At 41.1% G+C, this 144,179-nt stretch overlaps 2 protein-coding genes and 1 pseudogene across 2 annotated transcripts; 1 reads left to right on the plus strand and 2 right to left on the minus strand.

The window, feature by feature from the left end:
* Nucleotides 1–32,425: 32,425 nt before the first annotated feature.
* Nucleotides 32,426–41,575, minus strand: LOC139469136 (dynein axonemal light chain 4-like). The gene is made up of 3 exons (XM_071251272.1): nucleotides 41,413–41,575; nucleotides 38,991–39,074; nucleotides 32,426–33,618 (listed from the first exon to the last, which is right to left on the minus strand). The coding sequence occupies exons 1-3, from the start codon at nucleotides 41,482–41,484 to the stop codon at nucleotides 33,454–33,456; spliced, it is 321 nt and encodes a 106-aa protein (XP_071107373.1). The 5' UTR covers nucleotides 41,485–41,575; the 3' UTR covers nucleotides 32,426–33,453.
* Nucleotides 41,576–41,856: 281 nt separating this feature from the next.
* LOC139469138 (telomere length regulation protein TEL2 homolog) lies at nucleotides 41,857–101,427 on the plus strand. Its single transcript, XM_071251274.1, has 19 exons — nucleotides 41,857–42,307; nucleotides 43,713–43,913; nucleotides 46,725–46,879; nucleotides 48,792–48,939; nucleotides 52,022–52,124; nucleotides 54,847–54,915; nucleotides 59,931–60,072; nucleotides 60,658–60,794; nucleotides 61,149–61,228; nucleotides 66,010–66,120; nucleotides 68,631–68,811; nucleotides 70,188–70,304; nucleotides 71,914–71,985; nucleotides 73,338–73,594; nucleotides 74,099–74,198; nucleotides 90,314–90,378; nucleotides 91,809–91,924; nucleotides 95,910–95,992; nucleotides 101,215–101,427. The coding sequence occupies exons 1-19, from the start codon at nucleotides 41,889–41,891 to the stop codon at nucleotides 101,242–101,244; spliced, it is 2,586 nt and encodes an 861-aa protein (XP_071107375.1). The 5' UTR covers nucleotides 41,857–41,888; the 3' UTR covers nucleotides 101,245–101,427.
* LOC139469139 (trace amine-associated receptor 4-like) lies at nucleotides 79,503–80,527 on the minus strand (annotated as a pseudogene).
* Nucleotides 101,428–144,179: the final 42,752 nt, after the last annotated feature.

A 144,179-nucleotide genomic window follows, 5' to 3' on the forward strand; every position in this document is an offset into this window, starting at 1 on the left:
GTTTCGGTGATGTCATGCCTGAAAGCTCCCACGATTATCTGGCCCTCTATTGGCGCCGATATGGTTAAGCAATAAATGCACACGGATTTTGATGTTTTAATATCTGTGGTTTGCTTTTCACCTTACACTCGAATCTGACATTTTTTTATTGTGATGTTTATTATCAGTAAAGCATGTAAGAGTACGAGTGTCCGCGTTGCCTGGGTATACGTGAGGTATATGATTAATACTACATCGGCAATTTTCAGGTTTCTCGCGACTTTTCTGGTATTAAAATATTTTTGAATGAGCTGAGTTTTAAAGCAGATTTCACATGATTTCATATCTCTGACATACAAAGGGGTTACCTTCGTTCGCTTACTTAATAGAATTATTTTGAAAGAAACTGTTTAGGCATATATAGATAATTGTGAAGATGTTTGTTTCTAATCACTAACTCATTTCCCACAGATGCCAAATGTAACATTGATAAAAGTACACTTCTACATTTAAATCGTTGACTTTGATTAATTACATCTTGCATACACATAAAGGAGATAGGACACCATATTTTTTCCCATTGTGGTCAACTAATTATCGTATTCTTTCAGCAACTGGTGAGTATCGTCAAGCATAACGAAAACTGGACAATTACGGTTTTATGTTCACAATCGTGATGAATTAGAAGGCAGCGCATAGAAATGACGGTGGTGGGGTTGGAGGCGGTGGGGATAGTTTGTGTTGATACGTTGGTAATTTAAGGCGAGATAGCATAATCACAAAATCGATTTATTATATGTATCAAAGATACATTAGTATACGATTAGTGTACGATAAGCAGGCACGATGGCGTCCCCTGCTTCAGTACAGCCGAGTTGCTGAAACAAGCGCCTGTGTTATCTGATACAGAAACCAGAACTTGAACATCTGCTAGAAATTTGTTTGTCAGATAATAAGCGTTTATTACCGCGGGGACGTACATGGTATGACTATCTGTCTTGATACATTCCAGCAACGTGGAAGGGATTGCCTTGTCAGACTTGGCACCCTCACTCACACACACGGGTCAGCTATGTCATAAAGCTGTTTACTTGATGTCAGAAATATTGATCACACTAAGATTTTGTCTAATACTATAGGAAGGATATTATTGTTTTGATTATTTTGCTTTTGTAAGCCTACGTATTCTCGGTTGGGAAGCGAATATCTAAGTTGTGAAATGGACATATGTATACATGTTACGTATTTTGTATGATGCAGTTGTAAAACATGTAAAGCAATTAATACACAGTTGATGGGACACCCTAAATGTAGCGTAAATGTTGATTGAAGACAATTCACCGTGGTGCGTGTGTCGACACCAGATTTCCCATGGTCAGCGAAGCCGTGGCTGAATTGAAGTGAGACTGTAGTTGTATGATTATCTGACAAGATATAAACCTGTCATAGATATGTTTATTAGTTCAGTAGCTGTGGCAGGGTCACACCACTGACCAAGTGACCAGCGTGGTGTTGGCCGATATCAGCTAAGAAGACGCGTTAATCAGAGTCCTTGGCCTTGTTAGGTATACGTAGGTCGGATTGAATCGCTACAAGCGTATTGTATTGGGGTTACCTGGTGTCTCCATTTGTCTGAGAGTGAAATCAGTCCCGCTGGAGGCGCTCACTAAATCACCAACATCACACAGTTCATTTCCTCATACTTCCTTAAATTACTTATGTTTTGATTAACTATCGTACCACGTCTTACGCGGGACGGTTTGCCATGTTGTCTGAGGAGCAGCAGTTCGCAGTGCCAGAATCTCTGATCATGCGTATTGTACCTGGTTTGTCAGCACAACACCCGAGGTCGCGATCCATATGCGTATTGTACCTGGTTTGTCAACACAACACCCGAGGTCGCGATCCATATGCGTATTGTACCTGGTTTGTCAGCACAACACCCGAGGTCTCGATCCCCATGCGTACTGTACCTGGTCTGTCAGCACAACACCCGAGGTCGCGATCCATATGCGTATTGTACCTGGTTTGTCAGCACAACACCAGAGGTCGCGACCCCCATTCGTATTGTACCTGGTTTGTCAGCACAACACCTGAGGTCTCGATCCCCATTCGTATTGTACCTGGTTTGTCAGTACAAAACCCGAGGTCGCGACCCCCATTCGTACTGTACCTGTTTTGTCATCACAACACCGGAGGTCGCGATCCCCATTCGTATTGTACCTGGTTTGTCAGCACAACATCCGAGGTCGTGCGTCGTAGTGCTGAGGTTGTTTCATACAACGGCACCCTGGCTCATTTCGACCGCCTCCATGGTCTAATGGGAGAGCGTCTGCCCGGAGAGCGAAAGGTCGGGGGCTCGATCCCCGACCGCGTCATATCAGAAGATGATACTTGTTGTTACCTTTCGTGGCGCTCGGCATAAAGGGGCTAAAACAAGGACTGGCCAGCTCGGACTGTGTCCGAGTTTGGTGGGGTATTCGTGTTAAACTGCGGCATGGTATCTTAGTGGGCTAACACTCTAAAATCGGCATTAGTCAGGGCTAGTACAAGCAGCCACACACACACACACACGCACGCACGCACACACGCGCACACACACACACAAGCGCACACACACACACACACGCGCGCACGCATACACGCACACACACACACGCGCGCGCACGCATACACGCACACACACACACACACACACACACAGACACACACACACACACACATCTGTGGAAGTCTGTGGAAGTCTGTGGAAGGAAGACCAGAACTGAAAGAAAGCTGTATAATTGCAATTTGAGAATGCAATTAACTTGGTCATATTGTAGTATCTAATAACTTCACGTTGAACATGTTTCAACTTTAGCTGAAAACCCTTTCGTGATTGTTTTAACACAATAGATTTGATAAGTAATATAACTTCATTGAGAGGGTTGTTATTTTCCCCTTAAATCCAAATAAAATATTCTCTTTACAGAAGTCAAGTCCTCCTTCCACAGATGCCGTTAACCAGACTTTTTTACTTGACTTTTTTACTTGATGTTATCGATGACGTGGACCAGCATTGATGACATACTTTGCGAGATCAATTGAACATGTTGAATAAAAAGAAATCAATCAATTTCGTTCTGTAAAACTTTATATTTAGTTTTGCAAATGCTGTTTTATTATTTATTTTTATGGTAGATTCGACATCAACTGTTATGTACAATAATACAACGAGACCTTTTTGTTTGCAAATGATCGTCTCGGCAACCGGTAGCTGCTGAAAGACTTGTGTTAGTATCAGCCGGGTGGATGTAGATCGCTGTGTTAGTATCAGTAAGGTGGATGTAGATCAATGTGTCAGTTTCAGCCGCGTGGATGTAGATCGCTTTGTCAGTATCAGTCAGGTGGATGTAGATCACTGTGTTAGTATCAGTCAGGGGGATGTAGATCGCTGTGTTAGTATCAGCCGCGTGGATGTAGATCGCTGTGTTAGTATCAGTCAGGGGGATGTAGATCACTGTGTTAGTATCAGTCAGGTGGATGTAGATCGCTGTGTTAGTATCAGTCAGGTGGATGTAGATCGCTGTGTCAGTATCAGTCAGGTGGATGTAGATCACTGTGTCAGTATCAGTCAGGTGGATGTAGATCACTGTGTCAGTATCAGTCAGGTGGATGTAGATCGCTGTGTTAGTATCAGTCAGGTGGATGTAGATCGCTGTGTTAGTATCAGTCAGGTGGATGTAGATCGCTGTGTCAGTATCAGTCAGGTGGATGTAGATCACTGTGTCAGTATCAGTCAGGTGGATGTAGATCACTGTGTCAGTATCAGTCAGGTGGATGTAGATCACTGTGTCAGTATCAGTCAGGTGGATGTAGATCGCTGTGTTAGTATCAGTCAGGTGGATGTAGATCGCTGTGTTAGTATCAGTCAGGTGGATGTAGATCGCTGTGTCAGTATCAGTCAGGTGGATGTAGATCACTGTGTCAGTATCAGTCAGGTGGATGTAGATCACTGTGTCAGTATCAGTCAGGTGGATGTAGATCACTGTGTCAGTATCAGTCAGGTGGATGTAGATCGCTGTGTTATTATCAGTCAGGTGGATGTAGATCGCTGTGTTAGTATCAGTCAGGTGGATGTAGATCACTGTGTTAGTATCAGTCAGGTGGATGTAGATCAATGTGTCAGTATCAGTCAGGTGGATGTAGATCACTGTGTTAGTATCAGTCAGGTGGATGTAGATCACTGTGTTAGTATCAGTCAGGTGGATGTAGATCGCTGTGTTAGTATCAGTCAGGTGGATGTAGATCACTGTGTCAGTATCAGTCAGGTGGATGTAGATCACTGTGTCAGTATCAGTCAGGTGGATGTAGATCGCTGTGTTAGTATCAGTCAGGGGGATGTAGATCACTGTGTCAGTATCAGTCAGGTGGATGTAGATCACTGTGTCAGTATCAGTCAGGTGGATGTAGATCACTGTGTCAGTATCAGTCAGGTGGCTGTAGATCACTGTGTTAGTATCAGCCGGGCGAATGTAGATCGCTGTCCAACTAGCACAGGGTTCCAATGTTGATTTCCTTCTAAATGTAAACTGTTCTTACTAAAACCGAAATCGGAGTACAATTCACTGACACGACGAAGTGTCAGTGTTGAGCTCCAGTGAAGTCAAGTCATTGTTGTGCTGTAAACCAACACGCTGGCTGATGAAGGGTGGACGTGATATGCTCACCTCGGCCCCGTATATGTATGATAAAGCTGCATACACCAGTACTGTCAATCACAACAAACAAGGATTAACATGTGATCAGTTTTATTATGTGCAAAAGCAATGCGAGAAGTACTTATGTTTTGTCATCTGTTGTTAGCAGAGCGATCGATATAATAGAACTGGTGCATGATCTTATATCCATATTGATCCGGAATTGTCCGAGTACATGAATATTTGACTAACACCTGGAATCTGTTAGTGAAGGACAATCATGTCTTATCGCACCTGGGCATTGAGTGTTTAAAATATAACTTGGCAGTTTCTTGTCCTCGTTGCCTTGTATAGATAAATCCAAGGCTTGAAATAGCGATTGGCATATTCCTTCAATTAATCTGTGAAATAATAAGTTCATATCGCAGCATTTGAGCAACATTACGAGACGGGATTCAAACATGGACTGGACGAATTGGGAAGAAACTCCCTTGTTGAGTGTGACGAGCAAACGCTGTGCCCATGGCTCTCCTCCGCCGATCCGAGATGTTTACAGTAAGAAACACTGGATATCCCTGACGGGACTCAACCCCAAAAGTACTAGAATCTGTACTTTACTAAGAAAGTGTTATCCCAAATATAACATTAGTTACATTTGACCACTTTCTAAATGGCATTGTGTATTCATAGCTTTCGGCCATGGGAGCCGTGCCAATTTACACTTGTCAGGGGGTACTCAAAGTACGTGATCTAGACTACCAGGTGTCGGACTTCCATTTTTGTGGAAGCCTCGGTGGCTGAGTGGGTTAGATCGCTGACTTTGTGTGCTGGCGATTAGGTGCCTCACCCTGGCAGATGTTGGTTCGAATCCCGGACGGGACTCAACCCAAAAAAGTACTTTACTAAGAAAGTGTTATCCCAAATATAACATTAGTTAGTGGATATCCTCTCTTGCATTTCTGGGTATCTGGCGGAACAGTGTCCTCCTAACCGATTGATTCACATTGACATGTTGAATAGAAATCACTTCTTTAGTTAAGATAATGAAATACTTCTCAATTTATAATTTTCCGACAGAGTTAAACGCCTAAAATGTTTATCAATACACATCAGCGCGATCACACAGAGTTGTCGGTATCAATGACATGGAACGAAATAATCATTGGTATAAAGCGATTTCCTTATGAGAGGGGGGAGGGTTGAAAGGACCACCTTCAACAAGCGTGTCGGTCAGTGACACAATCCGATAGGTCTATTGTAGTCTTGACACGTGGCTCACACAGTACTTCTTCACATACCATTAGAGTTGGATACCCAGGGGAAATCAACAACACATACATCACGTGAGTTGTACACATCAAACGCTTGAACAGACGTGCCAAATGAATAAACATGAACCTGATGGTTGATTTCCGTGGAGTGGGTGGGTTACTTTAAAGGTGTTGGGACTGACAAGTTACATCTCAGGGCCTGGATAATACATCTCACAAACAATCAATTCAAATATGTATGTTTTTGATAAAAGTTTAATAAGTCAAATTGCACAATACTTAACAAAATTAAACGAACTAAAAAATTGTTCAAATCAAGGAATGTTTTACATGAAGAGACAGGTAAAATATGAAAATATACAAGCAATAATTTTCCGTAAGTAACATTGCTGATATGGTTCTACAACACAATATGCACTCCTTGACAAAAAGGGTACGTCAACCACGGCCGATTCTGATAACAAACGTGTGACACCCCGTGAAGGTCTTCAGCAACTCATGCTAGTAGAAAAAGGCGACTATGCTTGTTGTAAGAAGCGAATAACGGGTGGTCAAGCTCGCTGACTTGATCGATGCATGTCATCGTATCCCAATTGCGTAAATCGATGCTCATGTTGTCACTCACTGGATTGTCTGGTCTTGATTCGATTAATTAAACATTAAACAAACCAAAACAAACAAACATTAGTGTGACCAGAGATGTACATAGGACTGAATCTGCTGTAATGGTGAGGGTTGGGGTATGGTTAGGAATGGTCATGGTGCCAGGGGGTAGTGAATGGCCTTTGGCAGGGAAAGATAGTGAAGTGTGCTGTACTATTTACATGATCGGGCATGTTCTTACGTACATATTCCATTCCTCCTACACAGGTGCGTCCTCTATACACGAGCGGCGATAAGCGACAAGCTTGTACATCTTCACTCAGCCGCGACTCAACAGAGACGTGGGAGCGAGCCACTGCTGCTGTATCTCCAGGCAGGGGGACAGGGGGGTCACTCAGTCCGCCTTGGTACACATGCGGATCAGCTGCCATGTACTTGCATCAGTCGACGTGTATAAGGCTGACAATAGTACAGTTCCATGGGACGACCACTTACAGACCAATGACTTCACATAGACCCACATGTCAGGCCTCCACATGCCGTGTTCTCTTTTCTGACGCGAGTACATGACGGCCGGCCACATATGCTTTCTACTAAAGTAGCTTGTCTTAGGGACCGTTTTGCCTTGTGTGGGCGTGGTCCCGTTTGCTACGCCACAATGACCAAGATAGTGGGGGAATCAACTTGGTAAAGCTGATTACTCTGCCATCACCTTAAAACAGAGAGAAGGCCGCTTAATTCATGACAGAGTGAAGTTTCATATATAGAGAGATATTTCAACCAAATTACATTACAAGATAGATGCAGTCAATGACTTGTTACATAAAATATATAATTGACAACCATACATGAATTGATAGCGACTGGTTTGATCTTTCTTAACAGGACTATTCTAATAAAGAAGGTACAAAAAGCGAATTGTGAATAATAATGGACTGGGAAGTATTTTATGCTAAGACATTTTATACAGGAACTGTTAACATTTACATTTACGGCATTCTAGCGTTACTCATGTATTTACGCACAAAATTATTTAACATACTGTATAATTTCAATGCCGTAAATGTTTAACCAAATGATAGACGTAGCATGGCCAATATTCGCATGAGACGGTATTTACGTAAGATTACCCGAGGGTATTTACCACTATGTACTCTTTCTCATGCTATGTAATGTATCTTTATCTATCACTTGGCACATCAACAGATAATGTACAAGTGAACTAAATCTAATAACATCTATATAAACACACAAATACAATTAACATTCAAGTTGCTTTGCGGTATAATGAATGACATATAACTTATTCTTAAATATTACAAACCATGGTAAATATATCCTTGCTTGCACAGGATATCATATAAGTTACAGGCAAGGAGAATTTAACAAGAAAATAATGTTATCTTACCTTTAAAACAGAGAGAAGGCTGCTGAGTCCCTTTTAGTCTTCAATCGTGGCAGAGTGAAGTATCTGCCACTGGACTCCGTATATATAGGGACTCGGGCCTTCTGTAGAATGCGTTAGTTACCTAATATTGAAACTATGGTCTAATCTATTAGCCTGTGGCCTTAACTATTTTCAAATAGAAATTAGTAATTTTGCGTATGACTGAAGTTGACCAATTGAAACATCTCCAACACCAGATCGATTATACCTTTCAGTGAGCACACAATGAGGCCTGACTAGCAGGTCTAAGTGTGTGCCTCTCGTCTTGGCATGGGGTCCGTGGTCCCTGGGGTTAAGTGGTTTGTAGAACCTCTCTTGCAGAACATACAATCACACAGCGGGTCAAGTGTTAAGTGACTCCCACGATGTAGCTGTATAATAGACTGGGTGCTGTGTGTACATCAAGGTGAGCGGACCGACGTCACCACAGGTAATGTGCAGGTACCAGTCAGGAACTTGTCTGTTCAGATCAAAGACACACACATATAGTCAGTCTTAACAGATAGTAATTTGAAACCGACAGGTAAGTTGTTAAAACATTCGGGTAATAAAACGTATACACACACAGACACAGACACACAGACACAGACACAGACACACACACAGACACAGACACAGACACAGACACAGACACAGACACACACACACACACACACACACACACACACACACACACACACATGCATCTCAGGGCACAAATGACAAATGACACACTAATATATATATATTAGTGTGTCATTTGTCATTTGTGCCCTGAGATCGACCTACCGTTAATTTAAATATCTTACTAGCATGACATTGTTTAAGGGATAACAGGCAAGGAACGTGACAGTAGCTTACAGAGTGTGCGGCGTCGTTGCAGCAAGTAAATTTTTGCAACAACACATGTGAAACCTATACTGTTGTACAGTGGGAAAGTATGTTTCTCTCTGTTGGATTTGGGGTTAGAACAGGTTCCCTGCAATCTATGCGTGTGGTAAGAGGCAATATAATGAATGTGCTCGTCAGGACGTTGTTCACGATATCAACCACTGGTTTGTCTGGTCGAGATCCAGTTATTAACTTGCCGCCATCTTATAGCTAGAATATTCCTGTTTGTGGCGTTATACAACAAACAAGCAAACATCATCTATGCATTTGTCAACTTTAAATAAATATTATGCCTATGCCCGATGATGTTTGGTCAACTACCGATACAGGACTTGCACCCAGTCAGCTTGAAGACATAACACTTAATCCAGTTAATTGTTTCATGAAATTTATAAAATGTTTGTGAATATAATTCTTAAATAATTAGCAATAGTTGACTATGTTTTGGAACTCATGCACCAAACTGACACAAAAATTGATTTCTTCAAATAAAATTAGCTGCTTACAAACTTTGAATTACAAATTGCAGCCATTAGTAACAATGCCTGAGTTGCTATGTTTTGTCTTTGTTCAAATACACGTCGCCATTCGAGTACTGCACTTGCAGTTCATGTCTTATTTTACTGTTGACGTCATGAAAATCAATATGTACAATTACTGACATTGATAGATGTTGACTGTTGACAGCTTGTGTGGCTATGTTCTGCTATCGGTGTTGGGTTTTTTATTTATTGATTATAAGTAAATCTAATGAAATTCACATGTATGATATTTCACAAAGGCGAGTAAGACAATGTCTCTCCAGTTATATCCGTCTCGGAATCCATCGCTATATGAATGTGTCTTGGATTTGTGGTTGGAAAGGAGAATTTCGTTTCAAATGATACACCTCGCTTGCCGGGCAAAAGAAATTATACACTTGAAAATTTGAATTGACCAAGAATTACAAACGTTATCAAAACGTCACCGTCGTGAAAACAGTCGCCGAAACACTGCAAACTTGGGTGCAAAACACAACTGTGATACCCGTACCCATCCAATAACCATTTCTTGTTTGTTTCATTTTTAGCCACCATCAAACAAATGTGTAAACTTTATTTTGCCCGGCAGTTTATATCCATTTAACCCATGATGCATTAACTATAATGTATTCCCTCATTCTTGCAATTTATTCATTGAAACCTTATTTTTCTTATTTTGCTCTACGTCGTAGTGTCATGAGTAAGTGAATATTATTTTAAGCTGCAGTCACAGCATTACAGACGGCTGCATAATAATAACTCTCGTCTGGTAAGACTTACCAGTGGTTGACAGCATGACCAGCGCTCCACAGAGAACTGATCAGGGTCCACTTGCACAAAGCGATCCTAGCTCCCATACTTTAACATAGGCTCACGATAATCGCTACGCTAAGATCGTTTTGTGCACGCTGATCCTGCTCAATTCATGGTGAGCAGATAGTCGTATTAGGTTTTCCCTGTTGTTCAACGTCCAATATTTAGATTGGAGTAGGGTTTGTTTTCAAGCTTTCAAATTGATTTCACAAACACATGGATATCATGCATTTTACAACTGGAGGAACTCTCCCTGTGAGCAGTAACAACGCGAAGAATCAAACGGCTTAACATCAGACGGCTTAAAGGAATTCCTTAATCAGTAAGCAAGACACAAGTGCCATATTTGTCCTCACGCATTGACAGAGAACGGGATATATTATATGTTCGCTTCAGTTGAATACCTCCACACAGGACATCATGTGAATACCCCCACACAGTATATCATGTTAATACCCCTACACAGTATATCATGTTAATACCCCTACACAGTATATCATGTAAATACCCTTACACAGTATATCATGTTAATACCCCTACACAGTGTATCATGTGAATACCCCCACACAGTATATCATGTAAATACCCCTACACAGTATATCATGTTAATACCCCCACACAGTATATCATGTAAATACCCTTACACAGTATATCATGTTAATACCCCTACACAGTATATCATGTTAATACCCCCACACAGTGTATCATGTAAATACCCCCACACAGTATATCATGTTAATACCCCTACACAGTATATCATGTTAATACCCCCACACAGTATATCATGTAAATACCCCCACACAGTATATCATGTAAATACCCCTACACAGTATATCATGTTAATACCCCTACACAGTGTATCATGTTAATACCCCGACACACTGTATCATGTTAATACCCTTACACAGTATATCATGTTAAAAACCCTACACAGTGTATCATGTTAATACCCCTACACAGTATATTATGAGAGATACCCTCACACAGTGAATCATGTGAATGCCCCTACACAGTATATTGTGTGAATACCTCTGCACAGTATATTAAGTAAATACCTCAACACAGCGTATCATGTAAATACCTCTACACAGTGTATCATGTGAATACCCCAGCAAAGTATATCATGTGAATATCCCTACACAGTATACCAAGTGAATATCCTACACAGTATATTATGTAAATACCCCTACACATTATATCATGGGAATACCTCTACACAGTATATTATGTGAATATCTCTACACAGCGTATCATGTAAATACCTCTACACAGTGTATCCTGTGAATACCCCAACAAAGTATTTTATCTGAATACCCCTACAATGTATAGCATGTGAATACCTCTTCACTGTATAGTATGTGCACACCTCAACACAATATATTATGTGAATACCTCTACACAGTATATTATGTGAATACCTCTACACGGTATAGTATGTGAATACCTCTACACGGTATGCCATGTGAATACATCTACGCAGTACATTGTGTTAATGCAGCTACACGATATATAATGTGAATACCTCTGAACAATATGTTATTTTAATACCTCTACACAATATATCATGTGAATACTCCTTCACGGAATAGTATGTGAATACATCTTAACGCCATATTATACCAAGAAACCTTATCATGGCGAATTACACGGTCATAAGGTTCTGGCATACCCTGTGTTCGCAGTTCTCCGACCTCATCCCCTAATGAAAGTAAGACGTTATCAGCTGATGCACATCTGCACAGCGGCAAGTTGACGTAAACATCAGGTCGGGTTGAATTCTAATGTGTATATGTTAAGAAGAATGATTGACACAGAAGATTCGTTACCTTTGAATATTTCTTTTAAAAAGGGAGCTTATACTATCTGATATACAGACAAAGGCATCGACCTTTCACCTTATTCTATCATTGAACCGACCAATGAGATTGCGTATGCAAAGAAGTTGTATGACCCAACTAGCCGAAGGGTCAATTCGATGTCATGACACGCATGCAGCACGTGCAGCTATCGACATGCGGATGCGCAGACATCAATTAACCGCAATATTCTACACTGGTGAGTGGTTTGATATTATGATGCATTTTCAGAATAATTATAATAATAAAGCCTAGTGGTTAAAGCGTTCGCTCGTCACGCCGAAGACCCGGGTTCGATTGCCGACATTGGTACAATGTGTGAAGCCCATTTCTGGTGTCCCCCGCCGTTATATTGCTGGAATATTGCTAAAAGTGGCGTAAAACTATACTCACTCACTCACTCCATGTGGATGTAGAGCCGTGTAAACCTAGAACACACTAAAACAACTGAAAGCCCTTTTTGTTGTTTTTAATAAAGCCGTAAACATCATCTGTCTTTTGAACAGTAATCCCGAAACCCCAATTTGGTCGGAAACTGTCCTCAATTTACTTTTTACTTCATACCACGGACTGCATGCCACGAGCACGGGGAATATTTACCACCAAGACCATGCCTCGTGTGACCCAGTGTACTAGAACAGCACTCCATCTTCCCGTTACAACTGATGGCTTGAGTTCTGAGGACTGGCAATGTTTTGAGTAAAGTAAAGATGCGTACGTACAGAAGAAATACTTTCGTTACTTATTACGATAGCGAGTATATATTTTTATCAAGTTTAATTGACATTCCACTGATATCGAGGAAATGATTGAAAACTTCCATTCACATATTTTGTTGTGTTTGTCACTGTTCCTTGATGTGTATCCATACATGTGTTTAGAAACAAGACATGTTTAGATGGAAGAGGAATACGGGTCTTTCCCACGTTTATGCCCTAAACACGTTTAGCTGTTGAACATAATCCAAGGCATGTTTATACCCTAAACGCGTCAAAATTACGGGACAAGGAACGCGCTTAGGTTTGTGTTTAGGATCTTAACACATTTGTTTACAGTGCACATACCAATCCAGTATGTACTAGTTCAAAATAATAATTTACAATAAACTAACGTTACATCGTTTCACACCCTGGAGTCTTCATCCCTTGTGTGTTTGTTCTTTCTTATATTTGTCCTTGGATAAAGGAAGGTTCACCAATACATTATAACGTGATAGACGCATCACTAACTTATGCGATGTACCTACAATCAAATACCTATCTTTTTCTCTGATTATGGATATTTGTTTAAATAGACATGACTTGTCAAGCCTGCGGTATCTACAAAGATAATGTGTCAGCTTAAAGGCAGGGAATATAACACGGTATTGCCTCCAGGGTTCCATCTAAATAAAGCAGGACAAAACAAGGATGTGGATATTTAAATGTACTCCATAAAGAGGCAACGCCCCCGGGAGCAGAATGGAGATTGACAGATGTAATATTGGAAGGAATAAAATAGACACAATACATCCATATTAAGTAAATAGAAAGTTTGTGTAAAATGCCTTTTATATTTGAGAACCATTTTAGGCTAATTCTTTTGAACCAACTTCTTTGAACTTATTTGCGTCATGAAATGACTTCTATGAGAGTCATTAAGAATTTCTTTGAGAGACATTTAGAAGTTGGAGTGCTAAGTAAGGATAAGATATATGGATGAACAACGTCTTTATTATAATTATGAGCGACCACCAACCTCAAAGACTTCAAAATCAGAAAACTACAAGAAACCATCAACATCCAAGACTCCAACCATCACTTAACCGTGATCAAGTCTATTACATACCCCCTGCGTACCATCAACTCACCCGTGACCCCAATCAGTCATAATCCTTTTTTTGATATTACTGGCTTCATCCTTTTGTTTATACTACTGGATTCACCGGTCAGTTTGTTTTATTGTTTTAGGCTTCTCCACTCAACCATAAGAAATATGGATGAACTACTTATATATTACAATTAGGAGCGACGTTTGGTGTAGGTTTTAACACCGTTATCAAGCAAGTGATGTGCAGAGAATGGTTGAGAAACATATATGTATAGTATGCTTCTCAACCATACTCTGTACATCATTTGCCACCCGTGAAGATCCGGGTTAGAATAGGCCTTCAGCAACCCATGCTTGTCGTAAGAGGCGACGGTGCTTGTCATAAGACGCGACTAACAGGATCGGGTGGTAAAGCTTGCTGACTTGGTTGTGATGCATGTCATCTTATCCCAAATGCGTGGATCGATGCTCATGATGTCAATCACTGGATTGTCTGGTGCAGACTTGATTATTTACAGACCACCGTCATATAGCTGGAATATAGGCGTTAAACAACCAACAAACAATACATCACTTGCTTGGTAACGGTGTTAGAACCAATACCGAAACTCCGCTCCTAGTTGTAATGAAGACGTTGTTTATCCATATATCTTTTCCTTACTTAGTTATAAAATGAAGCTGCTATTATGGTGTAGGCATTCCCTGGAAGCGGTTGATTACACACACCTGTAATGACACACCACCAAGACACGCCATGACGTTTAGTTGAGTATATATATATATGAGACTATGCTTTCTGCTCTGGCTTGTGTGTAGTCACTGGTGTCGGTTCAACATATCAATTTCGATGATCTGTGAATATATCATAAACAAAATCGAATGACACAAAAAGACAAAGAAAAGAAGAAACAAAAAACAATTGAAACTCAAAATAATCAAACACTAATTATTTGCATAAACAGTTAAACAACGGTATATGCTAACTTGTTGGGGTCCCATGCATGAATGTGAGGGTCTGCATGGCACAACTTCCGACGCAAGTATACGTAAAAGATTCGATGTTCACAATTTGTGTTTCGAATCAAATGGTCAGTTTTATTTTTTTAAATATGCACGTGTTCTTGGTGTACGTGCTGATTGTGCATCCCAAAGTAGGCCTTATCTTACTTGATCTGACAATGACTAAGGTTGAACATGTTTCTGTCACATATATGCCTAATATAATTCAACCCAAACATGTACATTTTTCTTTCAACCCATGCGTTCGTATGAATTTGTGAAATATGCACGTGCACTAGTGCTGCCAGTCCTATACAGGCATTATTGGCGTTGTCGGTCTATATGTACACCGACTCAGGAAGCGTGCCTTTGGAAACTGTGTTTATGTCAGTGCAAATGAGTTATGAGTCTAACAAACATATATCACATTAACTGTCAAGACAAAAATATGGCGGTCGGAAGTAACATTCCCCTGTACTGAAACCTTTTTTCTGATTTCTAAGAGCTATGAGGGAAGGAGACTGTAATGTGCATTCAATATCAAATATAGACACATATGATTGATAGTTGTCATTCTGGACCATCTGACACGCATCTTCCCAAATTATACCCGCCACTACAAAGATGAATATCACCAAGCAGGTGTGCCCTCCGTGCCCCGCGGGGTGTAGAGATGACGCAGCAGTGTGTAACCCCCTCCCTTGTCAGGGGGACGACAGGTACCATGTTAGTCTGCCAGGGCAAATGCCGGATTGTCTCTGGTATGTCTGTATCTACAAACATATCATTCATATAACCAATCGGTTAAGTGTCAATTGTTATATGCCCGCAAACTGAGGGTTACTTTTACTTTCACATGCTGTAGTTGTCTCACTGCCGAGGATAATCGGCGTCAGTTGACCCAACATTGACTGAACGAGAATCAGTCACTTTCGATACGTTAGAAATTACAATTTATTAACTCATGTGGGTTAAACGTACGCATTGACAATACAGTTCACCGTTTTTACTAGTTAATGTTAACAAAGATTAGAGGGCACGGATGGCCCAGTCGTCTAAGGCGCCGCAATTCACTGTGCATATTTGCATCCCTTTGGCACGCCAGAAACCTATGACTGTTGGTTCGAATCCCGGTTCGCCCCAATTATGTTTGTCAGGACCATACCCGTGCTCGCTGGTTTCACAAAAGTGGTAAACGTCTGAGACATGAATAACTTTATTAGATTATTAAACAAACGTGGATACGTCCATAACTGACTTAACGTTTCCTCTCGTACAACTAATTTCGAAACTTTAAAGCCCCTTTTTTCATAAACTAGCGTGAATACAAGTACGAGTAGACCCTGACAAAACCGAGTAGTTTATTACATTGCCAGTTTTAATGAACTTTTCCGGGTTTTCTTGCGAAATAGCTGCTTCGTTACATCGAAGATAATCAAATTCAAACTGGTAGTTGTTTTTGACTACTTTTCAGTCTTTACGGAACTGATGTCAACGGGAGTTATATATGTTTATTGCAACATGAATGTAATCATTGATGGACAATGGAGAGTGTTGCCGATATTATTGATGCCACGAACCAATCAATATGCAAACTTTAAGATCACCTGACATGAGCTACTTATAATAAGATGCAATGTCTACTTTCTGAAGCTCCCGTAAAGATCCGGGGTAGAATAGGTCCTTAGCAACTCATGCTTGCTGAAAAAGGCAACTATGCTTATTTTAAGAGGCGACTGACGGGATCAGGTGGTCAGGCGCGCTGACTTGGCTAATGCATGTCATCGTATCCTAATTGCGTAGATTGATGCTCATGATGTCAATCACTGGATTGTTGATCCAGACTTGATTATTTACAAACCGCCGTCATATAGCTGGAATATTGCAGAGAGTGACGTTAAATAACAACAAGGTCCCCAGAGGTGAAAGAGGCAAACAAATTGATTGGGTTGTCAGGCTCGGTAGCTTGATTGATAGCCTGTTATATTATACCACCGCAGCATGGGCCGTTGCCCACAACATCGATCACTGGATTGTCTGGTCCAGACTCGATTATTTTCAGGCCGCCGTGATATAGCTGGAATATTGCTGAGTTCGGCGTTAAAGAAGAAGTTCCTGCAATGGCTATTGCCTTGCGTTTCATAAGCAATAGCGGCTTCCCAATGTGTGAATGTCTGTAACAAAGACATGGATGCAAATCATATGATACTATCTCAAAAATGGCGCGTTTTGCTTCAGCTCTATTCCTACTTCTAAACTTAATTCAGTGAGTCTAATTGCGACACAAACATTGACCAGTTTAAGAATGTCCTTATGAGACGAAGAAATTATAACCCTCGTTATATATTATGAATACACAATTATTTATTATGCCAACAAAAGGTTCGCGTAATACACGTTTAATTCGTAGAATACGGAAACACGCTCGTTTAATAATTTCTATTACACGAACGTATAAACTATGTAGTAGGATAGTAGGATACATTTTGAAATTGCAAAGTGACGGTTATACAGGTTGTGATTCTCACTTGTAGACACTGAAGTGTATGTTTAGTGTCTTCAAGGCGACCTAGTAAGAAGAAAAACAAATGTTCTTCATTATGCAGGAATGTGACTTACAGGTCGCGTCACCATGACGTTTATTATCTAGAGTGTCTCTCTCTGGGACTCGGTTAGAAGTTTAATCCCAACATAACAAAGCGGATCCACAACGCCCGTGTATTTTTCCAACTAGTATTGCGTGGCTTTTAATAATTCACTGTTATGCGAGTTTTTTTGCGAAGTTTTGAATCAAATTATATTCTAAAAAATAAAACCATGTATAAGTATTATTTGAGTCCTGACTAAACACCAGGGTTCTTCGTTTCTTTGGATATAATATCGCTTACTAAAGATATTTTCAAATGAAAATGAAACATATGATGGAATCAACTTTTGTTTCTTTCGGTCCCCAATTTATATCATTTATAGAAAGATATGTTCATTAAACATTCATACCAATATTAAACTATACTGAAAGTGTTAATTCCGCAATAAGCATGAAGCTATGATGTTAATGTGAAGTAGGTTGAATCCGCTTTTCTTCTTCCCATTTTTTCCCTACAAGATGACAGGTGTGCCTGGCTCATATTGATGTACTTTGGTTCATTCAAATGACGTCAAACTCACACGTTAACAGGATGGTGTGAGCTGGCGTCTGTTAAGTGTTTGATAATCACTTGTCAAAACTCAAAGGCGAGCTCATCAATCAGTCAGAATATTAACATTCCCCATTTTTCAATTCATGCAACTGACGTGTACTCGCGTGCGATGTCTCGGTAGGATTGTATGTTTTATGACACGGTCTTTTACAGGAATTTCCCAATATTCTCTTGGTTAATCGGTAGTAAAAGTAAAACTATATGAATATGTATCAGCAGAGAAGATACATGTAGGCATAACAATTATTGCTATTAATGTGATGGACTTGAGAATGAATTGTGATATGAAAAATACTTCCTTTTATGATAACAATATACTCCTTGCACCACGCCAGTAAGAATAAGTCGTGAAGATAATTTGCAAGAGTACACCTGATACAAACCCTTATCTGCTGCTGAGACGCTACCTAGGGACTCTAGTAACATATTGTTGATATATACCTGGTGATGATCCCCCTTCTCTGTCTACTTTGTATGATGTACTTGTGGTGACTTGGTTAGGCAACACTCATAGTCTGAGCTTCATTGAAGTGAAACACACGTCCAGTCCAGTCCGCACGCGCATACTCACACACGAACAAAGACGCACATACACACTGTGTAGATGTTGTAGAGGATACAACACAACACAGAAACTATTGTGTTGTCACACACGTGTCACTTGCGGTGAATAACGCGTTTACACCGAGCAGACTTCGATCGGCTTGGACAAAAGGAAATACAGTAAACTACGGTTATAACGAACTCAAATGGACCACTAATTTACGTTCGTCATATACGTAGTTCGTTATAAGCATACATACAACATCTATACAGCAGATGGCGGGGACCAAAATTTAAGTTAATAATATCCGTCAGTTCGTTATAAGCGTGTTCGTTATAAACGTATTTGACTGTATAACCAGCAATTATTTAGACGGAATTAATCCTACAATTTATCTCAGATGTATGTAGCGTTTGTCTACGTTAACCGTGTATGCAGACAGAGTGAAGTTTAACACTTGCATCAGTTAGAAAACGCCTGAAAGAAACACCAACCTAAACACGGGGAGATTTCCGGAAGAGATCTGGTGCCTTGTCGCTCCCCTTTGGGAGTGGACTCTTTTCATGTGACAGTCACACGAGTACGAAGCTCCTTTGAAGGTACGAACCTCCTCTCAGATGCTGACACAATTGTGGATACAAGCATTAAACTTTGTATCGTCTTTTCGGTTGTATTACTTTTTTGTCATGTAAGTTTCAACTGTGAGTTTTTAAAAACACACATGTACAGATGCCATTTTCAGTGGTTCAAAACAACTTTTTCGCAAAAATGTTTCGACGCCCGTCCACCTTGTATATTACTACACCTGTGTTTTACAATCTACGCTTCTCCATAGATGTTTACATATAAATCAGAGTAGGCATATATGTATGGTTCTGATCGGAATATTTTGAGGTTTAGTTAATTGGTTTGGTTGTCATCGGCAGCAGTACATGAAAAGTGCGTGTGTACTTCATTCAGTATTGTTCTAGTTCTTGTAACGTATTATATCATGCAGAGACATGTGGATTCAGCTTGTGGAAGTTACAGACTATTCGCCATGTGGGCCACATATATAACTTGGTGGTGATACATCACACGCTCTATCCCCAAAGCGCCTCAGCAAAAGTTAAATGAGGCTTATATTTAATGTCCCCATTAAAAGGGGAACCTGGTTTTACTGTCGCTGTTTTGCTGGGCGTTTAGCTCCTGTTAACAAATATATAAGTTTATAGGTTGTTGTGATATTCAGAAAGGCGATTATATTTTTATCCAACTGGAACGAATGTGTATGCATGTCGTATAACTTCCTGACCTTACGTATATGTACTCATTTTGTCAAATGTTCGTCATAGTGAATACCAGTCAGTATCTAAGTTATCATGTAAAGACTTGAACTCCAATCCAAACTTGGCACCATGATCCCATAAATATGCAAATGAGGTCGCCTTGTGTGAACTACCGTCAAGCTCCATACATTACTACGATGTATTCCATCCCATTCAAATATTGACCAACATTCCAAATATGCTCAGATAGGGGTTTCCGAGTATGTCGCCGAAACATCGCCAAAAAACAGTCATTTGGCACCATATGATCAATTATTCTGCCTCAAAGTGAGATTGTCCAGTCAGAGAGTAGAACTACTGACCCCACATGAGCCCGTATACCGTCAGTAAAAATCCAAGACGGTTGTTACTGACCTAATATGAAACTGTATACCGTCAGTAACAGCCGTTTGGTATTTTCGAACACCCACCTCTGATATTTTACATGGACATTCTGGTACAGGTATTCGTTATTCAACACCATTTTGTGTTTTAGTATGATTAATTGTGATGGGCAAAGACTTTTTTTATTACAGAAACCACGTTCGTGAATTTATTGATAAAATATATACAGAAAAAAGTTTAAAACGGAGGTCACTGAGTTACAAATAGCAACGTCATAGAACATAGCATAGGATGACGTCACAAACAAGAAACATGACGCCATGGCGTCACATAGCAATAGAATAGACAGCAGCCCGCCGTTAGGGGAAAGCGGACCGCTATTAAGTTACACTGGCCAGCATATTTTTGTTACCATGCGGATATTTTTATGATAATTCTATCTAATTTAGCTATGATAATTTAAACGTTCACATTTAGGGCATTATATATTCCATTGATAACGTTTATGTTTACGTTAAAGCGTTGTATATCGGAAACATATGTACTAGTCCTGTCGTTTGTATCGGTTGTAAGTGTCAAGTTTTCAATTTGACATGATATGTGCGACAATGATACCAAATAGTGTAAACTTTTCGGCCCAATATTTTTCTGATAACCCAATATGACACGGTATACGGCAACTAAAGACACCATAACTAATATTAGGCGGTTCAGTAAAATATTTATCATAAGCGATTTCTAAAGATTCTGAGACTCACATCTAGAAAAGTTTGACCCGAAGGCATAATAATATACATTTTTAAGCAGAACCCCTTCCACATTACTGGACATTTGCCAACGATGTTGGGTGGATTTTATCCTAGAGGTCCTTCTGTTGGCTGTCCAAAACATGCCAACAGTTACTATGACGTTCGAGTCGAAATTGGTTCCGAATAGAGCCTTTTTCATGTTTGGGAACAAACGGAAGTTTGGCAGAGCCAGATCAGTAGTAAAGGGTGGTTGCTGAAGTGGTTCAAAGCCACACTCGTGGGTTATAGCCATGACAATGACGGATGTGTTCACTGGCACCTTTCCTCAACTTCCAACGTCACTTAGTTTTATTTCATCCCGTAAATACCCCACAGTGTAGCATGATATACCCCGTTTATTGTCTACTGTTGTTCTTTGGGCACTAGAACACCCTGATAACACCTTCTGCATCCCAGATCACGGAGGCCATAAACTTTCCATGTGCTGCGACAGTCTTTGCCTTGTATTGGTGGTGGTGATGTCAAAATGCTATTTAGATATGTGCCCCTCACTCTGTATTTGGTAATAAGTACTGCATCAGTTTCTGACAAACACTGGACGTTCAGAGGCCTACTTCACGTCTTTGTTTCCGTTTAAGCAGCTTGAAGACACGAAAGGCCTTGCTAAAGGCGCTTTCTGACCGCACAGCAGCACTGGCATCGCTGCGACTATCTTTACTGGTGTCAACATTGTCAACATTGGCGACGACGGCAATATCCACTCACTCATCACCGATAACACATTTTCCCGCACCTGCAATGGCGTCATCGCATTACAGTCATCGTCATCTGAGAACAGTATGCCGGATGATTGATTATCAGACATTATCACTGTCATATCAAATTTGAGTTTTTCTTTTTACAGCATGACCACTTTTTGAACATATGTATGCTAATTCAGTATTTTAGCAAGTACGTATTTTACCTCTCCAGTTAACACCCGCTTCTTCAACGTGTCAGTTGCGAAAACAGCGGCATACTTAATCAAGCTCAATATACGAATAGGTACACCGTCAGTAGTGTATGCAGTATACTACGTATGTCTAGTATAATGAGATGTATTGTTCCTTAAGTAATGCTAACGTTTTGTGTTGTTTTCATATTTTGACGCCCCATTTGTATAAGTATTTTGATATGCTACAAAATGTGACATCGTTTATCTACAGTGGTTATGTGTGATTCCAATTCACAGTTTGACATGTTACAGGATTCCAAATAGTGAGATGATATGTTGGCTAACACTGAAGCTGTTTTTAACACATCAGTTAAATGTCACCGGGAAGGTGTTCATGATTAGCACCATTTTCACATTTCTCTTTTGATGTGTGAACTTGTTCCACTCGCTGTCTTACAAAATGAACATTGAATTAACACAGTGGGACGTCCAAGGCGACGGTGATAGTAACTATCGGCTGGTTCAGTTTGAACGTCCGTGTGTTACCAAGTCGTACAAGGCTAGACGTGCCCACAGACAGGCATGACAAATGTGGTACATTGTAAAATGTTGGCGGTTTACGTCTTTAACCACCACACCTTTCATCAGCTACAAATAATAAACTGTAGTGACATGTTCACAGTGACATATTAACTCTTACAGTTTACTTTCAGGGTGGGGAAGAAGGTATTTAGAGGATGTATAAGTGCGTTGTCTATTTACCCGGCGAGAAACGCTACACACACAAAATGGTGACGGTAACAGATTGACATGGCATAAAAATTGACAGAACACTTCGTTTACCGGTTAGGATTGTACACTGACAACTCCTTGGCCGAAGAAAAGCCTTCATAAACACGTGAACGCCCTTGGGGGTGCGGATATTGTTTTAATGTGGGAATATAAAATGAAGTTTTCTGATCTGCTATTCCTGATTCCACACCTGTGACGCATATATATTGACTATAGCTGCCTTTGTGGAATGTCATATTAATACGCAACTGTGGAACTACTTCATATATGTTTCGGCAATATAGACTAAAGTATGGCAGCACAAAAGTACCGTGTATTAGTTTGCATTATATTCAGTCTGAAATGTAAACCATCGCATTGGTTCACAATAATAATGCATTAAATTTCAGTAAAACTACATCACAGTCGTAAAAGAAAACGCGTTTATTGGAACTGGAATAACACTACTCTGGCCCATACTGCTATCATCGAAAATCTGGCTGCCCCATGTGACGTGTGTAGTTGTAGGCCTCACATAACATAACCATTACAAGTAACCATCGCCACACTGATTGTTTAATCAAAGCCCTTGGTATAAGTGACATACCAGTTAATGTCATATATAAGGCCAGTACGTCAACTGAGAACGACATCAGCAGCAACTATGCATCAGTAGTATCGATTTGGGGCTTTGCATGTCCATTTTTATTGTGTATTGGATTTCAAAGCTCAATAAAAATCTGTACCAAGAGAGCGATATTGCAGGGTCCAACACATTTATCACCTATTCCTTAATAAAATAAAGGAAGGTATTTGAGAAAAGTAGAATTAATGTGAAAGGGATAATTAAATCAGCTTGAATATTTGCAATCTCAGAATAGATCCAAGCTATATTCTACCAGGAAGAATATCCTATTTTTCTTCGCTATATGCCACTATCCCACACAACCCTAAGGAAAAACTTCTTTCCTTGATCTATTGGACGTTTGTCAGTAGTTACATTTCTCTCTTCAAAGGTGCAGGACAATTTGTTGAAAATAAAAGCATTTCCTCAAAGATAGCATCTGTGTGAAATATGGGGATAGGACATAAAGCCAGGAAGTACCAGCTGCCCCCCTCCCTGCTGGTCTGCTACTTGATACATACGAATCGCAATTTCAGCTCGGATTGGCAAAAATGAAAACGGGAATTTGGCCAAAAGGTTTTACTTTAGCTTCAGGCATATCATTGATCATTATAACGGTCAAATAGCCAATTTTCTCCTCATATACTCCCTGCAATAGAAATAAAAGAGACAAATTATGGAACCTACTCTTCTGATTCACATTTAGATCTATACACAACGATTCAGAGTGACAACAAACTATTCACAAGACAGTACGACAAGAGGGGCTTTCAAATAGTTACTTATCCGTTTATGTCGAGCAATATTCCAGTAGCTTCGTCCTGTGGTGTCTACATTTCACAGATTTTGAGGTAGTTTCTACGAGAATTTCAAAGAGCAACATGCGACTCTTGATCAGAAATTGTTTGATACGGGTTATAAATATTATTCAAGGCATTAGTTACAGCTTTCAAAGCGTTTTATGTAAAATGTTCAGGTGAACACTTGACTTGCCTTCACATGTGTTTGTGACGGGTGCAACCGGTGGGGCAGGTTACGATTACCTTTTCGTAGACACCTGATAGTATCTCTATTTGATAGATTTTCATAAACACATGCTGATGATATAGTCGGAATGGGGCAATGGACTCTGCTTTCAACACATATTTCGTATGATTATAGAAAAGGTTTTCTTGCTGTTATTTATGGATTATGTTATATTTCTGATAACCTGTTGGTATTAAAGGCCGATATTTCATTGTAGTACACAAGACTACAGACAATATGAACATAATGTACTCAGTGTTTGGGTCTGCGATGACTCATTTACTTGTAAATGGCCGAACATACATAGACCTGACTGTGTTTTCAGTTCTGTCTATAGCCTGCTGCTCTGAGTGCCGTCATAGATGTGAACATTGCCAACCATGAAATCATTCCATAAGTTTTGTTTTATGCCAAGTGTCGTATTGGTCGTGATCGCTAAGTAACATATTTTGGCGAGACTTGGTGGATTGATTTGTTGCAATATATCTAGACCACGGCGATCTTAAACTGTCCAGACCGGGACAGGCACACGGTACACCAATGTTTGATGGGATGAGCAGCCATCCATGCGCGGGAGTACCATGATAGGTTACAAGCCAGGGCATACATTGTTACCAACAGAAATGAACATAAATTATTTTACAGAAAAAAACAATTGTTAAATTATAGTTATAAAATATAGAATGAAGGTGGCTAGAGACTTTCGTCATTTTCAGGTAAAGCAGTAATCTGGACTTATTATTGACATGCATGTGCTGTATTGGATAGTTCAGGGTTTGTATAACAGATTATAGTCGGAGGTTATCCAGCAATTGTGGATCTGTTCTATCACGGGACCCTGATAGGAAGACAAGCTATCTAAATAAACCCGACAAAACCCTTTCCCTTTTCATAAGAAATCTCTGCCCAAAACGAAGTCGACTGTACGATTCCGACAATATAACGAGCATGTGTTTAGGAATCACTATCAAATAGTGACGATACCGGGTGTTCGCGAAGCGTGTCCTGCCCCACCGGTGGCAGCCAAACCAACATGCTGCCAGGCCTTGTGACGAACTGAAATAGAAAACTGATATAACTAGAAATGAATCAAGTTGATTGCACATTGGACTGGGTGTATGAGTAGTATCAGCTTATCCGGTTAGAGCATCGTTAAAACACATATGTGACGTCAATCTATTATCAAACGATCAATCATTATCACGACTGGAAGTTGATTGTCAATATTCATACTCACCTTAGCTTGAATCTACATTTCGAATAATGTACACTTGGAATTGACGAAACATTTTGCTTTAGCAAGTGAACGATTTGAAGTTTTAACTGAGAACATGTGTCCCAGGTGGGGCTCAAATCCTCATCGTATAAACTGAAGATGTGCAGTTTGTTTGTTTATTTGTTGTTTAACGCCGCATTTAGCAATATTCCAGCTATAAGACGGCGGTCTGTTAATAATCGAGTCTGGACCAGACAATCCAGTGACTGACATCATGAGCATCGATCCACGCAATTGAGATGTAGTAGTCGACCTCAGCTACAGTGACACACGACAGCACAGTATGTTAAATCCCCGTTCAAGCCACTGATTATATGCTCCTTTGGGCCCCCTCGAAACTGTAAACAGCCCTGTACCATGTATTGCAAATATGGACCCCTGATGGCGCTTGTCGCACGTGATTCAGCAGCTGAGAACACCTTTCAAATACCTCGCACGACTCACACAGAACAAATACAAACAGAGAGTTCTGCTCTATTTCAAGCATCTTCTGACTTAACAGAAAAAAATATTATAATCTAGTAAAGTTATATGAATTTCCTTTCCTTCTCGAATGTCTTTGAATAAAACAATAAAAAATGTAGGAGAGCGTCTGCCCGGCGAGCGGAAGCCCGGCGTTCGATCCCCGGCCGCGTCATGCCAAAATATGGTACTTGTTGTTACCCTGCCTGGCGCTCGGCATAAAGGGGCTAAATATAACAAGGAGTCAGTATACTGTGTCTGAGTGGGGTATTTATGTTAAACTGCGGCATGGTATCTCAGTGGGCTAGCACTATAAATAGGCATCAGTCCGGACTAGTACAAGCAGCCACACTCACATACACGTACATGCACATCGCTATATAAGTGCAATAATCTTGGACGCGACATTAAACCCCATGTCACTTCACTTTCAGAAATTTGAATGGTGTATACAAGTTTGTGTACAGGTAAATAATAGTCTGGTGTATTTTCACATGTATGTTACGTGTTATATCTGTATATACACGAAATATCGCGACCTATGGGCCTGTGTTCGCTCTCCACTGAACAAACGTGATGCACTTTGCGCAGGCCACCTGGCCAGGTCACCCCACGTGCGGCGTTGTGATGAGGCGACTTGACCTCAACACATCTACTTGTTTCTTCACACGCAGACACAATAACATAAGCACAGCCTTAAATCAAAACGTGAGTGGAATGGAGGAAATATGCATTAATTGTTACATCATACACGTCGGACCTGCTAGTGTGGATTAGTGAGGCTCAAGACGGCGCCTCTGGCGCAGGTCCACACTATCCCATGCTTGGCATAACAGCTGGTTAAAACAAGAATCGGGTTGGTACCATGTGTGACATGGCCTATTCATGTGTCACCCTACAGTCGTGAATTGCTGCTTACGATTGCTTCCGATTGTCTAGCCAAGATTTGACAACAAACAACACACCGTGACATTGCTGATGCGGTGTAAAACAATAGTCACTCACACTGTTACCACACAAGGACCATTTCTCCAAAACACCCACAGTTTTATTTGTATTTGGTAATGTCCGGATGTGTAATTGTTTCTATAAAAAGGTCGCAATTATTCCTGGAATCGAAAACCTGTTTCTTCCAATCTTTGTATTTCACGTCCATCGTCCAAATATCCTTCACAGACTGAGCGCGAGTAGTTTATTTGAGCCCTATTTGAACTTGGAGCTACTGTGTACTGCCAGTGTCGGATACCGTACAAGATTTAGCTGCTATATATATATAACCCATACAACCCTATGGCGTATGCTGTTACTGTGTAGTTCTACTGCAGGAATCATGTCAACACATTGTGATGCGGAGATTATATTGTTCACAGGAAGAGAATCTAAAAGCCCCTTTCTACATCCATCCCATCACTGGCTGACGTAGAGCATAAACATCCCCGGACCTCCCAAACTCGTCAACACAACTATCTGTTTTATTCTTGAAAATAATAGACAGCGAAACACCACACTAGATTGAATACACATTCCTTTGTTTCGTACTAATCAAAGAAGAGAAAGCTGAATTCCTCCATATTTATTATTCAAAGTCAGTAATGAAAATTTATATTGTCAATGCAAGAGGATAACTAATCTAGATTATTCGCCGAAACAGCAATACATTTGCTGCTTGTGTCTGTCAAATTCATTCAAGCTATATCTGTATATAATTACTGCAATATGTCTAATTCGTAAACCTATATGTCAATAATGGTGATACAGAGAAAAAGCACACATACCCTTTCGACGACAATACATTGTAGGAGTAACGAGCAGCACTTTGTGTGTTTGTAAGTATAGGTCCATCGTATATGTTGAATGTAGACACTATGTAGACACTAGAGGCGCAGGGAGTTAAGGAATATTACACAATAAAACAACACATTCGATGTTTTGGTAGGTTATGTCATTAAATATATCCTTCGCGTATAACAATGTGTACTACTTCCTTGATCACATTTCAAATTGTTGGCATTTTTATGTTATATTTGTTAACAGTTAACACAAACATATATTACTTTGGACAAGCTACAAAGACATGTGATGATATTATTCACATACATAACTAGGGTATGTGTATTCTGAGTGTGACCCCCACATAATAACTGATATTATGACATAAGAGTGATGTATCACAGACTTTTCTGAATATACAGTGTGCGTACATTGTGAATTAGGATTCCCCATTAGAAGAAGGCGACGTTGGGCATAAATGTCACCATGTTGCCCTTCTCGTGTGTGTTAACACGAATATGTCCATTCAAAATGTAACAAGTGCGAATTAGAAAAAATGTCCCGTTGTTGATACAAAGACAATCTGACAACGTCAGAAGATAGTGGGCGTGGCCTCCTGCCTTTGATGGATGTCCTCTCCGTGTCTATCTCTCCCCTTATTGTTCAAGATACCAGGGGGACGTAGGCCAACTCCACTCCCTCCCCTACACTAGATCACAGCTGACATGCTTGCGTAAATGTGTGCGTTCATTTCCGCAATCCTGTGGCCAATGTGCGGTCACCATGACAATGTTATCAACTATTTAAGCAAGGAAATCAGAGCGTCTCATCAGAAAGAATTGTTTAGTTGTTGGTCTATGTAATGACAGAGGCTTTGTTTGTGAGACTGACAGTTAACGATTTGGGGATATTCCTGATTGATTCCTCTTAAAGTAACAAGAGTGATTTTGAAAAGTTGGATTAAACGGATTTAATCCATAGACAAACAGACTCATAAAACAAATTGTGTTTCTTTTGTGAGGCGAGATGGAAGACGCAAGACTGTCGATGGCTCTGCACCTCGTCATTTGCACTATGGCATTGCTAGCGCCAGCCTTCGCCCGACCTTTCACCATAGAGGCAGAATCCATTGCCATGGAGCACGAATCTATTTTCCGAACCATGGCCTCTGCTACAAGGTCTTCCCCGTTCCGTGCTGGCGACATTCTGAGAGTGGACTTCTGTCTCAGGAAAAACACCACAGTCACACTTTCTAACATCCGCTTTTCTAACGACGGCGACAAAGATGTTGTGGACGTCGACATGGACGGCGAAGATCTTGGATCTTTTGCTTCACATAGCAACTCCAACTTCGGTCACAACTGGAATAAGTTCGACTACAGTGGGCAGATCGGGGAACCACGAATACTATGGCCTGGCAGACACGTCGTCACGCTTACCTTCCGGTCCACAGACTCCTATGGTATTGAAATAGACTCGGTGATTCTCCTGGTCGACGATGAGTCTCTTAAAGACGATTTCCTCCGATGCAGGGCCCACTGTGATGCTTCTATCAGGTATTCTGGCATCAAAGCAAGAGACGACATCCCTTCTGGCGAGTTGGTTCAGAGGAGTCACAAGACGTTTTGTGCTGAAGACAGAAACATCAACTACCATCTGTTCCATGAAAGCATCACAGAATACCGCATGACGGCTACCCCACCGAGATACAGAACGCTGCTCAATGACCACAAGAAGGACGCCACCGGCTGTGAGCCTGTATCAGACGTTATCTGGGAATTTCGAAACTTCAGAGTTCTTCCCAGTGAAACCCCACAAGCCGTGAGTAATGCTCGTATGACCTTTGGCGGAGATAATGTAGCCAAATTCACCACTGTGAACTTCCAGTTCAACCTAGATAAATCCTTTTCTCGACAGTCTGATGTAGATGTTGCTTCAAATCTCATCTTAAAGTTCCAGGAACCAAAAACACTGTTTTCGGTTCAGCTTGGGCATAGCTCTCGAGCTGGAAAGCTGACGATGGTTCAACCCACGTCCAATGATGGGGAATTTTATACATGGGAAATCCCAGAATTTACATGGGTAACGGATGACCAGAACTACGTTAATCTCACCATCATGACCCCGCCAGGTGTAACAGCAGTGGTGGACAGTCTGAAACTCGTGCGCAAAGAGAAGATGCCTGACCGGAACATTGTGATCTACGAGGACGGTGAAACCAAGGTGGTAGGTGTGATAGAGGACCAGTGGTGGCGCGCACCTAACGCGATGACCGTCACACGTGTCGACTCGGGCGTTACCTGGGAGAACATAACAAAAATAAGTGTTTCCAGGGCTATTCGCTGGACGGACGGTTTCAGTGAGGTTTTCCAACTCTATCAGGACGGGCTCGCTAACATCAATGCTATAGTTCCCTATGGAGTCAACTTCGTACCGTTTGGATCATCTGTAGTCATTGGTCAGTTCAGCACATCGGACAGTCGCCCATACGCCCCAATATCCAGCGTCGTTGTCGACCCTTTCTCCTTGAAGTTTTACCTCGGTTATGTTGACTCAAGTGTGGCAGAACTGGAGATCAATCCGAAACGTGATGACACAGAACTGCACGTTAAGAACGCTAACTACACCCGCGACCGTTTAACGTACCCCGTCGCTGCAATCAGGTCTACGTGGGTGTCGGACGGAAACGCAGAGATTGATCACGTCAGTGCCAACATGAATGAACCAAAAGAGGCCCTGAACGGGTGGGAAAGCCTGTATGGGACAGCATTCGCCTTTTTCCGCCAGTGTATTTCGATGCACAACACCCAGGGCCCTGACCTATTCCTCGAGCTGCTGAGCGCACAAGAGATAGATACACGTGACACAAGATAAAAACTGTGAACACTCGGAGTGGAACGCCCCTCCATCGCCCGGTGCCGCTCTCTGTGTTGTGTTGAATCAGGTGCTCAGACAGACGTCTGCTGTCGTTTCAAGGATATACTCTACACACGATTTGCAATTAGATTTCCACATTCGGGTCCGAAAATCCATGAAAGATGTGTCATAATTATCCGGTTCTATCCACTTGATTGTATATATCCAGATCAATGTAGTTGCTTTATGAAGAAATGTTCCGCCTGTTTGATAAAGTATCAATGTACAATGCAATGTTCGTCAGCCGTGTCAAAAGACACTTGTACCACCTTGTGATTGTAGCGATACCTGTAATGACAATATCTAATGTGGTGTATGACTGAAGTGGGATCAACCAAAATGGTACATTCATGTCATTGTCTTATGTGGATAGATAACAAAACTGTGTGAATCTTTGAATGCACCATGACAGCATTGTGTGCTATTTTTGTTTTCAAAATATGGACCTTCGTTATAGTATTTTGTCATTTAATCACCCTTGTGCTGTTTGTGCCCAAACCTGTATGTCTGACTATGGGATTATCTGTAAATAGTTACTTGTGTGGGGTAAAGGGATATCTTCCATCTTGCTGCATGGTGTCAAGGCATTGTCACCCATGGATCATGTTATGTATGTATAGTTTATGTAAATACACATATTTTATTTATTGATGTGATCATTTTTATACTGTGTTAAAATAAAATGTGGGATTTGAATTTTGCACTTTACCTTTTATCATTTTGCAAATGTTCAATTTAGAAAAAAATACCAGACACATTCATCAGGTTATGAAGACCCCAAGTGCGATGATGATACAGGTGGAGGAACTATATATATGACGAGTTTCATGCCACGTGCCACAGAGGAAGACAGGGCAGCTTGTGGAACATGACATCATCACGTGATTTGTCATTCAGTTAGTGAGCAGCTGGTATATTCAGGCAACTGTTCAAATGACCAGTTTGTGTCTTGAACTACAGGTACTTGAAAGGTCAAATGAAACAATGGATTTAATAACCTGCAGGGGTATAAAATGACCACTACTTAACGCAAATGCACAGCAATATATTCTGATCACAAGTTTGGTATGTGAATGCACATCAATCTTATTATCATGTATTTGGGGAAGTGGATATCAGTTAAAGTGGAAGTGGAAAGTTAATGTTGTCCAAAAATATTTTCAAAATATTTTAACCTCGGCTGTGGTTGGAAATGATGCAGTTTGTAAGGGATTACCACTGCAACCAGACACATGAAGATCCAGGTTAGAATAAGTCTTCAGCAACCAATGTATGTCGTAAGTGGCGACTAATGGGATCGGGTGGTCAGGCTCGCTGACTTGGTTGATGCATGTCATCGTATCCCAATTGCGTGGATCAATGCTCATGATCTCAATCACTGGACTGTCTGGTGCAGACTTGATTATTTACAGACTGACGTCATATAGCTGGAATATTGCTGAGTACAGCGTTAAACAACAAACAAACCACTGGTACAGACACACCAGGAATCAAACAGATTGAATCAAGACCAATATCCAGCAACTGAGGGATACTTATAGCCAAGAAAAACAACTCTGCAAGGTTACCCATGCCACAAGTACATAGTGGACATTTGCCGTTACACTCTTCTCAATGTTTGATTCAGGACAATAAGTCGAATAGGTCCTAAAATTTCTTTTATTATCATATTTCATCAATAATAATAATAAAGTTAACTTATGTACATGGAATGCTAAAATCTGGAATTGCTATGTACAAATGCATAGCTCAAGTGATATCAACCTTGGTCATAAGTCAAGGAGATGGTAAACTCTGTAGTAACACATATAAACACTGTAAAGGCGGCATATATATATATGTACTGCAATAACACAAGTGTACTTCTCCAAAGTACAGTCAATGGTTGGTCTGTGCTATGACATATAGCAGGCAAGTGCACAACACACTATAATGCTGCAAGATGGCTGCCATCAAGTAATGCATCAAAATGAGATGGTAAAGAAGACTTGAATAGTGCTGTTTCTTAATTACCACATGAATAGTATTTTGAAGTATATTTTCTACTAACTGACATTGTGTTCTCCAATACATACCAGTAACGAATATTTGACCAATGATTAGAAGTAATAATAACCTTTCTGATTTCAGTTAGTCTTATGCATGTTCTCCTGTAATCCACTATATGAACATGCCACAAGCTATATTTCGTATTTGGAACATTACCATTTCATATTTCCCTGCAGATATACAAAGGGAGATAACCTATATCAATAAGCTGGTAGTTGTACCTTAAGACAGGGAAACATTGCAGAATACTTGTAATATCTCTCATTTAAAACAAATATGTACAACTAGTGGAAAATGTCTGTACACAGGACCATAAACGTCCTCTTTGCAATAAACCAAATATGTTTCATCCACAATAACGTACTATCCAAGCAATATAATATTTGAAAAAACCCAAACCTCTCTGAGCATAAATTAAAAGTTTATGGAACTTAGTATGACAGATGTTTATCCATACTTTTTTTGTAGCTTACACTATATCCCTTCGCCCACGTACCTTTACATTGAACACAATTCACAGTGACACAGTAGTGGAATGATAATGCATTATGTAGAATGTAAGGTGACGAACTGATCCAAAGTTAGAGGAACATGACCAGCTCCATGTGGTGTCAGCCGATGCCTGTAAACGTTCAGGAACACTTCCACACTACAATGGCTACATTGCCACCAAAGAACATATACAGCAGGTTCTTCACTTCATGGGTGATCTCGAAGCCAAGGCCTTCACCAACAACTGCATGCCAGGAGGCGCCAAACTTCTTGTCCATTGTCTCCTTGATCATTTTGGCAGCATTCTGAGGAAAGTAATATATGTAGATGATGTCACAGTAAACAGCAGTGCAGTCATGTTATGGCAATCATTATTACTGAGGCAGGAGATCAGACACAACCAGTAGATGTCGATCACCGATATTTGGTTCATGACACTCTTGATCAAGGTCAGGGTTCTAACATCCTGAAAACATTATCAGGTCAACCAGATATAAAAGAACCGGAAGACCCTGGATGCTTAGCTGGGGTATCCGGAGGTCCTACAGGTTTGCTGCTATATAGCACTTGAACCTAGGGACCCAAGTCTGACAAAGACCCCTTGACTTCCATACTTATTTTCTGATTTGTCTATTAGGGATTCCATACACAGAGATGCCACCCCTTACTGAAGCTTAAGTTTTGGAGTAATCAGTGGGATAAAAGGTGTCATTTTATGTGAAAAAGAGTAATGTCAATAGTGCCATGATGTGGGTTTTCGCATCGACATGTTTGTTTTTGCCTAGATTATGTGAAAAACAGCTATACATGCATTTTACTGTAGACCTTTCTGCCATGTTTGTATTATGCTACTAAAATGAATTGATAAATAGAGCCATAAAGCTCAAAATAAGCAGAAAAATGTCTCTGCTTGCGTTTGAAGGTGTAATATGATTAAATCTCGAAATTGAACATCTGTTAAATCAATAAACATGGAAAAATTTACATCAACATAGAAAAAATAGAAGTTCAATAATGGCATGCGACAACCTCATCAATAAACATGCCCCCAAACCCTTTTATTGTTTCGAGGTGGCAAGGAATAGTGTCTACCGAGGAAGGAACTCTTGCACATCCCTGACAAAAATGGCAGGTGTCCAGTATACAGCATTCTTGACGAAACACATCATCAAAGCTCCACACATGTATAAAATTCATCACGTGTCAATACCTCAACTGTATTTCAGAAAGACAAAGTGGTGTTTTGAATTCTGAAGAAATATTCATGTGATGAATGAATGCATTAACAATTTTCTCTCCATGATATTTTATGACATAAATAATTCATGAAAACAAGAGTCATTAGGAAAGGATATATCCGCCTCACTCCCCCTCTAGAGCAATTCGGAAATGGAGTTTGGCTATTTCTACCCCACTTTTGGTTCATTGTCATAGATACCTTCAGCTCAGTAAAGAAAAAAAAAGTGCTGATCAGTATTTTTCAATATCCCAAATCATCCAAATTAGTGAAATCTAAATTTTTTTTCTACTTGTATACTTATCCTGCATTACTCCTTAATATTTTTTGACAGAAAGACGAACTGTGAGATGTCCAGCTGCTAAAGAAAAGTTGTTCCAACCAGTAACTAGCATCATCATCGCACAGTCAGTGTGTGACCCGGAAGTGATGACGTCACATAAGAGCACATTACTGCTTCAAACATAACATCTGAACTTCGTGGAGAGGCAGCGTAGCGAAGGGAGGGCATATAGACGTAGTAATGCAGGTTAAGCATACAAACGTAAAATATATTTAGATTTTACTAATTTCTTTAACTTATCCTGCTTTACTCCTTAATGCATCTTTACCTGACAGTACGGTAGGTGGGTATAGCTTCAGATGTGATCATAATAAACCCTTGTCATGGTCCGATGTACCAGCACCTCATCTGATGTGATGACCGGAAAATTCATGATGAGAGTGTGAGGAAAACAGGAAGACCCTAAAAGACGGCAGAAATAGAATGAGGCGGTTAGCCCCAAACAAGAACTGATACTGAGCAATGCGTAACGCAGTAGAGACGTCTAACCTGGGGTGATAAACACCAGAGAGTTTGACAGGCCGGCTAGGGGTCTCGGAGAATAGATGAGGGATTGGTGACCTGTTAGGCTGCCACCAGGGGATCAAGGCTGTGAACGGTGGCAACTTCTTCAAAGGCTACATCATGGAGATAGTGGCTTGTAAAGATGGTATCGGATCGCCAGAAGCACACCTCCATGATAGACTTGATGGAGCAGTTACTATGAAGGTCCATGGTAGATGCAACTGCTCTGATCTTGTGTGGGTTGTTAGCCTTGGAGGGTCCAATCCAGCCGCTTCATAAGCTTGTGGGATGACTGCTCAGAGCCAGAAGGAAAAAGTATTCAGGCTAACCTCTGCAAGGGAGACCGACAGGAAAATGTATTTCCTAGACCTGTGCGAGGCTTTGTATTGTTGCAGGAAAACCTGCAATGCCGACACCGGGCATAACAAGAGCTCCGCCTCATCGTCTGCACCCACGATGGACAAGAGGGGAGGGATGGTGAATGATCTGTCCTGGGAGTTGATTCCGGCACTGAAATTCCAGCACAGCCCGAGATAACGGCTCCATGGGTACCACATTGGAACCGGACGCGAGAAATGTCGTGGGAATGATGCTCACTGACCTGTGCTGTGGTAGCTAAGGCTAGAAGGAACACCGTCATTTTGGTAAGGTCGGAAGAAGCCGCCCGAAGAGCACTTTCAGATCCCAAGCTGCCAGTCTGAACTTGGCTTTCTCTTCTTCAAGACAAAACAAGCGCGGCAAAGCATGTAGTTATGGTATTTTCATCATTCTCCGATCACCCGCAATGGCGACCAGGTACGTACAATGATTGAACCTGTCAACCAACGTGTGCTGAGCAGAAAAAGTAGAACTTCAGCCAAGAACTAGGGTGACGCTGTCATCAGATCTTGCTTGACAATGGTACAAGGATCTATACCGAAATGTCCCCTTTACAGTATTAAAGAAGATGTTGTCCATAAATTGTGTCTCCTTGGTCATCAGAGCCTGTTCTTTGTCTGAACAAAAGGCATGGAATGAGTCCCACTTTGTTCTCATACAATTTCCGTGCAGATGGACGGATGATGGGCTAAAGCAATAGCCTTGGGCACTCTGGAGGAGTAGCCCTGGGCCCGTAAGGCTTTCTGCAGATGTGTCAGGTGAAACCTGAGTTCAGGCCTGATATAGGGCAGGAAGGAGGTGGGTGACAATCTTCAACCACCTGTCCCTGGGAACTTGAAGGAGGTCCTGTTGTGTGGGAAACAGGCCATCGATGAATTGCAGATGGAAGGACTGAGTCAACTCTGACTTGGTCTGGTTGACAATCCACCACAGCAGATGGAAGTCTCTGAGGGTAAAATCCCTGTAGTGGATGATCAATTCCGAGTCTCGATGGTTCAGTAGGCAGTCGTCTATGTATGACTCGAAGTTGATGTAACTCAGGTGCAGGTAGGCGGCTATGGGCTTGGTGAGCCATGTGAAATGCCATGGGGCCGTGGAAATTCCAAATGGTAGGACCGCCCACTGGTAATGGGTACCACTGTAATGGAAACTGAGGAACTGCCGGTCGCTGGGGAGGATAGACACATGGAGGTAGGCATCATGGATGCCGGGGCTGATCAGGGATTGATGGAGGATGTTCTAGGAGGCGCTGATTGAAGATGGAGAGATTGTGGAAGTATCATGGAACATTTCTTGGGTACAAGAAACACGGGGGAGTAGAAGCCAGGACAATGGCCTGGGTCGTGTACAATCTCTATAGCCTCCATGTGGAGTAGGGTGTTGATGCTGTCACACAGGAGCTGATGTTGATAGGAGGAGGTGGACGTCAGAGGTGGTTGTAGTAATAATGATAGACAGTATCCCTGATGGAGGACAGTGGTAACGAACGAGCCCTCTAGGATGGTCCAGTTTTGCCCAAACTGGCCCAGTCTCCAACCTCCAGTGTGTCAATTACCAGAATGACTGGGAGAATGGGAGAACCTATTCGTTCAAGTCCAACAGGTCAACGCTTGGACTTCAGATCGGCAAGCTTGCTTGGTTGGTGATCATATCGAGCCTGGTAGGAACCTTGGGACTTTCCTCCACAACGCCTTCTGCCCCTAATAGAAGAGGAATGCTGGGACGAGGCCTTGAGGGAGGAACAATGATGAGGCTGGTAACTGCCCTTGGACGACTTGGACGATGCCTGCTGAGTGACATGCTCTAGGGCTTTGAGAGCCGTCTCATCCCTCGTGAAGCGGGAAACATGAGCGTGTGTAGTGATGATGACTCCGTTAAACAGAGAGGGACCAGACCAGGGTTGTTGCAGGAGGAATTTCCTAAATTCGGAATCCCATTCCTTATGCGCTAGATATCCAAGATGTCTGGTGGTAGTAACTTCCGCCAGTGCAGCACGCAAGTGGTTTCTCATGTAATTGACCTGTCAGGGGTGGAACTGACACTATAATCCGCAGATGGTCAATCCGGTTGAGACTAAACTCACACAGATCCTGGTCGAAGCTCTGGAAGAGAAGGCAAGAGCTGAGTGATCGGTATATCTCTGACTCAACAAAGGCAAGACGGGTATCTGGCATGCGAATGATGGTAGGTTTGGAAGACCCTATCATGCGATGCAGGTCGTTATCCAATATGTGAACTCGGTAAGCTACATGAAAAGAGTGAACAGAAATCATCCCTTCGATAACGATGAACCTTGAACGATGGCGTGAGATAGAGCTTAGTGAAGTCCTCGCCTAAGGCTGAAGTGAGGATGGTCAACATGGGGTCATGTGGAAGCGATGTAAGGTTAGACCATATCGTGCTAGGGCAGGGTCGAACTAGTTGCAAGCCCTTGATAGGGTGTCATTGGTGGTGGGGATGAGATTGTCGGTAGGGGACTGCAACGGGTCGTTGATCTCGATGGGGAGGGAGCCTCAGTGGTGTCAGACGTACGTGGCCGCTTGGCAAATTCAAAATGGCGCCTGTAATATTACTGTGACTAGAGCTATAAACAATTGGGTAAACGTTATAATATATGTATCGGAATACCATAAAAGACACAAACCATAAACACAATGCAATATAAAGGAAAATAAATAATGTAATAAACAATCAAAGGATGCAGGAAACAATAGAGCTTTAATCCCTTCAAATTCAGGTCCGTCTGACAAAGCAGTAATGCTCTCTTAAGTGATGTCATTGCTTCCGGATCATGTGCCAACTGTGGGAGGGTGCTGCTAGTTACAAGTCATCAAAAGGTACTCTTTACCACGAGACTGATCTGTATAAAGCATGTTTCAACAAGAATTATTCAACAGTTTTGGAGTTCTGCTATGGAAATGGACAGAGGACAGACAGATGGACGGACATGCTTCCGGTGGTGGTGGGGTGAGTAAAAGAGACAAAAGGCGTATTTTGACAGAGGAAAAGTGTAATAGCGTACTTTTAGTACTGTGTATAGAATGTATACCTGAACATACTGTTGAACATTTATTATTGTATTTTTATCTCAAATAATTATATTCATCTGATCATCATTTTCTGAATATTCCATTACTGAATATAGACCTGTTTTTCTCTCCATTACCTGATTACTCTGGAAGAAAATGGATTGTGTCTTGTACTTGGATTCATACCTCATTATTGCTGGCAAACTTCTCACAGGCTGTGACACACAACTCCATAGCTTCAGTCTTCATTTCATCATTCATATCAGAATGCTTCAAATAAAACAATGAACACAGTCAGCTGACAATGGTGGAACCCAATATGCATGTTCTACAAATGGTAGTAAGTTTCCATCTCCGTTATCACAAATTCACTTATCAATGGCTAAAACAAAGTAGCAACACGATTAACCTTTACCTCATTCTCACATGCATTATCTTCCTCACATTTCTGTTGATTCACTGACAACTGAACAATGCCCCGATCAAGTGTTTACATACATTTGCCATGATCAATATCAGTTTAGAACATAAAATTTTATTTAATTACAATTATCAATATGACGAACACGTCAATGTTAAGGCCCTCACAACTACTGTAAATCTTGAAATTAACGCGATCTTGAATTAAATGCAAAAAATGTTAGTGGTGTTTGTTCGCATTAATTAAACTTTGCATTTATGTCTCCAAAATGACTATCAACAATAAGAAAGCCTCACTGCACACTTTGGATAGCGGAATAACCAACTTGAATATGAACAAAACTATTGCTTATTGAGCAGCAGTTGTAACAAGTATATAACGTCATTTAAAGAGTAGGAATTACACAATAGGCATCCAGTGAGTTATCACTGCTGGGGTCAAGAGTTCTACCCACTCGTGTCAAACTAGGCATCATTGAACACTCCAACAGTCCAGGCAGAATCCACCCATGCAACTCTTCGTCGAAGGCCTACACAACCCAATGCGCACTGATAGGCTTCCTAACACTCCTCATGTCTACAGCCTTTGTTTTGTCATCTGACTTCAAGTTTGGTGACATCTTTTCCGCATACCAATCAGTGAACATTGAACTTCCTTAATGCCAGTTAACAGAACCATATAAACTGTGTGTTGCTTTTAGGAAAACACTGTTTATGTTTTTTAACGGAAGTGCTATACTCAGCACTAACAAGCGGTGCTTTCTGCTGTTAGATTGGATTAAGGTAAGGTTGGATTAAGGTTAGGATATGTATAATTCCTCTGGGGATGGGGTGGGGGGGAGTCGCATTGATACAGAGTTGCATTTTTGGTTAGCGGTCAGCAGTCGTATTAATTTGGAAATGCATTAATTTCAAGACTCACAGTATTCTCACAATCAGTGACAAAACCAAATTTATACTTTTTTACATAAAAGATCAATGTTCAGGTGAGCAAAAATGACAACTTCAATCTGCCGTCAGAGTACATTATAAAATGATCAGGACATTGCAAATTAATTTCACACTGGTTAGTTTATGATAAAAAATATCACTTCTGAGCAATTAGGATGTTTCTGTAACAAATACTCCACTTATTCATGTAAGGTACCATGTTTACGAAATAAGTGGATTTTCTATGGTATCTGACCGAGCAAAAGTATGAAGAAGTGAAAACTCTACTTGCATATTGTGTCAGTGGCAGCTTCAAACGAAGCGCAATGTCACCAACAGAATAAGACAAGACAACTGTGATCTACACATAGCGTTTTGCACTAGACGTCAATACAGAATGTTAATTACTTGTGTAGGGATCATTCACTTTTGGAAACAGTGCCACAAAATACTTTTTGAACTGGACACCGGTGACACAGCTGGTACATTCAAATTGAGTCTATATATCGGTTCAAACATTTTAAACTGACTTCATTTCAAAACGGCAGAATTAAGCACTTTTCATTAGACATGGTAAAATTCAAGCACTTTTCAATCAAATTTGTGCGAAACCTTAGCTTCAGTATCCAAATAGGTGTCAGTGCGTGTACATATGGTGGATAACATACACTCCCATGTCATCATTTTTGGCCGAGTGTGCCTGTTGTCCAAAATACATACTAGTGCAATGAGAGTTGACTCCCTTAATTTTACCAGATCGATGCCCATGAAGATCCGAGTTAGGGTGGTCAAGCTCGCTGCTTTGGTTGATGCATGTTATCATATCCTAATGGCATGGATTGATGCTTTTCCGATATCAATCACTGGGTTGCAGCATTCAACAACAAACAAACAAACCAGACAGGCTTGTCATGTTTACAGTGGGTTTTTGTGAACTTTGGCTGCAGTTACCATCACATTTTAATATGAACATACTACTTTGAGAATGTTTAATTTATGAAACACCATGACATATCCAGACTTCCACAAACGACTACCAAGGGAAAAACTGAGTTAGATGTTACGAATATGCTGATGACTGAGTATGGCTATAAAAATAATTCTTTCAAATGAAAGCTTACAAATGAGTTATGACCATTCGAATCATCGTTGGTGGTATGACAAATTACTCAAACAATATCCAAATGTCTGAAATGATTTTCAAATTTGTAAACAACAAAAGATTGTGAGCGCCAAATTTCAAGATCAAGATATTTACCCTGATGAGAGGATACGTATGTACTCTCTTTGAATCGGTGTCTGCCTTTTTCTCTTCTGTTTGTTCTGCCATCTTTTGAGGTACGGAAAATGATGCGTTAACACCGACAAACGATCAGATAATGTGTTGAAATGTTAGCTCCAGTTGCCTTCCGCTACTGGTAACTAGGTGGCAGTGCGCATGCGTAACGGAAGTAGTAACGTATCGTTCTAAATACTACTACTAGAAAACAATAATTTCCTTTAGGATACATTATCGTTTTGTTGCCCTATCCAACCTAATATTACCAAGTCTAACATGTATGATTTATAGAAATATATGTATTCTACTGGATATAGATACCACACTCCAAGTTTTTGTAAAAATAAATGTTTTTTTAATGAAGTATATAATAAGTCTTAAAGAAAGTCATATGTTTAAACATTTGCGGAAGCGGATGTATATGAGCTGACATGTGCTTGTGTTTACAAATTTGAATGGTTGAAAAGACTTTCATAAATGTCCCTACTTTAAAAGAAATGGAAAATCTAGAGCAACGACCTTTGCTGTCTGAGATCCGACGTATGGCTCGGGAAATAGAGAACGGGTTGTCATGTGACAAAATTAGTCATAATTATATTGAAATGTTGATGAAATTTAGAGAATTTGTATGTGATACAGAATTTTCACATTTAAAACACATGGAGGGCATTTCTAGTTCAGATTTAGCAAGCGCTAGAAGTATCTTTCGCCAGTATCACTATTCAAGATGTTGCAGTCGCCTACTTAATTCCTTGTCCGTTGAAGTAGTGTCAAAGTATTCGAAAGCATCTGTGCAGTCATTAGAGAGCATCTTCAGGAATGGACCTGCCACGCAAGCTATAATAGTCCTGTGTACAACTATTTCGAAATCTGGGTAATTAATCCATGATATATGTCATTATCTCTGCTATAAAGTTTGACTGAATGTAAAACTCAAATACAAACAAAGCAAAAATTCTGTCTCAAGTATCCTCATGACATTTATTTGACATATATTGGAATATGCCTGTGAAGTTTGTAATGCCTTGAGCTAATACAACCAGTAGCAGGGAGGATAGTAACTGGACAATTTATATCATTGGAAAGCTGGTCTTTTTTTGAACTGGATGAGTAGAATATACATTTGTCACAAATAGCGGAAGAATAAGAAACTCCTGACACTATATGTCTGTCATACCTGTACAAATTGCTACAAATGCATCTAATACTACAAGATGTAATGTACATAAGAAATCCAATATCACTGTTCAAGTTTTCTGGAACTACCATCTTTCAGAAATGATTTATGGATCAGATACTCTAATTGGAACAAAATAGAACAGACCCGTGAACATGGTGAAGATCCTTCTTAGAATTGGTCAGAATTGGTTGTTGTAAGAGGAGACTTGCTGACTTGATTGAAACATGTCATCGCTCCCAATTGCGTGGATCGATGTTCATGATATCAATCACTGGATTGTCTGGTACAGACTAGATTGTTTACAGACCGCCGTCATACAGCTGGAATATTGCTGAGTGTGGCGTAAAACAACAAACCAACCATCCAACATGGTGAAGATCCTTCTTAGAATTGGTTGTAATTGCTTGTTGTAAGAGGCGACTTACATGATCTGGTGGTCGGACTCGCTGACTTGATTGATGCATGTCATCATATCCAAATTGCTTAGATTGATGCTTATAATGTCAATAATTGGATTGTCTGATTTGATTATCAGACTGCTGTCATATAGCTGGAATACTGCTGAGTGCAGTGCTAAATAACAAACAAAACAAAATAGAACTATGTATCAGAAACAATCAATCATTGTCAATGTTAGAAACAAAGATTACCACCAGTGTTATATCCGCACCTGAAATTTATAACTATGGAAGTTTACAACATTGTTAACATTTTTCATACCAAAATACGGTAGCATGTTACAAATTAAACATTTATCTGTTTAGAGTAAATTTGACCTATCAAATATTATGTTCATTTGTCAATGTTGATCTCAAATTGAAAAGTTTCCCTTATATTCTTATATATATTAGATACAGACTTTTTTCTGCATCTTTGAATGATTATAGGCAACCCAACTTGGACACATTTCTTTATTGTGACAAGCACATCAATGTCAATATTTGTGTTAGGAGACACTGTAACAGATCGGACCATGTTTAGAACTGATATAACAGATCAGGCTGTAACACTTGGATGGTAGGATTCAGCATACACAGAAAAACACTTGGCTTCATACACAACATGTTTGTTTTGCCATATTTTTCTTTCCTTTTTTCAGACTTGGTTTTAAACTTCATAAGTGTGTGTCCTTGTTGGAAACTTTGCTCACTGATCATAAACTGGCGGAGATACTCTGGGAGCAGTCTGTAATGAACCCCTCCATGCCTGAATGTAACGACTCCCTCATACAGGATCAGCTGACAACCACCATTGTGTCTCTGCCAGAAACTGTCACAAACAAACTGCAGAAGGAAACAGGGTTTGTTTCATCATTTTTAACTCACCTGACTGGCATATTTTAAGTTTTGATCAAGGAAAAACCTTTGACCTTCACATATGCCTTTTTTTGTAGTGTACAATTTTGACATGTTCTCTGGAACTACAAGGCCTATGGAACTGAAAGTTTGTGAGGATGATCTCAGCTATGGTGTTTGTAAAATTGCTCATAAATTGCTTATAATTTATAAATTTTATAATGCTTATAAATGTCCTTCATTAATATTTCTTCATATTTCAAATGAGCTTCAGAGCCTTGTTACTGGATGTGTAAACAAGATTTGGTTCCATGCATATGTAAGTTCCAGTGGGATGAGAGAAAGGATACAGGAGTTTCTTATCATGGTGCAAATGCTTGCAATATATTTGTTCCGGTTGGAACCTCATATGATGCACAGTAAAAAACTACATTGTATCCCTTCAGAGAATTCAGGTAAAAGAACAGATGATAACCAATTTGTTCAATAAAAATGTGAAATTTGAGATAAATATATCACTAGACATAATGATTTACATTTAAATTGTATTATGTTCTGCAAGGCTTTGTTTTATATGCAGAAATAGAGATTACCGTGTGTATTTTCCCGTAAACTAAGCTGGATATAGCAATCAGCTGTACACACATTTTCTACAAATCTAATGGTGATTCCTTTAAAACCCAGCAGTATTACTTCAAAGAATTAGGATGCAATGATCAGAAGAATTGTATCTGAAACTATCATTTTATGCGAAGTAATATATTCCAATATTGAATTATTTTATTTGCAGCTTCACTATTTTATTTAAAATTATAATTACCCTAAGCGTAGCACTTTGGAATATTTCATGGATGGATATTTCATGGAACAATTTGATCGGTCACTCTTGAGGCCTTCCGCATTCTTGCTGCAGCAAATGAATGAAAACAAAAGGCAAATATCGTAATTGCAAAAGATTAGTAAAATTGTAATTGCAAATTTATATACATAATGTCAGGCAGTTACCTTGTTCTGAGAAATGTATCTGTAAATATCCACATATATACGAAGAAACTCGTTCGATGTCACATGTCTTTGTAACATTCTAATATTTTAGAATAATATAGTGTTTCGGGATATTATCGGAACTTGTGTTCATCTCTCAACTGATCATGTAAGTTTGTTTCAAGTGTTTCACACAGGTGTCATGTCTCATTGGTCAGCTGAGATAGCACATGTGACAGCTATGATCGTGTTTTCCATGGTTCTATGAATAAATCCATTGAGTTAGATAACAATGAGTAATTAATCAACATATTACTGGCTAATCCTTTGAACGAAGTATGTTGACTTTACATATAGGCACTCCTCGTGCAGATATGGGTGTATTCCATCTACTTTAGTAAACCTGCATATATAAACACTTACTTTTGACGAATCCTCTATGCCAGATTACAGTGATTAATCAATCAATGTATTATCAGTTAAATCCTTTGATCAATGATTTTTGCAACTCAACAGACCATTCCTCTCTTTCTGCACTGGCAGGTTCATATTACCTAACATGTAGTACATTCACCACCTCAGACCTGGATTTATGACCCATCTTAGATTAAATAATTACCCCAGACACTAGAAATGCCAAATGCAAAACACTGATTGCTATACACCCTCAGAGGCAGGGGTGAACGTTATTGAGTTATTTTGCAGGCTTTTGTCAGGTAATCTGAGTGGTGCTACCACTAATTATACCTGTAATAAAGTCATTAACTGAGCATCAAGTGAATGACGACAAATATACAGGTGTAGGGTTATACCAGGAAACATGGGTGACAACAAGGGAGTAGTAATTGTTGTATTACATGCAGTTTGCCTGAGGAGTAAAGGGTCAATATGGTTTTGAGTATATGAACTGAATTTCTGCAAAAATAATACATGCACATATTTGCTGTATACTCAACTCATAATTGTACCTAATAAGTAGTGGCAGGATCACAAGGCTCATGGTATAAAACCTAGGGAGGGACACCTAAAACCCCATGTACCCCTCGTGATCCTGTCACAACAAATCTATCTCACCGACATGTTTTAATGTGACATTGTAAAAGAATTAACACAAATTTAAAATTGATAGAAAACAGCTGTTCCAATAAGCTGAGGTTGACTTCCATTGACTCGGAAAAAGCGTGCAGCTCTTTGCTTGGGTGCAGGATATAAGGGATTTATTCTGCCTCTTAGGAAACCACGTGCAGCCTGTATTGCACATGGCAGGGTATAAGAGATTTATTCCCCCACTGAGAAATTTATTACCCTCCAAGGTGGGGTACATAGTATTTTATCAAGATCACGTGGACCAATCAGATCTCATCATTCTGACATGGAGGTATGATAAACAGATGTACAAACGCAGACGAATTTGCAAGGTGAAAGGTTATAGTTCGCTGGTACGAAGCCCAGTTTGTTTGGTCACTGACGCTAATTGTCATCTGGTGATTATGCTGGCTAATTAAAACAGGCTGCCTTGAGGACTGAGAGTTGGGAGTGTTGTTTCCCTTTTGGAAGTTGTCTTGATCATGTGGATTAATGTCATGGTCTGGGAGTCTGGTCTGGTACATGGTAGTACATAAAGACTTGGAGCATTAAGGAAATGGTGATGACACGGCTGCTTTTGTTTTTGCAATTACTTGCGAGTCCTCCAGTTTCATATTGATGTGTTCTATATGTGATATCAATTTTGGGTTATGTCCTCTGTTAGGTTGCTTACAAAGAGAACATGTCCATTATCAATCATGATGTCTTGATGAATATTGTAAAATATTGTATTTGTCATGTTCCAGTGAAATGTTTTACCCTCAAAGTTACGTGCCGCTGGTGTGTGGAGACATCTACATGACACTGGAGAAGGTGCAAGGGTGCCCTGTTGCTGGTAGCGATTGTTCCCTGGAGTTTGTCAGCAAGGTGCTGGGCAGATTGGCACTAGCGGGGCATGCAGGTAGGAAGAACCTTGGTGTTGATTTGAAACACACACTATGTGGGAGTCCCTGATCACACTGATAAATAATAGCCACAAATATGACTAATAATAATGGAACTGAAGATAATTTAAAATATGCAGGATTGCAGTGTCATGTGAAATCAGGAGTATGTATCTTGATACAGACAATGATGTAAGCCATGTATCAGGATACAGATAATGATGTTAGCCATGTATCAGAATACAGACAATGATGTTAGCCATGTATCAGGATACAGACAATGATGTTAGCCATGTATCAGGATACAGACAATGATGTTAGCCATGTATCAGGATACAGATAATGATGTTAGCCATGTATCAGGATACAGACAATGATGTTAGCCATGTATCTTGATACAGACAATGATGTTAGCCATGTATCAGGATACAGACAATGATGTTAGACATGTATCAGGATACAGACAATGATGTTAGCCATGTATCAGAATACAGATAATGATGTTAGCCATGTATCAGGATACAGATGATGTTAGACATTTATCAGGATACAGACAATGATGTTAGCCATGTATCAGGATACAGACAATGATGTTAGCCATGTATCAGGATACAGATGATGTTAGATATGTATCAGGATACAGACAATGATGTTAGCCATGTATCAGGATACAGATAATGATGTTAGCCATGTATAAGGATACAGATAATGATGTTAGCCATGTATCAGGATACAGATAATGATGTTAGCCATGTATCAGGATACAGACAATGATGTTAGCCATGTATCAGGATACAGACAATGATGTTAGCCATGTATCAGGATACAGATAATGATGTTAGCCATGTATAAGGATACAGATAATGATGTTAGCCATGTATCAGGATACAGACAATGATGTTAGCCATGTATCAGGATACAGACAATGATGTTAGCCATGTATCAGGATTCAGACATTGATGTTAGCCATGTATCAGGATACAGATGATGTTAGATATGTATCAGGATACAGACAATGATGTAAGCCATGTATCAGGATACAGATAATGATGTTAGCCATGTATAAGGATACAGATAATGATGTTAGCCATGTATCAGGATACAGACAATGATGTAAGCCATGTATCAGGATACAGATGATGTTAGATATGTATCAGGATACAGACAATGATGTTAGCCTTGTATCGGGATACAGACAATGATGTTAGCCATGTATCAGGATACAGATGATGTTAGATATGTATCAGGATACAGGCAATGATGTTAGCCATGTATCAGGATACAGATGATGTTAGCCATGTATGAGGATACAGACAATGATGTTAGCCATGTATCAGGATACAGACAATGATGTTAGCCATGTATCAGGATACAGATGATGTTAGATATGTATCAGGATACAGACAATGATGTTAGCCATGTATCAGGATACAGATAATGATGTTAGCCATGTATCAGGATACAGATAATGATGTTAGCCATGTGTCAGGATACAGATAATGATGTTAGCCATGTGTCAGGATACAGATAATGATGTTAGCCATGTATCAGGAAACATGTGTTCTTGCAATATGCAACCAACTCCTTATAAGGATAAAAGAAAGTTATTTTATTAATACTTTCAAACCAAAATTAAATGGCCTTAAATAATTGAATTAATTTATGCAATTATTGTATATTTTACTGCCACTACAATACCTATTTCGTTATGTGTCGTACGCCTGCCCCACACAATGGGGTTAGATTTCACTTATGTGTTAGAGTGCACAGTGATGTTAAAACAGCGTAACAATATAACTGTACTCTTGAAAATCACATTCATGAAACTGGTTGAGTAAATTATACTGCTCATCTTTGGACTTTTGCATTTTATTTATATATCAGGTATTATCGCTTTGACTTGATAACATATAAAAATATACACTGCAGATCGTGTATGGGGATGCTTGCTGCCACAGCTGTACACGAAAGTACACTCAGATTATGTCTGGTGTCGGATATGTGAGAGAGTCATCACCGGGGTGCCAACACGATGTTTAGAAAGTGTGCTCACACCCTTCCTGAAACAACTACCGTGGTATGTATGACACCCTCCCTGAAACAACTACCGTGGTATGTATGACACCCTCCCTGAAACAACTACCTTGTTATGTATGACACCCTTCCTGAAACAACTACCTTGGTATGTATGACACCCTCCCTGAAACAACTACCGTGGTATGTATGACAGCCTTCCTGAAACAACTACCTTGTTATGTATGACACCCTTCCTGAAACAACTACCTTGGTATGTATGACACCCTTCCTGAAACAACTACCTTGGTATGTATGACACCCTCCCTGAAACAACTACCTTGGTATGTATGACAGCCTTCCTGAAACAACTACCTTGTTATGTATGACACCCTTCCTGAAACAACTACCTTGTTATGTATGACACCCTTCCTGAAACAACTACCTTGGTATGTATGACACCCTTCCTGAAACAACTACCTTGTTATGTATGACACCCTTCCTGAAACAACTACCTTGTTATGTATGACACCCTTCCTGAAACAACTACCTTGTTATGTATGACACCCTTCCTGAAACAACTACCGTGGTATGTATGACACCCTCCCTGAAACAACTACCTTGGTATGTATGACACCCTCCCTGAAACAACTACCGTGGTATGTATGACACCCTTCCTGAAACAACTACCTTGGTATGTATGACACCCTCCCTGAAACAACTACCATGGTATGTATGACACCCGTCCTGAAACAACTACTTTGGTATGTATGACACCCTCCCTGAAACAACTACCTTGTTATGTATGACACCCTCCCTGAAACAACTACCTTGGTATGTATGACACCCTTCCTGAAACAACTACCTTGGTATGTATGACACCCTCCCTGAAACAACTACCTTGGTATGTATGACACCCTCCCTGAAACAACTACCATGATATGTATGACACCCTTCCTGAAACAACTACCTTGTTATGTATGACACCCTCCCTGAAACAACTACCTTGTTATGTATGACACCCTTCCTGAAACAACAACCTTGGTATGTATGACACCCTCCCTGAAACAACTACCTTGGTGTGTATGCCACCCTTCCTGAAACAACTACCTTGTTATGTATGACACCCTTCCTGAAACAACTACTTTGGTATGTATGACACCCTTCCTGAAACAACTACCTTGGTATGTATGACACACTTCCTGAAACAACTACCTTGGTATGTATGACACCCTCCCTGAAACAACTACCTTGGTATGTATGACACCCTTCCTGAAACAACTACCTTGGTATGTATGACACCCTCCCTGAAACAACCACCATGGTATGTATGACAGCCTTCCTGAAACAACTACCTTGTTATGTATGACACCCTTCCTGAAACAACTACCTTGGTATGTATGACACCCTTCCTGAAACAACTACCTTGTTATGTATGACACCCTTCCTGAAACAACTACCTTGGTATGTATGACACCCTTCCTGAAACAACTACCTTGTTATGTATGACACCCTCCCTGAAACAACCACCATGGTATGTATGCCACCCTTCCTGAAACAACTACCTTGTTATGTATGACACCCTTCCTGAAACAACTACCTTGGTATGTATGACACCCTTCCTGAAACAACTACCTTGGTATGTATGACACCCTTCCTGAAACAACTACCTTGGTATGTATGACACCCTTCCTGAAACAACTACCTTGGTATGTATGACACCCTTCCTGAAACAACTACCTTGGTATGTATGACACCCTTCCTGAAACAACTACCTTGTTATGTATGACACCCTTCCTGAAACAACTACCTTGTTATGTATGACACCCTTCCTGAAACAACTACCTTGGTATGTATGACACCCTTCCTGAAACAACTACCTTGTTATGTATGACAGCCTTCCTGAAACAACTACCTTGATATGTATGATGCCCTCCCTGAAACAACTACCTTGGTGTGTATGACACCCTTCCTGAAACAACTACCTTGTTATGAATGACACCCTCCCTGAAACAACTACGATGGTATGTATGACAGCCTTCCTGAAACAACTACCTTGTTATGTATGACACCCTTCCTGAAACAACTACCTTGTTATGTATGACAGCCTTCCTGAAACAACTACCTTGGTATGTATGACACCCTTCCTGAAACAACTACCTTGGTATGTATGACACCCTTCCTGAAACAACTACCTTGGTATGTATGACACCCTCCCTGAAACAACTACCATGGTATGTATGCCACCCTTCCTGAAACAACTACCTTGTTATGTATGACACCCTTCCTGAAACAACTACCTTGGTATGTATGACACCCTTCCTGAAACAACTACCTTGGTATGTATGACACCCTTCCTGAAACAACTACCTTGTTATGTATGACACCCTTCCTGAAACAACTACCTTGGTATGTATGACACCCTTCCCGAAACAACTACCTTGGTATGTATGACACCCTTCCTGAAACAACTACCTTGGTATGTATTACACTCTTCCTGAAACAACTACCTTGGTATGAATGACACCCTTCCTGAAACAACTACCTTGATATGTATGACACCCTCCCTGAAACAACTGCCTTGGTATGGATGACACCAAGCCACCCTTTACTTAAAATAAATGTCACAAATAGCAAGTCTACTTTTGGTCAGACGTATTATTTTCCAGCCATATTTTATTTGTGTTTTACAGTAGCTATGAAACCATATAAATAATAATTCATGATTTAATGTTAATGCATCTGTGTGTGAAAACAATTCAGTGAACAGATCTATGTAATACAACTCGGTGAATAGATCCTTATCAATTAACTTTGTCCTTTTGACTTCTGTGAATAAGACTTAAAGCTCAAACATGTCACTGTCCATTGCATTCATTGGGCAAACAGCCTGCTTAATGCACACAATGGGCAGTTGCACAGATTGGGTGTAACAGATACTGGTAAGCAGTAATACATACACAATATTCCATATTTTCTGTGGTCTGACAATATTGCTGAGGTGACTCCCCGGGGAATATGAGAATCACTGCTGTGAATCAAGGCACATTTATAACCAACACACTAGCATGACGAGACACCACCAGGTATGTTATGGCCTGTAGTATATAAACTGAATTGTTTTGTGCATTGTGTTATCATTACAGGTATGGTTTGGCTGGGAGGTTCCTTGGTGACAGCGTTGTGAAGAGCCACACCATACAGAACTTGCTGTGTACAAAGCTACTTTTTCACAGACACTTCAGCCAGGTATGTCCTCGCATCACCAACCTTCCTACACTTCAGCCAGGTATGTCCTTGCATCACCAACCTTCCTACACTTCAGCCAGGTATGTCCTTGCATCACTAACCTTCCTACACTTCAGCCAGGTATGTCCATGCATCACCAACCTTCCTACACTTAAGCCATGTATGTCCATGCATCACCAACCTTCCTACACTTCAGCCAGGTATGTCCTTGCATCACCAACCTTCCTACACTTCAGCCAGGTATGTCCATGCATCACCAACCTTCCTACACTTCAGCCAGGTATGTCCATGCATCACCAACCTTCCTACACTTCAGCCATATATGTCCATGCATCACCAACCTTCCTACACTTCAGCCCTGTATGTCCATGCATCACCAACCTTCCTACACTTCAGCCCTGTATGTCCATGCATCACCAACCTTCCTACACTTCAGCCAGGTATGTCAATGCATCACCAACCTTCCTACACTTCAGCCATGTATGTCCTTGCATCACCAACCTTCCTACACTTCAGCCTTGTATGTCCTTGCATCACCAACCTTCCTACACTTCAGCCATGTATGTCCATGCATCACCAACCTTCCTACACTTCAGCCAGGTATGTCCATGCATCACCAACCTTCCTACACTTCAGCCTTGTATGTCCTTGCATCACCAACCTTCCTACACTTCAGCCCTGTATGTCCATGCATCACTAACCTTCCTACACTTCAGCCATGTATGTCCTTGCATCACCAACCTTCCTACACTTCAGCCCTGTATGTCCATGCATCACCAACCTTCCTACACTTCAGCCCTGTATGTCCTTGCATCACCAACCTTCCTACACTTCAGCCCTGTATGTCCATGCATCACCAACCTTCCTACACTTCAGCCCTGTATGTCCATGCATCACCAACCTTCCTACACTTCAGCCAGGTATGTCCATGCATCACCAACCTTCCTACACTTCAGCCAGGTATGTCCATGCATCACTAACCTTCCTACACTTCAGCCAGGTATGTCCATGCATCACCAACCTTCCTACACTTCAGCCCTGTATGTCCATGCATCACCAACCTTCCTACACTTCAGCCATGTATGTCCATGCATCACCAACCTTCCTACACTTCAGCCCTGTATGTCCATGCATAACCAACCTTCCTACACTTCAGCCATGTATGTCCTTGCATCACCAACCTTCCTACACTTCAGCCCTGTATGTCCATGCATCACCAACCTTCGGACACCTCAGCCATCTGTCACTATAGTTACATCCATACTTTAACACCGACACCTCAGCTGTCTGTCACTATAGTTACATCCATACTTTAACACCGACACCTCAGCTGTCTGTCACTATAGTTACATACATACTTTAACACCGACACCTCAGCTGTCTGTCACTATAGTTACATCCATACTTTAACACCGACACCTCAGCTGTCTGTCACTATAGTTACATCCATACTTTAACACCGACACTTCAGCCATCTGTCACTATAGTTACATCCATACTTTAACACCAACATTTCAGCGGTCTGTCACTATAGTTACACACATACTTTAACACCAACATTTCAGCCGTCTGTCACTATAGTTACACACATACTTTAACACCAACATTTCAGCCATCTGTCACTATAGTTACATCCATACTTTAACACCAACATTTCAGCCGTCTGTCACTATAGTTACACACATACTTTAACACCGACACTTCAGCCATCTGTCACTATAGTTACATCCATACTTTAACACCAACATTTCAGCGGTCTGTCACTATAGTTACACACATACTTTAACACCAACATTTCAGCCATCTGTCACTATAGTTACATCCATACTTTAACACCAACATTTCAGCCGTCTGTCACTATAGTTACACACATACTTTAACACCGACACTTCAGCCATCTGTCACTATAGTTACATCCATACTTTAACACCGACACTTCAGCCATCTGTCACTATAGTTACATCCATACTTTAACACCGACACTTCAGCGGTCTGTCACTATAGTTACATCCATACTTTAACACCGACACTTCAGCCATCTGTCACTATAGTTACATCCATACTTTAACACCAACATTTCAGCCGTCTGTCACTATAGTTACACACATACTTTAACACCGACACTTCAGCCGTCTTTCACTATAGTTACATCCATGCTTTAACACCGACACTTCAGCGGTCTGTCACTATAGTTACACCCATACTTTAACACTGACACTTAAGCCATCTGTCACTATAGTTACACCCATACTTTAACACCAACATTTCAACGGTCTGTCACTATAGTTACACACATACTTTAACACCAACACTTCAGCCATCTGTCACTATAGTTACACCCATACTTTAACACCGACACTTCAGCGGTCTGTCACTATAGTTACATCCATACTTTAACACCGACACTTCAGCTGTCTTTCACTATAGTTACATCCATGCTTTAACACCGACACTTCTGCGGTCTGTCACTATAGTTACACACATACTTTAACACCGACACTTCAGCTGTCTGTCACTATAGTTACATCCATGCTTTAACACCGACACTTCTGCGGTCTGTCACTATAGTTACATCCATACTTTAACACCGACACTTCAGCTGTCTTTCACTATAGTTACATCCATGCTTTAACACCGACACTTCTGCGGTCTGTCACTATAGTTACATCCATTCTTTAACACCGACACTTCAGCGGTATTATGATGAGTCTCGATTTTTCAGATTCTTGTTGTGCAGAATATCATTGGTTACCTGGCAACTTCACATACAAGACGGAAACTTTATTTAAAGGTATGTACTTGTAATGTTCTAAGGGATATTGGCAGAACGAATGAGAAGTATTTTCAAGACAATACCTTCAAATCTCAGTCAACAGCTACAAGGTAGATTAAGATTTGAGGATGCTATAAATATGGGATGTTTGTTGACATTGTTCTAAATATGGCAGTTTATTTCTGGATTTTTGGGCATACTAGTTCAGTGTATCATTGCTCATGATAGTCAACCGCCACTGCCTCTAGGAGTCAGCTTTAGTTGATTACTGAGGGTACGGACTTGGACAAGACAAACAAGAAGGTATACAGAAGAATAATTTTAATCTTGGCAGCAGCATTTCCAGGAAATTTAAGAAATCATGGGTGTGGAAAATATCCCTTTGTTTACATGCAAGCATTCCCAGCAGTAATTGTCCTGATAGTGGGGAGTCCCCAATAATTAGGCTTCACATGCCATTGTGTGGAAGATGCCATGGTCATCTGTTAGTCAGTATTATCTCATCTTACATTAAAATAACCTAAAAAAAATTTTCCATTACTTGCTTCTAATTGGTCAAGGAGCAGGCAGTTATTATCCATGTAACCTGCTCATGTAGTCCGGCCATGTAACCTGCTAAGTAGCCCGGCCATGTAACACGCTCATGTAGCCCGGCCATGTAACACGCTCATGTAGCCCGCTAGGTAGCCCGGCTATGTAACCCGCTAAGTAGTCCGGCCATGTAACACGCTCATGTAGCCCACTCATGTAACCCGCTCATGTAACATGCTCATGTAGCCCGCTCATGTAACTCGCTCATGTAACCCGCTCATGTAACCTGCCCATGTAACAGGCTCATGTAACCTGGCCTTGTAACACGCTCATGTAACCTGCTAAGTAGCCCAGCCATGTAACCGGCTCATGTAATCTGGCCTTGTAACACGCTCATGTAACCTGCTAAGAAGCCCAGCCATGTAACCGGCTCATGTAGCCTGCTCATGTAGCCCACTCATGTAGCCCACTCATGTAGCCCGGCCATGTAGCCCGCTCATGTAGCCTGGCCATGTAACCCGCTCATGTAGCCCGGCCATGTAGCCCGCTCATGTAGCCCGGCCATGTAGCCCGCTCTTGTAGCCTGGCCATGTAACCCACTCATGTAGCCCCGCCATGTAACCCACTCATGTAGCCCGCTCATGTAACCCACTCATGTAGCCCGCTCATGTAGCCTGGCCATGTAACCCACTCATGTAGCCCGCTCATGTAACCCGCTCATGTAGCCCGGCCATGTAACCCGCTCATGTAGCCCGGCCATGTAACCCGCTCATGTAGCCCGGCCATGTAACCCGCTCATGTAGCCCGGCCATGTAACCCACTCATGTAGCCCGGCCATGTAGCCCGCTCATGTAGCCCGGCCATGTAACCCACTCATGTAGCCCGGCCATGTAGCCCGCTCATGTAGCCCGGCCATGTAACACACTCATGTAGCCCGGCCATGTAACCCACTCATGTAGCCCGCTCATGTAGCCCGGCCATGTAACCCACTCATGTAGCCTGGCCATGTAACCCACTCATGTAGCCCGGCCATGTAACCCACTCATGTAGCCTGGCCATGTAACCCACTCATGTAGCCCGGCCATGTAACCCACTCATGTAGCCCCGCCATGTAGCCCGCTCATGTAGCCCGGCCATGTAACACACTCATGTAGCCTGGCCATGTAACACACTCATGTAGCCCCGCCATGTAGCCCGCTCATGTAGCCTGGCCATGTAACCCACTCATGTAGCCCGGCCATGTAACCCACTCATGTAGCCTGGCCATGTAACCCACTCATGTAGCCCGGCCATGTAGCCCGCTCATGTAGCCTGGCCATGTAACCCACTCATGTAGCCCGGCCATGTAACCCACTCATGTAGCCTGGCCATGTAGCCCGCTCATGTAGCCCGGCCATGTAGCCCGCTCATGTAGCCTGGCCATATAACACACTCATGTAGCCCGGCCATGTAGCCCACTCATGTAGCCCCGCCATGTAGCCCGCTCATGTAGCCTGGCCATGTAACACACTCATGTAGCCTGGCCATGTAACACACTCATGTAGCCCCGCCATGTAACCCACTCATGTAGCCTGGCCATGTAACCCACTCATGTAGCCCGGCCATGTAACCCACTCATGTAGCCTGGCCATGTAACCCACTCATGTAGCCCGGCCATGTAACCCACTCATGTAGCCCCGCCATGTAGCCCGCTCATGTAGCCTGGCCATGTAACACACTCTTGTAGCCCGGCCATGTAGCCCGGCCATGTAACACACTCATGTAGCCCGGCCATGTAACCCACTCATGTAGCCCGGCCATGTAGCCCGCTCATGTAGCCGGGCCATGTAACCCACTCATGTAGCCCGGCCATGTAACCCACTCATGTAGCCCGGCCATGTAACCCACTCATGTAGCCCGGCCATGTAACCCGCTCATGTAGCCCGGCCATGTAACACACTCATGTAGCCCGGCCATGTAGCCCGCTCATGTAGCCGGGCCATGTAACCCACTCATGTAGCCCGGCCATGTAACCCACTCATGTAGCCCGCTCATGTAGCCTGGCCATGTAACACACTCATGTAGCCCGGCCATGTAACCCGCTCATGTAGCCCGGCCATGTAGCCCGGCCATGTAACACACTCATGTAGCCCGGCCATGTAACCCACTCATGTAGCCCGGCCATGTAGCCCGCTCATGTAGCCGGGCCATGTAACCCACTCATGTAGCCCGGCCATGTAGCCCGCTCATGTAGCCCGGCCATGTAACCCACTCATGTAGCCCGGCCATGTAACCCACTCATGTAGCCCGGCCATGTAACCCACTCATGTAGCCCGACCATGTAACCCACTCATGTAGCCCGGCCATGTAACCCACTCATGTAGCCCGGCCATGTAACCCGCTCATGTAGCCCGGCCATGTAACCCACTCATGTAGCCCGGCCATGTAACCCACTCATGTAGCCTGGCCATGTAACCCACTCATGTAGCCCGGCCATGTAACCCACTCATGTAGCCCGGCCATGTAACCCGCTCATGTAGCCGGGCCATGTAACCCACTCATGTAGCCTGGCCATGTAACCCACTCATGTAGCCCGGCCATGTAACCCACTCATGTAGCCCGGCCATGTAGCCCGCTCATGTAGCCGGGCCATGTAACCCACTCATGTAGCCTGGCCATGTAACCCACTCATGTAGCCGGGCCATGTAGCCCGCTCATGTAGCCTGGCCATGTAACCCACTCATGTAGCCGGGCCATGTAGCCCACTCATGTAGCCCGGCCATGTAGCCCACTCATGTAGCCCGGCCATGTAGCCCACTCATGTAGCCCGGCCATGTAACCCACTCATGTAGCCGGGCCATGTAACCCACTCATGTAGCCGGGCCATGTAGCCCGCTCATGTAGCCGGGCCATGTAACCCACTCATGTAGCCTGGCTATGTAACCCACTCATGTAGCCGGGCCATGTAGCCCGCTCATGTAGCCGGGCCATGTAACCCACTCATGTAGCCCGGCCATGTAGCCCGCTCATGTAGCCTGGCCATGTAACCCACTCATGTAGCCCGGCCATGTAGCCCGCTCATGTAGCCTGGCCATGTAACCCGCTCATGTAGCCTGGCCATGTAACCCACTCATGTAGCCTGGCCATGTAGCCCGCTCATGTAGCCTGGCCATGTAGCCCGCTCATGTAGCCTGGCCATGTAGCCCGCTCATGTAGCCTGGCCATGTAACCCACTCATGTAGCCCGGCCATGTAACCCGCTCATGTAGCCTGGCCATGTAACCCACTCATGTAGCCTGGCCATGTAACCCACTCATGTAACCCACTCATGTAGCCCGGCCATGTAGCCCGCTCATGTAGCCCGGCCATGTAACCCACTCATGTAGCCCGGCCATGTAGCCCGCTCATGTAGCCCGGCCATGTAACACACTCATGTAGCCCGGCCATGTAACACACTCATGTAGCCCGGCCATGTAACCCACTCATGTAGCCGGGCCATGTAACCCACAGCAGATACTGGGTTGTGTGTCATTACTGTCAAGATGATGATGTCTCTGTGTAGTGTGTCAGCAGATACTGAGTAGTTTGACATTACTGTCAAGTTGATGATGTCTCTGTGTAGTGTGTCAGCAGAATCTGGGTTGTGTGTCATTACTGTCAAGTTGATGATGTCTCTGTGTCGTGTGTCAGCAGATACTGGGTAGTTTGACATTACTGTCAAGTTGATGATGTCTCTGTGTAGTGTGTTAGCAGAAACTGGATTGTGTGTCATTACTGTCAAGTTGATGATGTCTCTGTGTAGTGTGTCAGCAGATACTGGGTTGTGTGTCATTACTGTCAAGTTGATGATGTCTCTGTGTAGTGTGTCAGCAGATACTGGGTTGTGTGTCATTACTGTCAAGTTGATGATGTCTCTGTGTCGTGTGTCAGCAGATACTGGGTAGTGTGTCATTACTGTCAAGTTGATGATGTCTCTGTGTAGTGTGTCAGCAGATACTGGGTAGTGTGTCATTACTGTCAAGTTGATGATGTCTCTGTGTCGTGTGTCAGCAGATACTGGGTTGTGTGTCATTACTGTCAAGTTGATGATGTCTCTGTGTAGTGTGTCAGCAGATACTGGGTAGTGTGTCATTACTGTCAAGTTGATGATGTCTCTGTGTAGTGTGTCAGCAGATACTGGGTAGTGTGTCATTACTGTCAAGTTGATGATGTCTCTGTGTAGTGTGTCAGCAGATACTGGGTAGTGTGTCATTACTGTCAAGTTGATGATGTCTCTGTGTAGTGTGTCAGCAGATACTGGGTAGTGTGTCATTACTGTCAAGTTGATGTTGTCTCTGTGTAGTGTGTCAGCAGATACTGGGTAGTGTGTCATTACTGTCAAGTTGATGATGTCTCTGTGTAGTGTGTCAGCAGATACTGGGTAGTGTGTCATTACTGTCAAGTTGATGATGTCTCTGTGTAGTGTGTCAGCAGATACTGGGTAGTGTGTCATTACTGTCAAGTTGATGTTGTCTCTCTGTGCAGGTGTTTCTGTCCCTGCTAGAGGTGTGGGGGGATGCCAGCAGTGTTAAGCATACAGCGTACGAGCAACATCGCTACATCTCCCAGGCAGTGCTCATCTGTGTGGGACATCTGAACTCCCAGGAGAAGGAAGCGTACAAGGATGGTAAGTTTATTATGTCAGACCATGTGCTACATCAGACAAAAATACTTTGTGGCTTTAGGTGTATATATAATGATTTTTTAAATGCTATTAGATTGATAGTTAGACAAGCCATCCATAAAATGAGGAGAATAGAGAAAAGACCCTTATAGCTTTTTTTGACAAATTCAAAGAGAAATTCTATAATTTTATTTAATAACAAAAATGATAGCATTTACAAATTGTAATCAATCCAAATATTACCGATACTGCTATTGGTCATCATTCAGACCCTGCGAATACAAAGTGATTTTTTGTAATACCTGATTACTACCTTTACTTAAAAACAAAAATCAATATTATATGCTCTGTTCTTTTCATATTTACTGGTTATGAAATGTCAATGTATATGTTTGTGGGAGATATAACTTTGAAAAAGAAAAAAAGAAGGCTCTGGGTGACCTTGTGATCCAAGGCACCACAATTCCCTGTACAGAGCTGTGGAATGCTGACAGGTGAGTTACAGTGTTGTTACACTAAGGTCCTGTTTGCAAGGGCATTTCATCCAGCATTAATTCAGAAATTGTAAGTAGAGTTTCGTTATTTCAGAGTTTGTTCGTCTCCTGATGCCGGGAGTGTCGTGTCACATCGGCCACTCTGACCCAAAGATGCGGAGGCTGGGCATGACAGTGGCTGAGAACCTTACCCGACAGGTGGATCAAGGTGGACCGCAGCTCAACTTCCAGGTCAGTCACACACTTGGTAGAGGACATCTTGATCAGTAAAACTCTTCCAGGTATCCCAGAGTGACTTCATCAATCAGAGTATAAAAATGGTTTGCCCTCTTAATATCATGAACATTTTGCCATAACTAATGACCCCCTCAAAGGGAGGTGGGGTAACCTTGTGGTTAAAGCTCTACGCCAAAGGCAGTGAGTCCCCTGCCATGATTTTGCTGGAATATTGCTAAAAGTGTCGTAAAACCATACTCACTCACTCTCTCACTTCCTCGGGTGTTGTATTTATTTTCACATCATCCCTCAGGGATCCGTATATCTGTACCTGGTACTTTTTGTTTGAGTGTTTGTTTTCATTTTCAGTCTGAGAGTGATGCTGAGATTGATGCGTTGCTGGCGGCAACAGCTGTACCTGAGGAGCCAAGTGTTGATGCACTGGACAGGTGATGTTAATTTGTTGTCTCCCTTTGTTTTAATCAACTGTGTCTTCTGTGCACAACATTTACAGAAAGCAGTTAGGTCTAAAATGCAAGTCTCATGGACATATACAACTTTGCAGAATTGGATAGATCATAACATTGTTAATGCAAATATGTATTCAAAACATTGAAAGTGGCGTGTAAATAAGGTTTATTTGCACTTTAGTCCTGTCTACCAGTTTCAGAGACTGAAATGAAATACAGCGGAGGCAGATATAGAGGCTCCGTATATGGACATGTAGGGATGCAATTTCCTCCAAAATTACATGCTTGATCGTTCACAGTCATGGTTGGCAAAGGAAGTCTATTCTTCACTCTTCTAAATCCCTGGACATTCTCCTATTTACAATTAAACACTGACCATTTGTACACTACACTTTCCTTCATATAAGAGATGATCAAAGGATAAAGAAACACTCCTTTTTCGTTCAACAACGGAAATGTGACTAAGGCCATTTACACCACACATTGAGCTCACTGTTTGAACAGTGAGAAAATGATGTGTGAAACATACTATTTCTTCAGTTGTGTTTATTGTTCGCTTTTCTGTACTTTCTTGTGTTTTGTTGTGAGACTTTTCTTTGTTTCCAGTATTCGCTGATCTGTGTATAAAATGATGAAGCATCGATCGCACCTCGTTCCTTTTTGTGGTATCATGAGCTCAAATTGATCATAACTTGCCGATATGACCAACTCTGACAGTGACGATAGTCTTTGAGTTGTCTCGGAAGATGAATTGGTGATTTGGGGGAAAGAAGTAAAATGAACACCTGTGAACCTGTGACCGACAGTTGTGACAGAAATAACCACGATGACCCCCATCTTGGAAGCATGGATCACAAGTGATTGCACAACACAGATTGGTTAGATTGTCTTGAAATAGCACTAGAAAGATGAATTATCATGTCAAAGACCCTGTGAGTCTGTGCCACTTGTAAACGTGTTACACATACACTGTACACATGACTGAGTGTTGTGTGGTACCTGGACTGACTGCTGACATACGTTATGCAGTAATCTACTCAGGGGCATGCAGCTGATGTGAGATGAGTAACTGTAGGTGAGACAAACACTGTTCTGGGTAATGGGCACTAATTGGCTACAAAGACCAAATGATGTTTATCTTTATAACGTCATGGATTGGGGATGGTGGTGGTGGTGATGCGTGGTGGGACCTGCTCCACTTAGATTGAAAATGACAATATTTTACAATGTTAAAAATTATTCATGTTAAATCAAGTTTACTTGACACGCCCCCACTTGCCATATTATATATACCTCACAGGTCTTCCTGCACCTGAAGAAACGATCACGTAGATTCTGTATGCGGCTGGTGATATTGCCCATTCAGCTTCAGCCGGCCTTGCTAATTAAGCCACGCCCCCTCATTTGTGCTTTTAAGATTTGTTTGGGTTGTTACCAATACAAACCTCAAATATCTACTTTTAATTAAGCTCAACAGCGCTAAATTGACATTTTCACACTGTGTCTCCCAGCCATCATATTGTACATCATACTGGCTACATAATGATGTAAGAAAATATTTCTCTATTTTTCATGATACTTGCACTTTAAGACTTTCATGTTGTCAAATGATGTTCCTGGCATGTCTGGGGGGAACGTGTTTGAAGAACCTGTGCTCGTGGGTTTCACCGAAGTGGTAAACGTCTTAGACCTGCATCACTTCGGGCTTTCCTCCCACATTAGTGAGTGAGTGAGTGAGTTGGGTTTAACGCCGCTTTTAACATTATTCCAGTTATATCACGGCGTGTCAGCTTAATGTGGGAGGAAAGCCCGAAGTGATGCAGGTCTCAGATGTTTACCACTTCGGTGAAACCCACGAGCACGGGTATGGTGCTGACAAACAGCAACACGCTGTGAATGTTGCCCTATTGATGTCCAACCACGAAATAGTAGAGAATCTGGGAAGCTGGGGGCAGAACAGTTTCTGTTATTATTCACATGGTTTTACACAAATATAACTTGTAATAAAATTTATGGTATGCAACACAATACAGGGGCTGTAAATCAATGTATTGTATCATTGGGCTCATATCAGGTACAACACTGTATCGTCATATCTTTTCACCATTAATTTTATGTTAATTTTACATAAACATGTCTGCTGTAATGTACTAGGTAGTGTCATTGCTTGTATTTGACGTTCATCATGTTTATTGTCTTCAAGATGAGACATGACTGTCATAATTCAGTGTAGTGTATTCAAAACACTGCCATCATAAGCTGTACGTACGTCAGCTGATCGTAAGGCATAGTGTTTAGGTAGTGACTTCAGCTTGACCGCTGAGGCATTGTCTCAAGTTGTATTGACATTGGTTGCCTTTTTGAAAGGTCAAGGTCACCAGAATGTGAAATAGGCACTTATTCCAGATAAAAGTTTTAAATGTGTTTTCATGAACCAGTATACTGAATTATAAGACATTTCAGATGTTTGTGAAGGATAGAAGTTTGCAAATAACCAAAACATTACATTTGAAGTTTCCCTAGCTTGATTAGTGGGTCTTATGTGAGATGTATAAATTATTTGAATTACATACATGCAAATGTTGTATTGACGCAAAGGAAAACATGAGTAAAACTGCCTAGGTTTCAGTTGTGACTGTCACATCTCTGTTCACATATCCCGGGGTATCATAATAGGTACCGGAAAGTGTTCAGTGAACTTGAAAAATATAAATGAAAACTCATTGCATCGAATCCATATGCTGGGTCGAATGGTTTTGGGACAAATGTGGTGGTTTAGTTCCTCTCTGTTACTCAGGGCTTGTATCACTTGGTTATGGTGAGCTTCAGTACTGCTGGTCGTCTGGTTGGGGAGGGTGTATGATTGGCAACATTGGTGTTGAAGTGTGAACAAGAGGCTGCTTCTGATGAGGCTGATGAATGTGATACCTGTGATAATGATGACAGATAGGAAGAAGTTTAACTTTCAAACTGTAGGGTAGCCATCAGGACCAGTTTTAAATATTTCAGGTTGTGTAAAGCTGGTCAGCTTATATATAACTTTTATTTGAATTTTATTATTATTTGAGCCAATATAAGGTCTTTCCATTTAATAATTCACACTGATAACAATAAGACCCTATGATCTTTAAAACAAATATGTAAAATGCTCAAAGGATAGTATGGATGTCTACTTTCAGTTCCAAATAAATAGATGAGTATATGATCATTATATTATGATGAGTTATAAAGCACACCCACACACGGAGAAGAGACTGTGTGGACACAAGGTGTTAAGATGGCTGCCTGTATTTTCCTGCTGTCTTCTGTGGCAGTCTGCTACGTCACATGCAGGCTGGCCCTGACAACAACAAGCTTACAGTCCATGACCAAAGGAGCCAGCACCACCAGAATGTCTGTGTGTTCTACAGACTGTGAGCAGCAGGACCTCTTGGAGAGGACTTACTTCCAGTCATGCTTATGTAGCAGGGCGTAGGAGTCATCCTTACCTCTTTGGTCTTGTGGACAAGGCGTCCGACCTCTGATCAGAAGATCTACAGTTTGAATCCCATCATGGGATCAAATTTTATGCCCGTTACATTGGCACCAAACTTGGGGCTGAGCATGCTCATATTAAATTTGAGCAAAATGAGACTCATGTCCCTACTATGCGGCCTGGGACGTGCCTTCTGTTGACAGGGGGGAGTAGTATGTAGTATGTAGTGCTTGAAGTCATCCCATAATTGACATCCTTACCTTGTCAGGGTTAACTTCTTTGGTCATGTGGACAAGGCATCTGACCTCAGATCAGAAGGTTTGAATCCCATCAAGAGACTCAAACATTTTAAGGCCGCTAAACTTACATCAGTAGATCAAGGAAGACTGTAAAATTTCACCAGCACATCAACACAACTTGACAGATGTTCCTCCTATCACAAAGACAAAGCATTTGAAACTCTAATGGCCACATCTTCGGCACTGTTTAGGACAATTGGCATGTCGTTGTAAGTTTTTCAGGGTTATGTGTGCACTTGGATGCTTGGGATACCTAGAAGATTCTGGGAATTCCAAAAAGCTACCTGTTGGGCAGGGGACCACCTTGTTGGCGCACAAAGTCAGAGGTAACAGAGATGAGCCAATCAGGTTCGTCTGTCTGTGGATAAGTACACAAAGAATCTCTGGAAATTTCTTGGGAAAACAAATGAAAATGATTGAGTTGTATAGATACAATTTCTTGAAGAAAAAGTCAGAAACATTTAAGTGTGATTTGAAGATGACAACATTTTGTACATTGTGTGTTGTGTGTCTGGTGATCTGGCGGGAGATTGTCAACTCCAGCAGGACAGTGGAAATATGTCATCTATCTGGCACAAAGGAAAACTAATCACATGAGCATCATGCGGAGGGCATTACGGTACATGATAGGAAGACAAGAGTGAAACAGTTCAAGTTTAAAAACTATTAACAGCCTATTAACAGCTTCAACCCAAAGATGTCAAAAGTGTTCTGGAGAGCAGATAGTTGGCATGGAGAGAATATGAATATCAAATGTGGGTCCTATGGATGACGTTCATTCAAGGTTTCTGGCATCAGCAGGGGGTATTGAACTTCAGCTGTTGATTGAAATGCTATTGATTGAAATAACAATGTATAACTGTATATTAGATTAAATTTGGCCTTGTTATTTATGATTACAACATTATGATATCCTTGTATGCATTTCCATTCTTGCCAGGTGAGCTACACAGCCATCACAATGCTAAAACTCACTTTATTTGCAGGATGTTGGGAAAGACAGTGATATCAGAGAGCACACCCTTGCCAGCTGCTGTCCCAAGGGGAGCACCCCAGCCGTCACAGTCAGGGTTGGGGGAGGATTCCGACCTGGACAGGTGAGTTGCCACCATCAGCACCAGTCTGTGTTTCATGTCACATATTGCAGTACATGATTGCCCAGGATCCCTTTTCTTTTGTTATTGTCTCTTCCAAGTGTAATGAGTACCACCTCAGTGTGTTTGTAATGAGAGCCTCGAAATCGGCATAGATATGTATGGTACTGGCAATTGATTTTGGTAATTCTTCAAGGAAACGACCCGTGAAGATTCCGGGGTAGAATAGGTCTTCAGCAACCCATGCTTGCCGTAAAAAGGCGACTATGCTTGTCATAAAAGGCAACTAACGGGATCGGGTGGTCAGGCTCGCTGACTTGGTTGATGCATGTCATCGATCCCAATTGCGAGGATCCATGCTCATGACATTAATCACTGGATTGTCTGGTCCTGACTCGATTATTTACAGACCGCCATCATATAGCTGGAATATTGCTGAGTGCGGCATTAAACAACAAACCAACCAACCAATCAAGGAAAGCATCTCTTTCATCAACTCTAATAGCAGTCTGCCCAACTCCTCTACACTTGTCCTTATATGCAATATGCATGCAGACATGTTTCACACAAGTAAGTTTTCTCTCTATGAGCTGTTTGATCCTATAACAGGCTATCCAAGTGTAATGAAAAAGTCCATCGTTTTCAACCAGAAATAGATTGACTCTCTGCTCACAAGCACAGCTTATCCTGGGTACAATGATCCTTTTGTATCTTTAACATTTCCAAATAGAGTAATAACTAAGTTTTTCATTTTCAACTTTTTGCAATTTTGAAAATGGTGTAGGTGAATCTGTAGCTTTAAAGTCTGGGTGATTTTTTTAATCTTCTGGGAATAAGGCAGATCTTAATTCCCATTTCTAACAATCATTATCGATATTCTTAACATTAATTATGTAGGGGAACATCTCTTTAATTTCCTTTTATGGCACATTGCTTTGTTGATCTATTGAAGTCTGTTGCTCCAAACCTTCTTGTGTTACTTGAAATGATGCATCAAAAGATTATTCCATTGATTCAATTTTTTTTTGTTCATGTCTAAACTATGGATCAGTGAATTCATCACTTTCATCTGAATTACTTTACTTAATCTGAGCGAAAGGCAGTTGATGTTTCATTCGCTTCAATACATACAATTCCTCATTAAGTTTGATCGCTAGAAAGTATTAAGAATACCAATAGACAGTATTTTGATTATTACTTTCAAGAAATCTAACTAACCCTTTTTAACATCACCCTTGAAATCATATGGTGTAATGGGTTTCTTGACCCGGTCCAGGGCCTTGCGTACCCCATCCTTGTACTACTTGTTATCCCACGCCCAATGTTTCGTTTCCGGAGCATAACTCATAAACCGTTCAATATTTTTTCATCAAACTTTGCATGTCTGTCAGGTACATGCTGAACTGGTGCCTTTTGCTATTTAGAAATTTTAGAAATGTTTATTTTTTACTTTTCCATGGCAACAAGATGGACTTAGGTTCTGTGAGGGTAGGGTTCGTTTCCGGAGCATAACTCATAAACCGTTCAATATTTTTTCATCAAACTTTACAGGTCTGTCAGGTACATGCTGAACTGGTGCCTTTTGCTATTTAGAAATTTTAGAAATGTTTTTTTTTACGTTTCCATGTCAACAAGATGGACTTAGGTTCTGTGAGGGTAGGGTTCGTTTCCGGAGCATAACTCATAAACCGTTCAATATTTTTTCGGCAACAGGGGCGGGGGTTATAGCCACGTTAGGGGATTCTTGACCCGGTCCAGGGCCTTGCGTACCCCATCCTTCATACTACTTGTTATATGGTATGATGGGTTTCTTGACCCGGTCCAGGGCCTTGCGTACCCCATCCTTCGTACTACTTGTTATATGGTGTAATGGGATTCTTGACCCGGTCCAGGGCCTTGCGTACCCCATCCTTGTACTACTTGTTATATGGTATGATGGGATTCTTGACCTGGTCCAGGGCCTTGCGTATCCCATCCTTCGTACTACTTGTTATGTGGTGTAATGGGATTCTTGACCCGGTCCAGGGCCTTGCGTACCCCATCCTTCGTACTACTTGTTATGTGGTATAATGGGATTCTTGACCCGGTCCAGGGCCTTGCATACCCCATCCTTCGTACTACTTGTTATGTGGTGTAATGGGATTCTTGACTCTGCTGTAGTCCCTGACCTTCACCCCTGTTCATGTATATTTTGGGCATCTCGGAAACCGGGATTATGAAGTCGAAATGTAATGAATATAGTAGAAGCAATTGTGTCACTCAAATTATCTACAGAATATTTTATATGTGGCATGCATGTTGAAATTGTCGTATTTGCCCATTACGCTGCCATTTCTGCCTTTTTCATGATGAAATATTTATGTTGTTTTGTTATATTAAGATTTCAGTTTCATATTTTTGTGTATTCTTGTTTAATATTTTGCAATGTGTTATATCATTGAGCTTTCATATTGGTGATAAGCCCTGGCCATGTTGTTGGCATTCTGTCATGGAGATCTATTTATGTACTACAGCGATGATGATCTCCAGGCCTTTGACATGTCACACGATGTAGTCCGGACCAAGGTGAAGGTCCCCAAATATGTGCGGGACTGTATGGATGGCCTTGTCAGCACGGACGACGTGGACAGAGTGGACGTGTGTCTCCAGGAGGCCGAGACTCTCATTCGGAGGAATCCAGATGGTCTTCAGGAGGTACAAAGTCTCTGTGTTGTATTGTTGCTAACAGATTGATTCAGTCAAAATCAAGATAAATGTCTTTAAGTTCAATTGACTAAGTTGTTTGGGTTGGGTTATTGGAGAACAAAACATGTTTAAAGGACAGGTGTCCCATGGGGCATGGAGAAACTAGCTCTTGTCAGTAAATCTAAGGAGAAGATGTTTACCAGCACCAACGGGCACCGGAAGCAGGCCATAACAAGGACAGAACCTTGCCATTCAATCTTCTCCCTACATACTTATAATGTGCAACTGCTCATATCCATATGCAATATGGTTCTTTCTGACATAAACATAGTTAGAATGTCGTACAATTCACTTTAGTTTTTCTGATAACAGCCTACAGATCAGGGGACATGAGTTCAGATGTATGTTATTCAGATTCATTTAGTAACATGAAGCTGAAATTCAAACAGGATGTGCATGGGTTTTTCATTATGTGTATTTATGTTCTATCGCAGTCGACCGAACAAAAGGAAATTGTTCAACTTTATCTTCATAAATCTGAAATAGTTATGCAGAGTATTTACACAGTAGACAGCAGGAATATTTCATATGCAACTATTCAACTCTTTTATGGATCTATTTAAATGCGTTTATTGTGGTTATGTTATAAAAATTGCTGATTTGCTTGAATACCACAGTGTGAAAACTTAAACTAACCTTGCAACAGCATCCATACATCGGGTGATGACACTCACTTGTATTATGAGGCAGGGTAAATAACACAAGTCAAGTACTTGTGTTGTTGTTACTTACCAGTATGTGGTGTTCCTGTAACCAATATTGTGTCATGACTATTTTTAGTGTCCTGTCATTTGAACTGAACTCCAAACGAAGCTATGGAGGCGAATGGGTTGAGAGTATTTATCGTAATGGAATGGAGGTGTGATACACTTGACAATTGAGTCTGAGACAATAACTGGAATGTAACATTCCAGGGGATCATACCACAATTATATTATAATACATACTCTGTACCAATTCACCACCAAAGCTTTATTATTATGTATCAAAGAATTTCAATATTTATTGATTGAACTTGCAACAGATATTAGTCCTGCCATGAACTGGTGCCTTTTACTATTTGGGGTGGTTTTGTTTAAATTCCCAGTTTCTATAACAACAAATTAGACTTAAGTTCAAATTTGAATTTCTGCATTTTTAATGTTGTTTAGCAATTTAACACAGTTTTTATTCTTTATTTCATCTTTAAGACAGCATCGTTATACCCACATGACAATCTTTTAGCAAATCGTTACATTACATTGAACTGGTATGACTGCTATTGTTAGACACAGTCTGACCCCTCCTCTCCTGTTGTTGCTGTTACCACTGTTCTCTGTGTCCAGATAGCAGCCGAGTTCACAAAGGTCCTGCTCCACCTCAGTGACGGCGCCAGTTACAGGGGTTTCATCACCAGGCGCTTTGCTGCAATGGTGGCTCTCACAGTGCAGTGTCCCAGGATGGTATGTCACAGCTTCTACCTCCAACAGTAGCTGTTACTCATGTTACTGTTACTCTTACCACAGTAACTGTGGTTTTTACTTGACAGATGTCTTTTGTAGAGGATTAACACTGTGCTACCTGTAGTTTCAATCTTGTGAAAGGAGACCTGCAGGAATCTGCAATGTCTCCTATGTTTACCTGCCATTATCTGCAGGAATCACACTGTCTCAGTAGACTGTATTGCTGACTACAGTGAGAGATTGGTGTTGTACATCTGTAGTATTGCTGACTACAGTGAGAGATTGGTGTTGTACATCTGTAGTATTGCTGACTACAGTGAGAGATTGGTGTGGTACATCTGTAGTATTGCTGACTACAGTGAGAAGTTGTTGTGATACATCTGTAGTATTGCTGACTACAGTGAGAGATTGGTGTTGTACATCTGTAGTATTGCTGACTACAGTGAGAAGTTGTTGTGATACATCTGTAGTATTGCTGACTACAGTGAGAGATTGGTGTGGTACATCTGTAGTATTACTGACTACAGTGAGAGATTGGTGTGATACATCTGTAGTATTGCTGACTACAGTGAGAGATTGGTGTGGTACATCTGTAGTATTGCTGACTACAGTGAGAGATTGGTGTGATACATCTGTAGTATTGCTGACTACAGTGAGAGATTGGTGTGATACATCTGTAGTATTACTGACTACAGTGAGAGATTGGTGTGATACATCTGTAGTATTACTGACTACAGTGAGAGATTGGTGTGATACATCTGTAGTATTGTTGACTACAGTGAGAGATTGGTGTGGTACATCTGTAGTATTGCTGACTACAGTGAGAGATTGGTGTGATACATCTGTAGTATTGCTGACTACAGTGAGAGATTGGTGTGATACATCTGTAGTATTGTTGACTACAGTGAGAGATTGGTGTGATACATCTGTAGTATTGCTGACTACAGTGAGAGATTGGTGTGATACATCTGTAGTATTGCTGACTACAGTGAGAGATTGGTGTTGTACATCTGTAGTATTGCTGACTACAGTGAGAGATCGTTGTGATACATCTGTAGTATTGCTGACTACAGTGAAAGACTGCTGTAATACAGCTGTAGTATTGCTGACAACAGTGAAAGACTGCTGTAATACAGCTGTAGTATTGCTGACAACAGTGAAAGACTGCTGTAATACAGCTGTAGTATTGTTGACTACAGTGAAAGACTGCTGTAATACAGCTGTAGTATTGCTGACAACAGTGAAAGACTGCTGTAATACAGCTGTAGTATTGTTGACTACAGTGAAAGACTGCTGTAATACAGCTGTAGTATTGTTGACTACAGTGAGAGACTGCTGTAATACAGCTGTAGTATTGTTGACTACAGTGAGAGACTGCTGTAATACAGCTGTAGTATTGTTGACTACAGTGAGAGACTGCTGTAATACATCTGTAGTATTGTTGACTACAGTGAGAGACCACTGTAATACAGCTGTAGTATTGTTGACTACAGTGAGAGACTGCTGTAATACAGCTGTAGTATTGTTGACTACAGTGAGAGACTGCTGTAATACAGCTGTAGTATTGTTGACTACAGTGAGAGACTCTTTCTTATCCTCCATGTTGTAGGTGGCTGACTATCTGACACAGGAATTCTATGAGAGGAACTACAACCTGCGGCAGAGGATGGACATTCTAGAGGTGATCAACTGATATATAACATACTATAGGGCTATGCTGAGTTGTGAAACTGACTAAAACATTGCAGCCCTTAGATGACAGGATGCACTGATTTATTATTGGAAATTTTAAACAAAAGTACTAAACATTAATAGTAAAAGTATGAATCTAACAAGCATATATACATTTTTCTAAAGATACTTTCACAAGCTCAGACTCATGATCATATAGTGCAAAATGCAAACCTCAGGATTCCAGAACGTTTATCTCCAGACTGCACCATGGGTAGTATGAGCAGAAGTTCTGCTGAAACATGTGAGTTGAGGCAAATGCTCCAGAACCAGTGTTCCATAGGTTGTGATGCTAATACCTGTTGGCCAGATAAACACAGATGGAGGACGTCACACATCCCTGTGTCCTGGTATCTTCTGAGTTACTATAGAATTGATATGAGAATGAAATGAATGGAAATGGGCAAATGAAACATGTGTGCTGGTCGGTAGTGGGAGTATTCATCTCCTTTAGATCAGAAAAAGTAAGGTGGTCACTGTGCAATCTATTGTGATACAGACACCCTGGGTCATGACAGCACCAAAGCTTGCATGAAGATAGTATTCATGGAATTTAACCTTATTACAATGTAAAGAGACAAAACATTATTCATGTTTTAGAAACTATAATGTCTGTATGGATAGTGGATACAAATGTCTGCATTTACAAATTTCCCTGAATTTCTACTGTGATTCCGTTGATGCCATCCTACAGAGCCATTATGTCACATGGTGGGGTACAGTACGGTGACGTCATTGTTAAAGAACATGGAGGCGGCAGTCTCATTCACCTTTGCTGCAGACAGTATATAATAATTCAGATTTTTGTTGGAGTAACACAGTATCTTTGACAGTTTGTCTTATAGTTTACCAATCCTGTTACATATCGGTGCCAGATTGACTTGAAGTATGTTAGAACATTTGTAACTACACAGTTACCACCAGACATCCATAAGCTCACGTTGACCCCACTTATATATAGGATATTGTATTGTGTATTTGTATATATTTTCTTTATGTTTTGTAAGAGGCAAGAATAGCCCTGTGGTCTCAGGTGCTACAACTGTACAGAGATAATTACAGCAGAGATCTGTATGCTGTTGGTGCCAACCCAAGATTCACCTGATTATTATAATTCTGGATTTGTCCACACCATGATCATGGGGAAGCTTGTGCATCGTGCGTCAATAAAAAAAACTATCCTCACACATGAAAACAACATGCTGTTACATGTTTGAATTGCTAAATAATGGGTTATACTCTCTCTACCAATTGCAAGGAAGTAATATTTCGTGCAGCTTTTTACCTCTCCCCCTCCCCCAGGTTCTTGTGGCTGCAGCTAAGGAGCTATCTAAACCTTCTCCACCGTCGACGCAAGCAGCGCACAGGAAGGTGGAAGAGATACAGTCCTCGAGCCAGGCGGACAGTGCTACCTGGAGGGAGATTGTGGAGAAGAGGATTGAGTCTAAGACTCGAAGGTTTGCCAGAGGTCGATCACAACCCCTGCCACAGCCTATGCCCAACATGTTTGCACCAGTGGCAGGACACTTCTTCTACCCCCTCATGAAGAACTTTGACAGGTATGGTCTCTCTGTTATCTTAAGGTTACATTTCTAAAGTCAGCACAAAACCAACATTCTAGAGAAATGTGTTTATCTGGACATGATTAATACACTCCTGTGACCTAAATGTTTTGTGTGTTTAAACATTATCATTGCTCATTGTAAAATCTGATGTGGCCACTAGCTGTTTTCTGACATTCCCTACAAGTTGGCTGGCTTGCCTGTACAGACATCATACTGAGGGTCGACTGGTGGCCACAAGACCGATCTAATATCGCACTAAAAAATATTCACCTAGTTTTTGTATCTCAAGAATGAGTAATGACATATTTGTGACATCGGTGACATCGGTGGATCAGTGGGTCTTTGTATGTTGAATACAGGGAGCATACCTAGGTATATTTACGTCACTTCTCTGTTGTTTCACAAACATTTGACCCAATCAGATGGTATTAATTAATCTAGCCCTGAAGTAGTGCTTGTAGCTCTCTGTCCAGTAATTATGATGATTTGAATCCTCAGGAAGGAGAACACTTTTGATCTGCTTGGCGAGGACACCCTGGTGCTGGGGAGACTGGTGTACAGTCTAGGCATGATCCTGTACGCTGCCCTGCATGTTCCGGTAAGACGGCAACTATGTCATTATAATTTTAGAAATGTCACAGAGAGACACAGCGGTGAGGACTCACGTCTTGTCTGTAGAAATGGTTGGGCTATTTGTTCCTTGGTACCACCAGCACTGCCATGATGTGCTGGACTTGTTGAATTTGTGTTATTGTAAATATTTTATATACAACCAATAAGATCCTGTTCGAGATGAGTGAGTTTATGCACAACCAGCAAGATCCTGTTCGAGATGAGTGCATTTATGCACAACCAGCAAGATCCTATTCTAAATGAGTGAGTTTATGCACAACCAGCAAGATCCTATCCTAACTGAGGTAGTTTATTCACAACCAGCAAGATCCTATTCTAAATGAGTGAGTTTATGCACAACCAGCAAGATCCTATCCTAACCGAGATAGTTTATTCACAACCAACAAGATCCTATTCTAAATGAGTGAGTTTATGCACAACCAGCAAGATCCTATCCTAACTGAGGTCGTTTATTCACAACCAACAAGATCCTATTCTAAATGAGTGAGTTTATGCACAACCAGCAAGATCCTATCCTAACTGAGGTCGTTTATTCACAACCAACAAGATCCTATTCTAAATGAGTGAGTTTATGCACAACCAGCAAGATCCTATCCTAACTGAGGTAGTTTATTCACAACCAACAAGATCCTATTCTAAATGAGTGAGTTTATGCACAACCAGCAAGATCCTATCCTAACTGAGGTCGTTTATTCACAACCAACAAGATCCTATTCTAAATGAGTGAGTTTATGCACAACCAGCAAGATCCTATCCTAACTGAGGTCGTTTATTCACAACCAACAAGATCCTATTCTAAATGAGTGAGTTTATGCACAACCAGCAAGATCCTATCCTAACTGAGGTAGTTTATTCACAACCAACAAGATCCTATTCTAAATGAGTGAGTTTATGCACAACCAGCAAGATCCTATCCTAACTGAGGTCGTTTATTCACAACCAGCAAGATCCTATTCTAAATGAGTGAGTTTATGCACAACCAGCAAGATCCTTTTCTAGATGAGTGCATTTACCGTATTCGACGTAATAAGCGCCCAGGGCGCTCTCAAAATTAGGAACAGGGGGCTCTTATTAGAATATTATTTGGGTGAAAAAAACAGAGTTGAAAGATAAATTTCGTGGTTTATGCTGACAGCCTGAAATGTTTATATACGACAGATATATTTTTCCAGAATTTAATTGCCCATAATTGAGGGTGCATATTACACACGAGCGCGTATTATACACGACAAAATAGGTCTTGTGTACATTTATCAATCGGTAGGGGTGCAAATTGGGATTGTTCACTAGCCAATATATTAGCAAATATCGCCGTGGGCGCTTATTAGAGCGGGGCGCTTATTACGTCGAATACGGTATGCACAACCAGCAAGATCCTGTTCTAGATGCGTGCATTTATGCACAACCAGCAAGATCCTATCCTAACTGAGGTCGTTTATTCACAACCAACAAGATCCTATTCTAAATGAGTGAGTTTATGCACAACCAGCAAGATCCTTTTCTAGATGAGTGCATTTATGCACAACCAGCAAGATCCTTTTCTAGATGAGTGAGTTTATGCACAACCAGCAAGATCTAGACAAGACTGTCCATGTCTCCTATCACAGATTTAGGGGCAGGGAATGGAGGATTATTCACATGTTTTACGGACACTTCTTTCAGTATACATGACAATTAGATACGTAAGAGTTTCACCAAATCTTTTGTGTTCATTCCCTTAGGGGAATAATAAACATATATGGTAAATATATGCAGTATCAAGTGTTTGTCACCGTGTAAGCAGTTTTTCACATGCTGAGGATGAGGAAAACATGCTTCCTATTAACCCTCGTGGTGCCTGGCAGTTTCAAAAACATATACATGTTGAATCAAGTAAAGTCAAACAAGCTCCATTCGAAATATTGATGTCCAATAATTGTATCATCAATATTTCGAACGGAGATAATTTGACTTTACTTGATTCAACATGTATATGTTTAGTTAGTTCATAAGCAGACTGTTTCAAAGATTGCATTGCAGTAAGAATGACAGTTTGGATTATATACCTTGATGACATTCTGGTTATGTCCATATAGGTTTCATTGTCAGTGCTCTTCAATCAGTGAAACAAAACAAAAACAAAAACTACGAGATGGCTAAATAGTCCAACAACCCTCAAAGTGTCAGCTCATTTTCAGATATCATTAATTGTTGAAGCATTTCTGTCGGCAGCAAATCTATTCAGAAACCTATGTTTCATCATTCTTAAGTCGGCACCATGTGGTACAAACAGCACTTGTTTGTCCATCCGTCATATCTCTAAACTACACAAAGAAAGACCAGGTTGTCAGCTGATGCCTTTTGTAAATTAAGAATTTTTGTATTTTTTGTATTTTGTCCATTTCCAAGGCAACAAGTGTGACTTTGACGCTGGTCAGATCACAATTCACCAGTGAAGGTAACCAAAGTAACACAAGGGATATGTTTAGTGTAAAAATTAATATATATTTTTCTATTAAGTGGCAATATATAAAATTTAGGTTTAATGTAAAAGGTGAGCTTCAGTAACTATTGATAACTGCAGTTGGTAATGCAACAGATTACAGCATAAGCCATGTGCCACTTGTGTGACATCCCCTAACTCATATGTAAGCCAAAAAGGACCTGACATACAAGTACAAAGTTCCGAATCCCAATTCCATGGTATAGTTTTGATAGGTCAATAACTACAAAGCCCATTATTGTCATGGAATATTGCCTTGAGTCAGACATGGAAAGGACATGTCAGCACACCAAAATTAGAAAACGGCGCAAACTTGTGAGACATTGTTGGTCAAACAATAAACAGTTTCATTTACACACAGGTCACTGTGGAACTCTTCCCAATCATGGTGTACCAGAGGTGCTAGGTTCTATTACAATCAAAGAGAATATCATTCTCACTTAGAAACAAAAGCCATGTGTCTCTATTATACAACCACAGCACAGGTCAGCTGTTTGATGTGACGTCATCCACGCCACCAATAGGGCTTCAAAGAGTACTCGAGTACTTGGGCATGGGCCGAGTTTAGTGAGACTCGAGTGCTCGACCAAGGGAGATAACTCTAATTTGGTCGACTTTCAATAAGTTAATAGAAACGTGTCTTTATGTAACCTTCTTTTTCTGGAGTAATCAAATAAATCAACTGAAAGTGTCAATAGCTTTGATTTTCGTTATTTTTTTAAACAATACACTTATTTACAACCATTTCATAAGGATATTTCCTGGTTTAAAAAAGTACTTCGTTGCTTGTTTAAAAGCGATGTTTTACAAAACTATTAAACTGTCGACCTATTCATTCTAAATTAGCGTCGTAAAGTTAATCATTATTAATTCAGCCATTGACCAATCGCAACATACATCACGTGACGATCACGTGTGCAATATTGTTTTCATTTTTCACCCTGAACATGGCGTGTGATACATTGAAACGATTTCTATTCCCAAGTTGACAATTCTTATTTCAGTGAAGCTTCAGGGAATCAGCATACAAATTTCAAAGGTATTTTATTTGATACGCGATCACATTTGTTTTCTTAGTGATCTACAATGTCATTGTGACTCTTTCATTTTGTATACGATGAAATAATTGCCAATTTTATTGAACAGATGTATAATTGCGGGTACTCGAGCACGAGCCGAGTCTTACCCCTCGGGTACTTCAGTCCATATTTTTGGACCCGTTGTAGCCCTAGCCACTACACCAGAGGTCAATCAAAGCTCCACCTGTCCTGACAACAAATTCTCAGTGGCGGATAATCACCAACTGCCATTTAGCAGACAAAAAAGAATTCAGATTGTAACGTCATTTAACGAAAAAATAGTGTTTATTCTTTGCTGACAACAGATAACATATCAAAGAAAAGTTAAAGACTTGCAATAGTTTTTCATACGATAATCACTCTACATCAATAATTTGTAAACCTAATACTGATAAATATCCATAGCAGAATGTTGAAAATATGCAACCTATCTTGTTACGGTAATATATTCCATTTTCTGAAGATATTTATAATGTGTATTATAAAATAAACCAACATGTTTAGTGTGTTATTGCACACTACTGCATGTATGCAGAAACACGCATCACCCTGTCAACACCTGTGATGTCATCGTATCCCAATTGCATACATGGATGCTCATGAAGACTAGGTAGAGGATAGGTCTTCAGCAACCTTGCCATAAGAGGCGACTAACAGGATCAGGTGGTCAATCTCACTGACTGGGTTAATGCATGTTATCATATCCCAATTTCTTAGATTGATGCTCATGATGTCACTGGTTCAGTTTCATTTTAGAATTTAACTTTGATGTTTTCAGAAGTTGTATTATGTATTTATTGCTTGTATCATCAAAAGAAACTGACCTTGACACAATGTGTTTACAATATGACGTTGACTGTTTAGATGTTGTGGCCACACTTTTGAAATTACTTAAAACAATTAGACAGAATGAGGCCACTTCTTATTGAGTGATCTCTGCAACAATAAGTGGCTGAATAACAACAAATAATAAATTGGACAATTTCAAGAGGGCTCCTAGTCAATCTGGCTAGGAGCCCTAAATATTCCATTTATATTCTGGGAGGTCAGGTTCGCTGGCTTGGTTGATGCATGTCATCCATCCCAATTGCGTGGATCGATGCACATGATATTAATCACTGGATTTTCTGGTCCAGACTCGATTATTTACAGACCGCCGTCATATAGCTGGAATATTGCTGAGTGCGGCGTTAAACAACAAACCAACCAACCAACCAACAACCATTTATATTCTCCTCTCACAATGCTCACATCAAACAGACAACATTACAAAGACAACAGACAGCTGGAGTCTCCTTACTTTATGGCTAAGTGTTTCACAACATTATTACATGTTGATTGTACCTGGTGCCTTCACATTCTTTCTTTTGTTTCTTGGTTAAGGCTTTAAATGTAAAAGGTTTGCTAAAGTGATCCTCATGTTTAACAATTTGTATGCACAATGTATGCACACAATTTATGGCCAACTCAATACTTTACATTTGGCCAAATAATATTAACTATTGCTATCAGCATTCAGTTTAATTTTTTCTTCTCTTCAATTTTTCAAGATGGACAGATCAGTAAGCCAATGTTAAAAATAAGTACCAGTAGGATACAAATAGGAAAGCTATGGTAGTATTTCCCTTTGTAAAGGCATGTAAAATCACATGGAAGTACATATTCTCCACATTTACTCACACCTTGGTGGCCATGATGCTGTGAGCATCTAGAACCTGGAAATCTGTTCCTGTGGGTATTGAGTTGGCTGTGGCTGTGTGTTGGTGTAAAAGCTCTTGATATTGAGCAGCCTTGTGAGAGCATCACAGAACTTCTTGTCATAGATTGTGTAAATGAAAAGGTTACAGAACTGGGGAAGTGTTATGAACATCAGGCAGATGGCTCGGGATGTGGCCTTGAACTGTGTTGGGTTACGAAAGTTCTCAGCCTTCTTGTCCACAATGATCATGGCACTGTAGGCTAACCATGTGAGCACGAAGATGAGGATGGTAAGACTGGTGGGCTTGAGGGCCTTGAGGTAGGCTCTCAGTGTCATCATCAGGTGCTGGTTTGACTGGTTCCAGGGTGAATGTGTTTGATCTTGGACCGGGCTATCAGGAATATGGATATCTGTGTTATGCTGACGATGAGGATGCAGATGATGAAGAGGATAGTGCCTATGATGGAGATGTATGTGTGTTCACGATAGTTGAATGTGGACATGAGAGTGCACTCCATCATGCCTTCATGAAAGTTGAAGCTCTGCTTTGCCAGAGGAACAATGGCAACAACAAGCACTGAGCTGATGATAATTATGATGTAGATGTATGGGCGATTAGCCCAGCTGGAGTTGATGTACCAGAGAGGATGGAGGATGCATATTAACTTATCAAGAGAGGAGATGGTGTAGAACAGCATGCTGGCAATTCCAGTGCTGAATATGATGGAGCCCTGGATCTGACATCAGGGGCCGGCAAACCCAGCATGCACAACACTCACCACGGACATTGCAGTGGGCAGGCAGACAGCAGCAAACACTAGGTTCACTGTAGCAAGGCCAAGCTGGATGTAGTAGGTAGTTGAATGGAGTTGGTGTTGTCTTATGATGGTTGTGATAACAAGGGAGTTACCTCCCCCTGCCATCAGTAGTGAAATAAACATGAATAAGAACTGAGCTGTGGTCCCAATGGCATCACTCCCAAAGAGTGTGGTCTTGTTGAAGATGGATGAAGATGGCTTCAAGTCATCAGGCATCTCTTGCCATACACATGAATCTTTGTTAGTGGCTTCAATATAGTCTCAATATGTTAGTACTGGAACAATAGTTTGGCACTAATTTTCCTCCATTGTCACAAGGAGTATTTTAGTAAAAACAGTATGTTCAGAGGGACTTCCAGAAGTATTCCTCAGTGTTAACCCTGAAACAAAGCAAAACATTGCAGTACGTCAGGTTGAAGAGAAGTAGTCAGACTCACTGACTTGGTCATCATATCCCAATTACGTAGATTGCTGCTCAGGATGTCAGGATGACTCTCAGTTGTCCTTCTAATGAACAAACACTTATAAATCAATGGTTCCCATGTGTATCCATGAATGTGCTCCATATTGAAGTGTGATCATGGGTATTCATGTATTTGCTCCAGTTTGGAGTGTGATCATGTGTATCCATGAATGTGGGAGATTTGAACCATAATAGTTAATGTGAATAAGAGTTATCTGCCCTTGTACCACCCACCTTTTATTTTTTTGTAAGTGGAATCACCTTCCCTTGATCAGAGGATGTTCAGTCAAAATATTAGCAAGTGCTGAGCACTGGAGAACTTTTATACTGTAAGCCTTTGGGATAGAAATGGTAGATTACAGCTTCTACGACAGGATTGTGATGGTGACATGAAGCATATTGTAATTTCTGTAGGAAACATTCAGTCAACAGAATTGGTGAGAAATACCATTCAGATTTCAAATTGTAACATCTATTGTCCAACAAATGAAGCTCATCTAAATGATTCCTAACAGTATCAGATGGTACTTTACCATGCATTATTCTAGTGGATAAGTATACCCATAGGAAGTGGTGTGTATATTGGTATTATTAGTCTTAGTTGATTTACTGCCATCTTCATACTTAGCTATAGCCCTGATACACTGCACTAGGAGTCCATCTGCATACTTGGCTACAGCCCTGATGTACTGGACTAGGAGTCCATCTACATACTTGGCTACAGCCCTGATATACTGCACTAGGTGTCCATCTGCATACTTGGCTACAGCCCTGATATACTGCACTAGGTGTCCATCTGCATACTTGGCTACAGCCCTGATATACTGCACTAGGTGTCCATCTGCATACTTGGCTACAGCCCTGATACACTGCACTAGGAGTCCATCTGCATACTTGGCTACAGCCCTGATACACTGCACTAGGTGTCCATCTGCATACTTGGCTACAGCCCTGATATACTGCACTAGGAGTCCATCTGTATACTTGGCTACAGCCCTGATATACTGCACTAGGTGTCCATCTGCATACTTGGCCACAGCCCTGATATACTGCACTAGGTGTCCATCTGCGTACTTGGCCACAGCCCTGATATACTGCACTAGGTGTCCATCTGCGTACTTGGCCACAGCCCTGATATACTGCACTAGGTGTCCATCTGCATACGTGGCTACAGCCCTGATATACTGCACTAGGTGTCCATCTGCATACTTGGCCACAGCCCTGATATACTGCACTAGGTGTCCATCTGCGTACTTGGCCACAGCCCTGATATACTGCACTAGGTGTCCATCTGCATACTTGGCTACAACCCTGATGTACTGGACTAGGAGTCGCTCTGCATACTTGATTACACCCCTGATATACTGCACTAGGTGTCCATCTGCATACTTGGCTACAGCCCTGATATACTGCACTAGGTGTCCATCTGCGTACTTGGCTACAGCCCTGATATACTGGACTAGGAGTCCATCTGCATACTTGATAACACCCCTGATATACTGCACTAGGTGTCCATCTGCATACTTGGCTACAGCCCTGATATACTGCACTAGGTGTCCATCTGCATACTTGGCTACAGCCCTGATGTACTGGACTAGGAGTCCATCTGTATACTTGATTACAGCCCTGATATACTGCACTAGGTGTCCATCTGCATACTTGGCTACAGCCCTGATATACTGCCCTAGGTGTCCATCTGCATACTTGGCCACAGCCCTGATATACTGCACTAGGTGTCGATCTGCGTACTTGGCTACAGCCCTGATATACTGCACTAGGTGTCCATCTGCGTACTTGGCTACAGCCCTGATATACTGCACTAGGTGTCCATCTGCGTACTTGGCTACAGCCCTGATATACTAGACTAGGAGTCCATCTGCATACTTGATTGCACCCGTGATATACTGCACTAGGTGTCCATCTGCAAACTTGGCTACACCCCTGATATACTGCACTAGGTGTCCATCTGCATACTTGGCTACAGCCCTGATATACTGGACTAGGAGTCCATCTGCATACTTGGCTACAGCCCTGATATACTGCACTAGGAGTCACTCTGCATACTTGATTACACCCCTGATATACTGCACTAGGTGTCCATCTGCATACTTGGCTACAGCCCTGATATACTGCACTAGGTGTCCATCTGCGTACTTGGCCACAGCCCTGATATACTGCACTAGGTGTCCATCTGCGTACTTGGCTACAGCCCTGATATACTGGACTAGGAGTCACTCTGCATACTTGATTACTCCCCTGATATACTGCACTAGGTGTCCATCTGCATAATTGGCTACAGCCCTGATATACTGCACTAGGTGTCCATCTGCATACTTGGCTACAGCCCTGATATACTGCACTAGGTGTCCATCTGCGTACTTGGCTACAGTCCTGATATACTGGACTAGGAGTCCATCTGCATACTTGGCTACAGCCCTGATGTACTGGACTAGGAGTCACTCTGCATACTTGATTACACCCCTGATATACTGCACTAGGAGTCACTCTGCATACTTGATTACACCCCTGATATACTGCACTAGGTATCCATCTGCATACTTGGCTACAGCCCTGATATACTGGACTAGGAGTCAATCTGCATACTTGGCTACAGCCCTGATGTACTGCACTAGGAGTCACTCTGCATACTTGATTACACCCCTGATATACTGCACTAGGTATCCATCTGCATACTTGGCTACAGCCCTGATATACTGCACTAGGTGTCCATCTGCATACTTGGCTACAGCCCTGATGTACTGGACTAGGAGTCACTCTGCATAATTGATTACACCCCTGATATACTGCACTAGGTGTCCATCTGCGTACTTGGCTACAGCCCTGATATACTGCACTAGGTGTCCATCTGCGTACTTGGCTACACCCCTGATATACTGGACTAGGAGTCCATCTGCATACTTGACTACAGCCCTGATGTACTGGACTAGGAGTCACTCTGCATACTTGATTACACCCCTGATATACTGCACTAGGTGTCCATCTGCGTACTTGGCTACACCCCTGATATACTGCACTAGGTGTCCATCTGCATACTTGGCTACAGCCCTGATATACTGCACTAGGTGTCCATCTGCATACTTGGCCACAGCCCTGATATACTGCACTAGGTGTCGATCTGCGTACTTGGCTACAGCCCTGATGTACTGGACTAGGAGTCACTCTGCATACTTGATTACAGCCCTGATATACTGGACTAGGTGTCCATCTGCATACTTGGCTACAGCCCTGATATACTTCACTAGGAATCCATCTACATACTTCTTTACACCTCTGATATACTTCACTAAAATGAAATTTGATGATAAAAAAACAAAGCAGATGACAATAAAACTGATCGCCCAAACGCATCACGGCAAAGGCCAAGGTAACCCGATGCATGTGAGTTCCATGCAAATTAAAATGCACATGTGATCCCCCATTTCTTGCCCTATAAAAATCCACCCAGATCAGATAACATTCATTAGCTATTGAATAGCTACCACATGCCAAGATTCACAAGAAAACAGCGACACCAAGCCCTTGGACGATTGCAAGCTGGACAAACCGCCCGGCAAGTAGTCAATGCATTTAAAGTCCTCGTAAGGACCATATGCAGGCTCCAGCAACGGTACCAGACCACCAACAGTACAGATGACCGACCACGTAGTGGAAGTACAAGGGTCTCCACCGTTACTGTATCTCAACAGCAGATGGCAGAGAAAGAATCTTGCGACCATGTGGGGAACATTATTCTGAATCGTGGGTTGGTCCAAGCACCATGGTGTGGGGTGGAATTGGTCTTGCACAGAGGGTCGGCCCTGTGGTCTTCCAGAACATCGGTTCAGAGAGAGGCAATGGTGTCACAGCGGCGCGGTACATTGATCAAGTCTTGAGACCACATGCCATACCTCATTTAGCACGTTGCCGCAACCACAAATTTCAGCATGATAACGCCCATGCCCACACTGCGAGAGCAACAAGAGACTACCTCCAGAAGCATCAGAACCATGCAGTGGCCTGCCCTCAGTCCCGATTTAAATCCCATTGAGCACCTGTGGGACGAGATTCAAAGACGTCTGAATGACGTCCAACCAAGGTCGACAACTGCAGCAGGCGTTCCTCAGAGTGTGGGCTCAAGTGCCTATGGCCTTCATCAACCGCCTCATCCATTCCATGTTCACTTTACGAACATTTGGCACTTTAATTTCAACCTTGATGATCAGTTTTGCCAAGTTTCATCTTTTTAGTATGTCTCAAAGTATGTTTACAGTGTTTGGACAAATGAGGTTTCTCATATATCTATCCATGGTGATGTTTCTTTTGTGGTTCAGTATATAAAAGCACAGTAAAGTTCTAACTATCAGGCACAATATGGCAAAAAGTAATTAAGAGTAGTAACATTGAACACACAGTTTTGATTGGCTAGCGCTTTCAATCAGGCTATTTCAATAGGCCATAACTTTGGCACATATTTATGAATGAAATGTTGTTCTTTTTTAAACAGTGTGGGTTCACGATCAAAATTAAGCTTATATAGCAGGAATACTAGCTGAACAACAAACCAACCAACACGTGGAATAGTGGAGTGGAACAGTACGGTACATTGTGTGGCTGCATTATTTGTGAACGGTGAAGGTTTATTCTTTATTTTAATTTAAGTTCTGTCTTTCCGATATACTTTTAATGGCACCCACAACAAACAATCGTGTAAATAACATTTCTGGTATCATAAGTCATATTATGTTTTGCACTAAATTTAGTGTTCTTTGTAATTTGGACTGAACAGAGAAAGGTCTACAGAATACGAGTGGGGAACAATTTTACGCTTGTATCTACCTTCAACCAAAAATCATGTAAAAACATTGTCCATGGTTTTAGTACTGTGATTCAAAATTGCCAGTTATCGCTGAACCATGGACAATGTATTAAGGTATTTAGCAAATACAAAATTATCAACAGCCAAAGACAACTAAAAATCTTCGAGATTTTTTTAAAAGTCCTAAATTTGATTCTGTTGTCGTTACTCCATAGGCTTCTCCGTGTGGTGACAAACGTTGCCTTTCTTGCAACAATATAATTGAAGGCTGTTCAGTCCAAATTACAAAGTACACTAAATTGACTGTAAAATAAAATATGACATATGGTTTGATGTATTTTAGGTTTTTAAATTGCTAGATACCTTTATCTATAATTCATCTCATTGCTCTTTAGCTAAAACTAGAATTCATTTTTGTTATCCTAATCCAACACCAAACCGATTGATTAAAACTTGATTTCCTACCTTTAGCTGCTGGTCAATGGATGGCTTGTTTACTTCATCTGTATGAGGGAGCTGCTATCTGCTCTCAGCCTTTGGGCCACCACAGTGGCTTCACCATCAGAATTAGACACTGTGTTAGCTGCAACCTGGCCTCTGGGGAGCAGTGATGAATTGGCGTGGGACCTGCCTACTGAACAGGCGACAATGCATAATAACTGCCATTTCTCAGTCTCGAGAATTATATTTATTATTATATAATCTGACAATTGGCTTTATCCGACACTAGTGATGGGAACAGATTAAATCAGTGCTATTTAGACCCGTTAATCCAAGAATCCGACTCTGACACACCTAATTTGCAACGAATTACTGAAATCACTCGTTAATCAGTCTTGTTAATCCGTGGTCATCTGCCCGCGAGTACACAACCCATGTTTTCATGCAAGATGAGTCGGCTGGTAGCTGCACATTACAACGGCTGCAGAGATAAACTTGCTTAACAATAAACAATATATGCTTTAGATAAAGAAAAGAAAACAGGATTAATCACCTGCTTCATTTTTTTACGAGTTTGTATCGGTACCTATCGTGTAGTTGTCTGATTTTTTATCATGAACGTTGATACTACTTAATTTCGTTTAAGCGACATACTCAGTAATCCGACATAATCATATGCATCCAACCATGTTGGATTAATGGGACTTGACAATACTATGGTAATACTGTAATAATTTTATGGTAATACTATAATAATGCTATGGTAATACTATAATAATACTATGTTAATACTATATTTATACTGTTATGCTACTGTAGCTGAAACAGTCAAATATTACACTTGAGGATGTCCAGTGTTTTTGTTTTCTCATTTGGGATGCTTTATGTTCATCAGTGCTAGTGAGAAGGACATAACATCAGCTCTCAGCCAGACATATCACAGGAGGATTTCTTATAGGGGATTTGTTCCACGCAGGTTAACAATCCCGACATGATTTTGAGGTGTGATGGAAAAGTCTTTAAATAGCTAGTATGAACCTAGCTGTAGCACCTTTAGAATGGTATTATGATAGAAGGACTGCCTTTGGCTTTATTCTACAGTGTGGAGGACTAACATTACGACTCTTTCCTAGCTTCAGTGGCTTTCATGTTGGATGAGATGAGTTGAAATGGGGTTTAATGTCATGTTCAAGATTATTGCTCTTATGTAGTGACTTGCATACATGTGTGTTTATGACTGCTTGTACTAGTCTGGACTAATGCTGTTTTATAGTGCTAGCCCACTGAGACACCATGCCATATTTTTAGCGTGCATACCCAACTCAGACATAGTATATTGACTCAAAGCCAACCAGTCCTTGTTTTTTGCCAGCACCAGGCAGGGTAACAACATGTACCATCTACCGGTATTAACATCTTTTGGTATGATGCTAATAGGGTATTAAACCCATGACCTTCCCATCTCTGGACAGACACTCTACCACTAGACCACAGAGGCGGTTTATAGGATGTTTTTAAGGTCTAATTAGCGTGTACATGATTTGCAAATTTTGCTCACCCACGATGGGTTTTTATCATCATGATATGGTTGAAGCATCCTAAAATTGATTCTTCAGGTGAACTACAGGTCCTAGGGACTATATTCATTATTTGTGTTGTTGAAGAACTGTAGCATTATATTACAGCAGTGGGATATTCTTAGTTTCACATTTGCCACCTGAGGTCTGTGAGTAATGTGTTAACACAAGTGAACCGTGGACACATGAGGACATCATCACCTGCAGTGTCCTTGAATGGATACATGTTTGATCCATGTTTTTAATCATGTAGGGCATGCTGTGCTGGCCAGCATTTCTTAATGTCTGCACTATATTTCTTGATGCTTGATCATGATGACTTCCTGGTATTGTTAGCTTAGTTTCGATGTGATATTCAGTACAGCCTCCAGCCAAGGAACCCTCTTTTAATTATTTTGGGCATTTAGAAATCGTCTATGACATCAGTATTCAATTCCTATCAAGATTGTGAAAAGGATGGATATTTTGATTTAATACTGATGAATTAGTTTGAATAGGTCAGAAAACACATAAAATATACTTATGTTCTTTGTTTACTAGAACACCAAGTGTCAGTCAGTTAACTTTCTCCTCAACAGATGAGGGGATGAACCTGAAACTTTGGGAGGATGTTTTACACCACTATAGGATTTGACTGAGAAAAATGACCAAAATTCTAATTGTGAAAAATCTTTAATTTTAAGATTCATCTTCTCAATATAGCTTCAAGATCTAGGGAGCTGTGTGTTCCAATATTATGGAACTCTGTTTCTTATCAGTAAAATAAAACAAGTAGATTTAAGTTTTGAAATTTCTTTTTAGAAACCACTGGGTTGGTTGTTTGCAAATGTGTTATATTTGAGACAATAGGACCCAGAGAGATGATGGTTTGTGGGAATGTATAGCACAAGGATGGGCACATTCAAAATGTCAAATAAGAATTAAGCTGTTTTTCTTTAAACTAATACAATAAAATGTGTTTCTTTCTTATAGGCATCATTCCTTGCACTGATCTTTAGTAATTGTTATTGCATTTTACATCTACGAAAATTGCGGTACAACCCAGTGATTGGAAGGCTGGTGGTTCGATGGTTTGAGTGTGTCATACCAAAAGACATTAAAAGATGGTACTGCTTGAAGCTTGACATTGAGAGAATAAAACAAGGACTGGTCGGCTCAAAGTCAATATTCTTTGTCTGAGTGGGGTATCCATGTTTTATTTGTTTATTTGTTGTTTGATACTGCACTCATCAATATTCCAGCTTTTAGGACGGCAGTCTGAAAACAATTGAGTCTGAACCAGACAATCAAGTGACTTCATGAGGATCGATCTAGGCAATTGGGATCCAATGACATGCATCAACCATGTCAGCGAGCCTGACCACTCAATCCCATTAATCGCCTTTCACGACAAGCATGGGTTGGGGTATCCACATTAAACTGCAGGATGGTATCTCAGTGGGGTAGAACTATGAAATCGGGACTATAAGTCCAGACTAGTACAAGTGCACACACACTCATGCACATGCACAAATCCCATGTCACTGAACCTCACCTTTAGCACAATTCAACACAAGGCAGTTTGTATTAGCTTCACCTAAGCCTCTGAGACATATATGTGATGCCCCTATGATATATGTGATGCCCTGTGACATATGTGATGCCCTGTGACATATGTGATTCCCTGTGATATATCTGATGCCCCTATGATATATGTGATGCCCTGTGATATACTTGATGCCCCTGTGATATATGTGATGCCCCTGTGATATTTGTGATGCCCTGTGATATAGGTGATGCCCCTATGATATATGTGATGCCCCTGTGATATACGTGATGCCCCTGTGTTAAATGTGTTGCCCCTGTGATTTATGTGATGCCCCTGTGATATATGTGATGCCCTGTGATATATGTGATGCCCCTGTGATATTTGTGATGCCCGTGTTAAATGTGGTGCCCTGTGATATATGTGATGCCCTTGTGATATATGTGATGCCCTTGTGATATATGTGATGCTCCTGTTATATATGTGTTGCCCTGTGATATATGTGATGCTCCTGTTATATATGTGATGCCCTTGTGATATATGTGATGCCCTGTGATATATGTGATGCCCCTGTGATATTTGTGATGCCCGTGTTAAATGTGGTGCCCTGTGATATATGTGATGCCCCTGTGATATATGTGATGCCCTGTGATATATGTGATGCCCCTGTGATATTTGTGATGCCCGTGTTAAATGTGGTGCCCTGTGATATATGTGATGCCCTTGTGATATATGTGATGCCCTTGTGATATATGTGATGCTCCTGTTATATATGTGTTGCCCTGTGATATATGTGATGCTCCTGTTATATATGTGATGCCCTTGTGATATATGTGATGCCCTGTGATATATGTGATGCCCCTGTGATATATGTGATGCCCTGTGACATATGTGATGCCCTGTGACATATGTGATGCTTCTGTGATATATGTGGTGCTCCTGTGATATATGTGATGCCCTGTGACATATGTGGTGCCCTGTGACATATGTGATGCTTCTGTGATATATGTGATGCCCCTTTGATATATGTGATGCCCTGTGACATATGTGGTGCCCTGTGATATATGTGGTACCCTGTGATATATGTGATGCTTCTGTGATATATGTGATGCTCCTGTGATATATGTAATGCTCCTGTGACTTGATGATCATGATGAATACTATGATCTGTTTGTTCCAGGCAAGTGGGCAGATGGGCAGCTCTCTACTGGAGTTCACCTGGGGCCTCAGGTTCCACTCAGATGTGTAAGTGTTTGTTGCAGGGAGTAATAGTGAGTTCAGCTATGACACATACAATTAACTGGTGTTATGTCACTGGGTCACTGCTGAAATACCTAATAGATAGGCATTCAATCTGTTTCACCCCAACCGGGGCTGTTTGCCATGTCAGTATGACATTGAATCTGTTCATGTAGGTTTGTATGCCAAGCGGTGCTGTTTGCCACGTCAGTATGACATTGAATCTGTTCATGTAGGTTTGTATGCCAAGCGGTGCTGTTTGCCACGTCAGTATGACATTGAATCTGTTCATGTAGGTTTGTACGCCAAGCGGTGCTGTTTGCCATGTCAGTATGACATTGAATCTGTTCATGTAGGTTTGTATGCCAAGCGGTGCTGTTTGCCATGTCAGTATGACATTGAATCTGTTCATGTAGGTTTGTATGCCAAGGGGTGCTGTTTGCCACATCAGTATGATATTGAATCTGTTCATGTAGTTTTGTATGCCAAGCGGTGCTGTTTGCCATGTCAGTATGACATTGAATCTGTTCATGTAGGTTTGTATGCCAAGCAGTGCTGTTTGCCATGTCAGTATGACATTGAATCTGTTCATGTAGGTTTGTACACCAAGCGGTGCTGTTTGCCATGACAGTATGATATTGAATCTGTTCATGTAGGTTTGTGCGCCAAGCGGTGCTGTTTGCCACATCAGTATGACATTGAATCTGTTCATGTAGGTTTGTGCGCCAAGCGGTGCTGTTTGCCACATCAGTATGACATTGAATCTGTTCATGTAGGTTTGTGCGCCAAGCGGTGCTGTTTGCCACATCAGTATGATATTGAATCTGTTCATGTAGGTTTGTGCGCCAAGCGGTGCTGTTTGCCACATCAGTATGATATTGAATCTGTTCATGTAGTTTTGTACGCCAAGCGGTGCTGTTTGCCATGTCAGTATGACATTGAATCTGTTCATGTAGGTTTGTATGCCAAGCAGTGCTGTTTGCCATGTCAGTATGACATTGAATCTGTTCATGTAGGTTTGTACACCAAGCGGTGCTGTTTGCCATGACAGTATGATATTGAATCTGTTCATGTAGGTTTGTGCGCCAAGCGGTGCTGTTTGCCACATCAGTATGACATTGAATCTGTTCATGTAGGTTTGTGCGCCAAGCGGTGCTGTTTGCCACATCAGTATGACATTGAATCTGTTCATGTAGGTTTGTGCGCCAAGCGGTGCTGTTTGCCACATCAGTATGATATTGAATCTGTTCATGTAGGTTTGTGCGCCAAGCGGTGCTGTTTGCCACATCAGTATGATATTGAATCTGTTCATGTAGTTTTGTACGCCAAGCGGTGCTGTTTGCCATGTCAGTATGATATTGAATCTGTTCATGTGGGTTTGTATGCCAAGCGGTGCTGTTTGCCATGTCAGTATGATATTGAATCTGTTCATGTAGGTTTGTACGCCAAGCGGTGCTGTTTGCCACGTCAATGATCATCCTGGTGGTGCCATGTCACAGTCTGATATCCGACCTGAATGCCGAGGTGACAGAGATGAAACTGTGGCTGGAAGGTGGGTGGCTGGCTCTGTTTGCATCAGGCTATTGACTTTCTCATGACTTCCTCCTGGCGTGAACTCTTGTACCTCACCTCCCGAAAAGTCAGCAGAACATATGTCGTTGCCTGTTTGTCCATTGTCTGTTGTCCTTCATGTCCTCAGAAGGTCAGGGTTCGATCCCTGTCCCTGTCAATAACTATCAAGACCGATGAAACCGTTAATATACTAACTATCAAGACCGGTAGATGAAACTGTTAATATACTAACTATCAAGACTGGTAGATGAAACTGTTAATATACTACCTATCAAGACCTGTAGATGAAACTGTTAATATATTAACTATCAAGACTGGTAGATGAAAACATTCATATACTAACTATCAAGACAGGTAGATGAAACCGTTAATATACTAACTATTAAGACCGGTAGATGAAAACGTTAATATACTAACTATCCAGACCTGTAGATGAAACAGTTAATATACTAACTATCAAGACCGTTAGATGAAAACGTTAATATACTATCTATCAAGACTGGTAGATGAAACAGTTAATATACTAACTATCAAGATCGGTAGATGAAACAGTTCATATACTAACTATCAAGACCTGTAGATGAAACAGTTAATATATTAACTATCAAGACCTGTAGATGAAACAGTCAATATACTAACTATCAAGACCGATAGATGAAACAGTTAATATACTAACTATCAAGACCGATAGATGAAACAGTTCATATACTAACTATCAAGACCTGTAGATGAAACAGTTAATATACTAACTATCAAGGCCTGTAGATGAAAATGTTAATATACTAACTATCAAGACCTGTAGATGAAACAGTTAATATACTAACTATCCAGACCTGTAGATGAAACAGTTAATATACTAACTATCAAGACCGTTAGATGAAAACGTTAATATACTATCTATCAAGACTGGTAGATGAAACAGTTAATATACTAACTATCAAGCTCGGTAGATGAAACAGTTCATATACTAACTATCAAGACCTGTAGATGAAACAGTTAATATATTAACTATCAAGACCTGTAGATGAAACAGTTAATATACTAACTATCAAGACCGTTAGATGAAAACGTTAATATACTATCTATCAAGACAGGTAGATTAAAACGTTAAGATACTAACTATCAAGATCGGTAGATGAAACAGTTCATATACTAAATATCAAGAGCAGTAGATGAAACAGTTAATATATTAACTATCAAGACCTGTAGATGAAACAGTTAATATACTAACTATCAAGACTGGTAGATGAAACAGTTAATATACTAACTATCAAGATCGGTAGATGAAACAGTTAATGTATTAACTATCAAGACCTGTAGATGAAACAGTTAATATACTAACTATCAAGACCGTTAGATGAAAACGTTAATATACTAACTATCAAGACTGGTAGATGAAACAGTTAATATACTAACTATCAAGATCGGTAGATGAAACAGTTCATATACTAAATATCAAGAGCGGTAGATGAAACAGTTACTATACTAACTATCAAGACTGGTAGATGAAACAGTTAATATACTAACTATCAAGACCGTTAGATGAAAACGTTAGTATACTATCTATCAAGACTGGTAGATGAAACAGTTAATGTACTAACTATCAAGAGCTGTAGATGAAACAGTTAATGTACTAACTATCAAGAGCTGTAGATGAATAAATTTATGTACTTACTCACCTGTGAAGATCCGGGGTAGAATAGGTCTTCAGCAACCCAAGGTTGCTGTAACAGGCGACTATGCTTGTCGTAAGAGGCGACTTACAGGAGCGGGTGGTCAGGCTCGCTGACTTGGTTGATGCATGTCATCGATTCCAATAACGTGGATCGATGCTCATGATGTCAATCACTGGATTGTGTGGTCCAGACTCGATTATATACAGACCGCCGTCATATATCTGGAATATGGCTGAGTGCTGCGTTAAACAACAAACAAACTATCAAGAGTGGTAGATGAAACAATTAATATACTCACTATCCAATGTGGTAGACGAAACAATCAATATACTTACTATCAAGAGCAGACTCACATGTTCAGAGCTTCTTTCACACACTACATATGCATCACAATCCAATATGAAATGGAGTTTTTCTTCAATAATATTAGTAAAACACATCCTGTAAATTTGGTTGACAGTTATGGCTTCTTTATGTCTGATGTTATAACGCAGCAGCACTTCATGCAATCTCAACAAACATATCTTCGTAATTCCCTAACACTGATATTTGTAACATAATATACAACAGTCGGTAATGACGATACAGTGAAATCTGTCCAATTCGGACTCTGTACCAACTGGTAAAAAAAGTCTGGTTTACGGCAATGTCCGGATTACAAAGAGTTGGACTGAACACAAAACGTAAAGCAATGATATATGTATCCGGGGCAGCCATACTTGTCACTCATGACACTGAGTTAATCTGATTAAGTTGAGTTTCTTATCAACAGGTGAGTACATTCTAATTAACTTAGTGGACAACAAAGTGTTACGATCAATAGGGTTACATGCAAGATTAGCATTGTTGTTTAAGCTGACAATGACTTGAGTTTACTTCAAAGTGAGAGAACATTCGGGTCCGGTCTGGTCCATCTGATTCAGGCAGCTTCTTTTCCATAGTAAATTGATTGTTGGCACCATAATTTTAGGCTGAAGTGTAGAAAGTCCAAATTTGAGAATTGTATGTCAGTTTGAGCAATGATAATTTTGGACCAACTTTCCCCCCCGAAATCTGAATTTGAGAAAGTCTTGATTTGAAAAGATTTTTCTGTATATTCTTATAATGACTGTGCAAGTCAGTGGAATCATTGTTCACATTCTTTTAATCTCTGCCTGAACATCCACAGATAATAGGAAATGATTTCAGTACCTTGACTAACCCATGCAAATCCCAAACCATACCGATATAAACAACAATCTTACACACAATCCTCATGTCTTAATTCCTTCTCTGAATCTATATACTTAATAAGTAGGTAACATTGCATGGCATAGCAATCAGAAGACATTTTAAACAATTTACACAATACTTATTTATGCTATAAATGCTTAATAACCAATTTTTATTGGCTTTTGATACAAGAATATTTCTAAACACTTTCCTTGACAACCTAGTCGAAAACATAACACCTGAATAATTATTATAAGTTGCTGTTTTCAGTGGCTCTCCATCAAAGTACCACTTCTGATAATGTTGTGAATAACTCCAATCTTACCTGTTCTTACCAGTAAGCGCCATGATTTTCAATAATTACATAAAATGTCAATTTTGGGGGGCAAACGAACAACAGTGTCATCAACAATACATTATCATCAGCATACAATAATAACACTACAGTGGCCCCAAATATTCTTCTATTCTTCAAAATATCTGCCATAAAATGTCCGTCAATAATATATCTCTATCATAATTAACATAATCAAAGCTTCCTTTTTTTGTGTGGTGGTAGAATAACAGCTTTAGCCATTCATATGGAAAATTACCTGTTGAGCACATATTATTATACATAACTGACAAATGTGGAATTAAAACAGTACTGCAGATTTGTATCATCTCAGCCTTAATACTATCTTGCTGCGGCATTACCCTGCTTAGATCTTTCACAGATGACTTAATCTCTTCCTGTGTAATATGATTATTAAGAATATTATCGACATCATAACTAGTATGGAAATTGAACAACTGCTCATTATGATAATTCATAACATATCTACCTGCTGCTTTAAACACATCTGTGACGTCGTTCTGTTGTACAAACACTCCATTATTTTTCAGGAATGTAGAGGAATGTACAGGCTTCAAAGAGTTCTGGTTTATTTTTCAAATATTTTCCACACGAGAATGTTTTATCAAAGTGTTACTTGGACACTACGTAATATCCGAGTCCAGAGGTATATCAGTAAGGTTTAAGATCATCTGATATAATCAGTTGATGTTCCTAGCTAACCCTTGATGTTTATGTGACAGGGGTAATGGAGAGAGATCCTGACGGTGAGTGCCGGGAGCTTGCCCTCCAGGCCCTGCTGCTGTTGGGCAATGTGATGAGACAGGTATGTTAACTCAAAACCGGGAGTGAAGGTTAAGTCTTGTCAAGTTTTGCTGTCTTTGGTGTTAGTGACCATAAACATCTCTCAAACTACTGGACCAATAAAGCTGAAATAAGACTTGCTTATTCACTGCAGCAATATCACCTAAATTTGTCCAAGAGGTTTGATTTTATATTTTTTATATTTTCACAATTGATTTAAGATTTCATCTTGCAGAATGTATTTTTCAAAAGGTCTTTTAATAAATATAGAGGAAATAGAGTTGAAATGTTGGATGAATTGAATGATAGGTACAGTCAAGTCTGTTAATAATATCATGGTAATCATTTCACTGCAGCCATTGTAGACTTAATTAATGTAGCTAATTAATTAATTAACATGGTATGCTTGTTCCCACCAATGACGACAAAGTTGGAGTCCAGATTTCAGTAAGATCACCATGGCAGCCCTTTTGAAAATCCATTTCTGCACATGACACAGCCATGTTTCTTCAACATGGTATATATCATATGAACCTTGAGTTCAAACCTACCTACTATGTAGCCTGAAACCTACGTACTATGTAAATCTATTCCTCGAAAAAACACAGATATTTTCTAATCTTTGTTGCGGCAGCCTGCAACTAAACATAGAAAAACTTCGGCACAGTGGACCCCCAGTACCTTACAACGACCATCTTCCCAAGGCAAGAGAGTTAACTCACTTTAAAAGTCCAGTTTCCACCCTTGCCGAACTAGGCTGGAATTATGGAGTTATTGGTTGGACTAACGAGTCTATGCCCGTGTGCGAAATACGCTCTTGTCGGAAAGCGCACGTTAAATCTCCTAATATCAGTCAGTCAGAGTCTATGCATAGTCCAACGATATTGACATCTGGTTTGTAAACTGCAGTGCAGATTTCGGTCAATTGCAGGATTGCAAAGCATGTGTACCGCCAACTTGATGGCAACAAATATATTTCAAATCCTTTCATGTTTTTAATCAAGGAGCTCACATGCTTTGATGCACTTTGCAAAGTAAGAACTATTTTATCACCATGTACATTTTGATTATCGATCAGATCATCTTGACTACTCACCGCCATTTTGTTTGAAGCAAATGCAAGTGATACTAGAGGTGGAATCTGATTGGTCAATAGTAGGGACATAGAAGGGACATAACTCATAATAGCCACTGGTCGAGCTACGTTCAGGCCCAGAAATTCAAGCCTCGTTCGGCAAGGGTGGAAACTAGACTTTTACAGTCAGTTAACTCCCTTGCTTCAGGAAGATGCTCAACGACAGGGTGTGCCTGTTCTGCACAGACAAGACTGAAAGTGAAATACACTTCCTCATGGACTGTGACATGTACACTGATTTACGATATGACATGTTTACAGAAATGCAGTTGAATGACATGCTCCCATCTCTTAACAACATCACACGAAAAGTTCACACACCTCTTAAAAAAACCAGATATATTTTTATGAAATCTGCAATACCATTTCAACCATGGATTGATGTCAACTGCTTTCTTGACTGTATCATATGTACTATGTTACTGCTCTTGTTAGAATTATATATACTCAACTGCAAAAGAAATGTGGCCATGGATAGATATATGAGAAACTTTATTTTCCAAACACTGTAAACATACTTTGAGACATATTAAAAAGATGAAACTTGAGAAAACTGATCATCAAGGTTGAAATTAAAGTGTCAAATGTTTTAAAGTGAAACACAACACTAGTCTCTTAGAAAATTGCATCACAAGTTCAGTATCTCGTGTGTCCGCCATGTGCATTGATGACTGCCATGCAACGTCGATACATGAAATAGATGAGGCAGTTGATGAAGGCCATAGGCACTTGAGCCCACACTGTGAGGAACGCCTGACGCAGTTCAGCTGCAGTTGTTGGCCTTGGTCTGACGTCATTCAGGCGTCTTTGAATCTCGTCCCACAGGTGATCAATGGGATTAAAATCGGGACTGAGGGCAGGCCACTGCATGGTTCTGATGCCACTCTGCTGGAGGAAGTCTCTTGTTGCTCTCGCAGTGTGGGCACGGGCGTTATCATGCTGAAACTCGTGGTATGGCGTGTGGTCTCAAGACTTGATCAATGTACCGAGCTGCTGTGACACCATTGCTTCTCCCTGGAACAATGTTCTGGAACACCACAGTGCCGACCCTCTGTGCATGACCAATTCCACCTCACACCATGATGCTCGGACCACCTCATGAGTCTCTCTCAACAACACAAGCATCCGAGTAGCATTCCGCACGGCGTCGCCAGACTCTCTCTCTGCTGTTGAGATACAGTAATGGCTCTAGTCTTAGAAGACAACTCTTCTCCACTGCTGGTGGCGCCAATGCTGGTGCTGTGTTGCCCACTGTCAGAATGGGTCCTCGGTGTGGCCTGTGACAGTGGAGGTGTCTGTTCATCAATCATTGATGCATGGTATCCACACTAATGTGTCGCTGGTGTGTCGAGCAGTTTCCGCAGCAGTAACAAAGCAATCTTGAAGATGCTGTGGCACAATCTGACGATCCTGATGTCAGGTGGTGACCCTTGGTCTTCCGCTATGTGGTCGGTCATCTATAGTGTTGGTGGTCTGGTACTGTAGATGGTCCTTTGTGGACTTGAAATGCATTGGCTACTTGCTGGGCGGTTTGTTCGGCTTGCAATCGTCCAAGGGCTTGGTGTCGCTGATGTCTGGTGACGTTTCTTTTGCGGTTCAGTATGTATGTAGTAGTATTTGTAGGAACTGATAATATTATGTGTATTTCTAAGTTTGTATGGTGGTGAATGTGGGTGTGGTGAATGTGGGTGTGGTGCATGTTGTATGTGCTGCCGCCTAGTGAGAACTACAGACCCTCCAGTTCAAAACCTAAACGAACCGACGCAGGCACTGCATCAGGAATGGAAGAGGATACCAATGTTGAAACTCGGACGTCTGATCTGCAGCATCAGGAGAATGTCCTCCGTGAGAGGGATGGACACTCCAGATGCTGACTGCAGAGTCAGTGCTGATTCCTAGGTTGACAATAATCTTTCATTGCATGGTTTGGTGTGAGCTGGTGTTGAAATGAACGGTTTTAGATTTCTTCACAGAACACCAATAAATTGGTACCGATTGCTATTGTCAGCTTCATTATTTGTGTGATGGTGTTGCCAGGCGTTGTGTTTTTCAGTATACTACTCTGGTGTTGTGAATGTCAATGAATCGCACCACTTTTTGGGTGTGTGAGTGCATAAAAAGACATGCGTGTGCATGGCATGTGTACTTGTATATGTATGAGCATATGTGTGCATTTGTGTGTGTGTGCTAGTGATTGTGTTGGTCTTTTGCATCATGTGCTAGTCTTTGGTATGCATGTGTGTATATGTGTAAGTATCGCCAGTGTGTGAGGTGGGTATGTGTGTCTGTGCAGGAATTACTGTATTGTCTGCGGATGAATGATGTTTATACTAAACTGTTTTCATTGCTTCTACTAGTCTCTCATAACATTCAGGTTGCATCTGTACATGTTAGTTCATGATGGCGTCATAGTTTGTCCAAATCATTGTGTTAAATTTAGAAATAAAAGTTAAATTGTTTTAACATCATTTTCTCAAAAACACAACCTTTGTAAGTGTTTACACACACACACACACACACACACACACACACACACACACACACACACACACACACACACACATGCCACACACACACACACCCATCCAGGCATATAATGGCGGGGTACATAGTTGATTCCTCGTTTGTCTGTCCGTAATTATTTTGTTTCCAGAGCACAGCCCGAAAACTGTTTTTATGGATTTGGGGCCTTTTTTTTCTTTTTCTTGACCCCCATGGAATCAATTTGTACATACGGTAGTCTCTTAAGGGGGTGGATTTCTTTTCCGGAGCACAACTGAGAAACTTTTAGCAGATATAGCCTTTTGCTATTTGTGGATGCTTGGCTTCATTATATTTCTTGATTTCGAAACAATTTGGACTTAGTCTCAAAAAAGGGGTAAGGGATTTTCAAGTTGTGCTTCGGAAACGACAGTTAACATGGGGAGCACAACTTGAAAACTATGAAAGTCTTTTCATCCAAATCTGGTACATGTATTAACCAAGGGCTGAAGTGGTGCCTTTTGCTTTTGAGGAATTGTATAAAAATTAATTTGTTTCCTGTTTCCATGGGAATAGTTTTGACTTTACTTCTATTCATAGTGATGTGTTTGTCTGGACCAAAACCAGTGTGTCAAATGGTGCCTTTTGCTACTTAGGGGTGTTTAGAATTTATATTTTTTCCGTTTCCATGGCAACAAGTTTGACTTTGACTCTGTTCATATTGATATTGGTGTGTACCTGACATATTAATACAAAGTTCTGAATCCCAATTCCATGGTATTGTTTTGATAGCTCAAAACTACTCTTGTTTATGGACAGACAGATTAGATGGAAATTCTCTCTTCAAGTAACAGTCAGATGAATTAATCTTTTGAATTTGTTGGGGCCAGGGTGATTGGGCATCATCTCATGACTCTTGTTAAATTCTAAATAAAACTGTAATATAGAGTATATATATATATATTCAATTTGAGGAAAAGTCCATGTGAGGAAAGGTCAGTGTGGGGTATTGTGGGAGTGAGGAATAGTCCAACACTCTTGCCAAATATACATTGGACTTTAGTAACAGTCAAATGATTTGTTCTTTCAAATTTGTTTAGCCAAGGGGGACTGGTCATCTTTGGGGGACTGGTCATCTTCTGATGACTCTTGTCTACTTTCTGAAATTTTATATCAGATACGGCTGATTAAACTATTATGTTACTGAAACTTCATGTGGGTTGATCTTTTGTGAAACAGTTGAAATGAATGTAGTAAATTATGTTAAGTTGCCGTCTTTGTTGACATTTGGAACTGTTGACTACATCTCCAGGTGAGCTGCAGTGCAGTGGCTCCATTTTGATTTTTTTGTCAGAAATTTTGACCCAAATGTTTTCATAATCTATGTGGGTGTTATCACCAATATATGTTGTACTGATAGTTTTGAGTGGAAAGTTTAACCTTTGTAAATGGAATTGGGAAAAATGTTATGTTATTGCACCAGCTTGAACTGTGGAATATTCTGATTTAAACTCGTAGTAGCATCTAAAATTAAGCCTGAAAGTCAAAGGACCTGTCATAACCCTAATGTTGAATGTTTGTTACTGCATGAGGGTGTTAAATACCTCATAACCTGTGTTGCCCTACAGGAGTTCCATGTGGAAACGCCAGTTACATGACCTGGACAAGGAACGGCTGAAGATGGTTGATGAAGAAGGTAACAGTCCCCCTGTTGCATGCTGGGATAGTGGATCCCCTGTCAGCAGGACCAGATCAGACTCACCTCTTTGTGAAGGTCACAGGGTCAAGGTGAATCAAGAGATCCTGAGGTGGCCTGCCAAACACATTACTTATCATACATTTAAAATGATGAGAAACTTGGTGTATGAAATAAATTTGATATTAAACTAAAAACCTATTTTGTTGTTTGTCAAATCTGCATAAAGACCCCTCTGGGTCTTCTATCTTCAACATGCAACAGGATGGTTCAGCTCATGGCCTAGTTACCCTTTAGAGTGCCAGGAATGGTTGTGTGTTTGAATCCAGCATTCACTGGACCAAAAGCAGGAGTTTATACCATTGAAACAAACGCAAAAACAGTAGGAAATGCATGCAAAGAACAGATTTGCGGGCATTTATTGCACATAAAGCTACGATCATGTATCATTATCATTCACATTGGGTATTGATATTTTTTGGTGTATTCAGTATTTTATTACTTTCTTCCATTCTGTTGGGTTTTGTAAACTTGTGGGGGCGGTCAGGTAACCTAGTGGTTAAAGCATTCGTTCGTCAGATGAAGACCCGGGTTCGATTCCCAACATGGGTACAATGTGTGAAGCGCATTTCTGGTGCCCCCCACCTTGATATTGCTGGAATATTGCTAAAAGCAGCGTAAAATCATACTCACTCACTCACTTGTTAACCGGTAAATGGCCTTTTTGAAAACTAAGTGTACTTCTGTTTTCTTTTAGGGTTCAACTTCTAACTAATATGTGTTACGTCACAGCAGTGTAATATGTCTAAGTTCATTATAGAGATCTGTGCATTAATCACTGCGGTAGAGTTCTTGTATACACGATGCCTGCATTCAGTCACTAAGAAGAGAACTGTAAACACATTTGTGAACGCTACATTGGGTAACTAACACAGTGTTGTTATAGTATTGGATTATTTAATTTCTTCATACGTACTTGTACGAAAGCAACTCAAATTTAAATGGGTTAAGGTGACTTACAAATGTAGTTTGCGTATTGTACGCAGCTTATCTGTAGCCCCGGAGAGGTATGAATATATTAACATTTTGTACAGATCCCTCCCCTCCTTCCTCTTCTTCCCTTCCTTTACCTACCCCATGGATTACTGGAGAATATTTTGCCGAATACGACATCACCCGAGCACATGGCACATACAAATGCACATGCACGTGCACGTGCACACATGCTGGCACTCACGTTATAGTGAAGCACTATTGTAGCCTAGACACAGTCCATGAAATCAAGCTCTTATCAAACATCATAATTAATGTTGATCAGTTTACATTCAAACATTTCACAAATTCAACCATGTTTAGGAAAGTGAATATTATGTAAGTGTGTGACATCTCACTAATAAAGAAAACAATTCACAAGATAACGGGACGCCAGTCTTCACTTTACTTGGTTAATGTGATCCATAATCCTCAAGAACAATCCCCGCAAATAGTTAGGCGACTGATTGTTAAATTATGTAACATACGAAATAAATACAAATGTAAAGCATGTGGCAATCACTCATGTGTTTCTGCACTGTAGCTAATATACGAATAAGAGACCTGTAAGTTGATATGATGGATATCGTGTTCGTTGAGAACTCTGCCATCGGGGTAATGTCTTTAAAAAGTAGGTGATGCGTAGGAGAGACTCTATAGTTAGAACGGAGTGTTGGAGTTATGAAGCATGATCTATGTCAGTATTTGTAAGGAGACATATGTTATATCTGATGGACCAGATAACAGGTTAAAAAGTAATGTGCAATAACGGGAACTGTGATAATTATGGTTTCTGTGGTACAGGAGGTGATTACACATGGGTGTGCGTTAACAAACACCATAACATTCTTTCCCTGATCACAAGTAATCTCAGCTAGTAATAATGATAGTAATATAGTAATAGCATTGTCCATTGTAGGATTCTGCTTATATCATTAGCATGGGTGTAGAAAAGTCATGAGAACAGGTTTTTGCGAAAGGTTCAGTGTATCCTGCCCCACCATTGGCAGACATGCGAAATCAATAGTTTTCCTAAAAAAAAGCACGGGAACATATGGTACAATCTAAATAGGGAATTGCATGGGACATAATTCCATGCGATACTTCTGTGAAAGTAACATAATTATCCAATTATACTGCGAAACGTAGCTTTCATCCCCACCCCTAATACCCAAAACAAACGCAACAAGAAACGCACACACTTTCACACTGCATCTATATCAGTATACCAGGATATTTCTTGAAAGGAAAGTTAAGTCTTTTTTTCAACAATATTGTTATATATGTGAATAGCTTCAATATTAGGCGGGAAGATATAAACATTCACTAACTGCACAGTAACATGCATGAACTATCTTTAATAATGAGGTAAGTGTATATCTAAGTAGTGTGTGTCTGACAGATACATGTCAAATCAGCAAGTGGGAATGAGGTCTTTAACACATCTGTTTTGTCATGTATCAAGCGTTATAAATCTTATTTGATAACATGGTCAAACCCACACATGTAGACAGTAAATGTACTATGATTATCTGAATATTGTATCATCTTACTCCAAATAAATCTTAAACGTTTCATTCTTAATTCCAAACAAGTGCAAGTTGCAAACATTATTATTATGAGCTGAGATAATGATAAGCCTCAGGTCATGAAATAATTTGAACTCACAGTCTTGAATTACCACTTCAATGGCTGCAGTATGCAAATATTGGCGAATGAGATAATCCGAACTGTTATATTTGGACTTTTATTTTCGAAATATTAGTTCTTGATATGCATGACGTAGTAGTTGCCTTCAGGTGCACAATCTATGCTATTTCAGTATTACAACTTCAACGGACATTTCATAGACATTGAAAAGTAATTTACGTAATTCCAATACAATATAGACATGCAAAAGAGGATAAGAAAAATGTTTTCTATGAGACAAGCAAGAATCTACAAGAATACATGCGATATGAACTTGAAAAATACAGAAAAACATTAAGAAGAAAACATTTATGTGCCATAGTCAACTGAACTAAATACATCTGCCTACATTCTTTTGAATAGAAACCGCGATTGTACTGAGCTGAGTTTGAAGGAGAACCAGGAAAGACAATCGCATGTTAGGAATTGTGATCTGGAGGAATAGATTTGAACAAATGCGTGATATTGTTATGGTTGAGGTACGATGTTACAAATTCTCTTATAAGGGAATACATGTTGTTCACCCGGATAGTTCCATACACGTGTTCCAAACATCCTCTTATTCTGTAGAAACTGGAAAAATGTTCCAAACATATTCTTATTTTGTAGAAACTGGAGAAATGTTCCAAGCAACCTCTTATTCTGTAGAAACCGGAGAAATGTTCCAAGCAACCTCTTATTTTGTAGAAACTGGAGAACTGTTCCAAGCAACCTCTTATTCTGTAGAAACTGGAGAACTGTTCCAAACAACCTCTTATTCTGTAGAAACTGGAGAAATGTTCCAAACAACCTCTTATTCTGTAGAAACTGGAGAAATGTTCCAAACAACCTCTTATTCTACAACAGGTAGTGAAGTATGGCAGTAGATGTTATGTCTGCCAACGATTTAGAAGGACGATATGAGTAAGATCGGAAATTTATAAGTTGACGTTTAGGAACATTTATGCGTAAATATATATACTAGCCATATGGTATCATTATCAACAATTGTACCCCTTTTGGTCCTTTTGAATAAACAAAAATAAAAATTGAAAATTCAAACTTTTAGTGATTTAACAACACGCATCTAAACTTAACAACTAGTTGGGTAAATTATGCCAACACAAAGAAACATAATTTTGAAATATTTCAAATATACTGGAGAATCAGTGGAAATCTATTGTCCTTGGTGTAACCATTATAGTTACCGATCTTTTGCAGAAATAAAAACATAAATGCAATATTTCTTTCGGTGTGTTATTGTAAAACTAATATTTTACCTCTGCCTAGAAAAGAAAAGTAATCTCACTTTAATATCACCACGTTTTAAAACCTGGATTATCACTCTTTGTGAGAAATAAAAAGAAAAATTGATAATTTACTCTTTTCTGTGTCCCACACATTACCAAAATGATCGATATAATTTCAGTATTCTGTTTTTATTGAACATGTTCTATGTACTTATTGACAATCATGCTATGCATTGTGTGTTTCCCTGAATCATTTTCAGAATTTCCTCTGGTAATACCAAAGACAAAATTTGGTTACACCAAAGATAAGGTGATAACACCAAAGACATTACCATTACTCATGATAATTTTTCTTTCACGTGACAATAATCTATCAATAGGAAATGATGCACTATAATTGGTGCTGCATATTTGCAAAGGTGTCAGACATGTTTGTTTCTCAACGTTTTCTTTGAAGTTAATACTGCTGACCTTTGGTAACACCAAGGACATAGCAAGTAACACCAAAGATATTTAGTGATTTCAAGAGAAGTTCGGGTGTTTTCATAGATTTAAGTGAGTGAGTGAGTATGGTTTTACGCCGCTTTTAGCAATATTCCAGCAATACCACGGCGGGGGACACCAGAAATGGGCTTCACACATTGTACCCATGTCGGGAATCGAACCCGGGTCTTCGGCGTGACGAGCGAACGCTCATTGATTTAAGTGTTTATGTGAGTTAGAGTTTTAATTACAATGGCACAAGACATGTTTTACCCATTAACCCTATCTTCACAGTTATAACTTGCTGACTTGTGATAACACCAAGGGCATATTAAGTAACACCGAAGACGTTTAGCTTCATGTAGCTTCATGTAAGTTAGAATGTTTTTAAAATAATGTTAATTTCTGGAGAGCTGTGTGAAATGTTTGGCATTGGATGGGGTATCAGAGCTTGTTCTTCTGCAAATCAGTCCTTGTTTCCTGTAGCGGTTAAATTGTGATGCATCCAGTGGTTATACATTCACCATGCACCGAGCAGTAAGGCGACTTATCTGTCATTCCCAGGAATTCGGAATTCCCTCTTGAGCCGGGGTATGTGAATGGAAAGATACCCTCCTCCCACTACTTGATTTCAAGATGAAAATTGAGAGAGGCGATAGTAAAATCCACACGCTATTCTCAAATGATGTGCAGGTTATTTCTAATTTTGACATGGTGAAAATGAAATCGCGGTGTAAACAATGATTGATTTGCGTCCCCAAAAATTGCATTTGTAGTCTAAACATATATTGATTTCAAGATGAAAATTGAGAAAGGCGATAGTAAAATCCACACGTTATTCTCAAATTATGTTCAGGTTATTTCATATTTTGACTTGGTGAAAATGAAATCGCGGTGTAAACAATGACTGATTAGCGTCCCCAAAAACTGCATTTGAAGTCTAAACATAAAGAGATTATGAAACTAAGTAACAGTTTTGAAAGTTAGTTCAGTATGCCAGTGGTGGGTTATGATTCATGAGCGTGGGAACAGTTGCTTCCCTTTAACCGCCAGAATCATGAACGGAGTTGTACAACGTTACCAGAAACTGCACTGAGGTATCAATGTTTGTGAGAAGCGTCAGAATACATTAGTATGCATTAAATACACCGATATATCATGTAGGAACACGTATGCATTAAATATACCGCTATATTATGTGGGAACAAGTTTGCATTAATATACAGCTGTATAATGTGGGAACAAAAATGCATTAAAACACCGCTATATATGTGGGAACAAGTATGCATTAAAACACCACTATATATGTGGGAACAACCATGCATTAAAACACCACTATATATGTGGGAACAACCATGCATTAAAACACCACTATATATGTGGGAACAACCATGCATTAAAACACCACTATATATGTGGGAACAACCATGCATTAAAACACCACTATATATGTGGGAACAACCATGCATTAAAACACCGCTATATATGTGGGAACAACCATGCATCAAATAAACTGCTATATATGTGGGAACAAGTATGCATTAAAGCACCGCTATATATGTGGGAACAACCATGCATTAAATAAACTGCTATATATGTGGGAACAACCATGCATTAAATAAACCGCTATATTGTTTGGGAACAAAATATGCATTAAATAAACCGCTATATATGTGGGAACAACCATGCATTAAATAAACTGCTATATATGTGGGAACAAGTATGCATTAAATAAACTGCTATATATATGGGAACAAGTATGCATTAAAGCACCGCTATATATGTGGGAACAACCATGCATTAAATAAACTGCTATATATGTGGGAACAACCATGCATTAAATAAACCGCTATATTATTTGGGAACAAAATATGCATTAAATAAACCGCTATATATGTGGGAACAACCATGCATTAAATAATCCGCTATATGTGTGGGAACAACCATGCATCAAATAAACCGCTATATATGTGGGAACAAATATGCATTAAATAAACCGCTATATATGTGGGAACAAATATGCATCAAATAAACCGCTATATATGTGGGAACAACCATGCATCAAATAAACCGCTATATGTGTGGGAACAACCATGCATTAAATAAACCGCTATATATGTGGGAACAAATATGCATTAAATAAACCGCTATATATGTGGGAACAAATATGCATCAAATAAACCGCTATATATGTGGGAACAACCATGCATCAAATAAACCGCTATATATGTGGGAACAACCATGCATTAAATAAACCGCTATATATGTGGGAACAAATATGCATTAAATAAACCGCTATATATGTGGGAACAAATATGCATTAAATATACCGCTATATATGTGGGAACAACCATGCATTAAATATACCGCTATATATGTGGGAACAACCATGCATTAAATAAACCGCTATATATGTGGGAACAAATATGCATTAAATAAACCGCTATATATGTGGGAACAACCATGCATCAAATAAACCGCTATATGTGTGGGAACAACCATGCATTAAATAAACCGCTATATATGTGGGAACAAATATGCATTAAATAAACCGCTATATATGTGGGAACAAATATGCATTAAATATACCGCTATATATGTGGGAACAACCATGCATTAAATATACCGCTATATATGTGGGAACAACCATGCATTAAATAAACCGCTATATATGTGGGAACAAATATGCATTAAATAAACCGCTATATATGTGGGAACAAATATGCATTAAATATACCGCTATATATGTGGGAACAACCATGCATTAAAACACAGCTATATATGTGGGAACAACCATGCATTAAAACACCGCTTTATATGTGGGAACAACCATTAATTAAATATACCGCTATATTATGTTGGAACAAATATGCATTAAATATACCGCTATATATGTGGGAACAAATATGCATTAAAAACACCGCTGTATATGTGGGAACAAATATGCAATAAAAATACTGCTATATATGTTGGAACAACCATGCATTAAATAAACCGCTATATATGTGGGAACAACCATGCATTAAATAAACCGCTATATATTTGGGAACAAATTTGCAATAAAAACACAGGTATATATGTAGGAACAAATATGCATTAAAAACACCGCTATATATGTGGGAACAAATTTACAAAAAATCACAGCTGTATATGTTGGAACAACTATGCAATAAAAACACCGCTGTATATGTGGAAACAAATTTGCAATAAAAACACCGCTGTATATGTGGGAACAAATATGCAATAGAAACACCGCCGTATATGTGGGAACAAATATGCATTAAAAACACCGCTATATATTTGGGAACAAATTTGCAATAAAAACACCGCTATATATGTAGAAACAAATATGCATTAAAAACACAGCTATATATGTGGGAACAAATATGCATCAAAAACATCGCTGTATATGTGGGAAAAAATATGCATTCAAACCACCGCTGTATATGTGGGTACAAATTTGCAATAACAACACCGCTATATATGTGGGAACAACTATGCAATAACAACACCGCTATATATGTGGGAACAACTATGCAATAAAAACACCGCTGTATATGTGGGAACAAATATGCAATAACAACCCCGCTGTATATGTGGGAACAAATATGCAATAACAAGACCCCCTCGACAGGGTGTTTGGTTTGATCAGAAGGTCTGATATATGTTTTTATTGTATTTATCACTTCATATATGTATGTGGATATCCCTAACTAAGTAATCAACTTATATCATTTCAGGAGGAAGATCTACAACTGCTCTTTCCGCATCCAGAATATGTAATCTCAGGATTTGAAATAACACAGCAGTCCTCCTCGTGAGAATGTTGATGTAATTGTGATCGTTTTGTGTTTCGGCTCCTCTGAACCATCCTTATCAGGTTTCATTCGATTAGAGAACTTCAATGAAACGTCATCAAAAAGGTGTATACCCAAGTGTTGGAGCAGTGTACAACAGACGCCTATTTAAGACACTGAGACATCACGATTAACCCATTTACGTCAATCGTAGAATTCAAGGGTATCATATTCATTCATTAGTAAAATACATATCCTTCTTGTTTTGGGGAGTCAGTGCACGTGTCCGACACACAAGCCGTCTTAACCTGGGCTACATACGAGTTTGGGAGGAAATAGTTTTTCTTTATCTCCTAAAGAGTAGTTTGTTGTAATGCTCTCACTTTACGATATTGCCGGGGCTTTAAACGTGTGATATCTTGTTCTTCCTCCACAATGGCGGACACAAACAATACTCGTCGGACCAACACTGTGGCCATTCTTCACAAGAAGGTCAGGTCCTCAAGAAAAGCAGGATTTGGAAAATGAGGACATGTCAAGCGAACAAATCTTTAATTTAAACCAACTGCTCTCGTTACTTTGAAGTTCGAGTTAAAGAGACTTTAGTTGTATAGAGTGAGCACTGTAATTCTGCCTACAAACATCCACTGCTTTTCAGGAGTATAGATTCCCGAGCACCCGTGTCATTAGTCGCGACCACGCCCACTTTCTACCTCCCTGACCCACTGAAGGAGGGTGTGTGTTTCACCATAAGCTAGATTAACAGTTTACACGGTAAACAAATAACTCTATGACCAACCCCCTGTATGTGCGAGCTGGTCACGCAACCACTGACTAAACCTGATACGCTCGTAAACAAGCAATTTTACGGTGATTACAGCACTAAAGGGATTTGTAGTACAGTTCAGTGGCGATCCCTTTGCCCTGTTTTGTGATAAATCACCAACATCAATGTCATGCCCAGAAATGGTCGGTAAAAGAATGCGTGCAGTCATGGAGTAGCCCTTCTGTGCTGCACGTGCGCCCGGGCCCCTAGGCAGCAGGTCATGTAGTTCGTCATTGGAGGGCCGGCCGGGATCGCTGGCACACAGATACAGTTTGTTTCAAAAACAACCTTTACATACCAAGCACTAACGAACCGTGTAAATAAAATCTTTTCCTTTTGGGGTTTTAGACAATAGTTATGATTCTTATCTTACTGGAACTTATCAGGGCATAACAATCATATAATTAAAGATATATAGATATACGCAACTCGAGTTGTTGGTTCCATGCATTGGGAGACACCAGCTTCCTGCCGACAATGCCAAGGGAGCCTGTTGTTTGAGGTTGTCACACTGGTACCTTTATATCACAGCACACACGGGCCATCGAGCCGGCATGGCCCCGCGATCACACTGACAGAGTGATTTATTTTTTCGTTGTTTAACGCCGCAATATTCCAGCTATATGACGGCGGTCTGTAAGTAATCGGATCTGGACCAGATAATCACGTGATTGGCATCATGAGCATCGATCTACGCAGTCGGGATGACATGATTCAACCAAGTCAGCGAGCCTGACAACCCTATCCTGATAGTCCCGTCTTACGGCAAGCATGGGTTGTTAAAAACCTATTGCAACTCGGATCTCCACGGGTGCTGTGTTTCTGTATACACGCAGTGTGTTGCAATAACACACTAAACCTCTTGTCAGTTTTGCAACATTACATTTCCGTTGCATGAGGACATCATCTCCGTGACGTCTTGATGGTCTGGTTGTATGACGGTGGATTTCGGAGCAGATCCTATGTAAATCATGCTTTTGTGTAGGTGTCAAATAGTTAGTAGTATGTCACCTGGCTGCTATCAAGCTACTATGTGTGGCCTCGCTGGGTGTCATGCTATCAAGCTACTATGTGTGGCCTGGCTGTGTGTCATGCTATCAAGCACAATATGTGACCAGGCGGTGTGTCATGCTATCAAGCACAATGTGTCCCCTGTCTGTTTGTCATGCTATCAAGCACTGATGTGTACCCTGGCTGTGTGTCATGCTATCAATCACAATGTGTCCCCTGGCTGTGTGTCATTCTATCAAGCACTATGTTTACCCTGTCTGTTTATCATGTTATTAAGCACAATGTGTACCCTGGCTGTGTGTCATGCTATCAAGCACTGATGTGTCGACCGGCTGTGTGTCATGCTATCAAGCATGTGCCACCTTCCTGTGTGTCATGCTATCAAGCACTGATGTGTCACCTGGATGTTTGTCTTGTTGTCAAGCACAATGTGTCACCTGGCTGTGTGTCATGCTATCAAGCACTGATATTTCACCTGGCTGTGTGTCATGCTATCAAGCACTGATGCGTCACCTCGCTGTGTGTCATGCTATCAAGCACTGATGTGTCACCTGGCTGTGTGTCATGCTATCAAGCACAATGTGTCACCTGGCTGTGTGTCTTGCTATCAAGAACTGATGTGTCACCTGGCTGTGTGTCTTGCTATCAAGCACTGATGTGTCACCTGGCAGTGTGTCATGCTATCAAGCACTGATCTGTCACCTGGCTGTGTGTCTTGCTATCAAGCACTGATGTGTCCCCTGGCTGTGTGTCATGCTATCAAGCCCTGCTGTGTCACCTGGCTGTGTGTCATGCTATCAAGCACTGATGTGTCACCTGACTGTGTGTCATGCTATCAAGCACTGATGTGTCACCTGGCTGTGTGTCATGCTATCAAGCACTGATGTGTCACCTGGCTGTGTGTCTTGCTATCAAGCAATGATGTGTCACCTGGCTGTGTGTCATGCTATCAAGCACAATATGTGACCAGGCGGTGTGTCATGCTATCAAGCACAATGTGTACCCTGTGTGTTTGTCATGCTATCAAGCACTGATGTGTACCCTGGCTGTGTGTCATGCTATCAAGCACAATGTGTCCCCTGGCTGTGTGTCATTCTATCAAGCACTATGTTTACCCTGTCTGTTTATCATGTTATTAAGCACAATGTGTACCCTGGCTGTGTGTCATGCTATCAAGCACTGATGTGTCGACCGGCTGTGTGTCATGCTATCAAGCATGTTTCACCTTCCTGTGTGTCATGCTATCAAGCACTGATGTGTCACCTGGATGTTTGTCTTGTTGTCAAGCACAATGTGTCACCTGGCTGTGTGTCATGCTATCAAGCACTGATATTTCACCTGGCTGTGTGTCATGCTATCAAGCACTGATGCGTCACCTCGCTGTGTGTCATGCTATCAAGCACTGATGTGTCACCTGGCTGTGTGTCATGCTATCAAGCACAATGTGTCACCTGGCTGTGTGTCATGCTATCAAGCACTGATGTGTCACCTTCCTGTGTGTCAAGCTATCAAGCACTGATGTGTCACCTGGCCATGTGTCATGCTATCAAGCACTGATGTGTCACCTGGCTGTGTGTCATGCTATCAAGCACTGATGTGTCACCTCGCTGTGTGTCATGATATCAAGCACTGCTGTGTCACCTGGCTGTGTGTCATGCTATCAAGCACTGACGTGTTACCTGGCTGTGTGTCATGCTATCAAGCCCTGATGTGTCACCTGGCTGTGTGTCATGCTATCAAGCAATGATGTGTCCCCTGGCTGTGTGTCATGCTATCAAGCACAATGTGTCCCCTGGCTGTGTGTCATGCTATCAAGCACTGATGTGTCACCTGGCTGTGTGTCATGCTATCAAGCACTGATGTGTCACCTGGCTGTGCGTCATGCTATCAAGCCCTGATGTGTCACCTGGCTGTGTGTCTTGCTATCAAGCACTGATGTGTCACCTGGCTGTGTGTCTTGCTATCAAGCACTGATCTGTCACCTGGCTGTGTGTCATGCTATCAAGCACTGATGTGTCACCTGGCTGTGTGTCATGCTATCAAGCACTGATGTGTCACCTGGCTGTGTGTCATGCTATCAAGCACTGATGTGTCACCTGGCTGTGTGTCATGCTATCAAGCACTGATGTGTCACCTGGCTGTGTGTCATGCTATCAAGCACTGATGTGTCACCTGGCTGTGTGTCATGCTATCAAGCACTGATGTGTCACCTGGCTGTGTGTCATGCTATCAAGCACTGATGTGTCACCTGGCTGTGTGTCATGCTATCAAGCACTGATGTGTCACCTGGCTGTGTGTCATGCTATCAAGCACTGATGTGTCACCTGGCTGTGTGTCATGCTATCAAGCACTGATGTGTCACCTGGCTGTGTGTCATGCTATCAAGCACTGATGTGTCACCTGGCTGTGTGTCATGCTATCAAGCACTGATGTGTCACCTGGCTGTGTGTCATGCTATCAAGCCCTGCTGTGTCACCTGGCTGTGTGTCATGCTATCAAGCACTGATGTGTCACCTGGCTGTGTGTCATGCTATCAAGCACTGATGTGTCACCTGGCTGTGTGTCATGCTATCAAGCACTGATGTGTCACCTGGCTGTGTGTCATGCTATCAAGCCCTGCTGTGTCACCTGGCTGTGTGTCATGCTATCAAGCACTGATGTGTCACCTGGCTGTGTGTCATGCTATCAAGCACTGATGTGTCACCTGGCTTTGTGTCATGCTATCAAGCACTGATGTGTCACCTGGCTGTGTGTCTTGCTATCAAGCACTGATGTGTCACCTGGCTGTGTGTCATGCTATCAAGCACTGATGTGTCACCTGGCTGTGTGTCTTGCTATCAAGCACTGATGTGTCACCTGGCTGTGTGTCATGCTATCAAGCACTGATGTGTCACCTGGCTGTGTGTCATGCTATCAAGCACTGATGTGTCACCTGGCTGGTTGTCATGCTATCAAGCACTGATGTGTCACCTGGCTGTGTGTCATGCTATCAAGCACTGATGTGTCACCTGGCTGGTTGTCATGCTATCAAGCACTGATGTGTCACCTGGCTGTGTGTCATGCTATCAAGCACTGATGTGTCACCTGGCTGTGTGTCATGCTATCAAGCCCTGCTGTGTCACCTGGCTGTGTGTCATGCTATCAAGCACTGATGTGTCACCTGGCTGTGTGTCATGCTATCAAGCACTGATGTGTCACCTGGCTTTGTGTCATGCTATCAAGCACTGATGTGTCACCTGGCTGTGTGTCTTGCTATCAAGCACTGATGTGTCCCCTGGCTGTGTGTCATGCTATCAAGCACTGATGTGTCACCTGGCTGTGTGTCATGCTATCAAGCACTGATGTGTCACCTGGCTGGTTGTCATGCTATCAAGCACTGATGTGTCACCTGGCTGTGTGTCATGCTATCAAGCACTGATGTGTCACCTGGCTGGTTGTCATGCTATCAAGCACTGATGTGTCACCTGGCTGTGTGTCATGCTATCAAGCACTGATGTGTCACCTGGCTGTGTGTCATGCTATCAAGCACTGATGTGTCACCTGGCTGTCTCATGCTATCAAGCCCTGCTGTGCCTGGTCTAGCGTGTTCATGCCGCCGTGAATCATGTAAAATAATTGAGTAGATTTTGAAAACAACAATGACCACAGAGTGTTCGCCTGTGGCCTATCCTTCCATCTTTCAACCAATTCTCGATTCTGTCATTTAATAGAATGGTAAGCTCTGGAAAAGAGAGGGCTAGTTCCGTTTGTTTGTTGGCTGTTGTCAGTACCATTACATTACCTTGATGTTATTCTTCGAATAAATATATACTTCACACCTGTTTCTCCATTTCAGTTAACCGCGCCTGCCATCCGTCTACACGGCTACATTTATGTTTCTAGAATCCTGAAACGAATTACTGTGTGATAATAGGCGTTTCCGTGGAAACATTATAAAGCTGACATGCTACATACATCCACGTGGATGTACAACAATGTTTCCTAATGGCACGCAGACAGGGAGGAGGGGAGTAAAAGGGAACTTTGTCTTCTTATTGTTTAATGACTTGACACTAATAAACGTAAATGAGAGGCACTTTATAATTGGCTTAGCGTGAGTAAGAGAATATCTATAGACATCGATATGTTTTGGTATAATGTAACCAAGCGTGTACACATAATAGAATATCGCCACAGGGTCATATTTAGTACGTTTATTATGTCTTTGGTTTTGCTGAAACAAATCTGTTGACATTTATATTGTCTGCTTACCATCTATGAAAGTTGCTCATTAACGAATAGTTCAAATGTTGATCCTGATTAGCTTTAAGCCACTTTGCCCACGTGTAGCCATTGTCTTTTGTGATGCATTCTGGGTAGTTTCTTAGCTACGATGTTTTGTTCTGATAAAAGGAAGTAGAAACATTATCTTTATTTGGTCTCGCATGCGTGGTGAACTACAGGTCTTCTGTTTTTAGGGGGGAAATGTCTTCAGCAAATTAAAGATCAGTAATCACCTGTGCATGGCATATGAATTGATAACCAATATATTTTATTCTCGCTCAATTAGTTCATGCATGCCATTGTATCCAGACTCGATTAATTTTAGACCGCCGTCATATAGTTGGAATATTGCTCAGTGTGGCGTTAAACAACAAATAAACAAACATGTCTAAAGAAAATGGCATATGTGGAGTCCATGAAGACGTTATTTTGTATACTTTTAATAAACCGTCTTGAACACTTGGTATTTCTGAAAGAATATCTCCCTTCAAGTTCTTGCACGGCTGTCAACTGTTTGGACGATTGGCGGAATGTCAACATGACTTTCATATTGCACGTGCTTTTGTCGGTTCTCGTGCAGCCCCATGGTGTTCTTATATTGATGTATGCTATATCCCCGTTGTGAGAAACGTCTGGCTTAGGAAACCGGAGGGGTGAAGCAACAGTGTTGTTATTTACCAATACTGGATTGACTTCGTCCGAGTGCTTGAAACAAGGTAGGCTGTACATCTGACATCTACACTTGTGTATTTCACCATGACACGTGACTGACTATGTTTGTCCGGGGTCTGTCGCCATTACATGAGGTTGACTGAATAACACTGAATGTCTTGTGAACTGGAATAGTTGTACTTTGGAAACTGAAGTATGAAATACAATGAAATATACGAGCGATGACTTTTCTATATACAGTCTCGATCGACGAAACTGCATAAGATTTGTAAATTAACGATTATTACAAGTGAGTATAGAGTAGCCTCCCTTTGATTGAGAGTCCCGCGAGATCAATACCACATCTGCATTGACACCGCATTAAGACAGTAATGTTAATTTTATTTCAATCCAGTTCCATAATTTACAGAAAATAAACTGAGCATTGTCGTCTTCATAAAATTAATTTTGATGTATTCAAAACAGTTTAATCCTTCTTTGTAAAATGTTTCATTTGAGTGTACAATGTACCCGCCTTCTACCCCCAAAAGAAGTCAGTTTTCACAAGTATGTACGCTACAGTGCATTGTGTAAATACCGATGACATTGACAAATATTAAATAATACACATGTTTTCACCTTTGGCAATATTTTGTTTCAACTGAAATATCAGGTTTTAATTATTACCTAAAAGAAATCTATAAAGCGTATGCATTTTTGTCCTTAAAACAGCTTTTGGATCGTGATTTCCTTTACCTGAATATAAGTTAGTTCTCCCAAGCATTCCTGTCACTTAGCTCGAGCTGTTTTCTGACTAATAATCTTTATGATGAATACCATCCTTTCTGGCCTGCTATAGAACTGGGATAAGCAATGGTGGTAGTTTTATCAGCAGATGGTCGATGTAGCAATATTGAAATGAGATCCGATGACAAGGGGCTCTGGCAACACACGTACATTTGTAGTAAAAAATAACATTAATTTTTTTCAACTGGATAATTAACCGTGTTAATTTGTAGATAACGTCCTCATAAATATATTTCAGCATCTGCACCTGTCGGCACCAGTATATATTGATGAATTTATGGTGTATGTGTGTGTTTCAATACAACGAATTATAGATATTCCATTACCACCCATGCCTGAAATGATTTGAGTTATATGCCATTTACTTCTACAGATCCAGAACACACATGTGTGGCATCATATCCATTCCGATAAATATAATTAATGTATAACCTTCGCATGGCTTGAGTGTACTTGAAATTATATCACAAAAACTCTTAATTGGGAGTGAATTTCAGATTGATGTCCAGTTTGACTATAACCCGAAGTTGCATCACTAGGTTACCTTAATGGAACATACTGCAGGGCTCACCTGGTGCATGCTTTTATACAATATATGGATGGAATATCATCATAGAAACTAATCTTTGATAGGTTTTCCAACACTGTGACAGACTGCACCTTTGGCATTGTTTTGTGAACTTGAGGTGTAACACCCGGTGCTTTGATAGTGTTGGAAACCTTTTTCCCGACTTTCACTGCTTGACGCATGTTTATATGGGTGTTTAGAAACATTCAACAGTAAAGGACACAGTATAATGCCTCGTGACGAACAGGTGAGGTGAAATGCGGTTAAATGTCGCGTCCAAAATTATTGCACTTATATAGCGATGTGCATTCACGTGTGTGCGGTATCTTTGTGTCTCCTGATCTATGGTTGAGAGGACTGAGCTATCAGCTTCCTGAACACTGTATTGCAGAGACGGCCATAGTTACGGCTCAAGCATAGGCATCGTCATAAAGACCTGTTTAGATTTAATATGTCGTAAAAGGAATTTTCATGAAGACGCTCCACTCGGGTGTGGCGATTACTTGTTTTTTTACTATGAAATGATGTGTTTTCACTACCGGCTGATCAGAAGGTGCATTTGTATGCCTCTTCTTACAGGAATACAACAACATAAATCTACATTATTTTCAACTATAATTTAAATGCGGCTTAGACGAGTCTGTTGTTCAAAGCTGGAATAGAGATGGTATTTTGTGTTCGCTCATCGCTTTTGGTTTGTCGCAATACGCTATGAATTTTAATCTCGGGAATATTACTTTCAAGTTAAAGAGGGATTAAAGGTTTATTGCGGACATAAAACGCATCGGCACTTTAACTGGGTTGTATAAACAACATGAAGAAAAACGCCTAATAAATGCTCCACTGACGTTAAAGCAGATGAATTTGGGGAACTTTTCATGGAATGAAAATTCTTTCGACAAACGTCTTAATGGTAAAACTAATTAGTTTATTGAATGGACGAATGGGTTTCAATCTGATGCCATTCAGCGTGTTTAAAATGTAACCAAACGTTGGTCTACGAGCCGCTTCTGTCGCCAGTCATTCGAAGTCGAAGTCATTTCAATACGTGTTGGGGGTCTCACAGTCGAACAACTTGATGCAAATATTTTTCTATGCCATCCGCTATTAAGTAGCAACTATAATTTGGTATACATATATAATAGGATGTTTGCACACAACCGTAGTTTTTGTTGTTGTGTGCTTCACATAGTTTTCTTTCTTCTGTAAGTTTGATGGTAAACATTTGCCTCAAGTGAAGTCTTTTATTCGCCACTGACCCACATATAGAGACAGTGAAGAATTATAGAATGCCACAATAAGTATAATACATCATCATTTAACATCGGTTCGGGACATTTTTTCTTCATTCATAAGTTTGGCATACGTATTTGCAGATTGTTCTTAGTAATATTACACAGCTCGATGGCAGATCTATTTTAAAGTTATACATATTTAGATTTGATAATAAAGTTTAGGCAGAGACACGTCTTTTCGTGTATGTCGTGATATTTAAGATCGCAATGACTTATTGCGACCATGTGACTTTCAATAACGACTAATATTGTCTTCAGTAGATTTTTGCTATTTGGTGTATTTCCGATTGGTTTGGCACTGTGCGTACAAAAAACTGTATGGCAAGAAAGTTTTGAGGAGTTGAGGACTCTATCAAGTTCCTTTATGGCTTCTAAACCTAAGATATGTTTCCCTATAAATGGTTCTATGAGCAGTAAGCATATATTCCGTTGGTTCACCAGAATCTGATGATGGCTCTCCTATTTACAATGTCCATTATGGACTCAACACTTTGGTCATTTAAGTTTGCAACATTATGGTTATGGTGAATCCCATTGGATTCTGTTGTTATTCCCGCTTCCATTCAACGCCCATTAACCTTCCACACTGAGTTTGTGAAGCTGGTATAGGTCCAGATTAATCATTGCATGCGACCTATATCATTCCTGAAGTAATACAGATATCTTGCTGCCCGTAAACGTTAGAGACCGCCTCCGTGGTCTCATGGTAGAGCGTCCGACCGGAGAGCGGAAGGTTGCGGGTTCGATTCCCGGCCCCGTGATACCAAAAGACGTTAAAGATGGTACTTGTTGTGACCCTGCCTGGCGCTCGTCATTAAGGGGCTAAAAACAAGGACTCGTCGGCTCGGGGTCAGTAAACGTTTGTGAATGGGGTATTCATGTTTAACTGCAGCATGGTATCTCAGTGGGCTAGCACTATAAATCGGCATCAGTCCGGACTAGTACAAGCAGCCAGACACACACACACACACACACACACACACACACACACGTGCATGCATGTCGCTACATAAATAGTGCAATAATCATGGACGCGCATTTCACCTCACCTGAACGTAAACGTTGGCACCTCGAAACAGAAGAACTGCATCTTTTTTAAAGATAATTATAAAGTATTGATAATATTAAAGTGGATATTCACGTGTGTACCTGCCTGAATTGACGGGAGTCGTTTCAGAATCCATGTGTGTCCCCCTCTGTCTGGCTGTCCCCCTCTGTCTGGCTGTCCCCCTCTGTCTGGCTGTCCGAGACGGATGACAGACCCAGTACATGTAACTGAACCTGTGGAATCACCTTTTATCATCTTTTTTTTTCTAAAACCAGTGCGCCTTTCGTTTGGTGTTATGGAAAGCGAATAATAGCTTGATAAGGTCATTATTTCAAACTATTCAATTGGTGCATAATAACCAAATTCCAGGTAAGTTATATGCCTTAATGCTCTGTTTCTTCTCATGACAGAACACACTGTTTTATCAGTGACAATTGTTTACGTAACAAGTAATATGATGCAAACATTACGGGGTGATATTCATAACTTGATATATTGTGACCCATTTAATACCTGCTACAAATGATCCTTGGTTTGTCAGTATATTTGGTTTATCAGTAGATTTACCCTGTTCACGAATTTCATCAATTTGCTAATCTACTCCCTGCGCCATTTTGGACTCTTCTCCCTCCCTATCTTGACACGTCGTGATTTGAATTATAACTGAAGTGCCCTTGAAGTGTCGGTATCATATTTTAAGTTAGCTTGGTAAGTTTTTCAACTCCCCCTGCAAAACCAGATATTTAAAAACAATTCAAGTCGAAAGCATTATTATTTCTTTCAAGCATAATCTTGGACACTTCCTCCATAAAAAAAAGTCAAATGGTCGGTCGGTCAGAATTAGACGTTCTAAATGTCACTTATTCCTCTTTGGTGAATGAAGTTGTTATATCCAGAGTCAACGATGTGGCATTCGTCTTCTCTCAAGGCGTGTACAAAAACCAGTACTGGAGCTGTACCCGGAGGTGGGACGGCGCCCCAGGCGTCAAACGTCTATCCAGCAGTCTGTGGTGCATTATACATCACATCGCCGTTGTAGAATGGTTGAGAATTGTTTGGGTTTTGTTTGGGTTTTGTTTTGTTGGTCTCAAGTGACAGCATTCCTCTGCGTACCAAATCTGATGATAGACTGTGTCATATACATGAATTTTTTAAGTGAATTCTCAGTGGGTGGTAGATGAATTATATACTGGGTCTTCTCGGGATGGTTTCTTTCTGAATATAGGTCAGATACACTGATGCGGCTGATTTGTCTTGATGAAAACGATGATGATGAGCGGCCCCGCCTGTCCGAGACATGATGATGTTCATGTTTTGATATTTTAAGGTGTTCTTATCCACCACCATGTTAATATTCTGGTGAAATCTGTGGACTCCCGCATGCCTGGAATAAATGTCAACACAGCAGCACCATCGGACACTCAGTCACACATAACTTTATATAACAATAGTTTAGTAGGTGCCACATGTTTGGGCGTGTGATGCGTCATGGTTGAACGTGTTCATTGCACATGTGTCATGGAATGAGTACATAGTTCACGGAATGTTAAACGCTTTGTGTTCTACCTCTTATGAAAACCTTATGAAATCGCAGAATTTGGGCTAAAGCTACAAAGTGAATAATCCCCTCTGTTTGAAGGATTTAATCTTCAACTGTTACTGTTCTCATAATTGGGAGTTGTTGTGTATAATGTGCTGTTTGTGAACCGTCAGTAAGTCAGATCAACCATGCATGTATGTTAGTCAGAGGCGCAGTTTAGACAGGCCTGTACGTAGCGTAGAATTACAGATGTAAGCCAGCACATGCAACACTCGCCGGCATGGATATCCTTTAAAGCGCCTTTGGGAAAAGGGGGGTCTTTAGTATTTAGTATTTAGTATTTATCCAGCAAATAACTGAAAGCACCATAAAAAAAACCTTTAACCAACTCACTCTGTATGTCAACCATACGACAGACAGACAGACAGACAGACAGACATGTTTATTCAGTAAAAGGCCAATGGCCCAAAATTCAGACATGTGAGCATGACATTTACAGGGCACAGAATTTATCTTTAATCATTTTGTGAGCATAATATAAGAATTTACAAACTAGAAGTAATGTTTGCTCATTATAATTACTAAGAATATTTATTACATGTGAATTACTGTAATGAGTAGGCATAGGAAGATTAACAAGGTATTTTTGTCTTAGGGCAGAATATAAATTACAATTAAAGAGTACATGAAATTCATCCTTAATGACATTAACTCCCTTACTACTACAATAGTTACAGAATCTGAGTGAACGGTCTGTTTTACTATATCTGCCAGTTTCTAAAGCTATTTTAAAATTTGAACATCTGAATTTAGTAAAAACAATTCTTAAATGGGTAGGGAGTGGACATGACAAGTACCTTTCAACATTTAACATGGATTTAAAATACTTGTAAAGATCACATTTTGGAGTAGAATTTACAGAAGCACTCCAGAATTGCTGTAAATTATCTTTGAGCCTTTGCTTAAAATGGAGAATAAAAACTTTAGAGTCACCCACCTCTTGACTGAGCCATACAAAACCAAACCAAAATTGGAATAAAATATTTCTAACTTTAGTCGCCCAAGTTACCCGCCCAACATCATCTAAAGATTCAAGCATTAAATAGCATTGGGAAGGTAATCTGTCGGGTTGAAGATGTAAGAGCCTGCACCAATATTTAATTACTTTAGTCATGTAAGTGAGTTGTAAAGGAAACCTCCCACATTCCCCTTAAACCATATTTGAGCAGGTTGATTTGTTTACTTTTGAATAATGCTTACAAGAGGCGATTTGGACAGATTCGATTTTTTTAAATAGAAGTACCCCAAATTTCAGAGCCATAGGTTAAGATGGGGGTGACCATAGAGTCAAAAACCTTAAACAGATCTGTACAAGTGATATTACCAATTTTCCTTTGAAAAGAGTTAATGGCTAAAATTGCTTTGGTGGCTTGGGATGCTAGAGTAGTTTGTGCCTTAGTCCATACAAGCTTAGGTGTAAACATTGAGCCAAGATATCTATAGCTTGAAACAGTTTCAATTGGTTCACCATGATAAAACCTTTTTTCATAACTGCGAAGATGGCCACCTTGCCCAAATACAATTACTTTTGGTTTTTTTTAAGTTAATTTGCATGCCTGTTTTATTACAAAATATTTCCAAAGCATTAATTTTCTTTTAAAGCTGGGCACAACTATCTGAGCGAGCAGAAACATCATCAGCAAAAAGAAGAGCACATAAATTATCTATATCAGGAGAAATATGTATACCTTTACCACCTAATTCCACAAATACTGTGGACAAATTATTAATAAAAATAAAGAACATTTGTGGGCTTAAGACACATCCTTGGCGAGTACCTACATTACATGGAAACACTTGAGATAAACCTTTGGCTGATCTTACATTCGTAGCGATATTGGAAGAAATTCCTTATGCATAGAATATATGTTCATCAGATGAAATACCTTTTTGGATTATGTTATCTGTACATATATCCCCACTGATTCAGCATGAGTAGTTCTTCCGGCAGTTGTTGCCATGATATAATTGTGATCAAGTGATCACCATAACATGACCAGACTAACGTCCAAACCTAACATCAAACGTAGACGAGTTAAATACTGCATGGATCGTTGTCAGGGGTAACGTGGTAAGGCATCACAGTTAATAACTTCATGCATGTGCCGTATTAGCTGGGAGTAGGGATATATTCGTGGAGTTTTTACTGTGATGATCTTCAAACTATCCTCGCACGGCGACGAAGTAATAAGACACCCGGTGTCACGTTTACCCAATTCCTTTATTGTCACCTCGAGTATTCATGATACTTTGTTGTGATAACCGTTTCTTGTTTTCCAAACAAAATTCATCATAAGGTGTCGCATTTTCACACTTTTATCACGCCATGATAAACGGGAATGTAATCCATCGTCACGTGAAATTAATCTCAGGTTTAGGCGACACTCAAACCTTTTTGATTCTTCGTGACGTCAGAGGCACCTAGTTTGTTGTGGCCCTGTAATGAGCTCTATTGTAGGGAGTTTATTCGGCCACCCGCACACCGACCTAGTTGCAGAGACAACGGATGTGACCCCGTGACCCCCACTGACGGGTTGGATGTAACTGTTTCAAAGGGCAGTGATGGGCTAAGGCGATACTCTTTTGTTAGGTATTCCAACGTAAACATACAATCAATTATCGGTATTCTTCAGTGTATTTACCCATTTAGAAGAAGGGGAGGCGCACAATCTCTTTTCATTACGCCGTCGGCATTTTTCTTTCTCGCAACTCGTTACACGGCCCTGACACTGCCATCCATTACTCAGGCGTGATTGTAGATGATTGTGTCAGTCAAAGGATCATAGGATCCGGAAGCGGATGGTGACACATGCGCATTAGACTATCTTGCGTCCACATGATGTGAGAAGGTAGGAACGTTAGACGGTGATCTGTGGGGGAAACTTGGCCGTATTGCTACACATGGGCATTATGTCGGAATTAGTCCCTGAATTCCTATTGTTTGAACTTGCGGAAATGAATGTGTACAGGTCTTTATGTACCGATCGAATGCATCTACCTATTGTGACTTAGACATGTACATTGTATGGCTGTTGTTAGATTGTTGGATATGTGATATATTTGAGGCATCGCAGGGACAGATGCAACTTAGAAGTCACTTAAAAGGTTTTGAGCAGAATCATATTTTTTAAAAATTGGTTTAAAAATATCCCAAAGTAGAAAAATATTGAATACCCAAAGAAAACTTTCAATACTTAAAGTGATTAATTATCCCTTGATAAGACCCTTGAAGAGCCGGGGTAGAAAAGGTCTTCAGCAACCCATGCTTGCCGTAAAAGGCGACTAACGGGATCGGGTAGTCAGGCTCGCTGACTTGGTTGATGTATGTCATCGTATCCCAATTGTGTAAGTAGATGCTCATGATGTCAGTCACTGGATTGTCTGGTCCAGACTCGGTTATTTACAGACCGCCGTCATATAGCTGGAGTATTGCTGAGTCCGGCGTTCAACAAACAAACAAAAATTATATTTCAGTGCCTACTCAATAGTTAGATATGTTTCATATTACTAGTTGACGTTTGACAAAAATCCAAAATACGGACTCAGTTTTAAAATCTAGACATAATAATTTACCACAACCGTATTGCTACAAGGTGAGGCAAGAACGACTCCTTGTACACACAGCGTCCTCTTTCTTATGGCGTTCCAACTCTCCTGGAGGGGTGGTCTGGGTTGATTCTGTGGAGTGATGGGGCTGACGTTTGGAGGTAGACATGTTGCTGTCTCAGGTGTCAGGTGGTGTACAATGTATGGTGTATTTTAGGACTTTGTTTTCCTTTGACTCTTCTTGTCTGTGGGTTCGACGGTATTTGCTCTATTTACTTGCTACTATTGTCTGGATTGTGTTGATGTGTCTGTATATGTGTTGATGTGTCTGTTTATGTGTTGATGTGTCTGTATATGTGTTGATGTGTCTGTATATGTGTTGATGTGTCTGGATTGTGTTGATGTGTCTGTATATGTGTTGATGTGTCTGTATATGTGTTGATGTGTCTGTATATGTGTTGATGTGTCTGGATTGTGTTGATGTGTCTGTATATGTGTTGATGTGTCTGTATATGTGTTGATGTGTCTGTATATGTGTTGATGTGTCTGTATATGTGTTGATGTTCTAAGCAAGGGCATCGGACTTCGGTCACGTGCACGGCGTCACGACGATGTTGTTTACAAAATTGTGTAACTTAATAGATTATTAATTATAGATTTATATAGCACATGTTATCCAGAAACTCGATCCCTGCTCAGTCATATGCTCTTTTGAAGAAAAGGGTCCGGAGTGATGACCGGAAGCTGCTGACCTCTACTGGAAGCTCATTCCATACAGCGTGGCCAGCTCTACTAAACAGTTCTGTTCCCATGCACTGTTGTCCGGACGGGTGGCACCCCCATCTGTTGTTGGCATGCATACCTTGATGCCCTTTCAGGTTGGTGAAACCTTGTAAGGTTCTGTAGGTACATTGGAGCCAGGACCAAAGAGTGATTTATCAACACATACCAGCAGCTTGAACATGATTCTGTCTCACTGGTAGCCAGTGCGGTTCTTTGAGGACCGGTGGTTTGTGGTCCGTCGCTCGACATCGTGGGTGGAGCCTGGCAGTTGTAGTGTGCACACGGCGTAGTTTGTCCACATGATTCTGCTGAATGCCACGCGGGAGACTGTTGCAATGGTATAATCTACAAGTGACAAATAAATGAACCAATCATTTGACCACATATCTACTGATTTACCAGATATTCCTCATCTGATGGTATCCATTTTTGAAGATGTTATTCACATGGTTTCTCAAACTGAATGTTGAATCAGTGATCAAGTCTGACTTTCTTGCGTGCCTGCTGGATTGAACACGACTGTCTCAAAAACGTCTATTGGAAAGTTGAAGCTTGGGTCTGACCTAGCTTTGTACCGGTGATCAAATGTCAGCTTTGTCATCATTCAGTTTGAGGAGGTTTGTCGCCATCCAACTTTTGATGTCGGCAATGTGGACTGTGATTAACTAAACGATGATGAGGACAATGGTTTGAGTCCTAGATAGACCTGTGTAATTTCAGAAAACAGATGAAAACATATCGTGATATATTGCAATTCTTCCAAGTGGTAGGGTGTATATAGTGATGGAACACATCCCCCCTCTATATGATCTCACTCCATCAATAATCACTGACTGTTGACGTCCTGTGAGATATGATGTGAACCAGGATAGAGCGTCACCAGTAATGCCCACCTGACTCCAACGTCTTGTTTGTTTGTTTGTTTGTAGTTTAACGCCGCACTCAGCACTATTCCAGCTATATGACGGCGGTCTGTAAATAATCGAGTCTGGACTAGACATTTCAGTGATTGATATCATGAGCATCGATCCACGCAATCTGGATACGATGACATGCATCAGTCAAGTCATCGAGTCTGACCACCCGATCCCGTTAGTCACCTCTTACGACAAGCATGAGTTACCGGAGACCTTTTCTACCCCGGATCTTCACGTGTCCCAACGTCTTGAGAAACGTTGAGTAGTCTAATGTGTCAACTGCTGCTGAATGACCCAAGAAGACAAGAATCACCGCTCCCTTGGAATCAACAGCTTTAAGTAGGTCATTTTGAACACGTAGCAAAGTTGTTTCTGTGTTGGGGCCAGTCTTGTAAGCCGATTCCAAGGTTATTGTCATGCATGTGTTTTGGCTGTCCAGCCGCCACTACACCCTCAATAAACTGGAGAGCAAGGGTAGATCTGAGACTTGGCGATAGATCTTGAACACTTCTCGATCCAGCGATGTTTTCTTTTCAGCAGAGCACTTCTTTCAGGTTTGAAGGAACCTCGTTTAGAGCCAGCGACTGATTAATTATTGAATCATATTGTATGGACATACTTTATCACCTCCACAAGTGTAGAAGAATTGTGATTTATGTATCAAACTACACCAGCTGTATTGGCCGTGGGTTGTGGCAGATCGCTAATCTCGCATGATCAACTGTGGCACCGGATGTAAGCAACTGATGCAGGAGCTGAATAAGAGGTGATATCGATGCTCACACCCAGGATTGCGTTTGGAACAGTTCAGCGAACTAATCACACCAACGTTAGTTGGTGGCTACTGGTGGCGCCCTTCTGCTCTGACGCCGAAGTGCGTCCACGGCGTCCAAGAAACTGTGTTTATATGGTTTCAAGACGTGGGGGTCAGAAACAACCATAAACGAGACATACCAAGGCCTTTTCGATGATTGACGGCATTGCATGTAGTCTATTCAGAATTATCAATATTCCATGCCCAAAAGTTGGAATGGCCACCATTTTCACACAGTGCACATGGATGTCGCAGCTCTAAGTATCGATCATGTCCAGAGACAAACCCATCAAAGACACGAGATATCACATAAAACCCGAACTATACTTTACATTTATACAGTTACTGTGTGGAATAAAGCACACTACCGTCACTGACATACTACACTACCGTCACAGTCACACTACACTACCGTCACTGTCACACTACACTACCGTCACTGTCACACTACACTACCGTCACTGTCACACTACACTACCGTCACTGTCACACTACACTACCGTCTCTGTCATACTACTCTACGATCTCTGTCATACTACACTACCGCCACTGTCATACTACACTACCATCTCTGTCACACTACACTACCTTCTCTGTCATACTACACTACCATCTGTCATACTACACTACCGCCACTGTCATACTACACTACCGTCACTGACATACTACACTACCGCCACTGTCATACACTACCGTCACTGTCATACTACACTACCATCTTTGTCATACTACACTACCGCCACTGTCATACACTACCATCTCTGTCATACTACACTACCGTCACTGTCATACTACACTACCATCTCTGTCATACTACACAACCGTCACTGACATACTACACTACCGTCACTGACATACTACACTACCATCTCTGTCATACTACACTACCGTCACTGTCACACTACACTACCGCCACTGTCATACTACACTACCGCCACTGTCATACTACACTACCGTCACTGACATACTACACTACCGCCACCGTCATACTAAACTACCATCACTGTCATACTACACTACCATCTCTGTCATACTACACTACCGCCACCGTCATACTACACTACCGTCACAGTCACACTACACTACCGCCACTGTCATACTACACTACCGTCACTGTCACACTACACTACCGTCTGTCATACTACACTACCGCCACTGTCATACTACACTACCATCTCTGTCATACTACACTACCGCCACTGTCATACTACACTACCGCCACTGACATACTACACAACCGTCACTGACATACTACACTACCGCCACCGTCATACTAAACTACCATCACTGTCATACTACACTACCGTCACTGTCATACTACACTACCATCTCTGGCATACTACACAACCGTCACTGACATACTACACTACCGCCACTGATATACTACACAACCGTCACTGACATACTACACTACCGCCACTGTCATACTAAACTACCGCCACTGACATACTACACAACCGTCACTGACATACTACACTACCATCTCTGTCATACTACACTAACGCCACTCTCATACTACACTACCGCCACTGACATACTACACAACCGTCACTGACATACTACACTACCGCCACCGTCATACTAAACTACCGCCACTGTCATACACTACCGTCACTGTCATACTACACTACCGCCAATGTCATACTACACTACCATCTCTGTCATCCTACACTACCATCTCTGTCATACTACACTACCGCCACTGTCATACTACACTACCGCCACTGTCATACACTACCGTCACTGTCATACTACACTACCGTCACTGTCATACTACACTACCGCCACTGTCATACTACACTACCATCACTGTCATACTACACTACCATCTCTGTCATACTACACTACCGCCACTGTCATACTGCACTACCGCCACTGTCATACACTACCGCCACTGTCATACTACACTACCGCCACTGTCATACACTACCGTCACTGTCATACTACACTACCATCTCTGTCATACTACACTACCGTCACTGACATACTACACTACCGCCACTGTCATACACTACCGCCACTGTCATACTACACTACCGCAACTGTCATACACTACCGCCACTGACATACTGCACTACCGCCACTGACATACTACACTACCGCCACCGTCATACTAAACTACCATCACTGTCATACTACACTACCGTCACTGTAATACTACACTACCGCAACTGCCATACACTACCGTCACTGACCTACTACACTACCGCCACTGTCATACACTACCGTCACTGTCATACTACACTACCGTCACTGACATACTACACTACCGCCACTGTCATACTACACTACCGCAACTGCCATACACTACCGTCACTGACCTACTACACTACCGCCACTGTCATACTACGCTACCGCAACTGCCATACTACACTACCGCCACTGTCATACACCACCGTCACTGTCATACTACACTACCGCCACTGTCATACTACACTACCGCCACTGTCATACTACACTACCGTCACTGTCATACTACACTACCGTCACTGTCATACTACACTACCGCAACTGCCATACACTACCGTCACTGACCTACTACACTACCGCCACTGTCATACACTACCGTCACTGACATACTACACTACCGTCACTGTCATACTACACTACCATCTCTGTCATACTACACAACCGTCACTGACATACTACACTACCGCCACTGTCATACTACACTACCGCAACTGTCATTCACTACCGCCACTGACATACTACACTACCGCCACTGTCATACTACACTACCGCAACTGCCATACACTACCGTCACTGACCTACTACACTACCGCCACTGTCATACACTACCATCACTGTCATACTACACTACCGCCACTGTCATACACTACCGTCACTGTCATACTACACTACCATCTCTGTCATACTACACTACCGCCACTGTCATACTACACTACCATCTCTGTCATACTACACAACCGTCACTGACATACTACACTACCGCCACTGTCATACTACACTACCGCCACTGTCATTCACTACCGCCACTGACATACTACACTACCGCCACTGTCATACACTACCGTCACTGACATACTACACTACCGCCACTGTCATACTACACTACCGCAACTGCCATACACTACCGTCACTGACCTACTACACTACCGCCACTGTCATACACTACCGTCACTGACATACTACACTACCGCCACTGTCATACTACACTACCGCCACTGTCATACACAACCGTCACTGACATACTACACTACCGCCACTGTCATACTACACTACCGCCACTGTCATACACAACCGTCACTGACATACTACACTACCGCCACTGTCATACTACACTACCGCCACTGTCATACACAACCGTCACTGACATACTACACTACCGCCACTGTCATACTACACTACCGCCACTGTCATACTACACTACCGCCACTGTCATACTACACTACCGCCACTGTCATACACTACCGCCACTGTCATACTACACTACCGCCACTGTCATACACAACCGTCACTGACATACTACACTACCGCCACTGTCATACTACACTACCGCCACTGTCATACTACACTACCGCCACTGTCATACACTACCGCCACTGTCATACTACACTACCGCCACTGTCATACACAACCGCCACTGTCATACACTACCGCCACTGTCATACTACACTACCGCCACTGTCATACTACACTACCGCCACTGTCATACACTACCGTCACTGACATACTACACTACCATCTCTGTCATACTACACTACCGTCACTGACATACTACACTACCGCCACTGTCATACACTACCGCCACTGTCATACTACACTACCGCCACTGTCATACTACACTACCGCCACTGTCATACACTACCGTCACTGACATACTACACTACCATCTCTGTCATACTACACTACCGTCACTGACATACTACACTACCGCCACTGTCATACACTACCGCCCCTGTCATACTACACTACCGCCACTGTCATACACAACCGTCACTGACATACTACACTACCGCCACTGTCATACACTACCTTCACTGACATACTGCAGTACCGCAACTGGCATACTACACTACCGCAACTGTCATACTACAGCATATCATCTATGAATCATAATTTGAATGGAAAGTTCAACAATTGTAAATCATCTTCAGCTCAATTAGTGTACGTTTCTTAAGTGTATGGATGGAAACAATTAAGAAAATTTAATCTAATTATCCATTTACTCATCACTTAATCACCTTTGCTTGAACTAATTACAACACTTGACTTCGCTTTCACCGCCATTATGATTTGACGGTTGATTGCGGCAGTTCGACCCCCTGTCCGCCCCAGCGAGCCTGGATCCTATATGAGGACTCCAGAAGACGACTGGCGGTATTGGGGCTCTGGCTGTCCATGGGAAAGTTGGATCACCGAGTGCCATTGATGGGACTACTGTGACAGCCAGACAAAGCCAGTCAATAGAGCCTCTGAAAGTATCTATGCCATCAGATAAACCTCCATCAGAATCACCCCACTGCACGCCAGCCCCCGAGCCCCGCCGGTGAATCATGTGTGTAATTTTGTTTCCTCCCTGGTTTACCGGTATCGATGCTACACGGACCACCAGCACAATATTGTCGTCTGCTGTTTTACACGTGCGTGGTGCATGAACCATAGCAGACGATAAGCCCGACAGTTCCTGTGCTACATGGAAAGCCTCTATGGGGCTCAGAGTCGGATGCTCCCAACCTTCTTGTTCCATTAAAACGAACGTCAACCAAACCGGAAAGCATGTACGTGTTTTCACAATACTATAACAATGTTCTCAGCCTAATGATGAGAGAAATAGAGAGATAAGTAGAGGGAGGTGTCATGGCAGATGACGTGGTGAAGCCAATAACCGACAAGGGACGGCGAACGTTGAGAGATAGAGAGAAGGGACAAATATGTAAACATGGACAGTCATGCTGGGGACTCACGGGAAAGTGTCTTCATGTCAGCACTGATGTGAGCTAGTATGTCGTGTAGATCGTCCTCTTCGTGTAGGTATAAACCCTGGTGCGTCTCAGTGCGTGAGAAATGTGGTAGTCGCTCCTGCTTCGTGATAATGAGACATGCTTCGGTAACCTGGGACAGTTATAAATGGTTTCAATAATAACTGCTTATCTCTAGATCTGTACACAACTTCAACAGTTGATCATTAACATAGCACTTTTATCGAATCAGCAACATTTCTAGAGAATTGTTTGTACAACGTGAAACATTGCCTTTGGCTCAGATATGTGTAGACAAATAACGTCTTTGAAATTGTGAGGCTGGCTGGTGTGGTTGCTTCCACCGAAGCACATCTGAAGCAAGGATGTTCACATCAAGAACACTGTTCGTCTTAACGGTATGTCAAAGTCAGACCAAGGTTCGTCACAAAGGTATGTCAAGAACAGTCAGGCACTCAGTCCCTGTGACCAATTCCTTCTGACGGAGCCACCTGTTCAAGATCAATGTCCTATTCCTTTTGACGGAGCCACCTGTTCAAGATCAATGTCCTATTCCTTCTGACGGAGCCACCTGTTCAAGATCAATGTCCTATTCCTTCTGACGGAGCCACCTGTACAAGACCAATGTCCCACATCTTCTGACGGAGGCGCCTGTACAAGACCAATGTCCCATTCCTTCTGACGGAGCCACCTGTACAAGACCAATGTCCCACAACTTCTGACGGAGGCGCCTGTACAAGACCAATGTCCCATTCCTTCTGACGGAACCACCTGTACAAGACCAATGTCCCATTCCTTCTGACGGAGCCACCTGTACAAGACCAATGTCCCATTCCTTCTGACGGAGGCGCCTGTACAATACCAATGTCCCATTCCTACTGACGGAGCCACCTGTACAAGACCAATGTGTCATTCCTTCTGACGGAACCACCTGTACAAGACCAATGTCCCATTCCTTCTGACGGAGGCGCCTGTACAAGACCAATGTCTCACATCTTCTGATGGAGACACCTGTACAAGACCAATGTCCCACATCTTCTGGCGCAACCACCTGTACAAGACCAGTGTCCCATTCCTTCTGACGGAGCCACCTGTACAAGACCAATGTCCCACATCTTCTGACGGAGGCGACTGTACAAGACCAATGTCCCATTCCTTCTGACCGAGCCACCTGTACAAGACCAATGTCCCATAACTTCTGACGGAGGCGCCTGTACAAGACCAATGTCCCGTTCCTTCTGACGGAGCCACCTGTACAAGACCAATGTCCCATTCCTTCTGATGGAGCCACCTGTACAAGACCAATGTCCCACATCTTCTGACGGAACCACCTGTACAAGACAAATGTCCCACATCTTCTGACGGAGGCGCCTGTACAAGCCCAATGTCCCATTCCTTCTGATGGAGCCACCTGTACAAGACCAATGTCCCACATCTTCTGACGGAGGCGCCTGTGCAAGACCAATGTCCTATTCCTTCTGATGGAGCCACCTGTGTAACACCAATGTCCCATTCCTTCTGATGGAGCCATCTGTACAAGACAAACGTCCCATTCCTTCTGATGGAGCCACCTGTATAACACCAATGTCCCATTCCTTCTGATGGAGCCACCTGTATAACGCCAATGTCCCGTTCCTTCTGACTGAGCTACCTGTATAACACCAATGTCCCACATCTTATGACGGAACCACCTGTACAAGACCAATGTCCCACAACTTCTGATGGAGACACCTGTAGGGGAACCAATTTCCCACATCTTCTGACGGAGGCGCCTGTACAAGATCAATGTCCCACATCTTCTGACGGAACCACCTGTACAAGATCAATGTCCCATTCCTTCTGACGGAGCCGCCTGTACAAGACCAATGCCCCACAATTTCTGACTGAGCCACCTGTACAAGACCAATGCCCCACAATTTCTGACGGAGCCACCTGTACAAGACCAATGCCCCACAATTTCTGACGGAGCCACCTGTACAAGACCAATGCCCCACAACTTCTGACGGAGCCACCTGTACAAGACCAATGTCCCATAACGTCTGATGGAGTCCCTGTCCTAGACCGATGTCCCACTGCCTCTGACGGAGCCATGTCAGACGCGAACTACCTCTTGGGCAGGGTACGATAGTGTAATATTTAGAACTAAAATCTTTGATAGACATTATGATAATTCGAGCTTCTACATTTACCGGAAGTCTGTGTTACTTCTGTACTTGAAGAGGGAATATAATATTCCTTCACTCGGTAAACAAACCCACACTTTAGCTTATACCAGCAAAGAAATATCATTAATACTTTTTTTTGAAAAGGTCACCTTGCCGTAGGCTATTCTGAAATGACTGTTTTGTCGAGTTTCTGCCTTGAAAAAGTGTACACTGTCCCTCCCGTCAATCTCGTCTCCACAAAGAGAGGACGCTGCCGCAATCCTGGACCTATAGAAAGTCATCCACAGCTTAAAGGGTTATTTGATGCGAAATATATGTTTTGTAAAGAGCTATTGGTTGAAAGAATATTCACTGCAGTTGGAACCCGGTGGGAAAAGGTTCACCTTCCACTGTCAGGGGCCCCCGATCCCTCCCCCCATCCCCTACTCTTCATATGTGGCAGGTAAAGTCAGGTCTGAGGGTATGCCACCTTTGTCCAGCCCTGCGGGTGGTGTATACGAACACGGCCTTGCCCATGTCAGTCCCAGTACAGGGCAGGAGAAAGCCAAGTACATTGCACCTGTTCTGTCAACGTAAAACTCTCCTCAAATCCAAGACATCACAATGTTGCCTTTGTGGATGCAATTTATGATCGAATAGTGAATGATGCTTGAGACTTTTGACTAGATGGTCGGCAGCAATTGAGGGTATTTAATCCGGTGTTAGTTAGAGCTGCTTAACGAACCGTGAACTGTTGTCGTATTGTAGAAAACGACACGGGCATACAGATTCTGACTTCCATTGTGTTCTTTACGTACATAATTATTGCTTATAAAGCCCTTAAAATATATATGGATAATAAGCAATATAAGATATGTGAAGGTTCGTACTCTTTACGAGGGGGATTAGCTGTGGGTTGTTGGTACAGACGGATTACTTGGCTGTCAAGTCTGCACCAAACATTACCCACGGCCCCATGGCCCCATCCCTCTGAAAGCTGCAATCAGTTATCCCATCTGTTCAAACATTGTCAGATGTCACACACTAAACTACAAAACTATGATATTTCAGAATATATTTGAAGAATGCATCTAAACTACAGTCCTGTTAATGAACGGTGACACCAGTGGCGGGCCATGCTCTTCATGCATGTAAGCTGTAAATAAATGGCACTGCTCCGAAATGTCAATTAAAAAAGCCACGTGAAATCAAACGCACTCTAACCACGATTTGAAACAACTAACTATTTGAACAATATATCTTGACGACGTTGATAGGTGAACTGTTGTTACTGTCATGTTAGTTCAAATCTGAAAACACAACAAACATTTACATTTGTTAACATATTTCAATTTTCACTTATTCACTCACTAACTCACAAAACTACATGAGTAAAAGAATATGCCGCTTCCTATACGGGGACTTAACTAACATCCTGGGGAGACGGAACAGTTCATGTTTCCCAACACCTTGTTCGATGTATTTTTTAAAAAGAGGATTAAGAACATTATATATTGGACAACGTGTATATTCCGGATGTTTTGTTAACCTATTGACCTACGCGTATAACTGTATTCTTTGTATCTGGTAACACCTTTCAAACAGTCGTAACTACAGTTATATTGACATTCAACACAACCTGTCAACTGAACTCGCTAAGTCACAAACAAGGGGGCAGCGTGAAGCTTCGTCAACGTGTCTAAATGTTTTTGCACAATGTAATTAAGTGCTATCGACACTTAACTGTTTCCGAGCTGTCATCCCTGTTCATTGATTGGCGCGTCAGTTTTGTGTGTGACATTGGCCAGCTGTTTTCGTGTGGACAGGCCTCGTCGAAGTTGATCACTGACGTCTCACTCCAGTGACGGATCAAGTCAAGCGCGGCGATTGTGTGACAATATGCCCCCTTTATGATATACACTCAGCGCGTCGTCGACTCGTCACCTCTCGATATAAGGTCAGCTGAGGTCGCTCGCCACGCGGGTGCCGTATGGTTGTTTGGGACAAAAATATAAGTGAAAATACAGCGGAGATAATCACTGCTGCTATAAAAACGCACATGAACACTTTCTATTTAGTTCTCCTCCCTTACCCCATCGGCATCTATTCCAAATCTCAAAATTCCCAAATTCTATATAAGCAACCCCTAAAGCCCCCTCTTGGGTTGCACACACCACTTTCGCCCCTTTCGGAAACACATTAAATGGCCTGGCCGGGCCCGTGTGCGAAATACGCATCAGTCGGAAAGCGCACGTTAAATCTACAAAGTAAGTAAGTAAGTAACTTTCTATTTTAAAGCGGTCACGATATGACTGAAATACTTTACATTTAAGCTCACGCCATTCTATGAAGCATGTTACAGGCAGTTCTTGCAATCGGTTCTCATAAGAACCTTTTAGGTGGATAGACAAGGAATATTTCTTTTATAAACAGAACTTAAATCTTTTTTGTACAGTGAACATTTTATTTATTTATTTATTATTTCTGGAATAAACTGGAAATGCTGATCCTAGCATCGCGGTTGACGATGTAAAATGTCAGATGCGGAGAGGGAAACATTGGTTGTATACAGAAACTCTAACAGCGTGTATACTTTTGAGCCAAAACGAAATATCGAGCGCGGAATAATTTTAGGTGTAGTTTTCGTTATGAAAGCAAGATGGTTAACATCTTAACTAAAATATTGGTGAGTATACGCGTGGTTCAATCTATGATGTTGTTAATATTTCTTTTTAACATGTACCCCCACCAAGGTTTTGGAAAACAATGACTGTTCTCTTATAGATTTTAGCCCCTATTTCAATTATATGAATCAGCATGATTTAACTCGTGTATGTTTTACAGATGATAATCTGAACTGTAAGTAAGAAATGTAACCAACACATTCCTTTACATTACGTGTGGTCATGTCAGTTTCAGTGAACCAAATCCCATCACTGTACAGTGAATTTGACATATAACAAACTTATGGTACCACTTTAAACTGACATGTTATTCGCCGCTCTGTAACACTCGTTAGATTTTGCATTAATGCCCCATTCGTTGCTTCACCGTTTGTGCTAACCCGGGGCTCACATACGCTTAATTACGACATGGTTGGGGACGGGGACCTGGTTGAAGCTGACGAGGGTATTGATGCGATCTGTGGCGGTCATGGGATCTCAAATTCGCCAGTATCAATAAATACAAACACGGACATGTTCCGTCCACAGGCAGATCATGTGTTTGTTCTATTCCAGGGCCGGATTGCATGTCGTGTTATGAGGAACCAGACACCTATTTTTATTTTTTTTTATTAACGTTTTTAAGTTATCTAACACAAATATTGAAATAATCCCGAACAAAATTCACTGAATATCAGGAAAGTGTTCATTGTTATGTTGCACAGCACATATTGTACAATCTCTACAAGAGAAAGGGTATTATTGTGTAGTATAGCTAAAATGGATAGAATTATCACTAAAGCGCCCGCATGTTATCAAAAATGAGCAGACCACTGTAACTTGATAATGCCCTCATATTGCTTGACGACGGACCATTATCACGCCCGTTGATAGGTGACGTCATAGTATAGGGTGACGTCACGTTCAATAGTGACGTCATCTGGTTTGTTCTATGACCTTTCCATATTTGTAAAAGTGGGTCAGTGACATTCGTGTTGATTGCAGTAAATTTTTCAAAACCGATATTGTTGTTTGTTTTCATTTGATAACAAATTTCATCCATTTTAGCTATAATAACGGTAACGCTCTTTTTCAGGGCATTACTGTCTGGCGCTCGGCATTAAGGGGCTAAAACAAGGACTGGTCGGCTCGGGGTCAGTATACTGTGTCTAAGTGGGGTATTCATGTTAAACTGCGGCATGGTATCTCAGTGGGCTAGCACTATAAATCGGCAGCAGTCCGGACTAGTACAAGCAGCCACACCCACACACATGTACATGCACGTCGCTATATAAGTGCAATAATCTTGGACGCGACGTTAAACCCCATTTCACCTCACCTCACCTAGACGGCATTATCATTTGCAGAAGCCCTCGGTCTAGTCCTCGGGCTTCTGCAAATGGTAATGCCCAGAAAAATAGCGCCACCCTCATAAGAATCTCTCTTCCATTGCAATCATAATTCCTGATTCTGTTTAATATGTAGAAGGTGCTTCTTGCACATGTTTTGAACATTTTAATTTAGCTGAAAGAGCTTCTGGATGACGAAGAAGATGAGATTCACAACCCTCTTGGTCACATGCAACCATAGTTGACTGATGTTGTTTCCAAATTTATTTTTCACTGACGTTTGTCCATGTGACCGCATCGTTGTTTTCAAGCACGCACGCAAGGACACATGCACGCACGCACGCACGCGCGCACGCACGCACGCACACACACACACACACCACCACCACACCACACACACACCACACCACACCACACACACACCACACCACACCACACACACACAAATGGTCAATTATAAGCGATCACCTCATCACATCGTGAGGATACAATGCCAAACATCCTGCATGATCTTCAGTAGAGCCCTAATGATGATGATAATAATTACTGATGTATATAAGTGCAATATAGATATAATATCAATGCCATTATTTTTCTTTGATTCTGATCGATGTGAAACTGAAATACCGTAAGACCAGCATCATCTGCATCCTGTTAAGTGAACTGATATTGAGTGAAGCGTCGTTAAAATATCAGATTGTGTCAACCGTCATTTCCCAAATCTTCACTGCCCAGCGATTGCTGTCCGTTTAGAAAAAGGCATACACACTTTTAGCGATTTCATTATTTCCCTACAAATTGAAAACAAACCAAGAAGGGCAGTGTTTGTTTTCATGTGTAAGACTGTTAGCAAATGTAGTGTGTATCAGAAGGCTGTAGAGTAGACGTGACTGGTCATCTAATACAGCGGTATCATTCCCGGGGAGTTTGTATATTGAGCGCTAGAACTGAATAATAAGTATCAATTATGAATACATGTACATTTTACCGAAAATAAATTCATGTTTAAAACTAATTAATTTTCTCTTTTTTTCGTTGTGTCAAATCGTCATTATAATTATACCTGCAACATTAAAAAGTTATCAGTTTGAAAATGTCCTACATACATATATAGAGAGATATAGAGAGATATAGATAGATATAGATAGATATAGATAGATATAGATATAATTAAAATAGTAATGCCATTTATGTTTTCTTTGACTCTGATTGTTTATGTAATATACTAGTAGTCGCAGTTATCTCCTCGTTCACGTTTATGCGATGTCTGTCATCTACATACATAACATCGTCACACTTCCTGTTCGAAACAAAGGAACAATATTTTAGTCCATGACGCAGAAATACTTCCTGTTGTTATCTCCTCCTGATGTATAACTCGATAAACTGTTGTCACATGAAAGCTGGATCTAACCTACACAGTATAAAAAATGTATACTTCATCACGGAAGAGCGCCAATATGTCCCCGCTTAGAGCTTGTCAGGGGCCATTATTTATCAGTGAAATCAACACCTACAGAAGGAACTGGAATGGATAGAGGATAACACTATGATACGTCGACACAATCTGATATTCAGTTTTGCAATTTTCCCATTTATCAAGACTTAAGATTCATATAGGTTTGTTCGTTGATACATCGGGGACTTTCTTCAGTGAGACCCTAACAGTCTTGTTGATATCACTTTGGTGTCTTAACACAGTGCTATGCCTGGCGCGGCCGATAACCTCTTATTACATACATGCGAAAGGTGAAAACTGATTTTTTTAAAACGCTCTGATTTATGAATAAAAAGTATTCTTAAATATTCTAAAATTGAAATATCGTTTGAATATCAGAATTCATTCATATTATGTTTTTACGAATAAAATCTATAAATTTCGTTCAAATACTATTTACTGTTTCTGCAATGGCTGTGTTGAAATTCTACTAGAATATAAATCTTGGATGTAGCCATTGGAACATCGATCGAAATCTCCACAGCGATACCAATGATACTTAAGGATTAACAGATAGCCTGTTGTCCGGAAAAATCAAAATAGCTGTGAATGACAAAAAAAATCTGATGCGTTCATATTGCCTATCCAGTGTCGATGGCTGGCTGTCTGCTAATAAAGTTGATGGCTCACTAAGCTTATAATCTTCTCTCAGCCAAGACAATGTCTCTCGATATATCACCTCTAAATTTAACTCTCTTGCCTTTGTTTACTCGCCTACCCCAAGGAGCTCAAAAAACGATTTAACGCTACAATGACCCGCGGTTAAGGAATCTTTTATGCGCAAAAGAACATGAGACGACGAAACGTAAATGCGTGGTGACAATCTCATCACTGGCGGGCAGCAAGGTGTCATGGCGGCTGTCATCGTCACCCTTCCCCTTGTGATGGTTTATACCAAATCGTATACCCCCTCTTGACACACAAAAACCTCAAAGAAACCGCGGGTTGATCTAACAACCGATGGCATCGTTTCAAGACCATCACTCTGGTCCTGTCGAAGCTAACGACAAACGGATTTGCCCATAAAGATGTGGGTTGTAACTTGATCATATCTGGCGAATAGCGTCAGGTTTCACTTAGGTCAGTTTGCTTGTTGGTGATGCAGTCCTTAGTAAAGAACCTGGGTGTTCTCTTATTTTGCCCCTCTGAAACGCCTTTTTCAAACTGATGATATTGCTGTAAATTTTTAAAGCGTTGATAAATTGGTCCGCGGTCCTTCTGTGGCACCACCCAGTGGTGAGTTCCCCTCGCTGAAACACCTCGCCCCTCTGCTATAAGTTCCCATCTTCAACATAAACAACGTCATCACAATGCACCCGCCTGCTGTTACTACTGCATCGAAGCCACCCCTTTCTCCAAACTCTGAAATGAGCAACGAAAACAAATTGCTTTCCGTACCGCCTCCCTGCTTAAAGCGTTTGCATTGGGCTAGTACACACAAATTACTAATTGAGAAATATGATAATTGAATCGAGTAAAAGCTTCCCTTTGTCACACAAAGTAGGTCATATTACATTTGAAAGAACTTATTAATCCCTTTTTCGAAGTTAAACGTAGCCCTGAGCGATTTTCATTTTTGAAAACGTGAAGAAAATTGTCTTTATTTTTTTTGACTGTAACATGTGGCCGAGCGTTAGTCCGACGAGGAAGACAACTTATCTCAATTTTGAAATTAACATCATAAACTGAGCTCGGTATCAATCTGTCATCCTGAACAACAAACTTCAATTTCAGATGAATTAAGGTATCTAGTCATAATTTCTTCAGCTCACCTGACATGTTTTGCAAATTGATAAACGTCACTCAAGTAGAACTCGCTAAGGCCGATAACATATCTGTCAAACATTGCTTAATGAGCTTATTGTAATAACACATCCAGATGTATAGAGCACATCCAGATGTATAGAGCACTTGAAGCCGTCTTGACATCTGGCAGCCGGGGAAATACATTCTAGTATAGCGGGTATATTGCTGCTTTTATATCTCCAATCCCACAGCAAATTGCTTTCATTGAAGGTAAAACCCTCTTCTTACATGTGTTATTGAAACGCTGTATTGAAATGCCTATGTAAGCCGGTCTCTTCCTAGGCACAACAGCAGAACACCATGCCATCTTGTCCACGACGGACAGACAGTACATATACAGTGTCATGTACGTTGTGAGGGTATTGCCGGCAGCGTGTTGTTGATAGGCACAGGTTACGTGTACAAACTATTACGTAATCAGTATTAAAAAAATGCTAATTAGGCGAAGACATATATCTTCACATCTTCTCGCATCAACTCCGTATGTGTTGTTTTGAAGCCATGTTCTGGTCTATGACAATTATTTTTGCTGTATGTTCTGGCTTATGCCAATATCATGTTGTACACATAGTGAAGATGATTTGGTCTAATAATATGTTGTTGTGAAGCTATGATTTGGTGCGTGACAATATTATGTTGTGGTGAAGCTATGTTTTGGTCTGTGACAATATTATGTTGTTGTGAAGCTATGATTTGGTGTGTGACAATATTATGTTGTAGTGAAGCTATGTTTTGGTCTGTGACAATATTATGTTGTTGTGAAGCTATGGTTTGGTCTGAGGTATGAGGTGTGGAAGGTTTTCTCGCTGGCTATACATTGTGGTATGCTGGAGTGTGGAAGGTTTTCTCGCTGGCTATACATTGTGGTATGAGGTGTGGAAGGTTTTCTCTCTGGCTATACATTGTGGTATGCTGGAGTGTGGAAGGTTTTCTCGCTGGCTATACATTGTAGTATGAGGTATTGAAGGTTTTCTCGCTGGCTATACATTGTGGTATGCTGGAGTGTGGAAGGTTTTCTCGCTGGCTATACATTGTGATATGCTGGAGTGTGGAAGGTTTTCTCGCTGGCTATACATTGTGGTATGAGGTGTGGAAGGTCTTCTCGCTGGCTATACATTGTAGTATGAGGTGTGGAAGGTTTTCTCGCTGGCTATACATTGTGGTATGCTGGAGTGTGGAAGGTTTTCTCTCTGGCTATACATTGTAGTATGAGGTATTGAAGGTTTTCTCGCTGGCTATACATTGTGGTATGAGGTGTGGAAGGTTTTCTCGCTGGCTTTACATTGTGGTATGCTGGAGTGTGGAAGGTTTTCTCGCTGGCTTTACATTGTGATATGCTGGAGTGTGGAAGCTTTTTTCGCTGGCTATACATTGTGGTATGAGGTGTGGAAGGTTTACTCGCTGGCTTTACATTGTGATATGCTGGAGTGTGGAAGGTTTTCTCGCTGGCTATACATTATAGTATGAGGTGTGGAAGGTTTTCTCTCTGGCTATACATTGTGGTATGCTGGAGTGTGGAAGGTTTTCTCGCTGGCTTTACATTGTAGTATGAGTTGTGGAAGGTTTTCTCTCTGGCTATACATTGTAGTATGAGGTGTGGAAGGTCTTCTCTCTGGCTATACATTGTGGTATGCTGGAGTGTGGAAGGTTTTCTCTCTGGCTATACATTGTAGCATGAGGTGTGGAAGGTCTTCTCTCTGGCTATACATTGTGGTATGCTGGAGTGTGGAAGGTTTTCCCGCTGGCTATACATTGTAGTATGAGGTGTGGAAGGTTTTCTCGCTGGCTATACATTGTGGTAAGAGGTGTGGAAGGTTTTCTCTCTGGCTATACATTGTGGTATGCTGGAGTGTGGAAGGTATTCCCGCTGGCTATACATTGTGGTATGCTGGAGTGTGGAAGGTTTGAATTTCTTTCTGGGTGTACACCATAGTATCCTGAAGAGTGTAAGGTTTTCCCGCTGGGTGTACATTGTGATATGCTGGAGTGGAGCTTCTCTCTTGGTGTATTTAATGTGAGAGGTAGTATAACACAGTTTGCATAACAAGACATGTTGAGGACGGTCGCTCTGATTTACCCGCAGGTAGAATTTCAAAATAATTTAGACACAATGTCAAAATATTCCCGATATTTTA

The sequence above is a fragment of the Haliotis cracherodii genome, unplaced genomic scaffold (genome assembly GCF_022045235.1).
Source record: "Haliotis cracherodii isolate W230 unplaced genomic scaffold, xgHalCrac1.p SCAF_2, whole genome shotgun sequence".
Classification (NCBI taxonomy): domain Eukaryota; kingdom Metazoa; phylum Mollusca; class Gastropoda; order Lepetellida; family Haliotidae; genus Haliotis; species Haliotis cracherodii.

Bases quoted from the DNA above. Each gene is read 5' to 3' on its own strand.
- LOC139469136 (XM_071251272.1), bottom strand. From the start codon at position 41,484: ATGGCAGAACAAACAGAAGAGAAAAAGGCAGACACCGATTCAAAGAGA. The intron at 39,075-41,412 runs GTAAATATCTTG...TTTTATTTGAAG, and splicing joins ATACGTATCCTCTCATCAGG to CATTCTGATATGAATGATGA. The intron at 33,619-38,990 runs GTATGAATCCAA...TACTTTCCTCAG, and splicing joins AGTTTGCCAGCAATAATGAG to AATGCTGCCAAAATGATCAA.
- LOC139469138 (XM_071251274.1), top strand. From the start codon at position 41,889: ATGGTTGAAAAGACTTTCATAAATGTCCCTACTTTAAAAGAAATGGAA. The intron at 60,073-60,657 runs GTAAGTTTATTA...TCGTTATTTCAG, and splicing joins GAAGGAAGCGTACAAGGATG to AGTTTGTTCGTCTCCTGATG. The intron at 68,812-70,187 runs GTACAAAGTCTC...CTCTGTGTCCAG, and splicing joins ATCCAGATGGTCTTCAGGAG to ATAGCAGCCGAGTTCACAAA.